Genomic DNA, 115894 nt, shown 5'->3' on the forward strand with positions numbered 1-115894 from the left:
AGGAGCTCCCTCGGAGACCCAAGAAACCCGGCGAGGGGGTCCGTTGATGGGAGCGGCGGAGGCTCCTCGGCCCGGCCACCGCCGGCCGCACGCTCGCCTGCGAGAAAAAGAGAGAGAGAAACGACGTCAGAGAGAGAGAGAGAGAGGATGGGAGGGAAGGGGGGAGAGAGATAGAGAGAGGGTTTAGGAGTACGAGGCTGGTGAGAGAAGACGCCATTAATGTAAGAGGAGGAGGTGTTGAGCGGGAGAAGCGACGATGAACGAGAAGAAGGTTGGTGGATTTTTGTTCGGCCGCCGCTGCTGATAAGAATAGGGAGAAGGGGACAAGTGGTGCCGCTTGTTTTTGTTTGTAAGAGAGGAGAGGGAAAAAAAATGGAAATGGGTGCTCGGAAATCGGAATTAGCCAAAAATGTTATTTTGTTTTTTTTATTTAAAAAATCTTAAAATAAAAAATAAAAAATAAAAGGCGTGATTTATTTGAGGGTAAAGATGATTTCACCACCCTCTATGATTAGATTTTAACAATATAGTATACTGGAGTGTGCCAACTAATACAGCTGCTATAATTTTGGGGATTAGCTTAGCTGTCCAAACAAATGCACTCAATTGTAGTTAAAATCATGATCGGCAGAATCATTCCGAATTATATAGTTCCGGCTGTTTCGAGCCATCCCGACAACTCATCGAGACGGTTCCGGTAATGAAAACGAAAATCGTTGTTAGAGGCGGAGAAGAAGAAGAAGAAAATAGAGAAAAAGAGAGAGCGAGCGCGAGAGAGAGGGAGAGGTTGGACCCTGTTTAAAATGAAATAGGAGAACGGTCGCGGCCTCTGCCTACTGCCCCGACGATGGCCTCCAACGGCCCTCTGCCGGCCTCCATCCCTCTCTCTACCTTCTCTCTCTTTTTCTCTTCAGTTTCTTCTACTATGTCGGTATAGACCTGGCATGGCCCGGCATGGGCCCATACCGATTCGTCTTGTTGGGCAACCGGTATAGTGTCTGGTACTAGTTCCACCAAAGCTAGTTGCAATGCTTGTTGTGGTCATATATTGGTTTCATGTACATGTTTTTTTGCAAGTAGACAATCCTTTAGTATTGTCACTTGTTCATCCTATGGCACAATGGACACATCTTCCATGAGATGCATAGTGTCACTTGTGTAATTTTTTTCCCTTTTACTTAATTTTAGCAAGGGAGATTGTTGGGCATACTCTGCCGCTGTGCGGACCATACCTTGCGGGGTCCCTGAGCAGCACAGGGGGGTCACTGAGTCAGCATGTCTTACCGCCTGCCAGTGGCGATGGCCTGGTTAGTAGGTGGGCTATACTTCAGGTGGGGGTCCCTGAACCCATGGCTTGGTGTCGCCCAGTAGCCGACTCGAGGCACTGGCTAGTGCAGTGTAAGGAAATAAAGTAGCGCTTTCACTCTTAGCGGTCGCTCTTGATTCTAACAACTGGTATCAAAGCCAGAATTCTCGGGTTCGAAACCCAGGCATCGTGCTGGGGGGGAATGTTGGACATACTCTGCCGCTGTGCGAGTCATACCTTGCGGGGTTCCTGAACAGCACAGGGGAGTCACTAAGTCAGCATGTCCTGCCACCTATCAGTGACGATGACCTGGTTAGTAGATGGGTTATACTCCAGATGGGGGTCCCTGAACCCATGGCTTGGTGTCGCCCAGTAGCCGACTCGAGGCGCTGGCTGGTGTGGTTTAAAGAAATAAAGTAGCATGTAATGATCAGCGCTTGATCCTAACAACAGAGATGGAGTGAGCCCCTTGCATTCAAACATAACCACAGTGAGCAACATTTGCCTCCATCAAGTCCAAGAGCTCCAAGGGAATTGATGAAGCAAAAGGTGATGAGTTATAGAAGGAGGAAAGAATTTAGCAAACCATTTAATAAGTCTAGTGACTTATCTATAACAAATATGAAACATCAAGGAGTAATCCCAGTCTTTCACCATTCGCATATCCTTAAGGCAAGGATCGTGAGGAGTAGAATGATCCAAAATAATCGACTGTATGTTAGAGGGTGACTAATTTTTCCCTCTTAAAAGTTTGCATGATAACTCTTTGTGCAGCTGCACTTCTATCAGAATAATCAAAAGTGAATCGATATTATTTTCTATACTTTTTCCGTCCTATCTCAATGCATGATTAGTCCTGAATCTTGAGTTCTATTAAGTTAGGACTTAAGGCTACCTCATGCTTAATATGAAATCATGCAATTAATCTTTCTGCAATCTAATTATCCTTGTAGAGCCCATTCAATGTGTTACTTCTTGGGATAAGTATTTCTTATAGAATTCTAGAAATATTAAATTTGTTTTACCGCTGCCTAGATTTTATAAACAAAGCAACGTCGTCAGCATAATCTTATTTTATTTTTACTGTTAGTCAGTAATATTTGTTAACAAGATATATATAGTTGTGGATGTATCCCATCAAAATAATTTACTCGAGGTACCTTTGTCTAAATCATGTTAATTATAAATAATAACATGCTAAGATTTAGAATCACAATAATAGTGTATTCAAGTTTGAGAGATATACCTATGGAAAACATATTGAATACGTTCTTTAATCACCTGGAATAATAGCGGCTAGATCTTTCCTTCCTTGCTTTTCACAAAAGATAGTCAATAGGGCAAGCTATCAATCATATGGAGAGGAGAGGGGCACCTATTCTTTATATAGAAAACATAAGAGAGCCTTCCCATTAAAGGCTCCAAAACTCTAATTAGGTTTTCTGGCCTACATACCAAAATTACCATAATAAATAGAACTCAATCCTGTACATCCAAGGTGCACCAAAGCCCATAAAACAAAATGATCACACATCATATTGGGCTTAACCATAATACTATTATGAGCCATACGTCTAATCTATTTTATAAAACAAAAATACGCAATTAGTGAAAGCCCATATTTTGAAATTATTCTAACATTCTTCCACTTGGGCGAACACGGATTGCCATATTAATTTAAAAAACTTTGTTTTGAAAACGACTCTCGGATTAGACTACATAGGTGGCCACACATATAGCTCAAATGATAATCACCTTAAATACATGATCTGGTTCAACAAGAACATCAACGTCGAATATGGAAGTCATTATACCATTTAATCGATGTAAGACTACTCCAAGCTACAAATGCTAACATCCTTATCGACATGAATCTCCATCCTCCAACCAATGTGGTAGTGTATAGTATAATCTGAGATGACCAGAGACATCTGGGATACTCTTTTCCATTGTCACAGCACCCAGGTTCGCCCTTATTTCTTAGGTGCCCCCACCTCTTGGTCATCTCAAAGTGAACTTTGACGCTAGTATGTTGGTGGATGGTGTATATGGGGTGTTGGATTTGTGATCAGATATTCTCTTGGCAGGTTGGTAGCAGCCGGAGGTCAACGGATGCCTGGTCTCACTATTATAGGGGCAGAGCTTTGGGCTGCATGGGAGGGGTTGTTATATGCGAGGAGGTTTCTCGGAGCCGAGTGGGTGTATCTCGAGGGAGATTTTTCTGTGGTGATTGACTGGTTACAAGGTTTGGATAGGTATGATGATGGCCACCCTCTCATTAGAGAGTTGCGCAGACTGGTTCGGAAGATGGGTGGTCTCCAGGTAGCATATGTTTTTCGGAAGGCAAACCGAGCAGCAGACTGGGTTGCTTACTTCGTCCTCCGGCACTTTAGAAAGTTCCTCTGGACTTCTATAGGAGATATTCCCTATCCCTTGTACTCTTTACTTTTTGTTGATTTGGCAGGATGTACTCACATTAGAGCTATATAAATTGCCACTTTCACCAAAAAAAAGTGTCTAATTCACATCAGTCCTCATAAATGCTTCAAAAAGAAGCCACATATCTCAAAAGAGACTCACATCATATCTTTATGCATTATATCTCGAGTTCAAAATGATATCTTAATAAAAGACATATGTGAAATGCATGCTCAAATATAATTATAATTTCTGTGCATAAAATACAGAATTATAAATAGAAAGATAAATATTATTATTATTGAAAGAGGTTGTACCCGAAATATATGGGTTGCCTGCGTACTCCATAAAAGGGATCAAACCAAAACGTAGTTCTTTTACATAAATAACTCCCACTAACCAAAAATATTAAAAGTTTCCACAATGCCCATATTAACAATGTGTGTCTTAAAGACTTTCGGTGCGAGTCCCTTAGTCAATGGGTCTGCAATCATTGTCTCTATATTTATATGATCTATTTTTGTCTGCCCTTCTTTAACTTTATCTCTAACCACTAAGTACTAGATGTCTATATGCTTAGAGCTACCAAAACTCTTGTTATTCTTTAAAAATAACACCGCTGCATTATTGTCACACTAGATAGTAATTGGTCTCAAGATGGAATCAACAACTTTCAATCTCAAAATAAAATTTCTCAACCAAATGGCTTGAACCGTAGCTCCATAACATGCCACAAATTCATCTTGCATAGTTGAAGAAGCCACTAGAGTTTGCTTAACACTTTTCCAAGAAATAGCACCACCGGCCATCATAAAAACATATCTGAAGTTAACTTCAAATCATCTTGACATCCTGCAAAATCAAAATCTAAGTAGCCTACCATCTCAAGATGATCTATACGCTGAAAGGTAAGCATATAACCTTTAGTCTTCTTCAAATATCTCAAAACTTTCTTAGCTGCTTTCCAATGCTCTTGTCCTGGATTCGACTAAAATCTACTAAGAACACTGAGTGTATAGGCTATGTCTGGTCTAGTGCAAACTTGAGCATACATCAGGCTTCCTACGGCACTTGCATATGGTATGTTCTTCAAGATTTCCTTTCAAGTTTATTCCTTGGACACTGGGCTTTGCTAAACTTATCCCCTTTTACAATAGGTATATCACGAGTGCACAGTTTTGCTTATTGAACCTCTCTAGGATGCGCCGTATGTATGTTTTCTAAGAAAGTCTCAACAAACCACGACCTCTATCACGCTGTATCTCAATGCTAAGTACAAAAGAAGCTTCCCCAAGATCCTTCATTTCAAATTAGCAGATAACATTTTTTTATCTCATGAAGTAACCCCAAGTCACTGCTGGCAAGAAAAATATTATCAATATACAAAAAAAGAAAAATGAATTTTCTCCCACTAATCTTGAGATAAATGCATTGATCCACTATATTTTCAATATAACTAAGAGAAATCACAACTTCATCAAATTCCAAATACCATTGTCTGGATGTTTGCTTGAGCTCATATGTGGATTTGTTTAACTTACACACTAAAATTTTTATTTTTCTCTACGACAAAACCTTCAAGTTGCCTCATGTAAACTTCTTCATAGAGATCTCAATTTAAAAATGCTATCTTAACATCCATTTGATGAAGCTCCAATACTGTGCCACAAGTGCCATGATAATTCTAAAAGAATTCTTAGATGAAACTAGTGAAAAAGTCTCATTATAGTCGCTGCCCTCTCGCTCAGTGAAACCTTTAGCAACCAGTCTAACCTTTTGTCTTTCAACATCTCCTTTTGAGCCTAACTTGGATTTGTAAACCCATTTGCAACCTATGGTCTTAACATGTGGTGGAAGTTCAATAAGTTTCCAAACTCTATTTCTATTTACAGAAAGCATTTTATCTTCCATGACATTTAGCAATTTATCTGAGTCAAGTCTTGTTAATGCTTTTTTAAAGGAGACGGGATTAATATTATGCCCAATATTAAAATCACTCTCCAGTAAATAGATAATATAGTCATTAGGCAAGACAGACCTTCTTTTCCTTTGTGATCTCCTAACTTGTGGTTCAGAAACTGACTCAACTGTTGTTGAAGAAGGTATGTGAGGCTCTTCTTGATGCCCAAGTTCTTCATTAACTGTTGCAATCGGTTGAGAAATAACTCTTTCTTGTACAATGGAAATTGGAACCACAACTTGACCCAGTTCAGCAAAAGTTTTCTTTAATATAGAACTCCCACTTTACCAACATCATTCTCCAGAAATTTCGTCGTAATGGACTCAACAGTTCTGGTGCCATGATTAGGACAATAGAACTTATAGTCCTTTGATCTATCTGGATACCCAATGACAAAACTAGGTGTGGATTTGGGGTATAATTTTCTTTCAAAAGGATTATAAATCCTAACCATAGCTGGGCAACCCCAAACTCTAAAATGGGCTAAACTGGGTTTACGACTTTTTCACAATTCAAAAAAAGGTTTCCAATAGCTTTACTAGAAACCCTATTTAGAATGTACATGGCAGATTTCAATGCTTCACCCCACAAGAATTCTGACAAATTTGTTCTACTCATCATACTCCTGACCATATCCTTTAGAGTCCGATTAAGCCTTTCAGAAACACCATTTTGCTCAGGTATTCTTGGCATTGTATATTGAGGGACTATCCCACGTTGCTGTAAAAATCTTGCAAAATCACCCATGTTCCGACCGGACTCGTCATACTTACCATAGTATTTACCACTACGGTCAGATCTCACAACTTTAATACTCTTCCCGCATTGCATTTCTACTTCCATTTTAAATACCTTGAATTTCTCAAGAGTGAGGGATTTATCATTAATCAAGTAAACATAATCATAACGCGAGAAATCATCAATAAAGGTTATGAAATACTTATTCCCACATATAGTAGAAGGTAACGGTCCACTAATATCGATATGATTTAGATCCAAAAGACCATCGCTTCCAGTAGATTTCTTTCTTGTAGTTTTAGTCAGCTTTCCCCTTATGCAATCTATGCAAGTGTCAAAGTCCGAAAAATTCAAAGAGGGCATAATCTCAGCTTTCATCAATCTCTCCATTCGTTCCCTCGAAATATGCTCTAAATGCTTATGCCACAACATAGAGGATGATTCACGAATTAAAACCCTTTTCTTTTCAACTTTTGTAACTAAAGAAACTTCATCAACTGGAGCCAAATTCAATCTGTACAAACCATCACATAAAATATCATTTCCAACCATACGAGAATCATAAAATAATTCAATCATTCCATTATTAAATTTAAAAGAAAATCCAGACTGATCAAGTTTCGACATAGAAATTAAATTCCGTGTCATCGTCGGTACAAAAAATGTATTTTTCAAAATAAGAAAAAAATCAGACTCCAAGGATAACTTCACTGCCCCTATAAACTCAACTTTAACTTGAACTCCATTTCCCACACAGAGGTTCACTTCATTCTCACTTAGCCTCCATCTTCTTACAAAATCTTGTAAGGAATTAGTGATATGAATACTTGCACCAGAGTCTATCCATCAAGAATTCAGAGGTACATCTACCAAATAAGACTCAAAACAAACCAAGGCTAAGATCCCTTGTTCTGAGAAGGCTGATAGGTCAGTTGCACAATTTCAATAGTCTTATGATGCATTCTATACTCCTCTTGGGCACACACAGCAATCAAATTATTCAAATCCCATTTGTCACGTTGAGCATTATAAGCAACTTTAAGCTAGTTGAACTGGCTGGGAAGGCAAGAGCATGATAGACAAGAAAAGGCTTTGCGGTGGAAACTTTTAGGGCTTCTAATTTAGAACTTATGTGCATCATTTTCATAATGTACTCCCTAACTCCACAAGTATCATCATATTTCATATTCATAAATTTATCCATTTGGTCCGTAGTTTCAGCCTTATCGGACTCAACAAATCTCTGTCCTATCGTATCCAAAAAATTCTTAGCATTGTCATTATCTGGTATAGCACTCATAATGGAATCAAATATAAAATGCTTGATAATTTTCAAACATAGCTTGTTAGCTCTTTTCCACTTGACATACTCAGCCTTGTATTCGATAATACTCTTATCCATTGATTTTGAAGGCTGCTCCTCCAAAGCAAAATCTAAACCCAAGAAACCGAGTGCTATTTTTATGTCTCGTTTCCTTCTCACATAATTATTTTCAATTAATGTTTCAATAGCAAACAATTGGCTTGAAAAGAATAAGACATTCAAAACTGCGAAAACAACACATTATATTTAATATCATCCAAATGTGATGCCTGCAATCAATGGATGACAACATATCTATCTAATCAACTTGGGCTATTAATTAGATAGTTCGTAATCAAACTTAAAAAACATACAAATCTAATTACGGTAAGAGCCTTGGTGCATCATTGTAAAGTTACCTTTGGGCTAACTATATAACACGCGATCAGGTACTCTTAGACATATTATGAAGCCGATTAACAAAATAACATCAACTTTCGAAACACCATCACCTTTAGGCAGAAGGATAATTCTAGGTTAATGCAATTCCATTAATCACTCCATAGCATTTTTCCAAATCATCATACACAATAACACCTTTAGGCAAGATATTTCATGCAATGATCTGAAAAATGCAATGCTACCCTCTTTTTTTTTGAGAAAATCAAAATAAATATCGGTGAGTGTGCCACTTTGACGGCTACCACTCACTTCAATTTCAAAATATTCTCTTAATAGAAAAATAAGGATAGTTTTTATGCCCAACAAATTTCAATCACAAAAATAATAGTTATGTGACAAAATCATAACCATCAAAACATACTACAATTATAATCAAAATCAAATGTGACTGATCAAACAAAAATATTAATTACAAAATTTAAGGCATATATGGCAGCGAGATATGTCCAAAATTTAACACCTCATTAATTTAACACTTTAATAATTAATATGCATGAGGGCCCTAATTCAAATTATTCAGTATTTAAATAACAATTAAATGGGTTACTAACTCATTTCCAGGCCCAAAACCCATTCTGGTCCATTAAGATAAAATGCAAATAAAATAAACATAGGTTGACTAAATAAAAGGCCCAACTTGCAACTATGGACCTATTGAGATTGGGCTTAGTAGGCCCAAGCCTAATCAAAAGGAAAAATCCTAAACCTTTTTTTTTTTCTCTATCTTCTTCCTCTAGCCGCTGTCCCCTTTTTTTTTGGTTGTTTTGGGAGGCAGCCCCTGGCTGCCCATGGTGCCAACCCATGGCTACCAGCCACGGTAGCCACCACGCCGGCCCGTGGCTGGCACCCTCGTCGGGCCGCCACGACGCCCCACAGCCTGCGGCCGGCCATGGGGTGGCTCGAGACACGCCTCAGCCTGCAGCGGCTGTGGTGTGTAACGTGCCCACATTACGTGGTTGTGCTTGTAAAGGTATATTTGTGTTCTATATTTCTCTTTCAATAAAGGATGTACGTGTCTAGGTGTTTGAAAGAGTCCTAGAGGTAGTTTGTTTTTTTTTTTTTTTGTCAAAACGGCAAATTATATAGCTCTAAAGTGAGTACATCCTGCCAGATCACGATAAAGTAAAGAGTACAGATCTGAAGAAATATCTCCTACAGATGTCCAAAGGAACTCCCCAGAGTGTCGTGCGACGAAGGAGGCGACCCAGTCTGCTGCCCTGTTCGCCTTCCGATATACGTGGGCTACCTGGAAGCCACCGAACTCCTGAGCCAATCTCCGAATCTCTCTAATGAGGGGATGACCATCCCCATATCTATCCACACCTCGGATCCAATCAACCACCACAGAGGAATCCCCCTCCAGGAGCACCCACTCGGCACCAAGGACTCTCTTCGCAAAAGACAAACCCTCCCATGCAGCTCGAAGCTCAGCCCCAACAACTGAAAGACCCGTCATGCGCTGCCCCCCTGCTGCCACCATCCTACCCCAGGAATCCCTGATCACAAATCCAACCCCTCCAAATCCACCATCCATCACCATGCTCCCATCGAAATTCACTTTGAGATGACCAAGGGGTGGGGGCACCCAAGAGACGAGGGCGAACCTGGGCGCTGTAAAAGCGGGTGAAGTGCCCCAGATGTCCCTAGCCATCTCACTAGTGAATACCGCAGAGGCTGCAATAACCTCCCCAAACTGTAATAGAGCTCTATCAACCACCATCCTCGATGATATCCTCCGACCCTCAAAAATGCCAGCATTCCTGTCCAACCAGATATGGTAAGCCAGATATGCTCTAAGAATACCCTCCTCCCACGAGCTGGGGCTCCGCATAGATCCTCTCAATAAAGAAATCAAGGCCTGAGCCGACTCCACCGACTGGGGCAAGGGAACCGGCGATCTACTCCAAATCTCTCTCGCCCTCGGGCACTCCACAAGAACATGATAGTTTGTTTTTTGGAGAAGAGTTGTTGTAACAACCTCCTTTTATCAGGGGAGGTGAAGTAGTATTTGAAGTGGTCTTTGTACGTGTCCTGTAACTCCTTTCTTCTTTTTAGGAGAAGGAGATCTATTTAAATTTAGCAATGAATCCATCGCAGGGGATACCAACCAAAAAGTACTTGCAACAATAGGAGGTTGGAGCTTCCTTGAAAAGCTCTACTTTAGTATCTTATTCCCCCGTCCCTACCTTTCACACATTTCATCTAACACTTCTTACTTGCCTTCCTTAATTCACCGTCTCACACACAAATCACCAAACAGCTGCTGGGCACGTTGTATCTGGTATCAGAGCTAGGCTTTCCACCATGGCTGAAGATACTAGGCTCGCCAAGATTCAAAAAATGGTCCTCGCCATGAAGTTGACATCAGAAGTTCACGACAACCTGCTGCAAGAATAGGGCAAGATCTTACAAGAGATGATCCAAAAAATGACTCTATTCGATTCCAAGCTCGAGTCTATCTCCCTTCCTTCACCAAGAGAGCATGGGGAGTCATCAAATGCCCCTCAATCCCGAGCTCCAACGGCGGTAGCTGAGGAGATCCAGGCAGGCATCCAAACCCGCATGGTTCGCCTACAATTTCCGACTTTTGATGGAGAAGACCCAGCTAGTTGGCTTTACCGAGCTGAACAGTTCTTCGTCTACCACTGCACACCCAATACCTTGAAGCTCCTTACAGCCTCTTTCCATCTTGAAGGGAAGGCGCTCAAGTGGTTCCAAAGTGTGGAGAAAGCCGGTGTTGCGGGGACGGCGCTTTGGCCGGAGCCTCGCGCAACAGCATAGCCCACATTAAGCTAGCAGAGAAAGAGGACCACGTTCCTCCCGAGGTATTGTCCGCTTTGGGCGCTCCGGCCCGCGCGTCCAGCGCTGACGGGGGGAGACTGGTGCCCTCACGGGTTTGCCCTTCAAAAGGCGCCTCGAGAGGAAAGGATTTCCACCCCCCATTTAAGGCATGGAACCTTTCCGCTACTAGCCGATGTAGGACTAAATTCAAGGCCCCCTCCCCTCCCCACAACATAGCCCCCAGCGGGAAGGTTCCTTGCCGGTTTTTAACGCCGGGGGCCCCCACAGTCCTGAAGGGTAGTCAATAGAGGGAGGAGGCGCCCCTACTTGGCGTGCCATCTGTTGCGGGGACGGCGCTTTAGCCGGAGCCTCGCGCAACAGCATAGCCCACATTAAACTAGCAGAGAAAGAGGACCACGTTCCTCCCGAGGTATTGTCCGCTTTGGGAGCTCCGGCCCGCACGTCCAGCGCTGACGGGGGGAGACTGGTGCCCTCACGGGTTTGCCCTTTAAAAGGCGCCTCGAGAGGAAAGGATTTCCACCCCCCATTTAAGGCATGGAATCTTTCCGCTACTAGCCGATGTGGGACTAAATTCAAGACCCCCTCCCCTCCCCACAACAGCCGGCATGGTGACTCATTGGGAGAACTTCGCCAAATCTCTCCTCACTCGATTCGGCCCAAGCCCTTATGAAGATCCTACTGGCTTGCTTGCCAAGCTGAGGCAGACTTCCTCTATTGAAGACTACCAAACTCAATTCGAAGACTTGTCCTACCACACTGAAGGGTTAAACGAAGCTTTCATGATTAGTTGTTTTGTGGGCGGGCTCAAAGAAGAAATCTGCCTAAGTGTGCACATGCTCCGACCTGAGACACTTTCAAATGCTTTCGGGCTTGTACGGATGCAAGAGACTAAGATCGCGGCTTGAAGGAGACAATTTTGATTTGAACCCGTGAAGCCAAGTTTGCAGCATTCCAACTCTCCACTACCTCCCATTAAACGTCTCACTCCTACTGAGATGATGGAAAGACGAGAGAAGGGCCTATGCTACAACTGTGACGAGACATTCTCGCCTGGCCATAAATGTCGAGCACAGAAGTTGTTCCTTATGGAAGGGAGCTGGCCAGATAGCGAGGATCATGAGAACGTGGACGTGGAGCCGGTGGTGCATGAGATCAATGAAGACAACTCTGAACCCATGCCGGCCATATCTCTTCATACCATTACAGGAAGCCAAACACCACAAACCATGAGGGTCAGAGGCTGGCTCGGCAGAGTACCGATGGTGGTCCTCATAGACTCAGGCAGTACACACAACTTCCTGAGTCCTCGGACAGCAGCAAGGGTAGGTCTCATCATCCGGGAGGGCGCCAAGTTTAAAGTATCTGTTGCAAATGGAGATCGCGTTCCATGCAAGGGCCCTAGTATGGGAGCAAAGTTGCGCATCCAAGGCATCACACTCCTAGTTGATTTTCATCCGTTGAATCTGGGCGGCTATGAGGCTGTACTCGGTCCCAATGGTTGCAAAGGTTGGGGCCGATCACTTGGGATTTCTCCAATCTCACAATGAGTTTCCTTGTGGATGAAAAGACTTACTTGTTACGTGGAGAGGCAGATAAGGATATGCAGTTTATTCCAGATAAGGCTGTGGGTAAAGAAATCTGCTCTCACAACTCTTGTTTTTTGTTACAAGTACATGCCTTGTAGGGAGAAAAAGAAATGAGTCCTGCGCCCCAACCAATTAAGGATCTTTTGGACAAATATAAGGATGTCTTCCATGAGCCGCAGGGACTTCCTCCTTCCTGTACTTGTGACCATTAGATTCCTCTACTACCTGGAACCAAGCCAGTCAACTCTCGTCCCTACCGTTATCCTCATTACCAAAAATCAGAAATTGAGAAGATAGTAGGAGAGTTGCTACAATAAAGTGTGATCCGTACGAGCCAGAGCCCTTTTGTCTCACTTGTACTCCTGATACGCAAGCAAGATGGCGGATGGAGATTGTGCGTCGACTATAGAGCTCTAAATCAAGCTACAGTCAAGGATAAGTTTTCGATCCCCATAATAGAGGAGTTGTTGGATGAATTACATGGGGTCACAAAGTTGGACTTGCGCTTGGGTTACCATCAAATTCGAGTAAAGCCCGAGGACATCCCAAAAACTGCCTTTCGAACTCATGAAGGACACTACGAATTTTTAGTCATGCCATTTGGCCTCACCAATGCTCCTGCCACCTTTCAAGGACTCATGAACGAGGTATTCCGACCTTTCCTCAGGAGATTTGTCTTAATATTTTTTGATGATATCCTTGTATACAGTGTAACTATGGAAGATCATTTGTTACATCAACAATCTGTACTTGATCTCCTCCGTTCTAACAAACCGTATGCCAAGGAAAGCAAGTGCGTATACGGTAGTGACTCTATCGAATATTTGGGACATATCATCTCAAAGGAGGAAGTTGCAGCTGATCCAAAAAAGATCAGGTGCATGATGGAATGGCCACAACCAACCACTCTCAAAGACCTCCGAGGATTCTTGGGGCTAATAGGATATTATCGCCGGTTCATAAAGAATTATGGGAAGATCTCTAAGCCATTGACAGAGATGCTTAAAAAGAACTCTTTCTCTTGGACGGAAGAATCTGTAGCTACCTTCAATTGCTTGAAGAAAGTCTTGACTCGGCCACCTGTCTTAGCACTTTCAAATTTCGACGAGAAATTTCAAGTCTGAGTGTGATGCTTTGGGAACAGGAATCGGCACAGTGTTGTCACAGGATAGACGCCCAATTGCTTTTTTCAATAAGGCTCTTAAAGGAAGGCATTTGTTCTTATCTACCTATGAAAAGGAGCTGTTGGCATTAGTCTTGGCAGTGCAAAGGTGGAGGCATTATCTCATTGGGCGAAAGTTTTTGATAAAAACTGATCAACAGAGTCTCAAGTTCCTCCTTGATCAAAAAATAGGAACATCCATGTAGCAGCAGTGGGTGTCCAAACTGTTCGGCTATGATTTTCATGTTGAATATAGGAGTGGGACTTCCAATATGGTGGTGGATGCCTTGTCAAGGAAGCAGAAGTACTAGCAATAACAACTCCTATGGCTGATTGGCTAGAAGCCTTGAAGAAGGAACAAGCTCAAGATCAGCATATTCAGACCCTCTTACATCAACTCCATGATGGACTCTTAGATTCCAGCAAATATTCTGTAAAGGGAGGACTTCTTTTTTATAAGGACCGGTGCTATATCTCTCCTCACTCTCCTTTTAAATTTAAAGTCCTATCTCTGTTTCATAACAGTCCTTTAGGAGGTCATGAAGGCTACCACAAGACCTACCAAAGAGTGAAAAAGGAGCTTTATTAGACTCAATTGAGGAGGGATGTGCGCACTTATATCCGAGAGTGCGACACTTGCCAACGAGCCAAATCTAAAAATACTCATCCGGCAGGTCTTCTTCAACCATTAGAAATCCCTTCCCAAATATGGACATCCATATCCATGGATTTCATAAATGGCTTACCTCTCTCTCAAGGTAAAACCACAGTGATGGTTGTTGTGGACAGACTTTCGAAGTATGCCCATTTTATTGCATTAGCACATCCATATATGGCAGTTATTGTCGCCAAGGCCTTTCTTGATCAAGTGAAGGTGCATGGAATGCCAAATTCCATTATCAGTGATCGTGATGCCATCTTCCTCAGCAACTTTTGGAAAGAATTTTTCAAACTTCAAGGGACTGAGCTCAACATGTATTCCTCTTACCATCCTCAATCTGATGGACAGACCGAGGTGGTAAACAAATTTCTCGAGCAATACTTAAGATGTTTCAGTGGAGGAAAGCCAAAGGAATGGAGTAAATGGTTGTCGCTTACGGAGTTCTGGTATAATACTTTCATCACTCCTCAACTGGCATTACCCCATACCAAGCTGTATACGGTGTACCTCCTCCAAAACTTTTATCTTATGTACGTGGCATCACTCAAGCTGAAGCTGTAGATAATGTACTAAGAAGCCGAGAAGAGGTTCTCAATATTCTGAAAGACAACCTTAAAAGAGCACAAGATTGAATGAAGTCCATGGCTGATCAGCTCTGCACTGATCGCAGTTTTGAAGTAGGTGATGGGTATTCTTACGGCTACAGCCTTATAGGCAGCAGTTTGTCAACCTACGAACTAATATGAAGCCGGCACATCGATATTATGGACCATATAAAATCTTGGAGAAGATAGGGATAGTAGCATATCATTTGGAGCTGTCCAAGATGTATCCTGCCTTAACAAAAAATTGGGTGATCATATTTCAGTCAAAACTTCACTTCCTGATTTTGATCAAGGCGGAACGCCTGTTCTGGAACCTGAATCCATCTTAGACAGAAAGATGGTTAAAAAAGAAAATCGAGCTGTCACCAAAGCTCTGATCCGGCCTCTGATTTCCATATAAAGGACATGACGAGGATAAAGACCCTCCTTAACCTCCATTCTTATGGAGTTGGAAGGGGCTAACAGATGATGATGCAACTTGGGAAGAATATTACAAGCTACATGAGAGCTTTCCCAACTGTCAGATCGAGGACGATCTGCAAGGCTGAGAAGGGGGGAATATAACATGCCCACGTTACATGGTTGTGCTTGCATAGGTGTGTTCGTGTTCCACATTTCTCTTTCAATAAAGGATGTACGTGTCTAGGTGTTTGAAAGAGTCCTAGGGGTAGTTTGTTTTTTTGGAGAAGAGTTGTTGTAACAATCTCCTTTTATCAGAGGAGGTAAAGTAGTGTTTGAAGTGGTCTTTGTACGTGTCATGTAACTCCTTCCTTCTTTTTAGGAGGAGATCTATTTAAATTTAGCAATGAATCCATCGCAGGAGATACCAACCAAAAAGTACTTATAACAACTGGAGGTTGGAGCTTCCTCGAAAAGCTATGCATTTAGTGTCTTATTCCCCATCCTTGCCTTTCACGCATTTCATCTAACACTTCTTACTTGCCTTCCTTAATTCACAGCCTCACGCACAAATCACCAAACAACTGCTAGGCACGTTGTACGGCGTCCGCCTGCTATGGCGCCGTGGGGCGGCAGCATCCGCCCACGGCGGATCTAATGGGGCGGCCGTCAGCCCGCGGTGGTGGCGGGCAAGTCGCCTCGGCCTCCTTCCGCCGGCCGTCGCACGGCATAGAGGCGTTGGCCAGCGAGGTAGAAGGCCCTTCTTTTTCATTTTTTTTTAGGCAACATGTGGGTGCCTCCCATGGCAGCCACCATGCCGGCTACCACCTGTGGCCGGCGACCCCCATCCCCAGGTCGCCGCGACGCCACCAAGCGCGCGGCCGCCCCGTGGAGTCGCCGACCTCAGTCATGGGGTGGCCGGGCTCATGGGGTCGGGCGTTCTCCCACGGCGGCGTTTGCCCGCCGTGGAAACGCGGGAGCCACCTTGGCTTCCTTCCGCAGCCTCGCACGACGCAGAGGCGTCGGCCGGCGGCGAGGAAGATCCCATGCCATCATATTCTTCTTCCTTCCTAGATTTAGAAAAGGGGATTTCAAAAAAGGAAGAAGATGAAGGAATAGGGTGGCCTGCGGGAGAAGGAAAAGCAGAGATTTTTTCTTTTTTTATCCAAAATTTAATATTCAATCACATTGCCCCGTAAACCTAAAATAAAAACAAATATTAGATTTACAATGAAGAATCTCTGTTCTTAGACATAGTGTTTTTTTTTTTTAATCCGTAAATTCAGAGAAAATCATAATTGTGTATGAAGGATTATAATCCTAGCATTAAGGCTCTGATACCAATTGTTAATCATAAATAAAAACATACTAAGATTTATAATCACGACAATGGTGTATTCAAGTTTAAGAGATATACCTGCGAAAAATATATTGAATACGTTATTCAATCACCTGGAATAATGGCGGCTGGATCCTCCCCTTCTTACTCCTCACAAAAGATAGCCACAATGAGGCAAGCTATCAACCATATGGGGAGGAAAGGGGGACATAAGAATAAATAGGTTTCAAAATCCTAATTAAATGAATATAAGAGAGTCTTCCCATTAAAGGTTCCAAAATCCTAATTAGGTTTTTTGGCCTACATACCAAAATTACCACAATAAATATGACTCAATCCTATACATCTAAGGTGCACCAAAGTCCATAAAACAAAATGATCACACATTATATTAGGCTTAACCATAGTACTATTATGGGTCATACGCCTAATCCATTTTATAAAACAAAAATACGCAACCAGTGAAAGCCCATATTTTGAAATTGTTTTAACAAATCATGCTTGTTATATTTATTTCAATTCATCTTTGTCTGCTCTCCCACAATGATATTCTTTTAAAATGATGAAGATTAGTAAAGGTAGTCATCTCTTTGATTTTCCTTCCAACCAACTGCTTATTTGAGAGAAACTAAAAGAATTTTAATATAAGCCCACCACTTGTATACAAATTTTGGACCATGCATCCCACAATAGAGCTATATATTTATCTTATGTGATGGGATAAAAGAAAATGTACATATTTAAGTGGGTGGCATATTGCTTAATAAATAAAACATGGTGGTAAAAGATACATTCGCAACCATCCAAATGAGCCTCCTTTTAGGTACACTACAACTGTTGGAATGGAATAATCTTTCATGGATCAATAGCATCCAATATATATTTCAAATACTCAATGATGCAAAAAGCTTAGGTCAATATAAATATTTACATTGTTAGAGAAATGATAAACAATATATATCAAGCTTAACAACACCTCGCACACGACATAGACCATGCACCTAATGAGATCATAATGACTCAAAGGAGTCATCATAATAAACAATGACCACAAAAAGTCGAGATAATATCCAAGTTAATTAAATAAATAATCAGTAAAATGAAATTTAAACTCATGGTCACCAACAAAGCTAAGTTCTAATACATATTAATTATCCAATTGATCTCAAAAATTTAAGATGTAAGAAAAATGGGAATGAATGGTTGAAAAAGATAGTGATCATACATTAATGATATTTATATCCATATCTATTTTTATTCGACAGATACAAATGCAGATATGGATATTAGTCGGATGTTAGAATTCATATCCAATTATGTTTTTTCTTTACACCACATATCCTGACAATCTATGAGATCACCTCGAGTAGATGCCATGTGGATAAACCTATGGCTAGGCCAATTTTAAACAGGTTGCCACATGACGTCTAACAAGCCGAATGGAGTTCAACCAAGATAGGATGAATGTCCACAACAAGTATAAACGTATAAACCTATGGCTAGTTTAGAGTCAACCCATTTGACGATAGTAGTCAAGCAACACGGGAAGTATGTGAGCAATTGCTGGAACAAGAAAAAGGGAGAATCATGGAGCGTTACTACAGAATCTCTGAAGATACTTGAAGAACCAACATGGATGGTTATGGATATGGGAACAAACGGTTACCGACTGTTTAGAGTTGTATCATATAAATATGGAAATGTAACTCTAAGAAGAAATTCTTTTGGCCAATGAACACTTACTATTGATTTTATCTTTATCCATGCAATTACCTTTAATTACTTGCCTTAGCTATCCTAGTTTATCTATACTTCTTAGGATTGAATCATAGCCTGGCTACAACCTATCTCCTCCTCTTTCGAGCAGGCAGCATTACATTAATGAAAAACCTTGAAGTTTAAGGCATCAAGACCTATGCTACGGATTCTTTACCCTCTCTTCTTTCTAGTTATTGACACCAGTGGCGTGCCTGCATACTTGCACGAACCTACCAGAGATGTGGGCGTTATTCCTCCCTAACGGAAGTCCAACGGTCAATAATTTTATAAGAACATGAATACAAATCGAATATTGACCCTACGGACATAAATCGAATAGCTAAACTTTATGGACCACTAATTAAAAGATATCATTATATAAAACCACCAAAACAAGAATATCACTACGTAAAAGGTAAAATAAGTTTAAAAAACATTAATATTGTCAATTATTTTCTTTTAAATTCATGAGAACTATATGAGATCAAATAAGATTGCAAACAATATGGATTAGAAAATTATCTATTCATATTTATTTTTATTTCTTTTAACATATATATGTATTAATTAAACAATAGGATCGATTCGAATATGGAAATAGATCCAAACAAATATTTTCCGGTCCATTTTCATCTCTACCATAATTTATCAGGCTGAACAGATCTCAATCTCTTCTAAGTTTGGGAGCAAGTACAAATCTGAACTAGGAAACAATTGTTAGGTGGAGTAGCATATTAGGACCAAACTTCACCAAGGATGAATATTGGTGATAGAATTAGAACCGGCAAAAGCTTAGTTCAAATATGTGGGTCAAACCTGTAAAACTTGAACTAATTCAACTCACCAAGTGAATGGGTTGGAGCTGGGTTAGGATGAATCTCAAATCATCCCAAGTTCTTCAGCTAATAGCTCAATACCCAGATTGGGCTAGGAAGGTACTGCAGGCTCAAGTTGCTATGCAGCACAAAAGTTCAGCCCAGTTGGCTTCAAGTTGGCCGGGCAGAGAACTCTATCTCACGCAATCATAGGAGACAAATTGAGCCCAAAACAACCTCAGCCCATCTAAGCCAGACTTAGCCATAAAGCATCTGCAGCATGAAATGGCGAAGAACATGCATGGCTTCTTCTTCCGCGATTTACCTTGTATCAAGTCTCTCATGTATACAGGGAAGTCAATCAACCTGATGATTGGCTCTCAAAATTGGGTCTCAACAGTCATGTGACTCAGTTCTAGGAGAATGATTTCCCAAATCCTGAGTGAGCTTGTAAAAATTGATAGCAGGCTATTGTTTTTCTCATTTAAGTTTCAATACGATAACATAGGCTTAGGAGAAATTATACCATATACGGCATGCGCCACATCACCATGTACCATGTAAATCATCTCATCTCCTTCTTATGGATCCCATTTATCATGCGCTCGTCTTAGTGATTGGCCTATGGAAAGGAGACAAGGTAATTGGCATGGTGCACGCGGTGTAGAGTAAATGAAAAAAAATCAATAAAAGGGCCTAAAACGTTTCAAATGGTTGTTTGAGAACAACCACAAGTAGAGTCTGACCCAAGTGCTTTGTCCTCAACATCAAGCAACGGTCAGTAAGAATGGTTTGATGACAAGTACAATTGAGTCCTTCAATTAGAAAAGGAGTTGAGCTCAAACTTGAAAGCAAAAAATAGACTCATAAATGAGACATTGGTTTTACAGAAATAAATAGAAGCTTAATTCGGCTTGATGATAAGTTCCTTTTCTGAGAACATCAATAAGCTAAACTTGAACATCTCTTGTCAAGCTTGGCTAGAGCTCAAATACACTTTGTTAAGAGCCAAGCCCGAACCCTTATACTAAGCTTGGCTCTCCTTGTTTGAACTCCTAGCCTTTTTGTCTTTTTGCCAATTGAGTTAGAATCCTCTAAGGTGCATGCTTTGCAAAGCAGAGAGCTGTACAGCCCTTGATGCTGCCACTTCATCCTGTGACGGAGACAGACATATGTTTGGCATCCAATGGCAATGCGTCGTGTTTAGCATGCATCACAACACATTGTGTTTGACGATCATCCATCTCGCAATCAGATGATATTGCGGCGATCGAGGGGTATACAACCTTCTACGATGCAAAACTTGCAATGCTGAGGATCCAAACTCCTTGCTAGTCTCTCTCTCTCTCTCTCTCTCTCTCTCTCTCTCTCTACTATTGAAGAAAGCAGCAGACTTGACACTTGAGTCAAGTTAAGGAGAACACACAAGCCCAACATACTGTCTTTGGTGCAGCTCAGTGACATGTCTGAATGTCCCACCTTGTCTTCCAAATGGGAACGAATGGAAGCGCGGAAAGTTGGTCATTCTTATACTGATACTCTGCTGGCCCATGCCGAATTCTAGTGTGTTATCAATAAGAGTCCACTAGGAATCTTCGGCCCAGCCAGATCAACTGAAAAGCGGACCGCGCCTAACAATCAGAGCCTTGAAGTAATTATACCTAAATCCTAACGGGCATTTGGGAAGGCCTCAGTTTACGTGACGGCCCAGCTCTTCATTCAATATTTAAAATAGAACAAGACCATGGCATGATAATCTAGTACTAAGAGGAACAATTGGCTCACACAATTGATCATCGTGCTTGACTTGAAATCCAGGAGTAGAAGCTGGCTACGAGTCTTCCCCCTTGCTGGAAGGGAGGTGGAGGGTTTCCTGGCCTACAGAGGGGAAGTTGGGGACAGTAGTTTTGTTTTGGGTGGAGAGAGAGAGAGAGAGGAGGGATTTGGTTGGCTTGATACATGCCTGAAGCCACTCTTATCTTTCATCCCTTATCTTTTTTGGTTTTGGTCTTGGTTTTCCTTTCCTCACAAGTCATTACTCCTGATCCAGCTGGGCCATCAGGAAAAAAGATAGGGGGATTGGAGATGGACTTCTTGGAGGGTGGAGATTCTTTTAATTTTCTCCTCTCGGTTTCTTCTCCCCTCTTGGGTGGTAGAGAGAGAAAAGGAGGGAGGGGGGTTGAATGGCTGCTGTGCCGTGATGTTAAAGTTGCTGCTTGGGTACTCACTTGAAGGGGAGATGGTGGGATGGGACTTTTATTAATTAGATGGAGTGAATTTCCCATAATGACCCTACTTTCTCTTATAGAGAGGTCCCTTTTTGGACAAATTCTTTGACCGTGAAGCACCATGGGATGACCTTTTCCTATTCTGCTCTTGCTTGACATGGTAAACAGTTTTGCCAAGAACAGTTTCATGGGCCCTTTTTTTAAAGTAATTATTTTTTTTTTTAACTTTCATTCAAGAATTATATTAAACTGAAGAAGCTTTTTGCCTATCTTTATTAGATTCATGTATCTTTATTGAAATAGTGTACTTGACAGCAATCTATTTCCATAACATTTTTTTAAGTATTTTATACTTATTAAATTTTTTTATTATTTAAAAAAAATGTCGTATTTACTGAATGCGCCTTAGGCCCCCAGATGTATTGGGCCGCTCCTGGATATAGCTATACCAATATCTATCATAGCCAAACATGTCTGTAGTTAGAATTTAAGCCAAGCATAAGGCAATTACAATTTACACATGTTGTTCATTTGCCAACTTATGAAAGGGAACTCTCTAATAAATGAAAAACAAGCTACATGAATATTTGGAATTGCCGGTGCTTTTTAATACACTAGAGAGAAGAAACAAAGATCAACAAAGTGGAGTGTGGGTTACCTGAGATCCGTGGGGCGGCAACATCTTCGTCGATAGAGGAGGACGATCGACTAGAGTTTTAAAGAACACCGCAGACTGGCTGTGGCTACGGGGAGGAGGAGGAGCTTGCGAAGGAGGAGAATGAGGCTAGTGGAGAGGCTCTCTGGAAGAAGAGCTCGGCCAGCAGTTTTGTGGAACAGAGAAGAAATGGGGATGATGGCAGGTCGGGTAAGGATTTGGAAAATATATGGCTTCCAACGACGCTTATAAACATCATCTTGTTATTGGCTTCCGACGATGCTTATTAATGTCGTCTTATTTCGATGAAATATCCTCGACGCTTATATGCATCGGCTAATTCTTGGCTTCCTATGAAGCTTACCAAAAAGTGTCGGAAAAACCGCATAATCCATTTCCGACTCTTTTAAGCATCGTAATATACCGATATTAATAAAAAAATATCAGCAAATTTTGGCATAGTAGCCATTTGACCAATGCTTCTTTCTAGTATCGGCATATTACAGTCGGGATTTTCCATTTGTAGTGACAAGTGCTTTTATAATTTTTAAAGCAAGAAAGTGTTTCTTACAAAAATTAGTAACACTTGAAAAGTGTTCTTATATAAGAAAAATAGAAACTAGTGTTGCAAGAGAAGCTAGAAAACTAAGGTTTTGACATTTTTGTTTATCGAAAAGATTTTTTTCACTTAGCTAATGAGAAATGAGCTCGCGATCGATCTATATGGCATCCTTTAAAACATTTATCAGGGATGCGTCGCACTCTAGCATATAACTTTGGCTTAGCTAAAATGGTGAAAGGGTTGTGTAATGATCATGATGTGTGGTGTTTAGCTGGCTAGCCAACTGGAAACCCTTGATTTCGACACTCATATAGCATAAACATCAAACCTTCCCACTAGAGTTGGGCACTGGGCCGGCCCGGCACGGCCCGGCACGAAGCGGGCCGTGCCTGGCACGGCCCGCTAGCTACAGTGCTGGGCCGTGCCTGGCACGGCCCATTTGAGAGGGCCGTGCTGGGTCACAGGGTACTGGCCCGCGGGCCGAGCCCGGCACGGCCCGCTTCGGGCCTGGGCCGGCACGGCCCGCTCTAGGCCCGCGGGCCAAGCACGGCACGGCCCGCGGGCCAGCCCGGCACGGCCCATAAGGGCCTGGGCCGGGCTGGCCCGCGGGCCTGGCACGGTCCGGGCCTGGGCCCGGCCCGGCCCGATAAAAATTAATGCTTCATACATTTTTTTAATAAATTAATAAATATTAAAAACTAAGGATTTATGAATATAAAGCCACCTTAATGGTGGGGGGTTTGGCATAGACCCCTACCAGTTTATTAATTTAAATCAAAATGGTACATGAAGGGAGGTTTGGACCTTGGTCTGACCTCCAGAATACAATAAGAAAGGGCCGAGGTTTGGACCTTGGTCTGACCTCCAGAATATAATAAAAATGTACAATTATAAAAAATTAAGAAATCTTACTAATCATCAGTGATTCAGTGAATCAGTATTCACTCTTCAGTCTTCAGTCTTCAGTAGTGTTTGTATCATCATCATCAGAGGATGTTGTATTATGTCCACCTTTATCTTGAAGTCTTGCCTCAGCATCCAACCAATCTTTGAAGCAGAGAAGCATCTCCACCGTTTCGCCCGTCATCCTACTTCTCTTTTCGTCAAGAACACGCCGACCTGCACTAAAAGCGGATTCCGATGCTACCGTGGACATCGGCACAGCTAAAATATCGCGTGCAATTGCAGACATAACAGGATATTGATTTCTAACACTCTTCCACCAAGATAATACATCTAGATTCTCTATTTGATTTTCATCATATGCAGAATGAAGATCATTTCGTAAATAAAATTCTAGTTCACTACTTAAAGATGAAGAAGATGAAGAGGAACTTGAAGCATGTGTGTGTCTTCTCTGTGCAATGAATGAAAAAATAGATGACGAACGAGAACTACTAGAAGAAGAAATAGAGGTTTGTATTTGTGTTCTAGATCCACGAATTTTTTCATCATATATAGCATAAATATCATAAAGAAGTTGTTTTACCTCATCTTTAGCAGATTCAGAATCTTGATTCATATTTTCAGAGTATGCATCAAGTAAAATTAGCACGCCATTTAATTTAACTCTAGGATCAAATACAGCAGCTAAGTTATGCATAGGACATATCTTGTCCCAATACTCATTCCATTTAGATTCCATTAGGTCAATAATAGGCATTAAAACATCATCATATCTATGTTCTGCAAATTTTTGACTAATTATATATATTTGTTGTAAAAATGAACATAAGGTTGGATAATAAATACCAGAAAGAACATTGGTAGCATTATAAAAACTAAGCAAAAAATCTTCCAAAATTTTTCCTTTATTCCAATCAGTTTCAGACAATGTAAAGCCTAATCCACGATCATTAATATATGCACTTAATAAGTTTTTATATGGGTATGCATCATGTATCATGCTATATGTTGAGTTCCAACGAGTAATTACATCAAGTTTAAATTTTTTAAAACGTTTACCATGATTTATGCATAGTTCCTTAAATTCTTGAAGTCTTGATCTTGAAGCATGAATAAAAGAAACTGCATTTCTAATTTTTGAAATCACATCTTGAATCATGCCCATGCCAGCTTGAACAGAAAGATTTAAGATATGACATGCACATCTAATATGCAATAAATTTCCATCTAACATGGGATGCAATGAGTCTTTTAATAATGCAACAGCAGAATTATTATTAGATGCATTATCAAAAGTAATAGACATAATTTTATCATTAATATTATATGAACATGCAGTTTGATAAATGATATTTGAAATTTGTTGCCCAGAATGTGGAAAATCAAAAGCACGAAAAGCAAGAATACGTTTATTTAATTGCCAATCATTATCAATATAATGAGCAGTAATGGCAATAAAACAATTACTACCTACATTTATTTAATTACGAAAAGCAAGAATACGTTTATTTAATTACTACCTACAGATTCTGACCAAATATCAGAAGTTAATGAAATTTTTACATTTAAAGTAGAAAGTGTTTCAATTAAATTTTGTTTCATTGCTAAAAAGTTAGTCATAACTACTCTTCTAAATGTACGCCTACTAGTTCTTTTGTAAGCAGGTTGTAGGTTTAATTGAACATATTCTTCAAAATTAAAAGATTCACATAAACTAAAAGGTAATTCATCCTTAACTATCCATTTTACAAGTGCTTTTCTTTGATTTTCATGATTATATGCAAAATTACCTACAAGTAATCCCCCTTGTATATTAAGGGTACTTTGAGTTTGAGCATGAAAATCATGCATCCTATGACTCTCTTGATGTCTTTTTAAATGCCCTGTTCCCCCACTACTACTACAACTATAAAGTTTGGCACATTTTTTACATTTAGCTTTCCAGACTCCATCAACCATAACTCTATCAAATTCATTCCATACAGCACTAGTCCTCTTACGAGAAGAGGTTTGATCTTCACTCGGTTCACTAGTTCTAGAGGAACTAGGAACATGGGGTTGGGGATTAGTTTCTTCTCCCTCAGAAACAGGAGGAATGCCAAATTGACTTTCCTCAAAAGATGACATATCTAAATTGATTAATTCAAAAAATAAAAACTAACCGCAAGGAGGAATTGAGTAGAGGGTCGGAGGGCAGAGGCAGAGCCGAGATTCTGAGCTTCCTCTTGTGCTCTCAACAGAAGCGACCTTCTCTTCTCAACAGGAACCTCCTCTTGTGTAGCACTTGAACACTTGCTAAATGCAAACTAAAAATTAAATTGCTAGAAGAGCACTTTAGAAGAGAGAAATAATAGCAGTAGAGAAGGAGAGAATAGTTGGTTTGGTGTGGTGAGAATGAGGGAGGAATGGGCTATTTATAGAAGCCCAAAAAAAAATTTTCCCAAAATACCCCTCAATTCAGCCGTTATTGGACTGTTGGGAGGGGTAAAAAGGTCATTTTCCGAAAATAGCCGTTGGAAACGGCTATTTTCCTCCCCCCTCTCCAGACGGGCCGTGCCTGGCACGGCCCGTGTGCACCCGTTACGGGCCGTGCCTGGCACGGCCCGTGGCGTGCCGTGCCCGGCCCGGCCCGCCAATAGACGGGCCTGGGGCCGGGCCGGGCTGGCGTTCCGTGCTGGACGGGCCAGGCACGGCCCGTTTAGTCCTCGGGCCCGGTGGGCCTAGGCCGGGCCGGCCCGGCACGGCCCGTTGCCCAACACTACTTCCCACAAAGTAAAATGACCAGAGATATTTTCCCACCATGAAGAGTAGTAGATGATTATTCACACATGGCACCCATTTTACCTTGGCATTGGTTGAGAGAGTCTCACAGTTATTATAGGGCGGCGGATAGGAGAGAGAGCATCAAGAATGGTGCTACAGTGGCTCCTAGGATCCCTCTCAAGGTCATCTGACTTCAAATGTGCCTTTCCTAGGTCACTGACTACTAAACAATGACCGGCTCCCATTACTTTATCAGCTATGTCTTTAGGAGCTCTCCTCGTGCTCAAAACCCAATTGGAGTCTTGATAGCAGGGTTTCAAGGGTTGGACCACTGGCCACTAATTATGACTTTTCAAGACCTTATCTCTTTGTTAATAACCTCTTCATAGGTGTTTATGTTCATGCCCCCGCTAAGGTTTAGTGTGGACCACTAGCCTCTAAACAATGACTAGGTCCAGTTCCCTCTTTGAAAGTTAGTAGCCTCTTGAAGGGGACACCATCTTGTGCTCATTCTCTGACTGAGACTTTACATTATAGGTCATATGTTGCCATGAAAATAAATTTTAAGGTTTAGGAATAGTAACAATTAGATTTTTTCTAGGGAGAAGAAGGAGAAGGAGGAGGAGAAGATGATGATGATGATGAGATTAGCCTTACATAAACTTACTAGATAACCGAAATAGAAAAAGAGAAAAAATAAAACCTATTTACCAAAAAAAAAAAGATCTGTAAAATATCTTTACAATCGAACTGTCTGAACAATGTTCACCGTCTCGGTACCGAACCTCATACCGGTGCCACACTAACACAATGTCACTAACTATATAAAATATTTTTAGCGGTACATCTTCCATATCGTGTACCGGTATCGAACAGATACGGTATAGTATGGGAGGCATACCGACACTTGGTATGCCAAAAATACCCCATATTGTCTGCCCCATAACGTTTGAATGTAATATCCACCAATTTTATTCTAATCCTTTGCTGGGAAAAAAAAGGAAGAAAAGGCTAGCAGTCATAGAGTAAGAAATCTTTAGCTTAATGTTTGACAAATGTTGTTCTCTAAGCCTGTTCATTCACGCATGTACATCACAAGTAAGAGAAGTTGGCTTTCCTTGTATTCTCAGTTCTTAACAATCATGAACACCTCTAGTCACACCAGCCTTAGCTCAATCATCTGTAGCCTAAATTTTGGTCTACAATACTGTTTACCCCAAATCTCGACATCTATGGGTCATCATACACATGGTGTCTTTAAAATAAAATTAGACAGGAACCATAAATTTTAAGCTAAGACCTAGAGCTAGGATGGCCACCCTAATGGTTGGTAAAAAGAATATTTGATAGGCCAAAGTAAACAAGTGCAATATTGAGGAAGCTAACCAAACTAGTCCAAAGACACCTCAAAATACAAAGAATCATGCTATAGATTGATTAGAAGGAGACAACCAGAGCAAACTATTATTGAACAAGCCAAATGAAGGCTAGTAACGAGTTGAGGCCAATCGAGCATGATTATCAGTTTGATGGACAGTAAAATGTTTTACTATTTTAACTAGCATGAGTGGTAGGAAGATAGCTGGTTACCAGAATTGCCAGAAGTGGAGGCCAAACATGGAGTATTGCTAGTGGTAGACATTCAGTTTATCTTTTAGTATAAATAAATGGATGTACTCTGAAAAAGAGAATTTTTCGATACATCAATCTAGTTTATCTTTAATTATCTTTGTTTTACTTTTACTTCACCTTACTCTTAGTTTTACAGTAGGATTCTACTTTACTCTTAGGAGCAGCAGTAGCGATACATCACTTTAATCATAGCCTTAGCTACATCCTATCCAACCCTATACAGTTTCTTCTAAAACAGGCGGGTGACAATGGCCAAAATTCTTGAAAGTCAAAATATCTAAATTCATACTACTTTCATTATCTTTCTATGATCATCTTATTGCTGGTTACTTCAATACATCTACCATAGCTTTGACTCTAGACAAAAAGCATCAACAAATACCCATAGTTTTTTTTTTTTTTTTTTTGGTGATGAATGTCACACTTGTTGCAGTTTGTCCATGTAAAGTCTATCTCATCCAAGTTGCCAATTAGATGTGCCAAATATCCTGATATGAAAGCATCTAGAGATATTGTAGCCCACTCCTTAAGAGATCTGGTGATAGGCCCACTGAATCTTTGTTGCTGTTTTCTTCCTAGATACTGTCGAAGATGCTTACGTCAATCTGTGGATTTGCTTGCAAAAGCCTTGGGAATCATAGTATATAACAACATCTAGGATTTTGCTCGTTTGGATAATGAATGCACAACGAAAGTCGGCACACAATTTTGATCTTATCTTCTTTGCACTCTCTCAATGCCCCCCATTTTTCCTTTGTTGCTTCCTTGCCCAAGTCCAATGCAGTGTGGACCCATATTTTTGGCCAATCCAACACAAGACAGTTGAAGTCCAATTAATGTTTCACTGTCCATTTCCCCCTCCTTGTGTCCCATGACGACCAACAAGAAATAATATACTCTTGTGCCAAAGATCCCATTAAAAATCCACCAAAAAGGCCCCAGCTTAGAGCCACAAGCTAAGTGGGTTGGGTAGACGTCAACCTAACCAAAACTAAACCCAATTTAGACCCAAATTATACCCAAAGTGAAGGCTTGAAGCAAGCACGAATCCTCTGCGGCGTACAGGCCGCACCATAGAGTACTGTACAGCCCTCGATTGCTACCATCAGGAGATGGACGTCCGTCAACTTGAAGGTCAGGTATGGGCATGACTTAATCTAATTAAAATCGGGTATGCTCAATTTAACAATGAAAAGTTTAGCTCAACTTCAAATCTATCCTTAAGGCAAATCTATGCTAGTTGATATCCCTCTCCGGAGTGGAGAGGACCATGATTGGAACCCTAGTGGTGAGCATCACTATATATTTCTGAGAAAGAATTAAACATGATCTCAAAAGACCAAACCCTTTTAAGTGCTATAGTTTTCAAATCCTAGATTTCAGAAGAAAATATAGGGGGAAAATGGCATGTTCCACCACCATCCATGTCACCCCCAGACCCTTTCCAAGGGTGAGGATATTTGGTGGGCCCATGGCTTCTGTTGGGCTCTCGTGGGCTGGGTCAGCCCTATAATTTATTCTAGATGGGCCTCACCCAAAGATATGTCTAAGCCAGTGCTGACTCTCGGTGGGTGACGTGGACTAACGTGGTTCACCTAAAACGGAGAGATAGGATGACGGTGACACTTGGATTTGGCTGACGTGGCAGGATTTGGGAGGCCATATTCCCTTTTTTTTTTGTGGTAAGTCATATTCATTAACTTGCTAGGTTTTAGTGAAGAACAGGCACCACCATTTAATTTAAAATAGTCTTTTATTATGTGGGTAGTAATTGGCCATGCAAGCAACTTGTCTGCTTTAACATGAACTAGGTGGTAACTAGGCTTGGATAGTTAGATGGGAGTAATAAACTATTAAGTGGTCCTTGAGTCACTTGAGCAAGGTTGGGGATAAGTAAGCATGATTTAGTAGGGCCACTCTATGATTTATCATCAGAAAAGGTGGGATCAAAGAAAGAGATGGGTGCTTATGCCAGAGGGCCTACTCCATCAAATTCACCTAACTACTATTGTGCAGGCGAAATTAATGTCCTTCAATATTATTCAAGCAGTTGATACGGTTGGTTTGGTGGATCACCAATAATGGTTTTGCAAAAGTACTAGCTTGATTTTTATTTTTTTAATTAAAAAATGAAGGCATGTGTGGCATCAGTATTATTTCTTATTTTATTTTTAAACTAAAAATAGAAAATTGAGACCAAAAATTTGATGCTATTATTTATATGCTTCATTTTGAAGAACTATTTTTGTTATCTCGAAAAAATTAAAAGTAAGAAATCTTTACTTTTAATATTTTTGAAAATAAAAAAATTTTATTTTTACTGCTATGAGACTACCACCAACACCACACTTTAGCTACCATCATTGCCATGTATATTTTTTTTTAAAAAAAATTATTATACAAAACATGCTTATATTTTAAAAAAATTAAAAATAAAATTAGATTTTTTATTTCTGAAAATAGGAAAAGTAGAAAGCAATGCCAAATGACACTTTAACTTTTTGGTAAAATAACTTGATGGTTGCACCAGAGTTTGATCCTCTCTGATTTAGGTCTCGACCCGAAAGATCTAAGCATGCAATCATAGCCATCCATGTATTGTGAAATGGCCATGATTGCATGGCTTGCACAACACACAAGAAATATTATCTTATGTATAATGGTGGAGATACACAATCAAAGCCATCATGCAAAATAGATGGTTATGCAAAAGTCCAAATGAACAAATTTCCAAGCAATACCAAGTTTAATATCTTTGTTATATAGGTTTGGTAACGAGCCCCCTTACCATAGTTGACTTTTAAAACTACAACCAATATATAGCGGGAATATCTAAGGGACGAGCAAACCCTAACTTTGGGCTGAGACGCCCAGCATTCCTCTTGCAAGAAGTACAAGAGAGGCAAGTAGGGATCTCATAGCCATGACACTCCATTGGTAGACAGTAAGATTAAAATATCTATCCTATACATTGTTTGAAATGTCGGCTTAGGACCTATTTAGATGATTAGGCTGAAAATTATATTAGATTTATAGATTGGGCTAGTACAACTAGTAGAATTTTAAAATTACAGGCTAGGCTAGGTCTATATTCATAAGCACCCAAGAATAGCTTTGGAGTAGGCTGATAGAAATTCCATAGGAAGAAAAAAAAAAGACCTCAACTATTCCTGGATACTTATGAATATAGGTCTAATGTAGTTTGTAACCCTATGATTTTATTGGTTGTACTTCCCAATCTACAAATTCAATAGAATTTTCAGTCCAATCATCCAAACATACTCTCAAAATTTTGTTTTCTTTCTTATTATCTTCTTATTCTAGATTTTTATCTCTATTATCCCAACATATCTTATTCCAGCATATCCTGCTTGGTGCAAGCTGACCTTACTCAAGTCTATTTCTTTTTGAGTGCTTGATGGTGGAGAATAGGGGTATTGCATAAGTGGTCCATACTCGGCAGCCCCATTGGCAATGGTGTTTTCATAAAGTTGAGAGAAGTGGGTTGGTGGGCAATGGTCCAGCTAGCTGATAGACCTGGAGTCGAGTAATTCATATCCAACTAGTTTGCATTCCCTCCATGGCTATGAGAAAGAATGCAATAACACACCAACCTTTTATTAGCTTTGGGCAGTTTAGTTGGATGACCATGATTCAAAATTGTTGTTAGTGTCATTGTAAAAAAATCCTGTCTTATTTTTCACATCATTATTTTTTTCTCCATCTATATACAATATCTTTCTCTTGCCATTTGTTCTTCTTTTTTTTTGGTCTAAATATTCTTATTCTTCTAATTTTTTATTTTTTATTAAAAAATAATCATCATCCCGATCTCACCGCTCCTAGCAACAAACATAGAAGTTTCGAGAGTTTTCCGATGGAAAGATTTGTATACGAGAGAGATCTCAATTCCATGTATGCGGTTAAGCAAGCCATGCTGCCAACTTCCACCCATTCAAGAAGGTCCTGATTCGAGTATTCAATAATTACTGCATGCGTTACATATTGCTTGTTGGTCTAGGTCTCTTATTATATTGTCTTTTGATTTCTTGCTAATCTTGACACGCTAAAACATGAAAAATGCCACTTGTTGTCTGTATGAAATTTTAATGATTTTGCTCGCTATTAGCTCAGCTGATTGGTATCTCTCCTAAGAACTTGACGTAAATCCTGGTGATGACACATTATTATTGTTGTACTAAAAAAACTAGAATTCGAGAGATTCTATCTTTTCTTACTTATAGTACTCCTAAAAGCAAATATTTGAAGTCTTTGATATCCATCTTGGGGTCTTGGTCGTCCTCTTTCTTTAATTGATCTAATAATATGCAAATAAGAGTCCTAAAGAGTATGTGATAAATGTTGCTCTTTCTTTGATTAAATTGGTGCCTCGTCTTTCTTTCTATCTCCCAATTCTCTCACCCATCCTACAACCCTGCTACATTAGCCTTGTTGCTAGTAAAAAACTTAATTAATTCAAATAAAATTTTTAGAGAGATTGGCCTCTATATTTCTCCCTCTTCCATATCTGGTGACTAACTCACATTTCTTTCTTAGAGGCAATAAATATCCTTAAATATTTCAGTTACATAGATAACCTCTCTCTTGCATCAAAAAAGACAGAACCTCTCTATGTTGTATCTCCAACGCAAGTCATTTTCCCTCCTTAAAATCTCATATTAGGTATAGTCAAGCAAGAGATTATAATCATCTATATATTTAAACATATTTTAGGAGGGAGATGTCAAAATCTCTAGATCCATATGAAAGATATACTGTTTTCCTTCCAAACATAGAAATTCAATAAAGGTATTATGAATAAAGACTTCCAAAATATTCCATGTATCATTCATAAGGTAACCATAGGGAAGAGGGTGTCACATGCACAGGACCAAGATGATGACATAAAACGAACCTAGATAGATTTGTATATCTCATTTATGAGCTTTTAATGTTTGTAAACATTTAAGAGCTTGATCATTATAGTATTTGGTTGATTTAGCTCTTCTATCAATTGGATTCCATTCACATAACCATGAGAGTAGAGTGAAAAATATTAGAACAAAATTTAACAATTTTAGAATCTATTCAACATGGTGATTTTGATTATGGGTAGACAATTCTTCTATGGCATGCATGCCATTAGCCTGTGCATTGTGCATGGGACTATCCTAGTCAATACATAGTATCCCTACCATTTCAACTCACATACTAATAATGCACATACCACAGAGAGGAGCACACAGATGCTGCTCTCAAGTGCTACTTAAAGACTGTTTGTTTGCCTGATTATTTTAAAATATATAGGGTGCAATTGGAAATGCTGTGATTAGAATTGTAGTTACAAAAGCTATTTCTGTTTGATTGTCTGTAATTAAAAATTGAAAAGACAATTACAGCTATTTCGTTTCATGATGGTGGAAAGTAATAACATTATTAAATTATTGTACGATTATTATAATAATAATTACTAAGGTAATTATGTCACTATAAAATAAATTTGATATTATAATATATTATTACAATCAAAAACATATTTATAATGTATGTTATTTTAATAATTAATAATTATTATACGGTGGGATTATAAAATAATTATGATGATTATATTTTTATATTATATATCATAATAAGAATCATTATGACATAATAACAAAATAAATATCTTATGATAATAATACTAATAGTTATATTATTAAATGATTATTATAATTCTATAATATTAATCTAGTAATAATTATCATTATAATATTATTATAATTATTCAATAATATATACTCTTAAGATCATTATATACCTATTTAATTATTATCATTTCATAACAATCCTTAACATAATCTCTAATAATATAATAATAATTTGTAATTTTTACATGATAGAAATTTTAATATAATTATGAATATTTATTATACATAGATTATAATAAAACCATTATGATACAAAAAATAAATTTTAATATTAGTTACATTGTATAATATTATACTATATTATATTCATGTCATTATTATAATATTTATGTCATATTATAATTACTATTTTATATTATTCTAACAATAAGTTTATATTCGATAATATATTTATCAAAATAATCAATATATTTAATTTATTATAATTAGATAATAATAATTTTCATTTGTTGGAGAGAGGGGAACTCCTGGAAGCTACTTCCAAGTGCAATATATCTTATAATTGGAACCATGCCCAATTTTTTTTTACTGTAGTTTCAGTTACAGGATTTGGAACTTTTTTTTCCAATTCAAATATAGCTGCATTTGCAGCATCTAAAAATCAATTTGGATGCCTGCAAATTCAGTTGCAGTATTTGAAACTACAATCTTCTCAATTATAAGCATAGAAACAACCCCTTTACTCTTTTCCTTCCACGTATAGTCTTGCTCTCCCTTGCTAGATACACAGGACATATAAAACTTGCATGATGGAACTAGATGTCCAAATGTAATGGATCTTTTGCATGTGTCTCGGATGAAACGAACCACAAAGTAGAATCTATTTTTCTAATGAGTTTTTTCTTATCCCATCTAATATCTCATTAAAATAATAATCTCCAAGCTCAAGCATCCAAAACATGGACATTAACTATGGCTCTCAACCCATCGACTATAGGTCGGGTCCACTCTAATATTATTTGTAACATCACAGGATCTCATCTAAAAAGCCTAGCCGGAAGGTGTTATTTGGATTTATTAATCATATATAAGTACCCAAGATCTATCCAACGAATAACTGTCGTTGACTAAACACACGCCCGCACGATCCTTACCGCCATAGTTTGCAAAACTTTTGGCGCCCAATGGGCTCGCTTGCATGTGCAAGAAGATATTGATTTATATTGATTTTAAAGAACTATTAGAACAAAAAAAATGGAAAATACACGGGAAGAAAACAGAAATCAGTAATTCTGATTGCTAATTTTTTTTTTCTAGAGGCAAAAGTTAAAATAAAGATTATGAACCATTAGTCGGAAAAATAGCTTTGGTCAGAGCTAAATCTGAACTTTCTAAACAATGTCATGTTTCATGTTCTTTTGGTTTCTTTCTTTTTCTTTTTTTTTGGTAAAAAAGATAAATTAAATCTAACAAATATAAGTGCATCCATTAGAATCCACAAATAAAATATTTAACAATAGACAAAAATCAGCTGCACTATTGACTTTTCTATATATATGTGTGTGTGAAAGAGAAACTTAAAAATAGAACAAAGAATGCAGTAATCGCCAGCAATCCAGAGAAGAGAATGAAGTATGATTTCTACTAGCAATGGATCAGAAAGCCATCTAATAACCGTACTAAATTTAACTCCAAAATAAATTTTGATTATATGTTGATTGATAGAAAACTGATATATTTCAAGTCCTCACTGGTCTAAAACCAATATTGATTTTTAAAAAAACCTTCTAATATCCTTATTATGTTAGACAAATATTTAAGAAGTAATATTATGATTAATGCCTTACAAAATATTACTTAATTTAAGCTAAAATATATTAGCTCAGATATCAATATCTCATCCTATATATATGTATAATTTTGAAATGCAAGTTTTTATATTCAGAAATTTATTTTTTAAGTAGATAAAGCCATAAGAACATCGAAGCTGTTTGTCATTTTAGTCCACGTGGACCGGGAGAACCGGTCGCTCTCGCTGGGCATACCGCCAAGAAAACAGGAAGCGGTCCGACCGGCCCACGACCCGCACGCGGGAGCCGCGGTTCTCCCACGTGGGAACACACCCCCGACTTTACGGACTTCACGAGAGATTAACTCTCCCTGAAACTTCGGAAAAAAAAAAACACCCGCAATATCTCCACTCCCCAAATTCAGCAACCCACTCCTCGAAGTCTACCACCATTTGCCGTCCATCTCAAGACAAGACCTCAATCACCGAAAAAGTAGGGTACAAATACCAAATCATCGAAAAGTTACTAGAAGTTCGACATGACCTGACATTGGCAGATCTGACAGCGAATCAGAACTTGACACGTCATTATACGACGAGATTCTAGTCTGAAAAGATGGGGTGGTTTTAAACGGCTGGTAGGGTGGCCTTGGTTGCCATCCAAAAGCCGTTTCCTTTTTTTTTTTTTTTCTCTCCTCCTCCTGTTCCCTTTTTCTTCTCCTAGTCCCCTGTTTTCCTCCCGTCCTATTTCTATCTCTCTCTCGTACACATATATTAAGACGTTCGGGTTCTCTCTTTCTCGGGTTTCATGCGGAGTTCTGTAGCTCTGGAGATGGATGATGATGAGTATGCTAAGCTGATTAGAAGGATGAATCCCCCAAGGTATGAGATTCCTTCTGTTCTTTTTCTTCGTTTCCGTTTTTTCGGCATAGTTTTGTTCTTAATCCGCTTGGGCGTGTTTTCAAGGGTTTTTAATGTTGGTCTCTTGGGATGCAAAGGTTGGGTTGGAACTAGTTGGTGGCTGCATTTATCTAGGACCAGTTTGAGCTCTTTCTTTTCCTGTTTAATTTTGTTGTTTTGTGATATGGGTGTGCTTTGTTTGTATTTAATGCTTATATTTTTGCAGGTACTCATGGTTTTCTGGGCTTTAAAGGTTGGGTTGGGGCTCGTTGTGTTTGTTCTTTCTTTTCTTTTTTTTTTGATTTTCTTGTTGTTTGGTTAGGTGTTTCTGTTTTGAATTTATGATTTTTTTTTAATGGGCTTCTATCTGGGTTTTTGGTGTCTGTAGTTTTGGGATTCCCCTGTTCCCTTCTTTATTTGTTATTCTTTTTTTCTTTAGAAAGATTGTTCTTGTTTGACTTGGGCATGCCTTGTCTGGGTTTTCTTCATGGCTTTTTTGTGCCTCTAATAACGGGATAAGGTTGTTTGGAGTTTGTGGTGAGTAGGGATGAACAATTTAGACTCTACCCGCTTCTTTTTCCCTCATTATTTGCTTTAGTTCTTGTTTGATTTTAGTGTCTTTTCTTCGAATATGTAGGTTTGTTTTACAGGATTACCATCTGATTTTTCTTTCTTTCTTTTTCTTAATGTTTGACAGAAATGGCTTACTAAGAGTTCCTGTTGATTTAGTTCTACCTTGATTTTTCTTTTTGAATTTATGGGTTTTTTTTGTCCTTAAAGACTCCCGTTTACTTGTACTTTTGGTGTTGGAATTGGGTTCGTTGGAATTTATATTCAGTTAGGAGGATAAGAACTTATTTTCATCTTTCCTGGATCTTCCATTTACTTTGTAGTCTTCTGAATTACCCTTTCGGTACTTGGTTTTGTGTATTGCTTCTCAGCTATATCTATCGTTTTTTGCTGCAGGGTTGTGATAGACAATGATGCTTGCGATAATGCAACTGTTATTAGGGTAAGTTTGAGCTTTCTCTCAGAAGGCATGTGTTTAAGCTACCAGCCTCCATTGAGGCCACTCCATATTTGTGGATTTGTTGTGTTGTTTCTTAGTGTCTTTAATCTTCCATATCTTAGGTGCATAGTGTTAACAAGCATGGATTTCTCCTTGAAGTAGTCCAAGTCCTCACTGATCTGAACCTCATCATCACCAAAGCTTATATATCCTCAGATGGGAGTTGGTTCATGGAGGGTAAGGCCTGCCACCAGATCAAATCTAGAAGGAAATAGAAACACAAATTTAAGGCCTTCAACTTGTTTATGTGCACTGAAATTTACTTGACCAGATTTTCTTATGGTTTCAGTCTTTAATGTGACCGACCGCGATGGGAATAAAATCCGGGACAAAGAGATCATCTCCTGCATACAAACAGTAAGCTTGCCATATACTCCTTGGTCCGGGCTGTTAGTTCTTCATAAATCCTAAATTAGCTAGTTCTGCGTTTTAGGATCTTAAGGACTTCCTAATTCTTCAAATACTTGATATAACTCCATGGTAGACTTTTGATACCTAGGCCTAGTTCATTCACTTCCTGATAGATTCTAAGTATGAGATCAGGTTCCAATTACTAATCATCTTGTTTTGGTTCGAATTATTAATGCCAGTCCGTCGAATCAGATGCCTGCTTCTTCCCCGCACTCAGGAATTCAGTCGGCATAATGTCGTCTGCAGAGAATACATCGATTGAGCTAACAGGAACCGACAGGCCTGGCCTGCTTTCTGAAATATTTGCTGTGCTTGCTGACTTGAATTGTAATGTGGTGAAAGCAGAGGTCTGGACTCACAACACCAGAGCTGCGGCGGTGGTTCATGTCGCTGATGAGTCGACAAGGGGTGCAATTGAGGACCCTCAGAGGCTCTCCACAATCAAGAAATTCCTCTTCAATGTCCTTAAAGGGGACAACACCTCAAGAACTGCTAAGATGATCGTCTCGACGGCGGCGCTCACCCACACAGAGAGGAGGCTGCATCAAATGATGTTTGATGATCGGGACTATGAGAGATTAGATATGACTGGAGAGGGAGATGACAAATCTAGGCCTCGAGTTGCTATAATGGACTGCTCTGAAAAGGACTACACTACAGTCATCTTGAGGTCCAAGGACCGGCCCAAGCTTCTGTTCGACACTGTTTGCACCCTCACGGACATGCAGTATGTTGTGTTCCATGGAACGGTCCACACAGGAAGCTCAGAAGCTTATCAGGCAAGACACAGTGGAGTTGTTCCTTATGCTTGATAGATATCGATGTGGTTCCTTCTTCTTCTAATTTCCTTCCATGCAGCATTTCTTAAGGTTTTAATTTTGCTTGACTGCAGGAATATTACATAAGGCATGTTGATGGCCTCCCCATAAGCTCAGAGGCCGAAAGGCAGCGCGTGATTCAGTGCCTTGAAGCAGCCATCGAGAGACGGGCCTCAGAGGTATGATTCACTTCAAGCCATGATGAAATATATAAGGACCCGTGCGGGCGTGTGTTTAGTTGCAAATTGGTTATTATCTGGATAGATATTGGGTACTTATACAAGATCGAGGAACCCAAATAATATTTTCCGACTAGTCTTTTTGGGTGAGATCTTGGGTTGTTACAAAATATGTGTTGTGCTTTCATTTGGTTTTATGAAGTTCAATCTTTGGATCTTCGCAGGGATTGGAATTGGAATTGAGGACAGAGGACAGGGTTGGGCTTCTCTCAGACATTACAAGGATATTCCGAGAGAATGGCCTGTGTATAAGGCGAGCAGGTATATCAACAATTGGAGGCAAAGCTGTGGACACTTTCTACCTCTCCGAGATGTCAGGCAACCCTGTGGAAGCCAAGACCATAGATTCATTGCGCAATCAAATCGGTCAGACAATTTTGAAGGTGAAGCAGAATCCCTTGCCTCCTACACCTCCTGAGGCAGCGAGCACCACCGGATTCCTCTTCGGAAATTTCTTCAAGGCCTGCTCATTCCAGAGCTTCAGGCTGATTAGATCCTCCTCATGAACTTGTTTCACATTCACCAGAGAAGATCTATATACAAAAGAGAACACTGGAGGCTAGAGGCTAGAGCATAAATAGCCATAGCACCAACCTGTATATAGCTAGAGGCTGCATTCAAACTATAATATTAGACACTGGAGGCTGCATTCCAGCTAGAGAACACTGCATAGCAATGAGATTACTTGTCCTTTAGTTCTTAAGTGTCACACTTGTAAACGGATGTTACTTTGGTCTGTAACAACTAACGAGATAGGGCTGTGCCCAATTCTTCTCTCTCAGAAAAAACAAAAAAAGAAGGGAAAAAAAAGTGGGGGAAAGAGGAATGATATTAGTTGGTTTGATAATGAAATGTACATCTGCTTGATTTAGCACTACAGAAATTTATTATTTGTTGGGTACTTGTACTAAGTTCAGTTATGCCAGTGTGAGATGGAATAATTCAGAGCACATAATGTTTGGATTTCTTTGCTGCGGTTCTAACTAGTTTTAACAAAGGAGGCTTGATTTAATGGCGATTGGAGACCAAACTATAGCTCTAAGTAATCAAGGAATAATTTAAATTGAGAAGCGAGTTGCAAGTTATAAGCGCCTGAGATGATGGTCATGTAATTCTAATTGGAGAGAGTGGGCTACACACCCTTTTTGAAGAGTCTTTTTCTGGTTTATGAAGCATTTAAGGCTGTCTCACTGGTGCTTCACGAAGTAAGCATATGTTATTTGGGAGCTTAAGGTAGTGATATTGTAACTATATTCACCTATTTAACAAAGACAAATAATTAAAAAATTGCTCCCTCTTGAAGATTAATAATCTTAACCCAAGTAGGCTTGTAATAAACAAGCATGCTGAGGAAGACTTTATTACGGTGACTGAGTGGATTCGTGACTTCGGGTGCCAGAGAGACAGCCACCCCATACTCAAAGACATTCAGAGGTTGGTATCAGGTTGCCGCTCGATCCAGATTGTCCATGTGTTCTGGAAGACGAACAAGACAGCAGACTGGATCGCCTCTTTTGCTACTCATCATTCGGAAGAAGTTTTATCTATTGAAATTGATGTTGCCACATAACCTTTGTCATTTTATTTCTCTTGATGCTGAGGGTGGCGCTCATGCTAGACTGACGTGAGCTACCATTTTCAGAAGTCATCCATGTTCGCCGTATTCTTCTTCCATAGAAGATTCCAATTAGAAAATTCTTCATGAAACTTCCAACTCTTCAGGCTGACGTAGACTACCAATGAAATGTTCGTTATACGTTTTATGTTACATTTTCAGTTTAAAATTTGTAAATAGATTTATAACACTCAGCATTTTCAGGCATAAGCAAATTCAAAGCTTCCAGCCGACCCAGAGAGAATTAGATGCACCAGATCTGACAAAATTAAAAGTCAGAGCACTTTGATATGACTTTAAGAAAGATTTTTCAACAAGCTAAGAACTTTGCAAAAAGCCCAAGATTCACCTAATAATTTTGTTCACCACAGTTTTTTTTTGGTTTCCGATGGATACCCACAAACTAGCAACCTTGACCCTTCCCATAGATTAAAATTCATCGACTTCATGAAGGAGGACTCGGCCAAATGGATGATGGAGTGCTCGTTTCTTTGCAAAGAAATGATACGTGAGACGTCAACAGTCAGAGGTCAATGAGTCGAGGCTTTCTCATACGTTAACAAAAAAAGATTCCAGTCACCCAAAAATAAAAAACAAAACAAAACAAAAACAAAACGAGTCCAACATGGAATCCACCAAAATTGACCATCGAAGTTTAGAACAGGATTTAAAAAGGAATCTGGAAATGAGAGGTCCCAGGTGCAAGTGATGAAAGCTTTGACAAAATTATCAATACTTGCTCATTGAAAACACGGAAACGAGTGCTAGATTCCAATAGTTAAGGGAAACCCAAAAGACTACATGGATCACTTGGTATTCATGAGCGCTTCTTTAACCTGTATGGAGGTACAAAGTCTTCCAAGATTTGTATTAAAAAATGCTCAGGGTGCTTCCTCTAAAGCTGCATACATGACATGTAGGAAAGAACCCCAAAAATCAGGAATGAAGGATGAGAGAACAAGGGCTCCCTTAGGAACCATGGTTCCACAAAGATTTGGGAAAAACATTGTCCTTCCATCTTGGAATCCCAGCCTGAAATATCTGCTGAATGACCTCTACCCACTTGTCGAGAAGAGATTCCTTCATCTGCTGTATTAGGGTGTATTCCTTCTCCATAATGAACTCCAGCTCCTTGAAATGCTTGATTTTATATTGAATCTTTCTCATCTGTTAAAAAGACATCAAGACAAAAAGGAGGCATGGATCACATTTTTACAAATCCAGCTCAATTTCAAGGCTGCAACCAGAGTAACCGGCTGCCAGGTGGAACTCCAAAGTTTTGAAATTACAAATGAGATTGAGGAGATATTTGGTTGTTAAATAAAAGAGAGGTTCAAGAGAAAAATGCAAGGATATGTTTTAAAATATCATAATCTAAGTCCCGTCAGGAGGTGGGGGAATGGATCATTCTCAAAATTTTTTAAAGCATTTATCTCTTTAAGACAACTAAACTTGCTATTTTTCTAAAAAGGCTAGAATGCAAATTGTCAGATGTAACATCTTGGTGCAAAATTAAGCTAAGTTGTTTTCATAGGTCAGTAGGTTCCAAAACCCACCAGGGAGGCTGGAATATTGGAGGAAGCCAGGAGAACGGATCAGTTGATGTTTTATAATAGCAGAAATTACTTGTCCAACTTGCATGTCCAAAGACGTTGATTTCCCATCAAACAAAATCAGGTTATATACTCCTGACACTGAGCATTAAGTTAAAATAGGAGAGAAAGAAACCTGCGCTTCAATAATCGATGCCACTAAAAGTTCCATTTCCCTCCCTTCTTGGTCTGCTAGTAGCTTGGCTCGAGCAGCTGCTGCCCCAAGAGCTGTCGCAATGGCAGCTTTAGTTTGAAATGCTGTAGCACTAAAATTCTTCTCTGACAGTACTGGAGTATCTGGGGAAGAAAAGAGGGACTTGCATGTGAGATGCCTTATACATATTTGGTGCCATAGTAGCAGAAAAATCTTTCAATATAGATCATGGCAAAGCTGCAGCAATCATTCCACTTACATACGACTTGGCATCCAATATACATTAACAACAGTACTTTCTGAAAAAGCAGTGGCACTTCAACGATATAGGATATTGAAAAGCCAAAAATCATTTCATTAACCTTATGACATGCATGCACTGATTATTCTATTGGTCAAGAGTGACTACAATTTTAGGAATACAGAAGAATTTTGAATCCTTCTATATATGTACACATACACACACAATGAATAAAGGCAGAAATATCTTTGGAACTGGCTGCAAGCTCTAATGAAGCTTGTGAATGCCAGAATGCTTACATTCATACACTGACAACCATCTTCAGCTAACCAATCCACTAGGATAATACCTCCCTAAAATATTCGTGAAAAATCATGGTTGTTTGTTTTGATAGTTCATTTGTTTGGGTTTGGATATGCAATTTGAAATTCACTCTTTTAAAACAAATTGGATTTGCTTGGGGCAGGATGAGTTTTACAGATCCATACAATTCTATTGTGATATTTATTTTTTTTTATAGAGAGTTTGTTGATAAAACGGTATGAACTCATCAAGACATATAAAAGAAAATTCAGAAAGATTAAGGAGTTTGGAAACAATTTAATAAAGCTTCATATAGGATTCTTAACAAAATGCTCTTCTTGTTTTGTACCCAAAAAAAGATGTATGCAAACTGGCTTCATTTGTACCAATAAGAAATTCACTCATAACCTAGAAAAATCAGGAATCTATGTCCCAAAACAGCAGAACATCAATTGTACAATGTTAAAAAGAAACGGTATTCCCTAACAAAAAAGAGTTTCACTATCTATTCGGTACAGGCTGGCACTTTCAAAAAGCATGCAAAATAATTAAATTTGCCAAGTTCCTTTAGCTAGGAGAAGCACCTCATGAAATGAGTCAGGGATGCGAACACAAGCAGTCGATGCAGTTGAGGATGTGATTTGTGACTAGAATAGACATGCAAGCATAAAGAAGAGAGACGATATTAACAAGGACATGAAAATTTATGACAGGAACCCTGTTTTCTTAACCCCCCCCCCCCCCAATCCTCTTTTCTCACCTCAAGGGGAGGGGGAGAGGAAGAGGGGTGGGAGAGAGTGGGGGGAGAGGGGGCAAGGGAGGGGAGAGTCAGTCTAATCTTTCGGGTTAACAATTTCAGTTCATAGACATGCATTAACCTAAATAACTACATCAGCTAGTGGTAACAAATAATTTTATAACATGTAACCGTCATTCACAAGGATATCGACCTGTTGACACCCTTTTCTGTTTGGTGGACCAAGACCAATGTGAAATACACATCGAAGGCTAAAAATGTGAACATCATAATCAAAAACTCAACAACTATGTAGTCCAATTCATATTCATCAATCTATCTATATGTATGTATACAATGCATGCAGGTCCCAAGATCTGCCCTACTATATAAGAAAATCCATGCATCTAGCGCACTCTCCATCTCCGATGAGGGTGTGCTCTTCTTTTCCTCTTCCATTTTCACTCTCAATTCATCTTTTCAATTTTATCCTTTTTATAAGTTGGCGATTAGCAAGCACCCTTATCTTTTGTTCCACTAACCCATCTCTCTTAATCACAATCTCAGAAATATATTAAACTAAATGTATATCTAGTTAAATCATAATAGAAGCTCATTGTTTGGTGTACAATTCTTCACCATACATTTGAATTAAAGTATGCATCGCATGTGAAGAAGGGCGACCCAGTGCACGAGGCTCTTGACACTATAAAATCTAAAGAGAGTCAGATATATGCAGCCTTACCCCTGCATGCAGAGAAGCTATTTTCATGTTTCGAACATATAAGGCCAAGGTCACAATGGAGCAACCATACTATTGCACCAAAGGCTCATCCTCTAAAATATAAATCACATGTGATGGGGTCATAAAGTCTATGTAATCATGTAATTGCTCAGAAATGAAAAACATGATGATAAAACAAGTAATCATGGCAGTCTATCCAAAACTCCTTTCACTAGGCACACCCAGCATGTTATGGCATCATAATCATCCATAAAAGTAATCATGTGCATCTCATGTGCCAAATGGAATATTACCAATAAAGGCTAGAGGCCATTAATTTGACTCTACCTACCTTTCTAACAAGGATATGTAAAACAAAGTAATCTACTACTCACAAGGCCATCAAAGAATATTGGATATGGACCTTTAAGTGGCAACAACACAGTAAAGAGGTACAGTCGTAACTTATGGAAAAGCCATATTGGACAGATCATGCACTAAGACCCTTAATAATGTAAGAATGTAGTGTCTGTTTGTATGCTAGAAGATCTTATCAGCCCAATAAGAACTTCCAAGAGTTTTAATTTGAAATATGCTGAAATCCTAGTGAGAGGAGAGGGGGGAGCCATTAGAATCTGGGATTGGATGTTTTACGTTATCCTAGAAACATAGAGATAAGTTATGGTTTGATCGGCCTCCTCACCTCTCCCTCACTTCTCTAGCTCCTCCCACCATAGTTTATTTAAAAGAAGCCGACATCCGAAAGATCTTATCAGCCAATAAGATCTTTCAACATCCAAACAGGCCATAACATTTACAAGCATGCTTCAAGCACGCTATACATTTAAGCATAGTTCACCATACCAGCCCAAATCGGACGGTACAAGCATCCCATACCGTACCAGTTCAGTACCAATACCTAGTATGGGTGGCAACACTCGGTATAACAAAAAGATCCTGTACCGTACCATACCAACACAGTGTTAGTGTGGCACCGGTACGAGATCCAGTAATGAGACAGCGAACCTTGCATTTAAATGTTACTTTTATTATTATTATATTTATTTTACTATTTCTACATTTGTTTTTCCATTTTTTCTATAATTGTTTCATTTTTCAAGGTAAGGTACCAATTTCCCCATAAAAAATAAACAGTATAAGAAGGTAGATATTAAATTGTAAATGCACCCACGGACATCACATTCTTCGGCTCTTCGTAATGTTAATAAAGCTATGCATTTGATGATATGGACCTTACTACTAAAAAGCTTCTAAGTATTATCCCCATTCTAACATCTATCACCACCTACCTAATTAATCCTTGAAACTTCCAAATAATGTCGAATAATTTCCTGAGTATCTAAAAGCCCCTTCAAATTTTAAAAGGGCAAGATTCCCTATTGAGGGATCAAATTTCGCTTCTTGGACATAAGGAGTCAAATCTCCATGAGAGGCTTAAGTTCCACAATGTTCCAATGAACAAGGTGGCAACATTAGTGCAAGATCAGGAAAGCACATCTTTCTAGCCTAAAAACCTGTCAAATTATATAAGTTTCCTTTTTCCTTGTGGGAAACTTTCCTATGATGCTAACATATATGTCAAACAATGGTTATCTGAATAGCCCTATGAAACAAGCCCCATTCTAAATATTCTTACCTTAATTTATCTCCAAACTATGAAACTATTAGAAACTATCCAAAAAGGTTGTCAGGAAAGCCCTAAACATGCTAGCTAAATCAAGAAACCGATTCTAGATTTTTTTTTTCATTAACCACAATGTTTGAGCACATCATTCATACATATTTCTCTATGCGATGCACAAGTGATGAGGCAAGACATATTTGATTCTTTTTAGTATTCTTAAGTTTATAAACTCCCTCACTTTTTTGCAAAAGAAAGATAGTCCTCGAGAAAGATCACTCATCCCATGCATAAACCAGAGGATGTCATTTCCAATTGTCTATGATGTGTTTAAGAAAGGTCCTAGAGGAAATGGACCTACAAAAATCCCAATCCTGAAAAATCTCATTTGGAGCTTGACAAAGAAACGCAAAGTCCTTTGTCTCCATTATTTTTAGCCCCATGTGGAAACAGATGTTTCTGATGGTCTTCAACTGAATATCTTTATTATAATAATCTTAAGCTACACGTAAAGCTGTAAGGATTATCCCATCACACGAATTTGCTTTGTAGATAAAAGTTTAATGCAGCAATGAGCAATCACTCATGATTCACCAAGATTACGAAATACTATAGATAATGAGTGAAGAAGGAAAGGTCTGTTATAGAGAATTATGCTGATCCTTAAGGAAAAACTGTTCACTCAACAAGGCAAACTAGAAGCACAATTTGGACACTTCAAAATATATAAATAGCTATAAGAATATGCCAAGACCAAAATCATCTTCTTTAATAGATTCATGGTTAACAAAAACCCATATCCAGTTAAAACGAACATAAAAAATGGAAATGTGAGGTTTAAAATGACACCAATTTAACATGCTCATCGAATCCTAGCTCACACTTCCTTGCATAAGAACGACAAGATAACTGGTATGTATTACTTGATGAAGAATCTGAAATAGTCCAATATCCTGAACAGGCAATGCTATGTTCAAAATATGTCGACAATGAGACAAGGTGATCAAATACTTGCTTGTTTACGCATCTCATCTATTACTTCACAAAGCACCCACAACAACTCAACATTCAGAACAAGTATGTACATGACTCTATCTCCAAAAATATCTCATATAACAACAATTAAATATCTTATATGAAAACAATTAAATGCATCTGCTGCAACTCAGCTATCACTAACATGAGGAATTCAAAACAGTTCAATATACAGAACAAGAATCCTATATAGTAAAAACAACTAAATACCTGTTTGTTTATGCATCTCCACATCCTGATCCTCAACCTTGACATCACTGAAATAATTGCATTATACTTAGCACAGCACAGGAACAGTACATGTATTTTTCATTAATGCTGAAACACCATAAGAACTGTATTAATGCTTGCTAACCTCTTGGGCTCATTATTAGTTGGGAATGATTTACGCTTTTTTCTAGCTTCATCTTCATCAATATTGAAGACCTCGCCTGCCCATGGGTTCTCATCGGACAATGCTGTAACAGCTGCCTCTGCTGCTGTGGCAGCAACATGTGGGCCAGCTACTGTAGACAAAAGAGCTACCTAACAGAGAAATTAGGTTTCTTTGTTTTTTGTTTATACATCATTGTTTTAATTTCCTTTGTAGTTCAGCAAATTGAGATTAGAAAAGTGATCAGCAGCTTGTAACTACCTGTTTCATCAAAGAATCTGTAGCATTTGCAACAGATTGAATGTGTCTTCGCTTTGAAGGACGTACTGGAATAGATTCTTCTTCAACCTTCTCGTTCACATCGTTATGCACATGACCATCTGTCTTAGGCTCTGGCAGTAGCTCACTAGAAGCATGCTGGATTGCTTTAGTATTGGTTGCTTGGTTGCCTGAGTTTTTAGCATCATATTTACCACTGAAGGTGCCCAACATATGGTCACCAAAAGGTAGCTGTATAAGCCTTGCAATACAATCAAGTCTGTTCTTTGTTCGCACATGCTGGGCAATAAGATCCCAATCATCTCCATGCTTTAGAACAGCTTCTAAAAGAAGTAAGGTCTCTGCATCTGTCCATGCACCAGTTGCATGGTTAGCATTGCCATCAACACGATCGCTATTGTCATCTGCTGATTTTCCTTCAATCTCATTCTCAGTTTTGGAACATTTCAAACATACTACAAAACCACCCTGCAGACAATTTGACAGAAAATCATTATCACATATCAATATAATTTTCATATGCCAGTCCTCATAGGACCATGAAAGACCTTACACTACCATGACAACACCAAGTAGAAGTTCAGTTCTTAAACACACAAATATTTTGGTTCCTCAACCTTATTAGCAGTTCAATTAACTGCTTCAACTAATAAAAACTAAGAAAATGCAAAGTTAAAGAATTGTATTGGTTAAATTTATATCAGAAAGTCATTTATACCAAATCTAAGCAAGCAGCAGAGAACATAATTACACAGAAAGATGAGGAAACAAAGTTATTATATCAAATCTTTTTAAAAGATAAAAATGAAGTCATTAAGTCGAAACAAAAATAGGGTATAATCTACATATGAATTTTCTCCCACCTCCCCATAAGTTTCTCCATGATTTCACTCTATCCATGAGGACATGATCAAAAATAGTACTTCTTTCCAGTGAAATACATTCAGCCTTAACAAGTAATGATGAAGATACGCAAGGTTTGTTATTCATGCAGGAACAGCTCGTAAAGTTGCTTTGAGGTTCCATCTAGTCACATGTTTCGGCTTCATTGCCATCTTCAATTTAATACGTTTAAACTGTGCACGACGGATTGCCGCTATAACAATCCTGGCACTTAACCAACCAACCAGCCCACCCAATACCCCACCCTAACTCCCATGCTCACCCCTCTCAACAAAGAGGAAGGAGGGGAGTTGAGAAGCACTTTCATATATTTTGACTTGGGCCTACTTGACTTCTGCAGAAGCAAATGCAAGAAGTTGAAAGAAATGAAGATTGGCGGAAGTGACTTTCACCCCACCAACCATGTCCACAAAACTCAAGTTTCATCAACCTTCACACTGAAAAATAGCAAATCATGGATCTCTTGCATTTTCTCCTTATCAAAGATGCCCTAAGTGTAAAAAGCTACGGGCTTGAAATTGATGCCTTATAAACTTTTTCACCACAAGAAATCTCTAAGTCTTTCCAAAACTCTTGTACCTATTAATGCTCCAACAAGTGCAAACAAGAAGAACTGAACAACCGGGAGGTCTCAGATTTACACCATAATAAATTAAATCACCCCTGATTTTTGTGATTAATAGTTCGCCAAAACTGATCCTTATTCATTCTTTTTTGTTCTTTTTTCCCTCCTATCCCTTTCTTTCCTCTCTTTATCAATCAATCTAAACCTGCTTTCTGTGTTCTAAGTTATCGATATATTCTATGCTTGCTGCCCAATAAAATAAACAGAACAAAATCTTTAGACCATTAAATGCTAACCATCATCGAGGGACTGAAGAACTGCCTCAACATTATCAAAGCCTAGACAGTCCTAAGCATGGACACTCTTAAAGGCCTAGGTGGAAAGTCAAAAAAAAAAAATGGCATCTAAAATTAAAATTATTTAATAATCAGATCTATGGGCGTAAATGGCCAGGTCAATCCTCGGCCCAAAGCAAGCCTGAGGTTTAAACCTCAGAGGATTGAGCCTGGCCAGGCCCAACCTAAATTTGGTGCAGGAGTATGAGGCCCAAACCCAACATAACTCAAGATTTGCTTTAGGGCAAAGCCGCACTCATAATGGACCCCCGCTTAATTTCACCATATTCTCAACTCAGGCATGGCCTGGAAATTGATCGGGCCTCAATTCCAAGCCCGAGCCCAGCCCAAGCCTAGTTTGTCTCCATGTCAGATTTTCGGGCCATTCAAGGCAGCCCGGCCCATTGTTTCCCTTAATTAGATCTTGACACATGCGATGCAAATGGTTTATTTAATAAGAAGCATTTGATGGATGTATATGATCCCATAAATCAAGATAAATTTGCAATAAATTTGATAAATAAACTCCTTATTTTAGTTTATTTACTCCTTAGTAGCTATTTATTTAACAGTAAATACATAATAACTAATAGAAAACTGCAATTATGATGGGATTCAGGGAAATTATGGGCCTTACAATCAGATTAAAGGAGATCACTCACAGTCCATGGTACATGAAACTTTTCAAAGATTTCTCTTTATTTGGAATCTCTCTAGCTTACATGGTCCGCCTAGGCACTTGTCTTAACATTTTGAATCAAGTTTGCATATGCTGGATGAGATTGATTTATATATTAGTATTGGATGTTGACTAGTTGATTGTTCCCAATTCCCATTGACTTACTATGTCTTATTTGATAAGTTATCTTCATTTATTAGATTATAACTATCTTTTTAAGTTTCTCCATTTATTTTGTTTTAATTTATCATTTTTGAGCCACCTTGACCTCTAGCTTCTTGCCCAATTACTTGCCTAGCCCCTGGGAGCCAAGTGGGTTGGGGGGCTGTCCATATACCACCTACAGACTTTTAATAAATTGCTCTTTTCAGGCCATGATTTCCATTTTAAGATTTCTTCACACGTGCAGTTATGTAAGATACATTGAACATCCAACATGGACGATGATTGACAAGCACCCATAGAGTTTGCTTTATATAATAATATAGATTCATCATATTCATATAAACATCAAAATTTATAGTTTTTAAGAAGACAACAAAGTTAATAGACAAGGTAATATTAAATTTTGACATTTAACAATTGTGAGAACAACAAAATCCATGTTCGTAAAAGGATATAGAAGGTACCTAAAACATCTTTTAACCAAATCAAATATTCAAATAAAGAAACATGTACAGGATGGTCGCAGATACAACTGAGCTTCTCTTGTTTCTCTACCTACAGTATTATTTCAAGTGCATTAAAAAAGTGTACTTACTAAAGGAAAGTGTGCATTTGCATGAGTTAATTGTTTATACACTAGTAAATTTTATTTTGCAGTATTAATGCCTTAATCTTTAAGTGCAATTTCAATAAAAAGAGGTCTAATATCTCATCATGTACATTTATATATTAAAATTAATGGATTGCATCTAAATAGTGGAAAGCAATCAAACCACCTCCTGAGCACTAAGCAGCTTGTGGCACCCAACTGCTGCAATTTCGATAAAAAGAGCTCTAATATCTCATCATATACATCTATATATTAAAATTAATGGATTACATCTAAATAGTGGGAAACAATCAAACCACTTCCAGAGCACTAAGCAGATTGTGGCACCCAACTGCATACCTAGGTGCCAACTCAAGCAGTTGAGTGGACATATTGCTTATGACCCTCGAAAGCAGCATATGTGTAGGAAATAGAGAGAACCAAGCACCTAGGCAAGGCAAGCTGCATGCCCACATGGCCGCCCTTAATAATATTAAGTTTACCAATTTCATCCCAAATTAGTTCCTTTCCATTTTCCTTTTTCCTCTTTTTGAGATAGAGGGAGATCCACATGGTATTCTGAAGTGATAAGGTTTGAATTCTTGGGGATACACCATCCAAGACTTGAACCTGGAATCTACGCTTCTTTGGTGCAAGGGGCGAGACCGCTAGGGAAACACCCAATTCACGGATTTAATTCAGTTAAATGCTCATAGTACTAGGCTTTGTAATAAGTGTTGCGTTCCCCAAGAATAAGTGTCACAATTAACTTTCACCATCAATCAAATACTTTAACACAAAGTAAATCCCGATATTCAAATAAATGTTCAATTTTAATATAGGCCAGCATTAAATGCTTCAAAATTTTCTCATACATATAAACTTTATATAACAAGTTTACCTAATATAGTATGACTTGAATTTTTGCTGCTAGAAGTGTGATAGCATATCTAATGTTGGATGCGAACCTAACCATGCTAACCAAATTTTAAGCTAATAATCACAAGAATTTCAAGATTGTCTCTAATTTCCCTTTTCTTTCCAGTAATTTAAGAGCTGTACATAAGGGTAAAGAGAGAGGCATCATTGTAATTTTGTTAATGGCATAAAGCCTTGGAAGCAAGAGAAAGTGACCCCATGCAGGAAACATAATGTATTACAAGTAGCAAAAGAGAAGGATGAGCAAACAAGACAAGCTCAAAGAAGACCGTATAAAATTGAAAAGGAAAGAACAAGAAGATGCAGACTGCAGGCAATTTTCAATACTAGGTACCTTAAAGCTAGTATCATTAAATGCCTCTAAGGAAGATGGTGTAAGAAACTAAATACAGGTTTAAGTTTAAAGCAACGGGCTAAAATTACAATCACAATGACCACTAGTTAGGCCTTGCAGGATGAAGAGAGTGAAGAGATAATTTACGTCAAGGAGTGGAAGCTGTCAATCAAATGGAGTACTTTATTTTTTAAGAAAAAGTAACGCTTATATTATCTAATCCATAGTTGTCTAGGACCTCTTAAGAATCCTATCGATAAAGATGACTACCATGGAATCATCAGAAGTGTTGCTGATTATAGAACTTTTTCATTCAAGACTCAGATACCATTTTCAATTTACAATGCTTGAAGGCATTGTAATTTGACATGTGTTATTTTCCCTATGTATGAAATAGTTTTATGTCAATTATTTATACGGATATGCTTTTACATGCCATGCAGAAATGAATTCTTGAAAAAAGTGGCTCCCAGCTGCAAATAGAGCATTCTCAAGTGAATAATATGTACAAATATGTTCAAGAACGGATTATTAAAAATGAATGTAAACTACCTTACAAGGATTATATACCTGAGTAGATGAAGCGGATTCAGTGGATAAGGCACTAAGTCAGATATGGAATATATTGTGAATGGATATGTTATTTTGTTAATAAAAAATGGTAAAACAGTCACGCCCATCATCAAAATGTGACAACCGAGAGCATATCATATGCATGCACATGCAGTTCACTTTATCGCAATTATGTGTCTTTCCATGACAATCTATTTATATAGTCAAGTGGGAGGGCGCTATCAATAAATGCATAGACATCGGTATTTCATTAGAAATGCAGCATGTGCAACCCCTTATGCACATGCCCTTTTGTTTCAACATTCAAACCAGCATGTGACGACCCATAAGTTATCACCAAAATCAACATTTTTGAAGCTTTTGCATATACTTCTACCATGGCCTTATTCTTTAGTATTAGAAATTTTTGACAGTTTAATACAATTCATAGCAAACTCTTTAGGCAATCAAAACTCAGGCATCTAAGAAATGGATTTCTTTCGTCTTCCACATTCGAATTAGAACGGAACAAGAAGAAATGTTCAAAAGAGTTACCTCCATCAGCGGTTCATGTCGACCAGAGACACACTGGTCCCCGCAGACCGCGCAAACCGGGCCCTTCCCCGGCGCCCAGTCCCCAAACACGTCTGAGTACGACGACAGCGGCGGCAACCTAAACCCAGTCTCCCCAGCCCCAGCAGCCGTCGCCGCCGCTGCTGACCGCCCCGAAGCCAATTTCGAGGACGCCGGCATCACCTGCACGCCAGCCCCTGGCTCCTCCACCACAACCCGCGGCCCCACCTCCTCCGTCGGCCGCGGCCGCCCATCTGATACCCCGAAATTGATCAACCCCCATCTCTCCAAGAACAGGAACACCTTGCGGAGGGTTCCAACGTCTCCGATCAGCGACTTCCGCACCTCTGTGAAGGTCAACCGACGGGAGGGGTCCTCCCGGAACTTGTTGATGATGAAGTCGCGGTACTCCTTGTATACCCTAACGTTCCGGGACGCGGCGCTCCCGTCGAAGAAATCCGGCAGCTCCCGCCGCTCCGTCCCGTGGATCTCGTCCCATTGGAACCAGTCTGCAAGCAAGAAAGACGACCAGGAACCCTGAGATCGAAGCTAGAAAAAAAAACCCTAACCCTAACACTGAGAGACAAAGAAGGGAGGGAGAGAGAGAGAGAGAGGAAGGAAATTTAAAGATAACTGGAAGAGCTGGGGATGGAGTAGAGATCGCGGCCGAAGTCGTCTTCGGAGCTCGACGTCATCCGCGCTCGCGAGCGGGAAGGGAGGGAATGGGCAGCACGGGTCGATTGGTGATGAAGGGTGCTGGGGTGAGATCAGACGGATGAATGGTGCGGATATAGAAGGATGGGAAGATCTGGGCCGTCCGATGGATAGGTTTCCTTTTTATTTTTTCGGGAGAGTTGGGGGTTGGGGAGAGGCGGAGGTGAAGGGGCAGAGCGGATGGCTGAGTGCCTAGGTTCTCTTTCTTGAAGTAATAGTTCTCCGAGACTTCAGGCTAGGACTGCTTGTCAAAATTGAAGTTCGTCTTCTTCTTCTTTGTTTTTTTCCCGTGACAAGCCAAGTAATAATCTCTCGATTATTGAGAAACACACCAAATTCTCTCTCTCTCTCTCTCTCTAGCTTAATGCTTCTTCAAAATAATAAGGATTTAGATTAGTTAATCAAGAATTTTTCGAGTTATGCAAAGATATTATGATTTGTCCACCATTAATTCAGAAAATTTTAAAGGCATGTTTGGTTGTAGAAAATTAGGCTTTAAAATAGAAATAGAAATGTGACTTCCATCCCAGCTATTTGATTATTGAGAGCCCTTGACCCCGGCATAGACTCCTCCGCTGGGGGGGGGGGGGGGGCTATATTGTGGGAATAAAGGATCCAAACTTAGTCCCACATCGACTAGATAGCGGAGGGGTCCGTTCTTTAAATGGAGGGGAGCTACCCCATTCTTTTTAGAGGCGTTTTTTGTCGGGTGCATTGGGAAGAGATTATGAAACCTCCTTCAAAGCGAAGCAGTCACTGGACGCGTGGGCCGGAGGTTTGACCTCATCAATTATGTTTCCTAATATTCAAATCCTATTTAGATTTCAATTTCGATTCTGATTTCAGGCATGAATCAAAGTGTTAAAAAATGTAGTCATTCCAATTTTCATTCCACTTCATTCCAATTTCAAACGCACCCTAAGTAATGATGCTATTTGTTGTTACAATTGATGTTCTTTTTGTTATCTTAATCCTTTTTAGCCCTCTAATTTACAACTATATAAAAATTTAACAATTTCTATTGTTTCTTAACTTGCAGCAAACTTGTCCTTTTTATTGAATATAGAGGAAATCGAACATTTGCAATACAAATTTGTAGCTGTGAGATATCCTACCCAAAATATTTAAAAATATAACAACTAGAAAGAGGGTGCACCGGGTAGGTTCGACACTAAACTAGAACCTATCCAATCTCAATTGATTCTTGATTTTTGATATCCAAATTAATCAATTTGTTGGAACCAACCCAATTCAGCGCATTCAAGATTGGATCGGCTTTCGCATTATCTTTTTTTTAATAACAAAAAAATATTAATTTTAATAATATATTTAAATATAATATATAAATATGGTCTATCTTACTTTCATTTCAGGCAGGATCTATTTTACACATATAATCCAATACAACAATGACGAAGTCTCACATAATCCAATTGGGCTTGCCTATTTAAGTCACTATACAGTATACAATAAATAAAAATTTATTCCTCATAACTTAGCACTAATGCATTCTTTAATGATAACTCGGCTCCACCATTACCATTGTCTTCACAGGAACCATTGAAGTTGAGTTTAGTGGGCATTTAATAAATTGAAACGGGCTTGTAAAATCAAAATTAGAGGTGAATCTACCAACTATTAGAATTGACAGTTATTGAAAATTGGGTGCTGATAATATTGATTTAAATCCAGCCCTTGCCTTGATTTTGACAGAATTCCCAATATACCAAATGGACGAATTCCCAATATACTAGGTTAGAGATGGGAAGAATTCCCAATATACCAAATGGACGAATTGAACTTCATAGTTAATTATCCAAAAAGGAAAAAAAAAAAAGGAACTTCTTCCTTGTTCTGCCGAGGAAACCAAGGGAGAAAAAAACAAAAAAAAGGAAAAAAAAAACTATTTTGACTCTCTTTCCCTCTCCTCTTTATGACCCTAGGCCCACCAATGGGCCCGTTGCATCTTTTCTTCTCTCTCCTTTCCAAATCTCGTAATGGATACCAAGCGATTAATTTCGATGCCGCATGTGATATATATTCTTATCGAATTGAAATATAAAATATAATTTACGAAAAAAGTTTTGATTCGAGATTATTATAAATTTTTAGCCTGGCTATGTTAAGACTCCCGTCAGTAGAGAGTAGTACGTTGGCATTTAATTAATCCTAAAGAGTATACTGTAACAAGATGCGCGGCATTATTGCAAGCAGATACGTAGTTATGAAGAACTCTGCCATAAGATGATACGCAACACACCACATGAAGATACGCAGTATCATAAATCTACCAAAGAAAAATATGGTCATAGCTCAATATTGATGAGATATATGCAATATTTTGAGAGAACTTGAAGTTATGAATGAAGTTTGAATTTTGAGAAAGATTGAATTTGGCATGCATAATATTTTGATAATGTTGCATATTTGGATTTGATTTTAAATTAATGAATTCCATTAGCTTATTTTTTTAATGATTATTTAATTTATTGCAGGATAAATATAGTTAAACTATTCATTGCTTACTGGGATGTATCTCATTAGTCCATATCTTATTGCTTTTCTGAGAACTAAGCTAGCATAGAGATTAGAAGTAGAACTTTGGTCTCTTTATTATAGATTGAGATTTTACCTAAGTTTGATGTAAGATCTTTTGAATATCGTTAGATTTTGTAAGACATTAAACTTTGGATTTTAATTATATAAATTTTGGATCTACTTAATTATTTATTTTATTCTGTTGCTTGCTTTATGATATTGTGATGTGATGTCTTGTATGCTTGTCAGAATAGTTTTTTATGAGTATATAGTGGTTGCCATAACCTCCGACTCACGACCTTAGGTCGAGGATGTGACAATTTTAATTTCATCATAATTTTTTAGCCCTTTCATCACATTCAAAAGCATTCTTAAATAATACAATTCAATTGAACTGACGTGAACATAAATAATTCTGTTTATGCAGACTTTTTGTTTTCTCCTTCTAAATTTTATCTCTAGGATTCCATACCCATTTGGTAAGAAATTTTGCATAAGTTAATCCTTGAGTATGTTCAAAAATTGCATTAGCTTTTATTCATTCGGTGAACATTATCTTTTCTGCATCTTTTCTATTCAGCAAAGCTATTAAACTTTGGTTTTCTTAATAAGTAATTGTGTTTATAAATGGTACATGGACCACCGATCACTAAACTATTGATTATCTGAAATGAATATTAAACTGAAATAATCTCCATATAGCTTCATATGTCGATAAATGAGGTCTCATTTCTTCAGTTGTCTATGGTGTTTTCCGCATCAGCTATGTTGGAAAAACAATAGCTACTTCAACTCATGAACCAACTTGAAGACTTTAATAATACTTTAGCACTTATGTTCTCTTTTCTTTGAAAAAGGTTCAATATAATGCTGAATTAATCAATTAATTTTTCCAATTCATATCAATCCATAAGGGCTTTAATGATTCAACATGGAATGAAGAAGACATTGCTTCTTCAAAATGGAAGAAAATTCGATTAAAATATGAATTTACAGTAAAAATTCATGTTACTTTTGGTGAACATTTAATTACTACTGAAACATTGTGCAATATAATTGCTTGGCTATTGATTGATAGGTCATAAATTTAAACCCTACTTGAAATGATTTGCTTAATTCTTAAAAGTTTTATCTTTAATATGTATTATACTAAACTTATAAATTCTCAACTAGTCTATCCTATCAAGTATGTTCTATTTAGTTAGTATTTGAGTGGGTTCAATTTAAATAATTTTGAATATTTAGAGAAAAAAGAAAATTTGAATGATAGCCCTTGAAAAAAGGAATGAAAATTATTTAGATTTCAATGCCTAATTTTTAAGGAAGCTGAGGATGTGATGCTCTTTTCTCTTCTTTGATTCCACTTTACAAGGGCGAAAATACAAGGAAAAAAGAGAGAGAAGATCATACCATTTTGTTAATATTTACATAAATATAATTTCCCATTCATCCCACAGCAAGTGCTCAATTCGAGCACTATGCGGACATAAAAACGATGATATTGGTGGGCCGCACCTGATAGACGGTCCTGATCAGCGATGATCAAATGCTTTGACCTACGTCAATGATTGGCCGTTAGATGGGTGAGATTTTCGTAAATCGACTCCACCGCGGCTGCGATCGTCGTCGCTGTCGTCGTTCTAAAAGCTCTTCGGGTTGGGCCGGAGAGAACGAAAGCTTCCGCTTGCTTCGTTCCCTCGCTCCATCACTCCACTCCTCCTGTTCGAAATCCTGGAACGAAGGGGGAATCGCTAAATTTGAGACCCTTGGATGCTCCGATTCTGCGACTCCGAGGCGATTTCACCATGGGAGCGAGTCGGAAACTTCAGGGCGAGATCGATCGGGTCTTGAAGAAGGTGCAGGAGGGCGTTGAAGTCTTCGACAGCATCTGGAACAAGGTATTTCTTCCAAAAAATTTTCTGATTTTTATGGGTTTGCGGATGCTTTCCTTTTTTATTTTTTACACAATATGTTGGTTTTTTTTGTAGGTTTATGACACGGAGAACGCCAATCAGAAGGAGAAATTCGAAGCAGATTTGAAGAAGGAGATCAAAAAGCTGCAGCGGTATCGAGATCAGATCAAGACATGGATCCAGTCGAGCGAGATAAAGGACAAAAAGGTTAGGTTCTTATCTTCATTCTAGAATATGTTGCAGGATTTTCATTGTTAGGGTTTTCATCATGCTGGGAAATCTTTATGAAGTTTTGTTTCGAGGCCGTACGTGATGTCCTATATTCTTTGTGCATGTTTACTTTTTTTTTTTTAAGGGCTTGAAGTAGTTATACTTAGGTTTCCTGGTAAATCATTCAATATTAATATTATGGAAGTATGACAATTTAGGTTGGTAAGAGTAAACAGATAGCATTCGTTATTCTGGGAGTGAAGAGATAGCTTTTTTACTGAATTTGGGGTATAAGAGCATTTCGTAACAGTTGAACACTGGCACCATTCCATATTGAATCCAGTATAATAATCAAGCAAAAATTTAGACTACCTACCCATCAAGATGGGTAACAGTTAGCTGTACGTCATTTTAGACGTAGCACTATTACCCTCCACAGCATCGCAACAGCACAATGCAAAAGGTGCTATGTGAACATGAACATTGTTTATCCAAATACCGGCACTTCTTTCTTCGTGTCCTAGTAAGATGCTTCTGCTTAAGCTAGTTTCTTCTAGCATCATCTCAATCCCAGTGCAAAATCTATCCAAATCACTTTGTTAGAGGAAGATCTCAGTGGATGCTAATTGCGATATCATTAGGGGAAAGATTCATTGAATGCTGGAAGAATTTAATGTGCCTTAATAAAATCTTAAGAGAACATGCTTGGAGTTGTCATTATTTTGCCCACAAATTTCCAGCCTCCATTAGGACATTCTTGAAAACTTTTAGGATCTATTATTGGAAGCAGTGTTGTTTATTGTAGTCGTAGGTTTGGAAGTTTACCATTTATCTGTAGAATCCTGAATAGTACATTTCAAAATTTTTGTTGCCATAACATTGTGTATCAAAGTACCTATTCTTCTAGCTTCATTATCTTATTAAGTTGCTTCTTCCTCCTTAAACTAGTTTGTTCTACTATAATTGCAATAGAAGTTCAAATTTGATCCAAAGGTCCAAACATCTGTAACTTTGTTACATGAAGATCGCCGTGGATGCTGATTATGATATCATTTTGCAAAAGCTTTATTGAATGTTGTATTTTTTTTGTGGTAACTCTATGGTACCCTTTGAGAATATGGTTAGTACTTTTGTGTTACACGGTCTTGGTGGGTGGTAAATAAGATGTCATTTTGGGGAAAGCTTTGTTGAATATTGTAAATTTCTGTGTAACTGAATGGGATCATTAGTGAACATGCCTAAAATCATTTCTATTCTACCCACAGTTTTCTGTCCCCTTATTAAACATTCTTTGGAATTTTTATGATTCATTCTTGGAATTAATGATGCTAATATTAGTAAGAGGGTGTACAATTTTAATTAACTTATTCATTCATAGCATTCTAAAAAATACATTGCAAAATAAACTATTTGGTACCTAAAATATTGTGTTTTAAAGAAACTATTTTGTAACTAAAACATTGTAAGAGGTCTAGTTGACATGGGCTGGGCCTCATGTTTTATAATACTAGACATAATCTGTGCACATAATTTAGAAGATATGTGTTGGACTTAAGGTACGTTGTCTTGGTATCGGATTTTGTACCAGTACCAATTATTACTGTGTTGGTACGTGTGATATAGAGGCTGGTTGGATGTGCTGACACTTAGGACACCATTTGCATTGCGTATCGGTTTGGTACATAAGGTACGATACGGTCGGTATGCATTGATACCGACCGATACAACATTCTTTGGCTGGATGGGCTAGATCTGATTTCTGCAGGATTTTCAGGCCAATCCTGCAGGATTATTCAAACAGGACTTAAATATCTTGGGTTTCCAATAGTGCCCTTGCTGCTCTGATCAAGTTGCTTATGGTTGGAATATATCTATGATGATTGAATTAGTGAGTTTACAAGCATTGGTACAAATAATTTCATTTTTAAGATATTTGGATGATACTTCTCTCACTTATGATCCATCCAGGAGGCTTTCTAGTCTGGAACTCATGATAAACATGATACTGTAATTGTGAGAATTAAGGGGAGACAAAAGAGAAGAGGACTAGATAGAACATTGCTTAAAGTAGTTTGAGATAGTAAAGGTCTAAATTACTAAGTGATGGCTATTATATTTGATTGTATTCTTAGGTGAAAAACTCTGAATCTTAGAACTCTGTAAGTAGGTGATTTTTTCCAAATGTTGGTGGACATTAGGATTTGTTGAGAAAAATTGTATATAATGCTACTCTAGAACTACACATGTTCGATTTCATTCATTATTGGTTGCATATCAGTTGCTTAGTTTTCACTTTCAAAGAAGCATTTTTGAAAGGCCAATATTAAGTTTCTAATTGGTAAAACTGCTAATTTTGAATTGAACAATCAGTCAGTCATAAGGTATGCCATACCGTATCAAACTGGGCGATACAGGTGTGCCGACTGATTCAGTACCGGTATGCAGTATGGGGCGTATGCTGACACTCAATATGCTGAACCAGGCAGACTGACATAATAACAGGGTGGCACCGGTATGGGACCTGGTACCGAGACGGTGTACCTTAATTAGTCATGCTATTTGACAACAAAGTTCTACTTTTCTTGATGGCTAGTGGATTTCTTTTGAACACTTCACTGTTGAATCCATGTGCTTTTGCTTCTTACTAGTTTGCTTATTCTAAAATTAGGAAAGTTCAATTAAAGAGGAAAGTGCATACTTTGAACTGAAATATGTGCATTTGAAGTTTTGTTCTTAAAGATAGTAAAATTCATATTTCACCGTGCAATTGTCGTGATAGATTTGTTGATATTTTGTGTTCATGTTCAGAAATGTGCATCATCTCTGTTTCATTGGAATGATTTTGGTTGTACAGTCATACCTTGGAACTCAAATGTTTTAAGTCCAACTGTATACGTGTATTTAACTTCACTTATTTACTATACATTAGTTAATGCAGATTAAATAACAATCCTATAAATAGAGCACTCATGACTCTGAGGTTGACAAATGATTTGTGATATATGTTGACATAGGTTAGTGCCTCTTATGAGCAGGCTCTTATGGATGCTCGCAAGCTTATTGAGCGTGAAATGGAAAGATTTAAGGTCTGTGAAAAGGAAACTAAAACAAAAGCCTTCTCCAAAGAAGGGTTAGGCCAACAACCGAAAACTGTAAGTGGCACTTTATATTTTACTTCCATGCTTTGTCTCATGAATAAAGGTCACTTTAGTTCTTATTAAATAACAAAATGATTCAATATGCTAATTTTGCTACTATCAACTATGTAATCTCTAATATTGCAAGTGCAACAGGTTTGGTTTTCATTTCTTAGTGGTCCATTTTTGGAATTGTTTTTTGATAAAGATCATCAATAAAGAAAGATGCTATATTTATTGCTTTGCAGAAACATTTCTAATGACAACATGCTCATGTGATGCACATGGAAGAGAAGATGGTGGGAATTTGGTTGGATACTCACGAGAGCACGAAGGGGGTCATGGGACAGAACAAAGTCTTCTATCATGCTATAAGCATGACATGTTGCTACTGGGTTAGGGTTTAGGAGGGTTACAAAGTGCAGATTTGAGGGAAAGTAAGATTCTAGGTGGTGTCCAAATTTGATTGAAGTATTTCCTAAACTTTATCTAAAAAACCAACTGAAATGTCCAACAAGGATCTGTAGATGTAGTAGACCTGATATGTAGTAGATATGGATGATGATCATGCATAAATCATGTCCAGCTAGCTGCAAATAATGTAATTACAGCATAAAGACGAGCTTGGGATTATCAGAAAGAAAACAAAAATAGAGATAAAAGAAATTCAAAAACATGTTTTCAGTTTTAGTTTTGATTAGGCTATTTTGGGATTTTTGGTTCGAGTTTGGAGTTTTAAGAGGGAAAATAAAAAAATCTAAAAGAAACTATGAAAAATTGCAAAAAAAAGTAAAGCACGATAAAATAAAGTCTGTCATAAAATATCAGTGTTTATTGTATTGTTTGAAATTATTGAAATCATTGGTCATAGGTTTTGTCATTTTCAGATTGAAAGTCTAAGATGGGAAACATTTCATGATTATTTTAAAAACCGACAGAAATGTTAAAAAATAATATTAGGCATCAGTTTAAACTTTAAAATATATTCAATTGTCCACCAAAAGTTTGATCATCTACTGTGTAACCATATAGTTATCTGTAAGAGTAAAATATACAAATAAAGGCTGCATATAATTGTATTAAAAGATAATAATGTAATTCATAAAATTTGAAAACAGGACCATTATTAGATATAGCTCATCTAACTTTTTTGATATTTGAGCTTAGATCCTGTGAACCCAATTCCTCTATATGTGTGAGCAGAAGGTGAATTCTTTTCTTTTCATTCTTCTTAAAACAAATCTCTCAAAAATCCAAAAAGCCTCTTAAATCTAGGAAAAGTCAGCCATCTCTTGAATTCTTGGAACTGAACTCCTGCTTGTTTCCAAGTCCCAAAATTCTTAAAAGGTGCAAAATATTGATAATTTGTCTTTAGAAAATGCTTCTTCAACCTCTTGAGCAGGCAAAATAGGATATTTAGGCGATTTTTTGTCACATTTTCTAATTGAAAGTGTTTATTTTGGCCTATTTTTCTAATAAATCTAGATATATGCAGAAATCATGGTTTTCTCACATACTTCTATTTTATCCTTGGACATTTTTAATTAAATGGCAATTATAAATATATTGGTTTAGTAACTTCTTTACTAAATCTTTCTAAGACCTAGGGGAATTATTATTTATATATATATACTTACTGATGGTGCCTAGTGCATTATCGGTAACTGTTGGATGATCTAAATATTAGTTGAAAAAGTAGATCACATATCCAAAGAATCCTAACTTTGAGCTGAAGCCTCTTCTTTTAACTCAATAGTCATCAGAAAAACTAGAATTGATATCCGAATGTTGTTAAAGAAATGGAAAAAATGGTCACAAAATATAGTTGAACATAACAATGACTGATTGTGGCACCCCTAATCAATTTTTGTCGGTTTCATATGAAACCAATTGGAAACACTGAAATTGGCTTAATCTAGAGTGAAATTAGTTAGTTTTGACCAACATTGGATCAAAGCCAATTAGTTTTGGCTGAAAGTTACCATAATCATTGAAATTACGAAACCTTATGTGGCTCAGGATTGTTTTTGGTTGGAATGCTTTGTTTTGTTTTTCTTTATTTGTTATAAGTTTTTTATTTACATATACTTTTTTCCTTCATGTAGAAACTTTGAAACTCAAACTGAAATTACTTAAACTGCCAAAATTATGGAGATCAAAACTCATTTGGTTTGGTTGAAACAGAGATTGAGACCATGTCTTCAAAACCTCCTCTCTTGGGTTGAATCGCTTCAGTTTTAGGGCATATTTGGATACTTTTGATTTTCATGGCATTTTATGAAAATTTGGCTTTCCGTAGGAATCTTAAACAATGTGGAAATTTGTCCTAGATAGCCATTTGGATGAAATTTTGCACGAAAAAGGGATGACCACATGAGAAAAAATAAAATCTGCAAATTTCTCATTTTTTCCTTCTTATGTTTGTTACCTAAGGTTAGAAGCTCTTGGTCCCTTTTTGTTTTTCTCAATGTAATTTACCCTTCTTGTTTTGGCCCCTTTCCCTCTTTACTACTACTTTATTCACCTTCCCTCGCCGACACATCAACCCAAGTAGTATCACCTGTTTCCCGACAATCATCTTCACTCCGAGCAATGAAGATAGTACACTCGCTTAGGCTGAAGTTGTCAAAGAGAAGGGTAGTAGCAAGGTCACCAAAAATAAGGTGGTGATAGCCTTATGGGTTGAAGAGTGTAGAAGATCAGGCGGTGACAAAGGGGAGGAAGAGAAGGAAGGTTAGTGCAGAGGAAGTACTAAGCAAGAAGATCAGAATGTACCCAACAAGAAGATCAGGATTCTAGGGCTAGTCATGACCTATCACTTAGATTGAGTAAGTCAACAACAATCCGACCCATGGTTCGCCGTATCGGCCTGAATCGGGTGGTACGGGCTGTATCGTACCAGTTTAGTACTGGTACCTAATACGGGTGGCGTACCGACACTCGGTATGCTAAAAAGATTCCATACCGTACTGACACAGTGCTAGTGTGGCATATAGTCTCTATATCAAGACAACAAACCTTTAGCCACAGTTAGTAATTTGACATTTTCATTTGCAACTAATATCTTTGAGATCTTCGTGAACCAAGTATTTGGCGACATGCCTGCAATCAACAACTTCATCAGTGATTGTCATGTATATGATGAACTTTGGATCTTTGTCTATGACTACTATGTCTATGACAAACTTCTACCATCTCTTTGGTGGCTTTTTTGTTTGTGACAGACGGCCTTGCAGCAACAAATTCATCCATAACATCTGGTGTCCACGTGTATTAAGGATGTTTGCATTCCTTGAAACTGCCTTATCGGAGCCACCTTCTTTGATAAGTTATTATTTGACAGCTTATGACAATCGTTAATAACTACTTCTTTTATAAGACATTATTGAGTCTATGATAACCTCTGATAACTATTTCCAAGTTATCTTGATAGCCCATGGAAACTACTAGTAACCACCACTTTGATAGTTAATGAGAACTACAAGTGGCTGCCTCTATGGAAATAACCATCATCCTTTTGATTATAAAAGTAGGGAGCATGGAGCATGGGGCAACCAACAACAATAAGAAATCAAACATCAAATCTCAGAGATTTCGACACAATTTCCTCCACTTTGAAGATTGAAAGTTTTTTCAAGACATTAAAGTTGAGGACCCTAAGCCTCTATGTTAAAGGACCAATGACCCTTAAGCAAAATCTTTATTTATGCAGTCCAATGTTTCAGAGAATGACGTTATAATCGTTTCAAAGGCTGTCATAACAGTTTTCGCACCTTTGTGCTATGTTATCTATAATAATGGGGCCTACTACCTGCGAAGGAGATGAGGACTTTCAAGCCCTCTCCCTCTCCCTCCCTCTTTCTCCTTCTCCCTCTTCGGCTTTGGCTTTGTTGGTATAGCTCAGAACCGTATGGCATGACGCTATACCGTTTGGCAACCGATATGGGTCTACTGATACAACCAACCTTGATTATAACAGTTGTTGTAAAGTTTTTATTTTAATATAAAAACTGCAATGCTACTTTTGGGGGCAAATAATGGCTATTATAACTATTGTAAAAGTTAATAACAGTTTTGGTGGCATGATGCGTTATTTAATACATTTACACTGTCCAATAATTTCATGTATTATAATCCAAACTCCTTAATCTGGGTGTTCTTTAATGAGATGTGATTTATAAGTTCTTTAAATAGAATGACTTGAAAAAATGGTTCTATCAATCTTGATTTTTTTGTTTTTATGTCAAGATGCCTAATTTTCGAATGATGCTCATTTTCGTGTATTGGTGACCGTGCGAAAAGATGGACTATGCGCTCTTAATGAACATGGACCCATCAAAAGGCACCATTCATTTGAGATTCCCTTTTGTGTTTGGACTTGTAGTTTGGCTCTACAAATTATGATCCTTAGATAAAAGGGATCTTGTTGGACAAAGTTTGTATATGAAATATTTATGGTTGGGAATCATGAGCACTTACGTAATTCAACCATTTTCCTACAATCACTGTTGCCACTACCAAGGTTTCATACCCTTTTGCTGCCACCACCACCATCAAGACCACGGTCATTTTCGTCACCATTGCCAACAATCTGCTGCTAGCACCACCATGGCCACTACCCATTGCAACCACTACCATCACCATGCCCCCCTCCCACCCTAAATACACACACAGAGTCATCCACCACCACCACCACTCATTACTACCAATTACCACCACCACCATGGTCATCATTCGTGCTGCCACCATAGAACAAGTTTCATACTTTTCAATTTTAAAAACAAAACCATTTTTTAACTACTGAACATTTATCTGTTTTTGAGATTTTGAAAACAAAGCCAAGACAATTAGAAATTAAAACAAGAAATAAAAAATGAAAAAATGACAGTGGTGCCAAATGTAACCTAATTCATTGATCCCTCCTTTAAATTTCTTTTCTGCTCTAGCTCTATGCTTTGGAGACAAGGAGCATTTGCAGGATTTTTAATAGTCAAGGTGAGGTAATCCTAGTAAAGAAGTAAAAAAAAAATCTAAAGACATCAACATTAAAGAGTATTTTGAGTTTTGGTCCCTGCTCCTCACCATATTGACTATGTGCCCAAATCATGCAAATCAATGGTTAGCCATAGTCGGTCCATTGACAAAATGTATATTGTTACAACATAATAAGCTGTTACACAACCGTATGGATGGGATTTTAGAAAGGTGGTATAAATAGTACCTTTTAGGTTAGGTTTTCCCTCCCCAGGCATTCAGATTTAAATGAAGAACAAGTTGGGAGCTATTTTTGATGTCTTTCCTTCTCAGTCATTTGGTTAAAAAATGAACAATTTTAGCTAGCATTCTGAGAAAATGTCCTCTATTTTTGTACTTATTGCCAAGTGAGCTGAATTAATTGATTATCTTACAAACAAGAGTAATTTAGAAATTATATCTTTGCTATATTAAGTTAGAGGCAGTATTGAAGATCTGGGGACAACCAATCCTTGCTAATGACTACCGTAAATTTTAGTTATTGCCTAAAATCATACTTTTAACACTTAATGTTGCTTCGTTTTCACAAGCCCTATTTTGTGTAGGATCCAAAAGAAAAGGCTAAAGCAGAGACAAGGGATTGGCTCAACAATGTGGTATGCAAAAAAATTACCTCATCTTTTATCCTTCTGTTTACTTACTGGTGCAAGATTTTCTCATAGATTTGGCAGTTTCATAAGCTCAACTCAGCTACTTTAGTGTCATGTTCATCAATATTTCCAAGAAAGATAAACTTTTGCCAAGGTTTTGATGACAACAACCATTTATTCAAATACACCAATATTAGAAGTTTTATCTTTCATCTTATTTTTTGTGAATGACTTTGTTCCATCTTGAAATCTAATAGTTTTGACTTTTGAGTCTCCTGGAGAGAGAGATGCCTGCACACTGAGTTTTGAACCTTCATCAATTGCAGAGGGGTGTTGATACAGTTGCACCAAGCAGCTGGTTCTTAGTTGTCTCAGAATATTATATATAATGAGTCACAACTTCATTTCTTGCAATGTGTTATAACCAACATCTGTTGTGCCAGTACCAAGCTTCATACTGGTTGCATGACAGTACGGGTCGGTACGGCCTCGTATTGTGCTGTGCCGCCCCAGTATCGACACAGTAGAGGCGGGGGAGAGGGAGAACGGGATAGAGAAAAAGAGGGAGAGCGGAGGGGGGGGGAGGGGGAGGGAGGGAGAGAGGAAGGAAGAGAGGCCGGTCGGCGGAGGTCAGGGAGCTTCTGTGAGGAGGCAAAGGCCGGGGAGACGCGGAGGCGGGACTCCACCTCCGGTCTCTTGTTACGTTCGAAACAAGAGCCCAAAGGGTGCTCCTTTTATTTTTGCGGATTTTAAGTTGAAATCGGCAAGCTCCGCCTCTACGTCTTCTCAGCCTCCGCCTCCTCTGCACAAAGGTTCCGCGACCTCTCTCTTCTTTTCTCCCTCCCTCCCTCCCCCTGCTCTCTCTCTTTTCCTCTTTTTTCCCCCTTCGGCGATGGAGTCTCGGTTTCAATGACGGAATCGTCCCGATCCGCCATTGGTACGGCTCTGGACGCCCCAAACCGGACGGTTCGGGACGGTTCCGCCGACCATAGTTATAACTGTTTCTATAACCAAGTACAATATGTTATAATTGTCTCTATGACCAACTGATAGGGTGCTGTGACATGTTGGACAAAAACCTCTCTGTATATATAGATTTTTTTTTTTTTTTATATAGAGAAGGTGGATCTTGAATAGCCACATCTCTAATCCAATCCATCACCATGCCTCAAGAGTAGGGACCCCGTGCTTGCTGCTTCTCCTCTATAGCCTCCCCTCACCACCATACCTAGCCACCCTCTCAAGTCCTTTCTTTCTTCAATTAGCCGTAGAATGATCAAATTCCACATCACCTGGCCCCTAATTGATCAATTGCATGCTCAAAGTGGTGCATCATACCAGGGGAACAAGTAGTAATACATTAATGCCTCCATAAGGCAGAAATAAGAAAGAAAAGTTGAAGTCCATGTGTTGCCTGGGTTGTATGCTTGGGTTATGGCATGGGTTGTGATACCCTTTTGGATGTATATCTTTGATAACCAAATCATGTTGCTAACTTGTCATGTTTAAAATTTTAGAAGGTTAAAAAGCATGCAACTAGATATTAGCTTTGAAGCAGATGCATTGGAGATTAACATATGCAGAAGTTGGGTTTATCTAGAGAAATACAGTACCATATGGAGATGGGTTAATTTGTTTGTTCATTCTGTCTGTTAACTCACCCACCATAGCCCATCCAGATGAGATGACCCCAACTTGGTGTTTGGCACATTCTGTAACAAAGTTTTTGGTGTCTCATTACCAAACCTTCATTGTGATTAGTAATTTGGTACACTCCCCTCCAGAGGTCCTGAATAGATGGTGGGTAATTTAAGTAAAAGGACTGGGCAGTTACAACTACTTACAACAATTTGAGATCTTTGAAAATTGTTATCTGAAATTTTTTTGCTAAAAGATATGTTCAATCTATGGTCATTGGGGGGCCTCCTTAAAGGATCTAGTAAATCCATTGATTGTTTTGAAGAATCAAAAGGACCAGTTATTAATGGAATTCCTTGTCGGCTCTTTGTGAAATACTCATCTGGCTAAGAACTTCCAAACACCTTAAGCCAAACTGGTCCCAACGAATAGCCAATCTGCAATAAATAGGGAAGGTGTGGTAATGCTATGGATGACCCAGTATCAAATATAGGTAATAACATCAGCAAAAGAATGTTCTCCCATGCTTCTAGACATGCTGAGCTCCACAAATTGTTGTATATTCAACACAAAAAGGGAGTTTATTCCATAAATGATGGGATCAGTAAATGGAAAACTATTGATATTTCATCTTTGTGAGATCGTCAACTTTGTGCTACACCAAATCAGTATAGCTATCCTGCTTTGGTACAACAACTCAATCATGACTAGTACTGAAATACTATATGATTCTTTTTTTTCTATTTTTTTTGTTCCTTGTCTATGCATATCTATATGTTATTCAATAGATCAATAGAAAATTCATCAAATTCCTTATAAGGTGTTTCCATTATTGGCTTCACAATAGAAAGGAGAGATCTTGGAAAAGTGTGAATCAATGGGTTCTAATGATTCATGAAACATATTATCATATTCATATATTTCAGTTATATGCAAAATCAGTAAATCCTTTTTTTTAAAAAAATTTCAATGCTTTCTTTCATTTCAAGTAATTGGTTGGTTGCTCAATAAATATATTATAGTAGATAAAAAAATACAAGAATAGATAATATTGAATGAAAGAAAGAGAACATAGTTGGAACAATCAATATTCGTGATGCAACAATGGTTGCATTAGATGCAAAACAATGGTTCTTTATTGACTGAACTACAAGGATGGAAACTCCATGATATGGAAGGACAGAATATCGAACCTAAAAGGGCAATGGAAGTTGTACATCTTTGAATCGAGTTGGACCCCCAAAAAAGAATAAAAATGAATGTAAAGGTTTTATTTTTTTGATATATTGTTTCGGTGTATTGTAGGGCACCTTTTTCTTCTCATTCAAGATATTTCAGGCAATTAACTGGCTATTAATGTGCTGAATCCAATGTGTTAAAAAAAGGGTAAAAGGTAATATAGGTTTTTCGCTCCCAAATGGATTAGATCCTTTTTATTGAGAAAGAAAAGAAATGATCAAAATTAATGGATTAGATTCTATTTATTGAAAAAGAAAAGAAAAGATTAAAATTGAAATTCTTTTCAAATTCAATTCTTTTATATTATTCCAAAATTACTTAAGTATAATTTCATTTTTACATGAGGCTACATGACATGGTTCTTATTACTATTACTTAACTCATGACTTGCAAAATGAATCTGTGAATTTGGAACAATAGTATCTATCGATATCGCGGCTGATGAATCAAGAACTTTCAATTGGAACTAAACTAATCCTGTCAATTAGGCATTGCCTTGTGCCTTGATGGTTTTATGGAGGAGCACCTTGATGGCTTTGTGGAGCATTGGAGATTGCATAACAATTCATTTCCAATTTGAAGAATATAGACTTTAAATGCTAACTGATACTTAAGTTATTAAATAATTAGACGTAACCTAAATTTGCTATTTGGAGATAAAAAAAGCTTGAATTAAATAAAAAATGTAATTTATTCTATTTTTGCAATTTTTGTAAGAACTGATAAGCTCTAAGATTGGTTAGAAGACTGATTTATGCATAAAGTAATTTCTCAGAAAACAAAAACTGTTTATGAAGGTACAGACTACCTTCTGGTTTTCATTTGAACTTGCTTGTGCATTGGTTCATCCTCCAAAATTAAGAAATCAATTTAAGGATCAGGTTGGCTTTATTAGTTGTTTCTGATGAAATGTGATGGAGTGGCCGGCTTGCTCTGTTTAATGTATTTTTTTGCCAATCTTTTTTCTTTACTACTTGGGCTAGAGATTTTACATTTCCTTCTGTTTATATTTTTTATATAGTTCTAATGGAGTTGGAGAAAGTTTTTTAAAATCATTCTGAATCTTTCCTACAGGTTGGAGATTTGGAAAGTCAGATTGATAACTTTGAAGCTGAGGTTGAAGGGCTTTCTGTAAAGAAAGGAAAGACAAGGCCACCTCGACTGGTATGATCAGATAGAAGTTTCTCATCTGATTTATTGTAATACGACTTTATTATCTAGTGTCAATTTGTTTTCTTTCTTGCCTCAATTTGTTTTTTATACATCATTTGGTATTTTATTATATTTATTTCAGACACATTTGGAGACATCTATCACAAGGCATAGGGCTCATATACTGAAGTTAGAGTTGATCTTGAGACTGTTGGATAATGATGAGTTGAGTCCTGATCAGGTCAATGATGTTAAAGACTTTTTAGAAGATTATGTTGAACGCAATCAGGTGTGTCTTTGTCAAATCAGCTCAAGAATAAACTCACATGCATATGCAGCTCATTACTTAATTCTTGTAGAATTGACTTTATGGGTTTTGGCTTTGTGAACTCTCAATGGCCTATAAAGGAAGATTTTGATGAATTTAGTGATGTTGATGAGCTCTACAGCGCTTTACCTTTGGATAAGGTTGAAGCACTTGAAGATTTGGTTTCACTTGGTCCTTCCAGTCTTGTTAAGGTGATGTGTACTTACTGATTTGTATGTTGCTGATTTCTTGTTTTTAAATATTTTCTTGCTCTAAAAATTAGACAGATAGAATTTGAGTGGGCTTATATTCAAAAGTTTTGTGGTATGACCTGTCTGACATGTTGATTTCCGTCACCAAGGAACAGTTTTTAGGAGTTTAATTTGGTTTTAGTTGTCTTTGAAGATGTCATTATTAGGCCTAGAATATAGCCTTCATCAGCTTGTTATCATACTTTCTTTCCACTTTGATGTATTGGTGATCATTGCATCTTGTACCTATTATTTGCCATATTTGGTGCTCTGTTGGGAGCCTCTGCAACTTTTGGTGAGTTTATATCTTTTCGTTACTTTATACATTTTAGTTTTGAATGCAACATTTAAAATTTAATAACTTGGCCATGTAGACTATGCACATATTTTGTCCACTAATTTCCATTTAACTCAGTAGATACCCCTAATTGCCTTTAGCTGCTTGAAGTTGACCTATTGGTATTCTGATAGGTTAGGTTGCAGTATTGAGGTTACTTTATATAGTTGGAGTTACATGTGGTCTTACACACAGGGAACCATGCATCAGAAGGTAACAATTGAAATAAATTGACTTGCAGGCAGTCCAATTATGTGCAACCAACCAGTTCCCATCTTATATGTTCCCACATGACTTTTAGGCCCGATTATTGGGGACTTTTTTGTCTGTGCGAATTATTTGATTTGAATTTTGTCTTTGGAAGGGACTAAAAGAAGAAAAATCTGGAAGCCTAGTCTTGTAGATCTTTACAAGACTAAACTTTTAGATCCTCACGCAACTGTGCTTGGCACTCTTCTGGATTTTGTGATGACTGCCAGAATGATTTACAAAAAACTTTTAATGTTTCTTCTTATATATTTTGTTCACACTGTTATCATGCTGTTATTTATGATCAGTATCATATCTATGCTGAAATTTATGGATCATCTGTTGCAGGGATTTGATGAAGAATGATTTGTTGAGACATTGATTTGCTACATTTCTATTTTTAACTCCTTTACAAGCTTGGAGCACCATATTGAATGTTTAAATGTGCTTTTATGATACTATTTATTGATTGAATTCTGGAATTAAGAATTTAGAAGGCTGTTATTATTTTTAAATATAGTAGAAATTGTTGTTTGAGTATATTGCAACAAAAAAATACTCCAAATTAACAAGAGAAGAAATAGAGAAAACAAAAATGGTGGAATAATCAGGTATACTGGGCGATGAAAAGGAAAGAGGGGAGAAAATTGAAAACCCTTGGTCAGAACGGAAGAAGAAAGGTTATTCTTTCTTTAAAAACAGAGAAAAATTACCCTAAGATGCTTCTGTGCAAAGCCAGCCACTTTAGAATCTATGGAGGCAAGGTGTATGGATTCCTGGAGGGGATGGGGCATCTGTCCCTACCTTACTCTCTCCTCATCTTTTTTATTCATGGACCAGCTCCATAATGGGCTCCACTCTTTACTTTGATGCTGATGTGGCACTCCCTGACATCATATAATGATGTCAACCCTCCAAAATTGAGATAAGAATAGATGATCTCCATCAGCCATTAAAAATCCACTAAAATGGAAAAGAAAGACTATAAACCAAAAAAAAAGAAAACGTAAGTCAGGAGATTTTGAGCCTAAAATCTGCATGCATCATTATCATGACCAAGTGATCGAGAATTTATCATGTATTTGTTACCTCCACTCTTATTTTAAACTTTTGAAATTGAACTTTGCGCCTGTTTGCTGCTTCTTTGCTATAATTCTGCAAAATTCTGAATTTTTTGTCAGCATTTCTACTACTGATTTGCAGGCCACAATTGTGGACTGCATTTGTTTTAAGCATAAAGGACTTAATCTATAGTGCCTGTTGTTTCTCTAGGGGCATCCCAAAATAATGGGAGTTTATAAATTTTTTAGCATGTTTTTTGGTAATCTTGCAATTTTAGATCTTTGCATGCTGGACAAATGAAACATAATTTTAATTGATGTGGAAAATAGTAGATGTTAAATATGCCACTAAAATTTATTTTTCTACCAGTCCTGATCACTTGTCATGCCTTCCATGTGTATATTCTGTGTTATAAATGACATTTGTTATTTCACCTGTGTTTTCTATATCAGTTCTCTTTTGGACTAAGGATTGTCTCTTATCACACCCCTGGTGCAGGTGCTTCCAGTTTTCCTTTACTTACCCTTCCTTATTTTTCTCTCTCTTATTTGGCAGGGTGTTGGTTCTGTTTCTGCTTCTAGTGCTGTTTTAGGCTTGAAGAATTCTGTTGCAAGTTCATCTACTCAGGTACCTTTAAATTTCATTTGTTGACAAAGTGTGCACTAATCTCAGGAACTGTAGATGATAACTTGAAGTTGTTGAATCTGTTTGGGTTGTGATTGTTGAATGATTATTGCCAATTGGAAAAAAATAATTCTCCAATGCGTTATAATGGCTATGTCTTACAGATAATCTGTTTAGTGACCATAATTTCTTGAGAAAACATTTTTCACTCGTCACCAGTGTTCCTTTCCTGAAGCAGTGTCTTTATGAACTGGAATTTTAATTATGAATTTTTGTTGCTTACTCGAACCTTTTGATGAACTAGGCAACTTGGCATGAATCTTCATTCGTTTTGCCTACTGTTTTTGTTTGCTGCTCATTCTGGAAAGCCTTTTTATTCTGATTATATGGGTACATATATCATATATGTGTATATGTAACTCTTATATATGTTTATATGTTTGCCTGTGTACATTTATATGAATTGTTTAATCTTAATATTTTTAAAGCATCTTTCTGGCTTTACTGGTATACCCTTTCTGCAATCATGTGAAAATGATTTCTAGTGTTTAAAATTATTTATGCGTTTCTTGTCACCTTTTGTTTGTTACTGAGATGCTGAAAAATCCTCCTATAACTAATTGACTCACCGTTTGATATCTGAAGCACTCTATGAAGCTCGATGGCTTATGTTTATCTATTTACATACTATCTAGTTTGATGACTAAATAACTTCTTGATATTGTATGATTTCATATGGTATTTTTTTTTTCACCAGGCTGCCTTGACATCAACTGCCTCACAAAATACTGCACAGGACCATGGTGAAGAAACAGCTTCCCTGGACAGTAATTCTGATATGGCTCCTAGAACTCCACCTTCCAAAAGTGGAGCTATGGAATCTTTGGTGTCGTTAGCTTCCCCCAGTGTCAGTTCTGGGACACCTGCAGGTCCCACTCCTGCTGCTGCTACTATCGTTTCTGGACGCCCATTGGCTGGTGGGCCAACTGTAGCAGCAATACCGTCCTGTCCACTAAGTGTTCGAGGTGCTTCAGATAACTCATCTGCAGCCATGTCTGCATCTATTGCTATTTCATCGAGTTCGGTAAAGGAGGATGATAGCATGAGCTTCCCTGGTCGTAGATCATCTCCAGCCATCCATGAAATTGGAATTGGGAGAGGTATTAGCCGAGGGATATCCAGTCAAGCATCCATTAGTGCTCCTATGAGTTTAGGCTCAGCCAGTGGTGTTTCAGGCAATGGAGCACTAGGTTCAGTTCCTGCAGTCTCTGAAATGGCTAAGAGAAACATGTTAAATGGTGATGAGAGAATTGGAAGTGGCAACCTCTCGCAGCCATTAGCTTCTCCTCTAAGTAATAGAATCCTATTGCATCAGACTTCAAAAACTAATGAAGGAACTAATTCAAATGATTCTAATAATGTTAGTGAGGCAGCAGTTATTGGTGGAAGAGTCTTTTCACCTTCAGTTAGTGGAGTTCAGTGGAGACCTCAAAATACAGCTTTTCAGAGTCAAAATGAAACAGTATGTGTTTTTTTTTCTCTTAATAGTTTTGAAGCTCCCTTCTCAGAAGATGCTTTTTTCTCTCTCCTAACTTTTCTTCCTATTGCTTCACATAATTTGTCAGTACAAGATATTCATTTCTTGTAAATGCCAATGGTTTATTAGAAAAGCATTCATCCATATCTGTGATTTCAACTTTGGAGAAAAAGGAAAAGACAAATACATGAATACGATGAACAATTATGCTCATTTCTTGAAAAACATGGGGTAAGCTATAATAGGAGTGAAGAACGGAATTAAAACATGTCAGTTTAGTTAGTAACATTTGTTAGTTCATTTGGCTCTATGTGCTGATACAAGAAAGAAACTTTGGTAGAAGATGTCTCATGTATGTCCTCATATACATATTCAGGCATGATTAATGGATACTACATGTGATTCTTATATTGCTTGGCATGCTTTGATCTTGCATGTGCAAATTCCTAATCAAGAGATTGAGGCATGGTTGTTATTTATTCTGAAGGTTGCTGCTGGATAATAGAGAACTCACGAAAAACAACCTTGATGCTTGTCAATGCTTCTTGGATTGCTTGTGGACTTGTGTAGGAATGTGCTGTTTGAATTTCAATGATTCTAGGATATATGATTTACCTAACATTAGACTCTCACATAATATCGTTGATGAAAGTGACCATCCACCTCTCAATAGTTAAATAAACTAATTTCACACTCTCGGGCAATTATTTAGATAGCAACGTATACAGCCATATTGTGTTGTATATTGTATGATAATGACACAAGGTATGAACCTCACTTTGTTTTGCTGGCACCTATTAGGTACACTATCCATATGGTACTGTATTGTATCTGGCCAGATCAAGGAATGCTGAACCGACCTGAATTGGGTGGTTCAGCCCATATCGAATTGTACTGAAGCCGGTTTGGGACGGCTCAGCCTCTCGAGTCGGTTTGGGCCCGGTTTCATTAAAAACCCTCTCCCGACCTTGTATGCACCTTTGAAAATGCCCCGACTCCTTCGCTCGTCCGCTCCTTTGCTCATCTCACTCATGTCATTCGCTCTGTCACTTTAAGGAGGTAAGCCCCCTGTCTCCTCCCCTCTCTCTCCCTCCCCCCTCCCTCCCTCTCCCTCCACATCGAACTGTTCGGCCATTCCAATTAGGGTTTCCCTCTCTCTCCATCTCTTTGCCTCTATCTCTCTCCCCCTCGCATCGATGGAGGCCCTTCTCCCTAGATTCCGGCACCTCCCTCTCTCCCCCTTCCTCCCTTTCTCTCTCTTCCTATCTCTCCCCCTTCCCCTCCCCCTCCCTCTCCAGCTTGTGTTGTGTCGATACACCTCGAAACGGCATATTACGAGTCCATATCATATCGTACCATTGGCCAACCAATACGGGTCCCGGTATTGGTACAACCAACCTTGGTCTAGATTATACTAGTAGGTGCTAGTACTAGTACTTCAACCTTTGCCCTTGAGCTTGATGTTTTGGAATTTTAATGCCTCATGAGAGAGTTTCACATTAATAGGTTAGCACTCTTCTTCTTCCTTTTTACAATTGGAGCTGGGTGACCAATGCAATGTTTAAACAGTATGAATTTCGATGTTGCTTTTGAATCTTCCAAACTCGTGTTAGTTTTTTATTTCTATTCTTTTATCTAGAGCCTCAATTTATATCTATGTTTCTTAAGATTAAAACATGGTTTAGAAACTTATCTAAACTATTTCAGAGTTTTTTATGGATTTAACTAAAACCAAACCTCAGAACATCTACGAGAGCTAGAAGTGATGCATGCAGCTTGAAGCCTTCTATTGCTGAATTTTTGCTTTAATTTCAGTCTATATGCTTTTATTTTTAGGTTTAGGTGGTTTATATCAGTTTTCATGTAGTAACTTCAGTTATAACTACCTCATCACCTTATTTAAATCCTGGTGCCTTTTATAAGGGCTGGCTAGATAGAGAGAAGAGGGAGAGAGGAGATAGATGCCTCGTCTCATTGAGGTGGGTGAGTGTTCCCCTTTCCACTGGCCCTCTTCTCTCGTTATTGTCTTAGGCTGCCTTTGTTGGATTGCAAAATCTGGGATTAGCATTCCCATGCTATGCAGAATGGTCGCCTTAATATAGAACATATTAGCATTCGAAAAGTTGAATGAATTAAATTCCTTTCTCTTAGGGGTAAGATAATGACCCCCTTGAAAACCCAAAAAATTCCTTATACGAATTGTTTATGCAAATTTTGATGGAATAAAGCTCCTTTGATGGGGTCACGAGAATATTGTGAATTTAATGGAACTAGCAAACTGACATATGCAATGGACGTTAAGTAAAATAGATGACTAGAAAAATCATAAAATAGGGTACGTTAAAAAAAATAGACAAAGAGAAAGAATAGAAAAATAGAACTGCAAAAAATACCTTGAAAATAAATAATATAAGATGAAAATATAAGCATAATCTAAATAAGACAAAAAATAAAAAATGATAATAAGATAAACATAAAAAGCAAAAATAACATAAAAATTATTTTTTTGCAGCCATCACCATCATAGTGGTTGTAGTAGTCTCTGTCAAATTCATAATCCCTACTTATTCACTTTTTGTTAGAGGCCTTTAGCAATGGGGCACTGTCTTATGGATATCCTTGATAAATTTTTTTCTAACAAATTAGAAGATCACAATATGTCCATTATTTCTTTGTCATCTCTCTTATTTGTTAGGGATTAATGGTAGAAGGCTAGTTTGTTCGGAAAGAACTCATGGGAAAAACTGTATTGAAGGCCCACATGTTTGGAAAAAAAGATGGGAATGGATTTGTTTCCAAACGAGAATTTTTTTCTAGAGATTGTAAAGGTATTAAAAAAAGAAGAAGGACATTTGTTAGAAAAAATGATAGATGAAACCTACAAGAAAATTTTAAAATTTAAGACTTCCTTTTTATAGTTTAATGTAAATCAAAGTTCATTGTACATTTGCATACCATCCCGTACAAGATGTACTGTATCGTATTGGTACCAAACCGAGACTCAGTACGAGGGGCATACCGATTATTGAGTCTCAGTATGATGAACTGACCTCTATTTCGTGCATATCAACATTGCAACAGCATGATACAGGTATGGGGTCCGGTATAAGATTGCGAAGTTTGGTATAAATAAAGCCCCTTTGGCCAAAATAGATAATCTTGGAATAAATTGAGATTGAAAAATAATGTTTGGCAAGGATAAGGGGTATTCCACCCTTGTTCCCCAACCAAATGCAGCATTAAAGGGAGTTAGCCACGATGGGTAATTTGGGGATATTCTGATTTCTTTTTTTGTTAGCGTTGCTAGTTATTAAGCCCTATGCATTATATGAAATCAATGTTATGAAGATTAAAAGAAGCAATGATTTCCATTTATTCTCTTGAGTTTTTGGTGCCTATTCTTGATCTCTCTTCCTCAAGAATTTATTTCTTTCTCTATACCCCACCCCCTTTTCTTTTCTTTCAACACTTGTGTTACCACTTTATCAGCCCAGATCTGAAATTATGTTACAATTTAATTTAATTTGTTGCCTTAATACTAGATGGCTGCATTGGTCAGAGCATCCATGATCCTTCGGCGGAGTACTACACCATATTTTGCCATTTTAGTGAACACTGATCATGTTAAATGATTTCAAAGCCACGAGAATGCCTTGAGAACAAAGATCATGTGATTAGGGAAATATTATGGACCTTAAATACAAATACCTTGTAGAAGGACACAGACTAGAAGATTGATGATATCATTTAAATATTAAAGTTCTTCGTGCAAGGAAAATAAGATAACCTCTCTTTATCAAATGTAGCCGATTATGATCCAACAAAAACATATGATGCAAGGCAAAGACAAAGTAACTCGTGCATATCTCAGGAAGGGGGAGAGGAAGGGGAGGGCCAAGTGGGGGCGATGTGCTGCATCCAACGCCCTTGAAACCCTTGAATGGGGTTGGGGGGGGTGGGGGAGGGTGCTCTTGGACTGTCGCAAGCGGCTTGCAAGTAGGGGGTAGGGCTCAAACCATCGCGGGTTAAAATTGAACCGTGGAGAGATGGTTTTATAATTGAACCACTAGGTGGGGGCTGAATCGTTCCAACTTGGTGTCGGTTCGGTACAGGCTGAATCGATTTGAACAGGTCGGTTCGACAATCATTGCATGAGACAATACAAGCTCAATAGATGGTATGATAAATTTCTATGGGTGGGGCCCTAACCCTAACCCTAGAGGAGCGAGAGAAAGAGGGAAGGGGTAGAGGGAGAGGGAGGAAGGGGGAGGGCCGAGTGGAGCGATGTGCTGCATCCGACGCCATTGAAACCCTTGAATGGGGTGGGGGTGGGGTTGCTCTTGGACCATCACAAGCGGCTTGAAAGCAGGGGGTAGGGCTCAAACCATCGCGGGTTAAAATCAAACCATGGGGAGATGGTTTTATAATCAAACCACTAGGTGGTGGCTGAACCGTTCCGACTTGGTGTCGGTTCAGTATGGGCTGAATCAATCTGAACAGGTCGGTTCGGCAATCATCGGATGAGACAATACAAGCTCAATAGTTGGGATGATAAATTTCTATATGGGAGTAGATGACGATTATGCTGAAACAATGGTGCTTATCCATTGTCTCCAAACTTGCCACAAGGTTGGGTTAGTTTTCTTCTGTTCTCTTGGGTCTCCAGTATCTGTTCTCCATTCTTTATATATTCGTCTTCTTTTCCACCTTGTTTCTTCTCTTCAAAACTTGGCTTAGCACAACCTTTGCTCTATGAAAAGAATCTTTTCAACATGATACAATTTAATTTGTGGCCTTAATGCTGAGTAGTTGCATCAGGAACCAACCTTCAAATTGTAAGTCTGTGTTGTTTTTGTTTCTCTCATTGCAGCATTTGTTTGGTTGTTTTGTAGGGAATTGTGACTTGACCAAGATGTTGCTATGACTTTGCTAGATTTTGTGCTTGATTCAACATTTCTCTCCCTCTTTGGACTCTAGAATACTCCTTCTCTCACCTTGTTGTGTTATTTGATTTCGTCCATTATTATTGGTTCATCAGATGTTTAATGTTATATAATAGTTATTTACAAAGTTTAGGTTCCCACCAACCATCACCACATTTAAGCATTTCTGTAAAGCCATGCTGTATTGATTGATCAAAGGATGAAAGATGTGAATTCTGTTTCATCATCTAAATGTTCAGCAGGACAATCTCATCAAGAGAAGTTAGGAATAGATAAACTCATTATGCTTTCCTTGATATTGTGGTCAATTATTCTTGAGGTCTCCCCCTTTGTTCATCTCAATGTCCATTAACCACTGACTCGCTCATCTCATAGGCTGAAGATCTCATATCAGGTGTTTAAGTTTCTTGCCATAATGAGAAGCCATGCAATTTGACCAAATTATTGGTCTTCAAAGAATTCTATGTTCATAGGCATACAGTTCTTATGTTTTACATGAAACAGCCACGACTAGATTCTTCCTTAAAGCATTTGGAGTTCATTAATAAATTGGGTGTTATATGACATACATACTTGTCCAACACATCATCATCTCTTTCACTAGAAGAAAATTGCAAAATGATTAGCATTTGATACTTTCACAAACATGATTCTTCCTTTTTCGTGTCTGGGTTGTATACTGCCCTGCTTCAAAGTAAGCTACTCAATGAGCTTCCTCCAATATGCATTGAAATTTTGAGGCTACTGTTTCTGATGTATATCCATCAGCATCAAAGTTTGCTTCCAAAAAACTCTCAAGTTTGTTTTGTAAAATTAATTTCTGGTGTTCTTTCATCTCTTTATTTTTTAATTCTATATTATCTGATTTATTTTGGGTTTAATTTGGTTCTATATTTAGAAACATGTATGATAGTTTGATTTTAATCAACGATGCATGTTTCTTTTATTATGTTAGGGTTAATGTCATAATTTTATACAAAATCGATTCTCTAGAAAAGAGATGGATTACTTAGATCTTTCACTTGGTCAATTCTTAAGTTTTCTCATCCCTAGTGGGTAGAATTCTTTTGTCCTCCTTTTGGTCTTTCTTCCTTTTTAGTATTCTTCTATTTTTTGGCTTACCTATTTGTGTCATGATTTCGTAAACATACTATGACATCTACTTTACTACATTTTAGTTCAAGTCCACTCCTCCACTTTGGCAACCTCTTGTGATTCATGATTGTGTCCCCTAAAGGATTTCTCTAAGCAATCCCAAATCACATGCATTTTTCAGATCAAGAATGCCTAGATATAATTTTAAGCGACAGGAGTCGCAAAGTTGAGGAGAAAAATTCATTAACAGATGCTGTCCTAATATTTTAACAAATTGGGTGGAAAAATTGCCCCTAGATTTGATCGTTTAATGTAATTTTTTTAGCAAACTATAAATTAAATTTTATAGTTCATATTGCTCATAAGTTTTTTCTTGTTATGGAGTTGCCTTTTTAAAAAAAATGAAATAAGAAAGAAAAAATGGGGAAGAAATGAAAAAGGGCAGTAATTGCCATCCTCTCTGTATTTTATAGTATTTCCTTAGTTCTCTTCGAAATAATGTGTACCCATATTGTGTTAGTTTTGCACTTACCTGGGTTGACAGTTCTAATTCAAGATAATTTGAAAAAACTTTTGAGAATGAATAACAGCAATCTAGCTGGTTGTTTGATTTTTGCTGCTGACATGTCAATTTACTTTATTTTTTTTATATTCCTTTTCCTAAGGTTATTTAGGCTCCAAGATAATTTTATCCTAGGTAAGTATTTGCTTCGGGATATCAACCATGACCGAGCTGCCATATTGTGCCTTTGAAATATGGCTCACTGATCATCATCTATGTTTTGGCTACTCTGATATCTTTTTGGGGCATAGCATAAGAGTTTGCTAAAGATCAACATGGTGTCCAATTAAGAAGATTCACTTGTTGGATTCCTTCTTTCAGGGTCAGTTTCGTGGACGGCCTGAGATTGCTCCTGACCAGAGGGAGAAATTTCTGCAACGGCTGCAACAAGTGCAGCAACAAGGCCACAGTACTCTTCTCGGTGTTCCTCACCTTTCTGGTGCGAATCACAAGCAATTACCTGCACAACAGCAAAATGCACTTTTACAACAGGTACTTTCCTCCTTGAACCCTAAACTTGTCAAATCTTTTGTTTTCAATAAAATCTTATCTTTATTCTGATGATTTACATATAAAAGGCTGCGAGACTGGTTTTAGAGATTTCTTTTAAGAACTGCTTTATTGAAATACCTTTTCTGTATCTAAGAAAGGTTTTCTTGTTTTCAAACTATGGCAGCTCTAGAATGCAGATTATTGGTCTTGGAAAGTTGATATAACATTGGCACCATTTTTGTTTCTATGTATCTTTGATGGTTAACTAATTTTTCTCATAAGCCATTTTTGGAAATTGCTATTCCTAAAAGAACATAGGTTTGTGTTTAAACTTTAAAGTAGGTTAATATAAAGTATCATGGCATGGAGTTTTTTAAGCAGCGGGTTTGTTCTTGGGTTATTAGAATGTTTAGAGGCTTTAAGCCTGGAAGGCCTTGTTTTTGCAATAGCAACCCCTGAATAAATGGATTAAATTATTCTTAAACCAACTCTGATTCAGAGTAAATTATTTCACCGCATAGGGTGGAATAGTTCATTCCTAGTTAAAAGAAACATAGTACTGCCCCCGAGGAAAAGGTGGATTGTAAAGGATTTCTAGCAAGAATAGCTAGAATAAGGCTAGAATAAGTAGGTTAAAAGGGTCCTATTCAACATCTATTGTGCCAGTATCGGGCCCGGGACCAATGGTCTGGCGGTACTGGTTGGTACGGCCCTGTGCCGTGTCGTGCCGACCCTGTACTAGCATAGTAGAAGACGCAGAGAGAGGGAGAATAGGAGAGTAAAAAAGAGAGAGAGAAGGGAGAGGCTGAGGGAGGCCAGTGGAGAGCCAGTGGAGGGCTGCGGAGCTGCCGTGCGGAAGAGGCAGAGGCCGGGAAGCCGCGAAGGAGGGGCTCCACCTCTAGTTCCCTCTTCACAAAAATAAACGGGGCCTCCTCCGGACCCATGTTTCAAACGAAACAGGGGACTGAAAACGGAGCCCCTCCTCTGTGGCTCCCCGGCCTCTCTCTTCCTTCCTCTCCTTCTCCCTCCATCCTCTCTCTTTCTCTTTTTCTCTTTTTCCCTTTTTCCTTCTCCTTCTTTCCCTCCGTCGCCGGTCTCGGTTTTGTTGTTGGAATCGTCTCGCCTGCTGCTGGTACGGTTCAGGACGCCCCGAATCGGACGGTTCAGGATGGTTCCGCCGACCATGGTCCTATTTGATTGACACCTTAAACCAAATGCTGCAAAATATACAGCGGGCAACATAGTAGTAATATTTTTGAGAAAATCTTGAAAGAATGATTCTCTGGATTATCCTTAGATTATTAATTGGCCAATGGCCTGTTAGTTTTCACAAACTATATGATATATTCACAGAGTCACAGTTTATTCTGGAACATTCATGAGCTAAATTCTATCTGCTGCTGCTGCTGGTGGTGGTATTTTTGCCCTTGTTTGATTTCTTTCCTCCTCCATGCTTGCTGTTAACTGAGTAATCCACGGATTTGTTAGAACTTAGAAGTCTTACATCTTTCAGTTTACTGCTTTTCTATGACTGTTTAATAAATTCTCAATTTTTTGCTCCTGGCCGAATTGCTCGCAAATGCCAAACTCGTGGCTATGTTGTCTGGGGTAGTCTGTGACTATTGGTATTCCTGATGCTAGTGTTGTAAGTAGTTGCTGAAATTGGTAAACAAACAGATAGTAAGGTTGACTTTTAACTTGAGTTCTGCAATGGGCGTTTGGCCAATCCAAGTTATGCAGTTTATGAATTATTTAATAATATTGAGGTCCCTTTGTACATGAAGTGGGCCTTGGGCTTATTTTATGTGGTTATGGATAAGAAAGATGAGCATCATACTTAATTGTTAATTGTGAATGTCAAGGACAAAAAATGCTTTATCTATTGTCATGTTGGAAAGAAAGGTACTTTGGAGTAACACCATCTTGGTGTTTACTTTTTGCTGGTAGCCTTAAATCATTATACATCCTGTTTGCAAAGTTTAAAAAAAATTGGTTCCAGCTGGAGCCTAAATATTATGTGTCTCGTCCCATACGTCAAAATGTACACTTGTCAAATCAACTCCTATTCATTGATGAAAGAAACACTAAACCTTATAGAAAATGAAAAACTTGGACAAGTCTAAAGAAATCAGAACAGTATCTTATACACTAAACTCTTAACAGATATTATAGAGCTGGTGCGCATGAATAGCTTAGTTGGAAGTATTTGATGGATAATTTTAGTTTCAGCAATTAATGATATGCTTGTTTTTTTCTTTTATTTTTTTTGTCAGGTGTTTGTGTTTGTAAATGTAAGTTGATACATAAATAGGTAGTCTAGGTCAAGATTTGCCATGCCAGCTGGTACCATACCATATTGGGTGTATTGTACCATACCGATACGTAATTGGTAAGTAGTCTTATATTGTACCGACACTCAGTACATCTCGTCGTCTCGTACTGTACCATATACCAACGCTGTAATTGGATGGTACCATTATGAGGCTTGGTACCGAGATGACGAACGTTGGCTTAGGTTAAGATCAACCTTTTTTGAGGGTAAATTTAGTTGAGTGAAATTCAAAGAGATGAATTATCGAAAAAAAATTTTAAATCATTTGGTGTGATCTACAATAGCTAAACTGCCTGTGAATAAATAATAAATTGTTTTTAAGATCATGTGCCTATTCATCTAGCAAGGTTTACAATATCAAGGTACGGAGGTATATGGATTGGAGGTCAGTATAGTATGCAAGGTATTAAGGATTCTGCTGACAGAGTATCAATAGGTTTGCATAGATATGGCTAGTATACCATTGGTATGACATCATTTTTGGCATTTAAAAATCTGATTTCGACCATTTTATCCTGATTTCTTGTTTCAATGCTATGATTTTGCAAGAAAAAAGTGAGGAGTATTGATTTAAGTGCGTTAATTTTGTTTTTGTTTATGTACTGAAGTCACTGACATGCATGTTTAGCTTATAAAATCACATAACTTGGAATCAAAAAATACAGTTAAAGCATATATATGTTAAAATTAGCGATTGAAATGCAGTTAGGTTATTAAATATAATTGAATTTGACGAATCAAACCTGATAAAAATATTTCTAGTGTCATACATACATGTAGATTTTCATGTAATTGAAATTCAATTTTGTAATTCTTCATTTTAAGTTCTAAAGTTCTGAACCTGATTAAAAGTCAAAATATAATTTTAGCCAAAATAAACTAGGAACTCTATTTAAATTTCTTTGGGAAGACAAATAGTCTAATGAATATCCAAGGTTTCATGTTCAGGTTAGAGCAAATTTTTATTAAAAAAGCAGGAGCAATAGAGAGAAAAAGAGGGCTGTCATAAATATATGGTAAACCAATTGCATTCCATTGTTGACTAACACATGCTTCAAAAATCTTGATACAGGGCAGTTGATGTTTGCCTGCTTGATTTAGGGTTGATGCGAGCAGCTTGGCTAGTATTTCCGCCTAACGAACCCTCCATCTATGCTTGGTACTGGCTTAAGTTAGTATGGTATGTTGCGAGCATTACATACCAAACCGACTAGTTTTTTAATATATATATAATCAAGGTCGGTGGAATCGTCCCGAACTGTCCGGTTCAGGGCATCCCAAGCTGTATCGGCGGCTTCTCAGGACGGTTTCGACAACCAAACTGAGACGTCGTCGCAGGAGGGGGAGAAGAAGGAAAAAGAGGAAAAGAGGCTAGCTTAGGGCCGGTTGATGGAGGTCGAGGAGCCTTCGTGTGGAGGAGGCGGAGGCCAGGGAGAGCGGAGGCGGGGCTCTGCCTCCAGTCTCCTGTTTCATTCGAAACAGGGGCCCGAAGGGGCCTCTTTTATTTTTCCACATTTTTAGTTGAAGTCGACAAACCCACTGTCGACTTCACATAATTTTTTTGTAATAGTTTTTTTTATTTCGTGATATTCAAATGAAGTCGGCAAATGATTTGCGGACTTCACTTAAAAATCGCGAAATTTTTTAGCAGTTAGACTCCTGTTTCGAATGAGATAGGGATCTGGTCGCGGCCTCCGCCTCCGCCTCTTGCCCAGGCGTTGGCCTCCGCTACCCTCCGCCGGCCCCCTCTCTCCCTCCCTCTCTCCCCCTTCTCTCTCTTTCCTCTCTTCCGTTCGCGCTCTCCCGTTCGCTCTCTCTCTTGCCTTCTCTGCTGTGTCGGTATGGGCCCGACACGGCACGACGCAGGCCAGTACCGACTTGTGCCGCCGGGCAACTGGTACGGTGCCCGGTCCCGACACAGCAGACCTTGCATATAATCATTACAAAATGGATGAGTTAGGGTAATAAATTGCATTATAGGCTATACAAATTAAGAATCTAAATTGTTGCTCTTAATCTGGGTCTAGATATCCTCTAGCTATTGCAAGGAATAATCTCTTCTTCAATTGATGGCAAAACACCTGCCTAATCATCCCTTGATGGCTCACCCGCCCCCCTTCCCATACATCCTAATTACTCTTAAAAACTTGATTTTTCATTTTTGGCCCATTTTTAGGTGTCCTCCATTTTTCACCCTAATAAGGTTATAGAGTCCTTGATCTAAGTCAAAGTTCACGCTAAACCTTGTCTAGACCCTTCTTGACCATGTCCTATGCTAACCCGAATTTTTCCTTGATCCATTTTTGCTTAGTTACACCAAAAATTCATGTTTTTCATTTTTATCATTGTTTAATGATTAATTTCCTTATTTTTTGTTAATAAAGCCACTAAACCTTGTCCTTTTCTCTGAAATTTTTACCCTAATCTTGTGCTATTATTCACTAGCTTAATCCCTTGGCTATACGTAAAATTCCTCTAAAAACACTTAAAATATCTACAATTGTGAAATTGCACCTAACCCATCCCATAATTGGAATTTTATTGAACCTTATTTACATCTTCATTTCCTTTATTTTCTTTAATCAAATCCATCAATTGTAGCCTAAATTCCATCCATCACCCTCCATTAAGTTGTATTCTTACCTACCTATTTACTTGGGTGTACACCTTGATCACAAATTCTAATCATATCTGTGTGCCTATGCTATTACCACCTCTAATCACCCTTAATTGCACTCCCTAATTATCACATGCTCTTTCCTTGGGATCCCACCTTCTATATTTATGCCACTTGGCACACTCTCCTACTACGTCACTTCTTCTAAAATCCTTCTATAACTAGTTCTTCCCTCCATGTGCTAAGTGTCCTCAAATACATATCATATTTTAAGTTGGTTCTCTTGCACCCTATGCCATTCCCTAATAAGGAAAAAAGAGATATTTCTCCATAACTACCCAGCCCTTTCTCCAAATCTAGATCCATGACATGCATTGGTTCCATAGGTTGTTTTGTGTTTGGTCCTCTTAAACCATCACTACTTGATCCATTTACCATCCTAGCCCTTGGTCTCTGCTTAATTTTAAATAAACCCCTTGCTTAAACCTTAGAATTAGGATTTATTTCATCAATGCCCCTGCTCTGCCCCTTGATCTACTTCTAATTTCTCTTCTGTCCTCGCTGATCCTAGCCATCCACTCGAGGGAAAGCGAACCTTTCTCCCTCTACAAAATCATAGCCATCAATGTCATCAATCCTAGTAATCTAACCCTCAACCAACCGCAAACTAACACCCTATAGTCCCCTCCTAACCCTTAGATATACGGAAGACTCTAGAATCCTTTATCCTAGCCATCTATCCTACCCTCTTTTCACTATAAATATCTCCTCCTCCGAAGAGAAAAGTAGAGAAAATTAGCTTCTTGGGGGAAATCATGCTTTGAGCGAACCCTAGGATCCCTTCTTCTCCTGTCCAACTTCATCTTCTATCTCCAGCCGCTAAAAGAAACCCCAATCCAAGAATTCAAGAGCTTACCAAGACATGAAGCTAGGAAGAGAAGACTATTTCTATCCCTTTAGTTGGGGGGTCTCTTCAACTAGAGGTCTAAGACTAAAGGGAAGGGTAGAGGAAGTGGCTAAGAAATGCATTGGGCGCTACACCAACTCCCATCTCCCCCTCTCTTCATTCTTCTCTCTTCTCTCTCTCTCTCTTCTCTCTCTTTTTCTATATTTCTCTTATTTTCGGATGTATTTTTGTTTTATGTTTTGGTAGACAACGTAGAAGTTGATTGTGGAGCACTGAACTAGCCTTTAAGACCTACGCTAGAGGGATGTTAGGATGTACACCTTGGTCCTTTTCCTACACTAATATAGGTCCTTACCCTATAACAATCCCTTCTTTTTCTTCTTTTAGGTTTTCCTAGGATTTCCTAAACCCTAAAATTTTAGATGGGGACTCCATTGAAACGTGAGCTTTGAGGGGTGACCAACACTAGGCCCCAACTGTTTTGATTGCGTTTAATCCATAAATCGCATGAAATTGTTGTAAGATGCTATCAATACTTTTAGCTTTGGGATGACAGATAGCTAGGGGTTTCAAAACATTACAGTTTTTGGTTTTGTAGGCAGTTGCAAGTAGCAGGTCACGCTCAGTGTGTATGTACAGTGTGGTATGATGGGGTGGGTGAGGCAGGGTGAGGTGCGAGCTTTGTTGTTTGTGTGGATGTGGGGGGTTGGGATAGGATTAGGGTTAATGTAGTAGAGAGATGTCCATTTGATTGTGTGCCTACTGGCATTGTTAAATCCATTTTTTATGTGCATGAAGACCAGAAGACCAATTGCGCATGTCTTCTCACATTTATAGATGCTGTTAATTTTTTCATCTGGATATATGTTTATTTTTGTAGTGGCTTTATAGATTTTTTTGCCATCATCGAGCTTATTAAATGGGAAGATGTGCTACTGTTTTTGATTTTGTAATTATAATATATACTCATAAATGTTAAATAAGTTTAGTGAGTTGTAGAATTATTTAAGTTTAGATGTCGTGCCAATCTTTTAAGCCAATTGCAATATAATATAAATCTAGATTCCACAACTATTTACAATATTGAGTGAGACCACCTTCAAGAAATTTATTATCCTGTTGACTTAATATTTTTGAAATCAAGAAAGTGGAATGTGGTCCTCTTGTTGAAAGCATTCCATTAAAAATTTGTGGGATAGGGAATATGTAAAAATCACCTTCATCACCCTTTATAGGTAAATTGAGTCTCTGTTTCACAATCTAAACAATTCAGAGTTCCATATTAATTTGGTTTATGCTTTGTGATTTTGGACATTGTCATGACAGAAATTTTACCTTGGCTAGGGCTTAGGTTCATGCACAGTGGTGGGAACAAAAATTTTACTTGGGAACCGTTAAGACTTGTAATTTTGAATGTTGAAATGATTTTTTATTTGTCAAAGCTACTTGTTCAATGTAGATAGACTGCTGTTCATACATGTAATGTCCATTGTGTTTTATCTTATGCTTCTACTTGGAACTTTCCAGATTGTCCTCTGGTGATATTGTAATTTTTATTAAGCAATAATAGGTGGATGTTGTTGCATGTAACACAGGATGAGCTGTGCTTATCTGATGAGATTTTCTGGTTGTATGGGCATCCAATCCCATTTATTGGGGTAGAAGGGACTAAATCCATATGTTGATATTTTTTCATCGTAGTACTAGAATCTTTTGGTGAGTCTTTCTTTTCCTTTTCATGGCAGTGATCTTAGTTCTACTGCCTTATAAAAACCAAAATTTGGCAGAAACTATATCATCTTCTCAAGTATCTCTCTCTTTTTTTAAGCAATAGCTTTCTTACTCTTTGAGCTCTTTTAGTAGATATATTTGGGAGAGGATTAGTTTAACTCAAATGCCCTTTCCATAAGTTGAGACCTTAGGAGTAGGATCTTCCTAGAAAATTACCTACTTCAGAATCTTCCTGGAAACTTGTATGCATCCACTTCCTAAGCACTAGTGATCCACTTTCGAAATACCCCACCTGTTTCCTCTTCTGATTCAGGTAACTTAGGCTGAGACTATTTATCTTATGAAGAGTTCATTTATGTTTTGTTTTCATATTTAGAGTTCAGGTTCTCCTCTGGCAAAAAACTTTCCATGATCTGGCTCTTCCTTTGTTCAGTTGAAATCTTGACTTAACAGAAGAATAGGGCTGAGATTGTCAATTGCAACAAGCTCTTTTTTTTTTTTGACCATGGGCGAACATGTTTAGATTGCTCAGAAAGATCCCTTTGGCATTTGTCTGGAAACTTTCACTGGATTATATTGAATTTAGGCCATAGGTTGCGTGAAAGCACCTATGGTGACATCAATATCATCCTCAGCACTTGAAGACCTATGGCCCCTTGTATCTTGGTTGAGAGTTCACTGGAAACAGAAAATTCTCGACGACCATCCTAATATCTTGGGTTATATTTCAGCAAAAAGCATTAAAAATGTTAGGTTATATATTGTTGCATCAGAGAAAATTATATCTCGATTGTAGGGTTTGTTTTTAGTACGTTGTGCTAATTTACTTAATGAAGAGGTTGCTTTTAGGGGAAACCTTATCTTTGTTGATATGGTTCAGGAAGTTAATTTCTGAATTTTTGAGGGATGCTTATCTTGCATGAAGCTTGCATATCTATTTGAAAAAACCATGCTACTGAAGCAGTCATTCATGAAATGCATTTACCACTTTAAACTCTCAAAGATTGAGATAGCAATTTTAAATCTGTTATTAACATAATGTCTGACGAAATTTTCTATGCAGCTTAATTCTCAAAGTTCTTCTATTTCACCTCAAGTAGGATTAGGACTTGGAGTACAGGGACCAAGCCTTGCTTCTGTTACGCCAACCTTGCAACAGAAGGCAACTCCAATTCTTCAACAATCCTCCTCACATTCCTTGATTCCGACTGGACCAAAAGATGGAGGTATTTATTATTCCTTTTCAAGAATTTGTTTTACCACAATTAATTGTCAACCATTTTGCATTTTGTAATGCAGATGCTGGACACCTTAAAGTAGAAGATCAGAATCAACAGAATTTGTCTGATGATATGAACGTTGAAACTGCTACAAGTTCTGGTCTCAACAAGACTGTTAATGATGACGACTTGAAGACACCATACATGGTAGAGACTCATCAATTTGAGAATATAGTCTTTGTTCATGCTAGGACATGCTAAATTTGAAACCCCAATTTTGGATTTTCATCCTAAAAACATCTGCTGGAGATGGAAATTTGCTCTATTAGGACTTTACCATTTGAATTTGATTCATAAAGAAATATAATTATTTGCTTTCTCCCTTCTTTGTTGTTATTTAATGAAATGACAAGTCTAACATTAATGGCAAATGCGACTCCTTTGATGCCTTTCCAATTTTATACATCAATTGAGCTGGTTTCTGTGGGCATGAACCGGTTTTTCTTCCATTAAAATATCTGCATCACATGAACCCATCAAGATCCTTGTCTTCCTTAAACGTGTTATTCATCCTATAATTGTCTACTATTTGCATTTGCTATTATTATACATCTAGACATAATTTTCTTTGCCCGATGAAGCTGTCAGTACTCTTTTGGAATGTTGAGGCAATTTATTTATTCCTGAAAGGTATGGTTGCTCGTAAATTCATAAACCTGTCATAACAGGTCCAGTAGGAAACCCTTGGTAAATGTTGAATTTGGAATATGTTATTGGTTTAAAGGGGTTTACTCCGTATGTACTAATTATGTATCTATTACTTGCTTATCTTAGAAATTCTTCTTAATAAAAATTGCTCTTTATAATCACTTGCTTTTAAATAAAAAATGACAGTATGTGGAGATAATCAAATCATTAACATTTGTAATTTCTGAAAACCGTAAAGTGTAAAGGTCTTTTTCATTTTGGGGGATTTTTTTAGGGCCCAGCTTCACCGTCTATGATAGAAGGTAACCAGTTGCCCAGAGATACTGATCTCTCACCTGGGCAACCATTGCAACCCAGTCAGTCTTCAGCGGGCCCTGGTGTTATTGGTCGAAGAAGCATCTCTGACCTTGGTGCCATTGGAGATAACCTTGGTGGATCAGCGGGGAGTTCTGGCGGAATGCATGATCAGATCTATAATATGCAGATGCTTGAAGCTGTGTTTTGCAAACTTCCACAGCCCAAGGATTCAGAACGTGTAAAGAGCTATGTTCCTGTAGGGAAACTCTGCTATGCATCACTATACGATCATTAATATAATTTTTTTAGAGTATCCATGTATTCTTTTTCTTTTTTATGGAAAGATGTTCTTTTTCTATATTTCCAGAGGCACCCTGCAGTCACTCCTGCTAGCTATCCCCAAACTCAGGCCCCAATCATCGACAATCCTGCCTTCTGGGAACGATTAGGTCTCGATCCAGTTGGCACAGATACCTTCTTCTTCGCATTTTACTATCAACAGGTATCTTGTTTCCTTTTAAAGTGGTTACAATGTTGCTTTAAATTCCAAATTTCAATTTGTACTAATGTTGAAAATATTTCAGAACACTTACCAGCAATACTTAGCTGCAAGGGAATTGAAAAGGCAATCATGGAGATACCACAGGAAATATAACACATGGTTTCAACGGCACGAGGAGCCAAAACTTACAAATGATGAATATGAGAGGGGAACGTATGTATACTTTGATTTCCATATTGCAGATGATGGTTCGCAGCATGGATGGTATGTTTAGCTCCTTCAGATATACTTTTACCTTTTTCAAGAAGATGTGGTTTCTTGTTTGGGCTTTATTGTTATTACAAGAACTTCATTTTTACTGTTCTGGCCTCTCAAACACTTTTTAGTTGGTAGGAACCATTAATCCACCAACTAGTTATTGCCTTAGACCTGTGAAAATATATGATTGTCATTCTGAAAAAGACACTTCGAAGCATGATTGGTTGACGGCCTTGATGATTTGATGATAAGGTGACCTTTTTAGTTAAATAATTTGCTTCTTTTTGTTGACACTGAAAAGAAAAATATTGAAGATTTACTTTCTAAACACCACTGGTCATCGATGAAATTTTCCTGAAATCCTCTTTTTTGCTTTTGAAATCATCCTGACATCTTGCTGCTGATTGCAGGTGCCAAAGGATTAAGACTGAGTTCACATTCGAATATAACTTTCTTGAGGATGAGCTTGTCGTGTAGATATACTGGATCACATTATAGACAATTTAATTTCATGTTTCAGTACGTCATGATCAAAGGTTTGTAATTTTCTTTGGTGATCGAATTTATGAATTAATTTTTAGTTACTCAATTATAAGACATCTGTTTTAGTAATCTATAAACTCTGAAAATTATCTGTTCTTTTTTAACTAATGTGATGCTTCACATACAAGTTTGACCCTATTCTTTTAAATTCTCCAATGTTCTACCTCCTTTGAAGAAATCAGCATTAAGGAACAGGATTTGCTTTGTGTATGACCTGCCAGCTTTTTGCTGCCCTGAAATGAAGTCGAGAGGCACAGATCTGAATGCATGAATTTGTAGCTGCAGAGGTGAATCTGCTGTAAGTTCAGGAACATGCAATGATGAATGAAATTGATATGGTTGATTCTTAGGAGGGAGTTGGAGATCCATCTGCTCGATAAAACCATAATACCTGCAGATCATGGCAGCCTGAGATTGAAAGAGCCAATGATTGCAATCTGCTCGTTACTCTGGCAATTATCTATTCCGAGTGGTAGGAAATATCTTATTGACAAAGTCATAAGATTGTTGTGGGGAACCCTCAGGCAGCTTTTCAGTCTGATGCAAGTGGGGTGGATTTTCAGTAAATATCAACACCAGTTGCGGTTCAACATGTAGAAATTTAATAATATGGTTCATATGGTAACTTGCTCTGTTAGTCTTCAAAAGCAGGTACCTGGACATGGAACTTAAGATCCATTCTCTTTTCCCTTCTGCTTGCCGAAAATACACCTGATATTAGGAATCTGGATTCTCTCTAGATGTTCTGAAATTATATTAGGTATGCAAATGTACTGAAGTTTCACTGCAAATTTTTCATGGCATGTTCGCAATTTGCTTTAGAAATGCAAGGTTTTTCGAGCTGGATCATCAGAGGGAGAGAGTTTGCTGTGTGATATGAGTTTAAACAATAGCACTTGAAAAGGTTTGGCCTACCAGGACTTGTTTGGGGAAGCTGTTAGTAATAGAGCTTTTGGAAGTAGAGTTGTTGGAAGTAAAACTGTTGGAAGTAGAGCTGTCACGCCCCGAGCCCGAGGCGCAGCAGACGCCGCACGCCCACACGGCGGGCCGCGCAGGCGTGCAAGGCATTGGAACATATCGGAGCAAATACAGATGTTTAAAAATGACATAATTATTTAAATTGTTCAAAAGAAGTTTTGCAGAGTTTCAAAATAACATTTGCTAACATAATTCAAATGTCCAAACTAAACTAACTAAAATGCCAATAACTGAAAAATCATCGGAACATCTAACGCACTCCCCAATCCCGTGCGATCAAGTCTCTGGATCTGAAAAATAGAGAAAATAAAATAATGAGTTACACTAGCCCAGTAAGCAACAAAATATCCCAAAGTGGGGTCAGAGCATATTAAATCAAAATACAGGATAATATCTGGAATAAATCATAAATATCATTGTTTTGCTGTTTTCAAAATTTATTATCATTTTTTCGAAAACTCTGATACCAGAATCTTAACATGATAGGCTACGACCACGTAACCCAGTGGCATGGGTTGCACAGAGTACTAGAAATCACTATTGTTAGTCACCGGTGGCAACGGTATCCAGAAACCACTATTCTAATCACCGGTGGCACGGTGTCGAAACCGATTCCTCACAGATTACAAGTCGACAGGTCCAACGTATAATCCCCATTGGCGGGGCCAGAACAGATCATAGCCATGCTGAGAATGCATATATATATATATATATATATATATATATATATATATATATATTTATATAAATATATTTCAGAAATTGTCTAATTATATTTCATGGATTTCAGAGCATATAACATGATTTTCAAATAAAATTTAACATGCCTGATTCATTTTACTGAATATAAAACATATGTCAAAACATAATCAGTTTATCAAATAATTTAGAAATCACACTTAAAGTATTAAGTTACTTACCTCTTCTCGCTTAATCCCTACTTCAGATAGATGGATCAGGTTCATCTGTTTAAATTTAATTAATTCCTTGTTAATTTCATAACTAAGCAAAATCCAAAAATAATACTATTGGACACGGCCCAACAGGGCCCAGAGTTGGCCCATAATAGGCATGGCCCGATAGGGCCCACATCGAACACGGCCCAATGGGCCCGCATAGATCCGGCCCAATAGGGCCCCAAGGTTGGCTTCTAATTGGTTTATTTATGCAATAAATCTTTCCCATAGGGATCAAATACAAATTACAGAAGACCCTTTTTGTGAAATAATATACTGACAAGGGCTTAACTGTAAAATTCCATTTATTGGCCAAATGGGTTCGGGTTTCGGGTTCCGGGTTCGGGTTCGATTCCGAGCTCGGATCTGAACTGGGTTTCGGTTTTCGGTTTTCGGTTTTTTTTTTTGTTTTTTTTGTTTCGGGTTTCGGGTTCGAACCGGGCCCAAGTTGGGCCCGCAGTGAACAGAACCCGTGACAGGGCTCTTCTTCTTCCCCAAGCCCCCACGGACAGGGGAAGAAGATGAAGAGGAAGAAAGGACCCGGGGGGGGGGGGGAATCGGCGGGGTGGCCGGCCTGGGTGGCCGGAGGCCACCTCTCGGTCGACGGCCAGCCGGCCGCAGTGGCGGCCGGCGGTCGTTGCGGTGGCCGAGGACCGAGGTCAATAATCAACCGAGAATGGTCTCGATTCATGGGGCCAAAACCAAGGGAGGAAGGCATGCATCGGCTAAGATCGAAGAGTATAAAGGGAAGAGGGCTTACCGGCAGTCGACGGAAGTGGCGGATCTCGGCCGAGGGAGGCTCGATCCGGCGGTCAAGCGGTGGTGGCGGCGCTCGGAACCGAGGGGTTGGATCTCGGAACAGGGGATGGCCGTGAGGGGAATCCGGGCGGCGCTCGGTCGGGAAGGCACGCCGATCACCCAGGAGAGGAGGAGGAGGGAAGGAGGGAAGAGGAGGAGGAGTTCGGAGGTGCCCTAGGAAGGAGGGCTTGGGGGGTTTTATCACCCCCCTCGTGATGGCTCTCCGCCGCGAAGATCGCGGCAACCGAGTGAAATCCGCGGCCGCGGTTCGGCCGCGGATTAGCTGGAGGGGGGGTGCCGCGGGACTTGCGGCATCCTCGCCCCGACCGCCCCCGGAAGAGCCGGAGAGGATCGCAATCGCGATCCTCTGTTCCGGTCTTCCCAAAAGAGGGAACGGGACTGAAGTCGGCAGGGGCTGCCGACTTCAGCCCGTGTCTCACATTCTCTCCCCCTTAGAAAAATTTCGTCCTCGAAATTTAATATACCTTAGCTTGCAAAAAGGTCCGGATATTTTTCCTTCATCTCGTCCTCCAGCTCCCACGTAGCCTCACGTTCTGAGTGATTGCTCCACTGAATCTTAACATAAGGAATCGTGCGCCTCCTCAACACTTGCTCTTTTCTATCAACCACACGTACAGGCTGCTCGGAATATGTTAAATCTTCTCTAAGCTGCAAGGGAGCCACTTCTACCACATGGCTCATATCTGGAATATACTTTCATAGCATGGAAACATGAAAAACATTGTGAACTCCAGACAGTGAAGGTGGAAGTGCCAATTTGTATGCCACAGCTCCTACTCTTTCCAGAATCTCAAAGGGGCCCACATAGCATGGACCGAGTTTTTCGCGTATTCCAAATCGCATCACCCCTTTAGTAGGAGACACTTTCAGAAACACATGATCTCTGATCTGAAATTCCAATTCCCTTCTTCTATTATCTGCATAACTTTTATGTCTACTCTGAGCTATCCGGAGGCGTTCCCTGATCAGCTGGATCTTCTCTACTGTTTGTTGCACAATCTCGGGGCCCATAATTTTTCTTTCACCAACATCATCCCAACAGATAGTTGACTTACACTTTCTTCCATATAGAGCCTCATAAGGTACCATTTGAATACTTGCCTGGTAACTGTTATTATATGCAAACTCAACCAAAGGCAAGTGACGGTCCCAAGAACCTTTCATATCCATTACACAAGCTCTTATCATATCTTCCAAGGTCTGAATGGTTCTTTCTAATTGGCCATCAGTCTGAGGGTGGAAAGCTATGCTGAAACTCAGAGTGGTCCCCAAGGCTTTATGCAAACTACGCCAAAAGTGAGATACAAACCGCGAGTCCCTATCGGAAACAATGGATACGGGTACTCCATGCAACCTCACTATTTGTTCAATGTAGAGCTCTGCAAACTTTTCTAAGGTCATTCCTACTTTGAATGCCAAAAAGTGTGCCGACTTTGTCAATCTGTCCACAATCACCCATATAGCATCATAACCTTTAGGAGTGTGAGGCAACCCGGAGACGAAGTCCATAGTGATGTGTTCCCACTTCCATTCAAGAAGTGGTAGGGGCTGCAACAACCCTGCCGGTCTTTGATGCTCTACTTTAACTTGCTGACATGTCAAACACCTAGCCACAAATTGTGCAATTTCTCTCTTCATATTATTCCACCAAAATGTACCTTTCAAATCCTTATACATCTTAGTACCCCCAGAATGCACTGTATATCTAGTATTATGAGCTTCCCTCATAATTTCATTCTTTAAATCAGAGTTATTTGGAATACAAATTCTGTTCCTGTATCTCAATGATCCATCCTCATGAAGTTTGAATTCTGATTGAGAACCTGATTCAATATCACTTCTAAGCTTTTGCAATTGAGGGTCATCTGCTTGAGCAATCCTGATCCTCTCTGTCAAGGTAGGTTGGACATGCAGGTTTGCCAAAAGTGCATCAGGATCATGCCAACATACCTCGATTTCTGCTCTTCTTAGATCTTCCAAAATTCTTCTCTGAGAGGTGAGTAAGGCAGCAATAGAGGAAAAACCTTCAAGAAATCGTCTGTAATATCCTGCTAGGCCCAAGAAACTGCGAATCTCAGTAACACTGTTGGGCCTGCTCCAGCTGACCATTGCCTCGATCTTCTTTGGATCCACATAGATACCCTCTTTAGATATTACATGCCCTAGGAACATTACACTGTCTAGCCAAAATTCACTTTTCTTCAACTTACCATACAACTGCTCTTGCCTTAGGATTTCCAGTACTAACCTCAAATGATGCTCGTGCTCGGCCTGACTCCCAGAATAGATCAAGATGTCATCAATAAAGACCACTACAAATTTGTCCAGAAAGGGTCTGAACACCCTGTTCATCAGATCCATAAAAGCCGCAGGGGCATTTGTCAGTCCAAAAGGCATGACTAAAAATTCATAGTGCCCATACCGAGTACGAAAAGCAGTTTTTGGCACATCTTTAGCTCTTATCTTTAACTGATGGTACCCAGAACGAAGATCAATTTTGGAAAATACCTGAGCACCCTTTAACTGATCAAATAGGTCATCTATTCTTGGTAGAGGATACTTATTCTTTACCGTTACCCTATTTATTTCTCGGTAATCAATATATAATCTCATGCTACCATCCTTCTTCTTTACAAATAAGACTGGAGCTTCCCAAGGTGAGACACTAGGTCTGATGAAACCCTTATCGAGAAGATCCTGCAACTGCTCCTTTAATTCTTTCATTTCAGCTGGAGCCATTCTATAGGGGGTCTTGGAGATTGGTGTGATACTGGAAATCAAATCAATTGCAAATTTAATTTCTCTATCTGGTGGCAAGCCAGGAAGGTCTTTCGAAAAGACATCGGGGTATTCATTTACTACTGGAATATCTTCAAATCTTTGATCTAATAGTTTAGTGTCAACCACTGTGGCAATATATGCCAAACTCCCCTTTCTAAGTAGTCGCTCAATTTGCATAGCGGAGACAATTCGAGGGGAGGTATATGCACCATTGCCCATAAAGCTGAATTCAGTATCTCCTGGGGTCCGAAAGTTTACACATTTTTCATGGCAATTAATGGTGGCAAAATGTGATGCTAACCAGTCCATACCGAGGATTATGTCAAAATCATGCATATTTATAACTATTAAGTCAGCAGGAAAGTCTCTACTTACTATCTGAACTGGATAAGTCTTGCAGACCTGATTACCAATCATCCCACTTCCGGTAGGAGTGCTAATATGCAGATCATACTCTAATTGCACACAAGGCAGGTCATGTTTTTGCACAAATGTAGATGACACAAAGGAATGCGTAGCACCAGAATCAAATAGTGTATGAGCATAAATAGAAGCAACTGACAATGTACCTGACACCACCGTGTTGGATACCTGAGCATCCTGCTGAGTCAGTGCATAAATACGACCCTGTGTGCGCAGTCTTCCCCCTTTCTGCTGCTTAGGAGAAGAAGGCTGAGCTGACTGAGCCGGAACAGGAGAAGCTTGCACTTGCTGGTTTCTTGTAGTTTGAGGCCTCTGAACTGATCGAAGGTCCTGTTGAGGACACTCAGCTACCTTATGACCCTGTTGGCCGCATCTGAAACAAGCACCAGATAATCATCTACAGTGTTCAGTCTTATGCATACCACCACATGCATCACACTTATGCTTCTCTTGCTGAATAGTCTTTCCATAAGATCCTTGCTTCCCTGGTTGCCAAGATTGGTTATGTGATTTTGCAGTCTTGCTAGAATTCTGTCCACTGCGAGCATCATAATCTCTGCTTCTCTTCTTTTGTTTCCTATCTTTGGCATCATATATTTCTTTCCAGACATTTTCCAGATTCTTAGCCCTGTCTACCAGATCATCATAGTTCGTCGAGTGTATTGCGGCCAAACTCCGACGTAAGTGAGGCTTCAATCCTTCTTCAAATCTCCTCATCCGGGACTCTGCATCCATGACGAGGGTGGGAGCAAACCGAGATAGCCTGTCAAACTCTGCCTCATACTCATCCACAGTCATAGTTCCTTGATTCAGATTGAGAAATTCCCTCTTTAGCTCCCTCAGGCGACTGGAGGGAAAATACTTGGAGTAGAATGCTGTGCGGAATCTTTGCCAGGTAAGTGCCTCCTGCTCGGGTGCCAATGTGCGCTCCACAGACATCCACCAATGATGAGCTCGGTCCTGAAGCATGCAGGTGGCAAATCTGACATTCTCTTCATCGGTGCACTCCATTGCCCTGAAGGCTTTCTCCATTTCATCTATCCAGGTTTCGGCCTCTTGAGGACTAGTAGTGCCTTTAAAAGCCGAAGGTGCCATTCTCTTGAATTCTGCTATACTCCTTCTTTGCTCAGGAGGAGCAACATCCTGCTGGATTGGTTGCTGAGGTTGTTGCCTCTGTTGGCATACTAACTCGACGACCTCCTCGATCAGTTCGAGCATCCGAGTTTGATTTCCGGCGGCAGTTTCTGGAGTTGATTGATCCTGGGGCCCTGAGTTATGCGATGCCTCGCCCGCTTGGTTAGTGGGGGCTCTTCCCTGAGAGCGCCCAACCATCCAATTCAAGCTACGGACACGGCGAGGCGGCATTCTGATTCAGTGAAAATATATAAATTTTAAAAATTTATCCAAACATAATAATACAAAATAGTTAACAAAACAAATGAACATTATCCCTTTGTCTAGTTACTACCCATCTCTCAACCTTTCTGACGAATCCTACAAATCCTAAAACTTAGGCTCAATATAATTGTTTATGTTACAATCCCTAGTGATCTTAAACCTGAGCTCTGATACCACCAAATCTGTCACGCCCCGAGCCCGAGGCGCGGCAGACGCCGCACGCCCGCACGGCGGGCCGCACAGGCGTGCAAGGCATTGGAACATATCGGAGCAAATACAGATGTTCAAAAATGACATAATTATTTAAATTGTTCAAAAGCAGTCTTGCAGAGTTTCAAAATAACATTTGCTAACATAATTCAAATGTCCAAACTAAACTAACTAAAATGCCAATAACTGAAAAATCATCGGAACATCTAATGCACTCCCCAATCCTGTGCGATCAAGCCTCTGGATCTGAAAAATAGAGAAAATAAAATAATGAGCTACACTAGCCCAGTAAGCAACAAAATACCCCAAAGTGGGGTCAGAGCATATCAGATCAAAATACAGGATAATTTCTAAAATAAATCATAAATATCATTGTTTTGCTGTTTTCAAAATTTATTATCATTTTTCCGAAAATTCTGATACCAGAATCTCAACATGATAGGCTACGGCCACGTAACCCAGTGGCATGGGTTGCACAGAGTGCTAGAAACTACTATTGTTAGTCACCGGTGGCAACGGTGTCCAGAAACCACTATTCTAATCACCGGTGGCGCGGTGTCGAAATCGGTTCCTCACAGATTACAAGTCGACAGGTTCAACGTATAATCCCCATTGGCGGGGCCAGAACAGAACAGAACAGAACAGATCATAACCATGCTGAGAATGCATATATATATATATATATATATTTCAGAAATTGTCCAATTATATTTCATGGATTTCAGAGCATATAACATGATTTCAAATAAAATTTAACATGCCTGACCCATTTTACTGAATACAAAACATATGTCAAAACATAATCAGTTTATCAAATAATTTAGAAATCACACTTGAAGTATTAAGTTACTTACCTCTTCTCGCTTAATCCCTACTTCAGATAGGTGGATCAGGTTCACCTGTTTAAATTTAATTAATTCCTTGTTAATTTCAGAACTAAGCAAAATCTAAAAATAATACTATTGGACACGGCCCAATAGGGCCCAGAGTTGGCCCATAATAGGCATGGCCCGATAGGGCCCACATCGAACACGGCCCAATGGGCCTGCATAGACCCGGCCCAATAGGGCCCCAAGGTTGGCTTCTAATTGGTTTATTTATGTAATAAATCTTTCCTATAGGGATCAAATACAAATTACAGAAGACCCTTTTTGTGAAATAATATACTGCCAAGGGCTTAACTGTAAAATTCCATTTATTGGCCAAATGGGTTCGGGTTTCGGGTTCCGGGTTCGGGTTCGGGTTCGGATTCCGAGCTCGGATCTGAACTGGGTTTCGGTTTTCGGGTTTTTTTTTTTGTTTCGGGTTTTGGGTTCGAACCGGGCCCAAGTTGGGCCCGCAGTGAACAGGACCTGTGACAGGGCCCTTCTTCTTCCCCAAGCCCCCATGGACAGCGGAAGAAGATGAAGAGGAAGAAAGGACCGGGGGGGGGGGGAATCGGCGGGGTGGCCGGAGGCCACCTCTCGGTCGACGGCCAGCCGGCCGCAGTGGCGGCCGGCGGTCGTTGCGGTGGCCGAGGTCAATAATCAACCGAGAATGGTCTCGGTTCATGGGGCCAAAACCAAGGGAGGAAGGCATGCATCGGCTAAGATCGAAGAGCACAAAGGGAAGAGGGCTTACCGGCAGTCGACGGAAGTGGCGGATCTCAGCCGAGGGAGGCTCGATCCGGCGGTCAAGCGGTGGCGGCAGCGCTCGGAACCGAGGGGTTGGATCTCGGAACAGGGGATGGCCGTGAGGGGAATCCGGGCGGCGCTCGGTCGGGAAGGCACGCCGGTCACCCAGGAGAGGAGGAGGAGGGAAGGAGGGAAGAGGAGGAGGAGTTCGGAGGTGCCCTAGGAAGGAGGGCTTGGGGGGTTTTATCACCTCCCTCGTGATGGCTCTCCGCCGCGAAGATCGCGGTGGCCGAGCGAAATCCATGGCCGCGGTTCGGCCGCGGATTAACTGGAGGGGGGGTGCCGCAGGACTTGCGGCATCCTCGCCCCGACCGCCTCCGGAAGAGCCGGAGAGGATCGCAATCGCGATCCTCTATTCCGGTCTTCCCGAAAGAGGGAACAGGACTGAAGTCGGCAGTGGCTGCCGACTTCAGCCTGTGTCTCACAAGAGCGTTTATAAAAAGCTGTTTGCTATTTGGTAACTAGATTTGTAAAGTGCTGTGGCACTTTAACATGTGTTTGGTAAACAAATTGAGAAAGTACTTTTGTATGACAAAATGACCATAAAAGACATTACCAATATTTTATAAGAGAGCATAATAAAATATAATATGTATACATAAATATATGATATAGTATAATATTAATGTAATGTAATATAATATTATTATAATATAGTACTATAATATTATGTATTATAGAATAATAATTTAATATAATATGAAATTATTTAACATAATATATCAATGTATTATGATATAATGGAATATAATATTATATTTATAGTATAATACAATAATAAATATATATAATATTATAATTATTAGTGTAAATTAATTTTTTATCCTTCTAATGATCATTTATCTCTCTAACAAATTTTCTAGCTAGGTGATAAAATTAGTTAAATAATTACTAATATTTATTTTTATTTATTTATTTAGATCAGATTATTTGCCACTCACTCATTATTTTTTTTCTATTTTATTTATTTATTATTTTATTTCATTGAAATATAGAGGGGTCGCCGGCCATGGGTGGTGGCCGGCATGGTGGCTGCCACCGTGGGCAGCCACGAGCTTCCAAAACAGAAAAAAAAGAAAAAAAGAAGAAGAGGAAGAAGAAGATAGAGAGGGAGAGGGAGAGGGAGAGGATGGGTGAGAGAGGAAGAGGCGGGATAAGGATTTTGGAGGAAAAAAGTGTGATTTAAATGAAGGTATTTTGGTCCAAAAAACAGCTTCACGACAAAGCTGAAAACAACGCTTTCGGAAAAAGCTCCAAATTGGAGCTTCTCCCCAAAAGCTGTTTTCAGCTTTCCGCAAAAGCTGAAACAGCTTTCCGAAAATTTTATCAAACATCATTTTTATCTAAAAGTACTTTTAGAGAGCCAGAAAGTGCTTTTTGGTCCTCCAAAAGCTCCCCCAAATAGGATCCTAGTAGCAAAAGAGATGATGTAATTTAACCTATATAGATTAATGTTGATGCACCCTCAGAAACCCTGCGGTTTGTTTGACTCTAGAATTCTGCTTGGGTTTGTAAAAATTTTCTTTTTTTGGTTTTTGCCCCCGTAAGGAATACAATGGTTGCATGCCATCATCTAGGATCAATGGCTGAACCCAGTCCTATCACCTAGAGTTTGGTTAACGCCAACGAGCCGAACTCAGTCCCATCGCCTACAGTCGGTAAAACTGAAGAGATAAATCCAGTCCCATCGCCCAGAATCGGTAAAACTGAAGAGCTGAGCCCAGTCCTTTCACCTAGAGTTGGTAAAACTGAAAACATGACCCCATGCAAACTTGTGGTCTTGGGTTGATATGTGTTTGAATTGAGTAAAAGTTTATGCTTTCAGTCCGCATTTATGGGTATAAATTGGATGACCTAAGCTCGGTTAAGATTAGATTGGACTCATCTTGAACGAGCAACCATAAATGCCATACTTGAAGGTTAGATTGACCTAAGCTGGGTGAAGGAGCAGCCAATAAAAATGACCGAAGAGTTTGGAGTGCTTTGGGATATATGCGGAGTGCCATCTAACAGTCAACATAAAAAGATCTATCATTCTTTTGTGCCAAAGATACAATCCGAACCCTAGTTAACTTGAGTTCCCTTATTAAGCAAATCCAACATAGCGCCGAAATATTTAGGCCACACAATTTAGGTTGGTTGGATTGTGTTCATGTCCGACTTGAGTTAACCCAAAAGTGTTTTATGCTGGCCCAGCCAGCCCAAGGATGTGAAGCTTCCTGTCCATTCCACCGAAGTGCTACAACGGGATTCCAGTCTAAAGCAATCCTCCAATCTTGCTGCGAATGTGATCAGCCCTTGTGCTTCATGTACTCATCTCACCACGTCTCATGGACGGATAAATATTGAATTGTGTTGGATGTTAAGAAAGAATTGACAAAGTTTATGTTCACAATGTTCGTATTGGAAGTTGGGTTCGCTATCGTGAATTTCTAGTACGTTATGTGATCTTGAAATCTGTTTCTTTTTCATTATGCTTGCTTCCTTTTTCCCTTGAATCCCCTCTTTAACATGATTGATTTCGTATTTTCTGAAGCACTGTCCCTTCTACATTAGAGGGGTATTCCTTCAAAACTTATCCCCTACAAAACATAGCCTTATGCGCATTATTAGGGTATGGCATTACATATGTGCTAAAAGAAATTAAACAAAACACACACACATTTTAGTATATGATTCTCCTGTTGGTTATGGTGCTTAGGTTGTCATGAGGACCTTGAGGATGGCAGCCATGCTTGGGTCTCTGCTCGATTTGCTCAAGAGTTTGCTCGACATATGGATCACTTAGTATGGATGTCTTGGAAGCACAAAAATCTAGCAGGCGGTTGGATTGTCTATGTTGATAGTGATGTTATCTTTCTCATCCTCTTGTGTTCTTTGTTTTGACCTGCATAGGCTTTGCAAATTCATATTAGAATGACTCACTAACAAGCTTGTTAGAGGATTATGCGTTCTCTCTGTTTTTATCCTGATGTCTTAGTGACAGTGGATGTCAGCAGATAACCTCTTACCATTAACAAAAGGTTTACTCTAAAATGTTGGCTAGGGGGACTTCACTCCATGGGTGTACTCAAAACTATTACGTAGTTACTTAGTCCAGTGGAAAAGATTTGCTTCCTTACGCTCTATTTTGATTGAGAGAAATGTAGAGGAGAAGAAAGTTGGGAGTCCCCTGTTTGGTTCAGAGAGAGGAGAAATTTAATAGAAGAGAAGAGAAGTTAAAATCCCTCATTTGGATAATATTTCAGGAGAGAGAGAGAAATGATCTCTCCAAATCCCTTTTTTGAATCTCTTAAAAAGTAGTGCAGAGATTTGAAGAGAAGAAAGCCCCTTGTATTCTCTTCTCTCATATCCAGAATTTTTTCCTCTTACTTTCCATTCTCTTTTCTTGGATTGAAGTTTCTTCTCTTCTCAAGTTTGTTTTTCTCCTTCTCTCCTGATATACATAGCCAAACAGGGAGCAAAATTAAAAGCCTCAATGACCTACTCCAATTACAGGGAAACTTAAGACAAGTTGGAAGGAAAATTAGGACCTGCAAGTGTATCTAATTTTATATTTTTAGCAATCGTAGTGTTGGTTAAAGTAGCAGTGATAGGGGATCACATACTATACAATAACCATGTGCTGAAGAAGATTTTTATATTAATGATTTGTAAATCCATTGAAATGGTTATTGTTGGGGGAAAAACCCAAGTCATACCGCCATGGAGGCGCTCGGCCAAAGAGCGCCGACCAAAAAGGCGCTCGGCGAAAGAGCGCCGACCAGGAAGGCGCTCGACCAGAGGGAAATACCGGCAAGTAGAGGCGCTCGACCAAAGGGCGCCGACCAGAGGGAAATACCGGCAAGTAGAGGCGCTCGACCAAAGGGCGCCGAACAGAAGGGTGCTCAGCTAAGAGAGCGCCGATCAGAAGAGGCCCAACCAAAGCGCCAAGTAGAGGCGCTCGGTTAGAAGGTGCTCGCCCAAAGGGCGCCGACCAGAAGTACTAGAAGCAACCCCGCCACAGGGCGCCCCGCTGGGCGACCAGCTCGGCTCGGCATCCTTACCGAGCCGATGCCCTCACCAAATACTCGATCTCCGCCTAACCTTTTAAAGATCTGACGGCTATATACACGACTCCACTACAACTTGCCACCTGCCGCCATCTCTGAGCCGTCAAGGCACAAGATCTCCGCAGGTATTTTGGCACGACCTATCATTAATGCACGAGACCCACTCAAGTCTCCGGAGCACTCAGTCATTTAATGAACACGGCCCAAGACGATCTCCGGATCGCTGAACCATCAAAGCATATGGCTCTCCCTGACCGCCGGTTCACTCGGTAATAAATGCACTTACCATCTACGAACCCCAGGCCCACTACGGCCGACGGTTCAACCACTCCAACGGGTCTGGTCACCCACGACAACTCCCTGACTCCGGCCTGATTCGGCCTTATTCTCCACTACGCCATTAATGGGCCAAATCGTACCCAATTATCACAAAAGAAGACAAATTTCCCTGTCACCTCCCAGGTAACATAATACCCTTCTATAAAAGGGAACCTGGGAGGAAAGAGGAAGGGGACCGGAAGAAAAAAGAAGAAAACAGCACAGACACAATTGAACAAAATATTCTTTTCTTTGCTCTCTCCACATATCTGCCCCCTCTGACTTAAGCATCGGAGGGCCGGCGCCGGAAAGCCCGGCCACCGGCTCTTTTTTGCAGGACAGGACGCACTCTTCTTCGCTCACACCCTCCACGGAGGACGCAGCCGGCCGGCGCACCGCCGTCCGCCCTCCCGGCAGCGGAGCTCCTCCTCTCCTAGTTTCGCGGCGGCCTCCGGGTCCAATTTTCAGCAACAGTTGGTGCTAGAGGAAGGGCCCGAGTTGCTGCCATGAAGCTAAGAAGTAAAGGGGCTTCCAATGCCTCTCGACGTCCTCAACCTAGTCCTGAACGTTCTGTTCGAAACTCGCCGCCTCCGGCCGAGTCAACCCCTCAAGTTCGGACGGAGCAGTTTGATGCCCTGGTGCAACAAGTGCAAGCCTTGGCCACTGCTGTCCTTGCAACCCAGGGGCATCCCAACGGCACCGCTTCCTCCGGCTCCAGTTCAACCGGAGCCCCCTACAAGCGGATTTCCTCTTCGAGGTCAGGACTCTCAAGTCCAGGCCTCCCTCTGGAGAGAGCACCCAGTCAGAGGCCACGGAGGCTGGCCACAACCTTCAGAAGCTGAGTTGGTTCCGGGGCTACCTGCACCCGAACGAACCGCTGCAACGATCCTCCAGAATGACGAACTCGACAAGAAAGTCGAGAAGTTGGAGCGCCAAATCCAGGCACTCCACGGAAGAAAATCAGGGCGTGATGGCGACTTCGAGTTCACTACGAAGTCGCCCTTCTCTCCAGAGATTGAAGATGAGCCGGTTCCACTACGGTTCAAGATGCCCCAGGTGGAGCCTTACAACGGCAAGGCTGATCCCCTTGACCACCTGGAAAGTTACCGGGTCTTAATGGCCCTACAAGGAGCCTCGGAGGCCATGATGTGCAAGGCTTTTCCAGCAACACTCTGAGGACCAGCCCGGCTTTGGTTTATCGGGCTAAAGCCGAGTACTGTCTCCTCTTTTAAGCAGCTCGGCAGACAATTTGCCGGCAATTTCGCCGCCAGCCAGCCCCAGCGGCGGACATCTGACTCCCTCCTTGATATCAAACAAAAGGAGGGAGAATCCTTCAAGGAGTACTTGGACCGGTTTACCGCCGCAACATGGGAGGTCCGGAAGCTTGACCAGTCGATCGCCATGTCGGCGCTAAAGACTGAAGCCCGGTCCTACAGGTTCCTCTTCTCGATCGAGAAGAATTTCCCCGCGGACCTCACCGAAATGTTCGCTCGGGCGCGGAAGTACGCCAAGGCTGAGGAAGCCGTGGCTGTTAGGCGGGGCGGGACCGAGCAGAACCCCAAGAAGAGACGCTGCGAGGAGCGCGGCCAGCCCAGAAGCCCGTCTCCGCGGCGAGCCAAGAATCCGCCCCGCCCGAAAAGTCCACCCCGGTTGAGGGGACCGCCACAGCAGAGGTCACCACTCCGCCCGAGGTTCCCACTGCGGGCCCGTGCACCCGAGGGGAGGTATGAAAATTACACTCCCCTCAATACCCCTCGGGCTGAGATCCTCATGGAGATTGAGAGTCGGGATTGCATCCGGCTCCCACCTCCGAAACAAGACACCAGAATCCGGCGTGATCCCCGGAAGTATTGCCGTTTCCACCGGGATCACGGCCATGATACTGAGGATTATTATCAGCTCCGAAACGAGATCGAAGCACTCATCCGCCGAGGGGTGCTCGATCGGTTCGTACAAGGCCGGCGTGAAGAGAAGAAGCCAGCCGAAGGAGTCGCACAGCCTGAAGGTTCAAATGCCAACAGGCCCATCGCCGGCATCATCAACACCATCCGAGGCGGGGCCTCGGCTGGAGAAGCTTCAGGGGAAGAATCCTCCTCGAAGCGCCTGCGCGCCTCTGAAGCCATCTCCTTTTCAAGTGATGACCTAGAGGGAGTCGAAACTCCCCATGATGATGCCGTGGTCATCTCCATGGTCATAAATAAATTTGATGTAAAACGCATCTTGGTTGATAATGGAAGCTCGACGAATGTCTTGTATTTTGGTGCCTACTGTAAAATGGGGATGACAAAAGAGCAGCTGCGGAGGATGAATGCTCCTTTAGTCGGATTCACTGGGGATTCAGTCCCAGTGGAGGGCGAGATCGACCTTCTGGTCACAGCCGGGCTCGCCCCCCGTGAAAGTACCGTGGGGATGAGCTTCCTCGTGATACGCCTGCCCTCAGTCTACAATGCCATCCTCGGAAGGCCGGGTCTCAACGCCCTCCGAGCAGTGGTCTCGACCCGCCACCTGCTCATGCGATTCCCCACCAGCCAGGGAGTCGGTGAAGTTCGAGGGGACCAAATGGTGGCAAGGCGATGCTACCTAGCGACCCACGAGGCAAAACGACCAGTCAAGGTGCCCGTCCCAGCATCCGACCAGCCCTCAACTAAGGCTATGGAGGCACGGGCCGACCCTCAAAAAGAGCGAGTAGAGCCTGGTGAGTTACTAATCCAAGTTCCTGTACGTGAGAACTTTCCCGAGCTAACCGTGCAGATCGGCTCTGGCCTCAACGAGCGTGAGAGGGGTCGCCTTGTCGACTTCTTACGAGACAACATGGACGTCTTCGCATGGTCGCCTGCAGACATGCCGGGGATAGATCCGGAGATCGTGGTCCACCGGCTCCAAGTAAAGCCAACCTGCAAGCCCGTGCGACAAAAGAAGCGAGGCGCCGCCCCTGAACGGCAGCGAGCAGCAACCGAGGAGGTCGGCAAGCTCCTTGAAGCTGGCTTCATCCGGGAGATATCCTACCCGGAGTGGCTCGCCATGTGGTCCTCGTCAAGAAAGCCAGCGGGAAGTGGCGTATGTGCGTGGACTACACCGACCTGAATAAAGCCTGCCCAAAGGACAGCTTCCCACTCCCTAGCATCGACCAGCTCGTGGACTCTACCTCGGGTCATGAGCTGCTGGCATTCATGGACGCCTTTTCCGGATACAACCAGATCCGCATGGCGCCAGAAGATGAGGAAAAGACAGCCTTCATCACCGACGGGGGAACTTACTGCTACAAAGTGATGCCATTCGGCTTAAAAAATGCCGGGGCAACTTATCAAAGGCTGGTCAGCCGGATCTTTAAAGACCAGATAGGCCGAAATATGGAGGTCTATGTAGATGACATGCTGGTGAAAAGCAAGATGGTGCAAGACCATATAGCCGACCTCAATGAAGCATTCTCCACACTCCGAAAGTACCAGATGAAGCTCAATCCAGCCAAATGTGCATTCGGAGTCACCTCCGGCAAATTCCTCGGCTTCATCATTATGCAACGGGGAATCGAGGCCAATCCTGAGAAGATCCGAGCCCTCCAGGAGATGACGCCTCCCGGGACGGTCAAGGAGGTACAACGGCTAACAGGCCGAGTTGCAGCCCTTAGGAGATTCATCTCCCGCTCGGCCGAGCGCTGCCTTCCATTCTTTGCAGCCCTCAAGAAGCCGAAGAACTTTTTATGGTCGGATGAGTGCCAGTAATCTTTTGAAGAGCTCAAGCATCTCCTGGCTTCCCCTCCCCTGCTCACAAAGCCTCAACAGGGTGAGCTCCTCTACTTATATCTAGCTGTTTCCCCTGTGGCAATAAGCTCGGTCCTGGTCCGAGAGGAGGGCAAACTCCAAAAGCCAGTATATTACACCAGCCGGGTCTTGAGGGATGCTGAGACCCGATACTCCAAGCTGGAGAAGACTGTCTATGCTCTGGTCATCTCGGCTCGGAGGCTCCGACCCTACTTCCAAGCTCATACAGTGGCTGTGCTGATCGACCAGCCTGTCAAGCAGATCCTGCAGAGATCAGACCGTGCGGGTCGGATCACTAAATGGGCTATCGAGCTCGGAGAATTCGACCTCGAGTACCGACCCAGACCGGCGATCAAAGCACAAGCGCTCGCAGACTTTATAGTCGAGTGCACCATACTGGATGAGGCCGAGCCCGAGCCACCAACGGAGCAGACCCCGAGTTTGACATGGACTCTGCATGTCGATGGCTCTTCAAACTCGGGGGGTAGCGGAGCGGGACTTATCCTCACCAGCCCGGAGGGGGTGGTCGCCGAGCAAGCTTTGCGCCTCGAGTTTCCTGATTCCAATAACATGACGGAGTACGAAGCGCTTGTCGCCGGGCTCAAGCTAGCCAAAGAGCTAGGAGTGAAGGACTTAAAGGCCTTCAGTGATTCTCAGCTCGTCGTCAATCAAATCATGGGCGACTTCGAAGCTAGAGACCCGACCATGCAAAAGTATCTTCAGAAGGTACGGGATCTCATCGCGACCTTGGAATCTTTTCACATTCAACATGTTGCCAGGTCGGAGAATCTTAGGGCCGACCAGCTGTCAAAACTGGCGTCCTCCCGTATGAGCGAGCTTCCCAAGGAGGCAGCACTGGAGTATCTCCAAAAGTCCAGTATAGACGAGCCCGAGCAGACCCTCTGCACTGAGTTCGAGCCAAGCTGGATGGATGAACTCACTAGCTATCTACAAGGCGAAATCCTCCCTACTGACGAACGAGAGGCTCGCCGAATAAAGCGCTCCGCCACCCGGTACATACTGCATGAGGGAAAGCTTTATCGGAAATCTTTCACATCTCCCCTCCTCATATGCCTTCGCCCAACGGAGGCTGATTACGCCATGCGCGAAGTCCATGAAGGAATTTGTGGAAATCATCTGGGAGGACGAGCATTGGCCCATAAAATTCTACGCCAAGGATACTATTGGCCGACACTCCAGAAGGATGCTGTGGACTTCGTCCAAAGATGTGACCGGTGCCAGAAGAACGCCAATATTCAACGCCGGCCCTCGGCTCCCTTAACCTCGATCAGCTCCCCTTGGCCTTTTGCCCAGTGGGGAATTGACATCCTAGGGCCATTTCCGCTGGCCACCGGGCAAAGGAAGTTCCTGGTCGTTTCCATCGACTATTTCACAAAATGGGTGGAAGCTGAGCCCCTTGCCTGGATCACCGAGCAGAAGATGCGGGATTTTGTCTGGAAGTCCATCATCTGCAGATTTGGGCTCCCCCGCATCCTTATCTCTGATAACGGTCGCCAGTTTGACAACATTCACTTCAGAGAATTCTGCTCCGAGCTTGGCATTGACCACCGCTTCACCTCGGTCGCGCACCCTCAGACGAATGGAGAAACCGAGGTAACAAACCATACTATTTTGCAGGGTCTCAAAGCCAGGCTCGACAAATCCAAAGGGCAGTGGGTCGAAGACCTATACAATGTCCTGTGGGCTTACCGGACCACGTTCCGTGTCCCCACCGGCGAGACTCCCTTCAACCTAACATATGGAACGGAGGTTGTCATCTCACTGGAGATTGGGCTTCCTTCTCCAAGAGTCGAGCATCATGATGCCAGCTCCAACTCTTCGCAACTCAGAAGCAACCTTGACCTAATTGAGGAAACAAGGGAGGCCGCCCGAGTTCGTATGGCGAGGTACCAGCAAAAGACAGCTCAGTACTACAACGCCAGGGTCAAAGTCAAATCTTTTAGACCAGAGGACCTTGTCCTCAGAAGAGCTGAAGCCTCCCGACCAGCTGAGCAAGGGAAGCTGGCCCCGAATTGGGAAGGACCTTACCGAGTCACGCGCATCCGCCGACCCGAAACTTATAAACTAGAGTCTCTAGACGGGACTCCCATTCCACGAAGCTGGAGCTCTGAAAATCTCCGCGTGTACCACCAGTAGAACCCCAAGGGGTCCCCCATTATTCAACTATGAATTTCATTTTATGGATTTCATTTTATGATGGCCTGTGTACTTATTTCAAGCTCACCAATTTTTCTAATTATCCCATGGTGCCAGGTTTATTTCTCCTCCCCTGACCACGGTTGGGATGCCCCGATGTTTCGGGATGATGGAGTACCTACGTGGACTCTCTGAAGATGCTCGTGAGTTCGTGATGCGCTCTCCATCAACCAACGAGCTCAGCTTGTTCTCCATCGGCCAACGAGCTCGGCTCGTTCTCCTACCCTGACCACGGTCAGGATGCCCCGAGACGTCGGGATGCTCCGATAAGTCGGGAGGACTCGAGACGTCGAGGTGCGGTCTTGATTGACCAGACGAGCTCGGCTCGTTCTCCATCAACTTCCACCGACGAGCTCGGCTCGTTCTCCATCGGCCAACGAGCTCGGCTCGTTCTCCTACCCTGACCACGGTCAGGATGCCCCGAGACGTCGGGATGCCCCGATAAGTCGGGAAGACTCGAGATGTCGAGGTGCGGTCTTGATTGACCAGACGAGCTCGGCTCGTTCTCCATCGACCTCCACCGACGAGCTCGGCTCGTTCTCCATCGGCCAACGAGCTCGGCTCGTTCTCCTATCCTGACCACGGTCAGGATGCCCCGAGACGTCGAGATGCCCCGATAAGTCGGGAAGACTCGAGACGTCGAGGTGCGGTCTTGATTGACCAGACGAGCTCGGCTCGTTCTCCATCGACTTCCACCGACGAGCTCGGCTCGTTCTCCATCGGCCAACGAGCTCGGCTCGTTCTCCTACCCTGACCACGGTCAGGATGCCCCGAGACGTCGGGATGCCCCGATAAGTCGGGAAGACTTGAGACGTCGAGGTGCGGTCATGATTGACCAGACGAGCTCGGCTCGTTCTCCATCGACTTCCACCGACGAGCTCGGCTCGTTCTCTATCGGCCAACGAGCTCGGCTCGTTCTCCTACCCTGACCACGGTCAGGATGCCCCGAGACGTCGGGATGCCCCGATAAGTCGGGAAGACTCGAGACGTCGAGGTGCGGTCTTGATTGACCAGACGAGCTCGGCTCGTTCTCCATCGACTTCCACCGACGAGCTCGGCTCGTTCCCCATCGGCCAACGAGCTCGGCTGGTTCTCCTACCCTGACCACGGTCAGGATGCCCCGAGACGTCGGGATGCCCCGATAAGTCGGGAAGACTCGAGACGTCGAGGTGCGGTCTTGATTGACCAGACGAGCTCGGCTCGTTCTCCATCGACTTCCACCGACGAGCTCGGCTCGTTCTCCATCGTTGGATTTCTCTGCCGACGTCCTCAAAGAACGGACCCCGAGCAGAGCATCTTCAGTCGCCTCGGCGAACAAACAACCGCGGTACCAGGTACCCATTTATTTAATGTTTTTACATTATCTTACCTATTCTTGGATTTCTCTGCCGACGTCCTCAAAGAACGGACCCCGAGCAGAGCGTCTTCAGTCGCCTCGGCGAAAAAACAACCACGGTACCAGGTACCCATTTATTTAATATTTTTACATTATCTTACCTATTCTTGGATTTCTCTGCCGACGTCCTCAAAGAACGGACCCCGAGCAGAGCGTCTTCAGTCGCCTCGGCGAAAAAACAACCGCGGTACCAGGTACCCATTTATTTAATATTTTTATATTATCTTACCTATTCTTGGATTTCTCTGCCGACGTCCTCAAAGAACGGACCCCGAGCAGAGCGTCTTCAGTCGCCTCGGCGAAAAAACAACCGCGGTACCAGGTACCCATTTATTTAATATTTTTACATTATCTTACCTATTCTTGGATTTCTCTGCCGACGTCCTCAAAGAACGGACCCCGAGCATAGCGTCTTCAGTCGCCTCGGCGAAAAAACAACCGCGGTACCAGGTACCCATTTATTTAATATTTTTACATTATCTTACCTATTCTTGGATTTCTCTGCCGACGTCCTCAAAGAACGGACCCCGAGCAGAGCGTCTTCAGTCGCCTCGGCAAAAAAACAACCGCAGTACCAGGTACCCATTTATTTAATGTTTTTATATTATCTTACCTATTCTTGGATTTCTCTGCCGACGTCCTCAAAGAACGGACCCCGAGCAGAGTGTCTTCAGTCGCCTCGGCGAAAAAACAACCGCGGTACCAGGTACCCATTTATTTAATGTTTTTACATTATCTTACCTATTCTTAGACTTCTCTCTCGACGTCCTCAAAGAGTGGACCCCGAGCAGAGCGTCTTCAGTCACTTCGGCGTGAAAATGCTCACGGTACCAGCAAGCTTAGTTTATACTAAGTCCGGTGAATCCCCGTCACGAGCTGACGAGCATTCAACCTATTCGTTGGAAAAGAATCCGGTCCGCCCCGGTAACTCG

General features: G+C 39.9%; 4 protein-coding genes and 1 pseudogene across 9 annotated transcripts in view; 3 read left to right on the forward strand and 2 right to left on the reverse strand.

Moving 5' to 3' along the window:
* Positions 1-378, reverse strand: part of PNSL5 (cyclophilin 20-2) — a 12414-nt gene extending 12036 nt beyond the window's left edge. For 2 of the 3 annotated variants that reach the window (XM_088709688.2, XM_039130949.3), the window contains exons 1-2: positions 194-353; positions 1-97 (exon numbers count right to left, since the gene is read on the reverse strand). The exon at positions 1-97 is cut by the window's left edge and continues 122 nt beyond it. In XM_088709688.2, coding sequence (XP_088565814.2) covers positions 1-97; positions 194-217 — 121 coding nt within the window. In that variant the 5' untranslated portion in view covers positions 218-353. Of the gene's footprint in view, positions 98-193 lie in introns of all 3 variants that reach the window. The other variant, XM_039130948.3, reaches the window with a different exon arrangement.
* A 10054-nt stretch (positions 379-10432) lies between these two features.
* LOC148700262 (uncharacterized) lies at positions 10433-13061 on the forward strand (annotated as a pseudogene).
* A 23055-nt stretch (positions 13062-36116) lies between these two features.
* On the forward strand, positions 36117-39814 carry LOC103711996 (ACT domain-containing protein ACR6-like). The gene is made up of 7 exons (XM_008798358.6): positions 36117-36358; positions 37343-37388; positions 37508-37622; positions 37735-37802; positions 38036-38635; positions 38749-38853; positions 39078-39814. The coding sequence occupies exons 1-7, from the start codon at positions 36285-36287 to the stop codon at positions 39417-39419; spliced, it is 1350 nt and encodes a 449-aa protein (XP_008796580.3). The 5' UTR covers positions 36117-36284; the 3' UTR covers positions 39420-39814.
* Positions 39815-41244: 1430 nt separating this feature from the next.
* On the reverse strand, positions 41245-54198 carry SWI3A (SWITCH/sucrose nonfermenting 3A). The gene is made up of 7 exons (XM_008798359.6): positions 53876-54198; positions 53224-53750; positions 47590-48075; positions 47311-47480; positions 47166-47212; positions 42257-42417; positions 41245-41695 (listed from the first exon to the last, which is right to left on the reverse strand). Exons 1-7 carry the CDS (start codon positions 53934-53936, stop codon positions 41498-41500), a joined length of 1650 nt encoding a protein of 549 aa, XP_008796581.4. The 5' UTR covers positions 53937-54198; the 3' UTR covers positions 41245-41497.
* Positions 54199-58073: 3875 nt separating this feature from the next.
* LOC103711998 (uncharacterized) lies at positions 58074-94832 on the forward strand. 4 transcript variants are annotated; one of them, XR_015972764.2, is made up of 17 exons: positions 58074-58391; positions 58482-58613; positions 61652-61768; positions 67333-67383; positions 71329-71418; positions 71549-71695; positions 71815-71925; positions 74168-74239; positions 74994-75758; positions 82695-82865; positions 91516-91678; positions 91752-91879; positions 92655-92933; positions 93045-93179; positions 93262-93443; positions 93848-93973; positions 94156-94832. XR_015972764.2 is itself a non-coding variant. In XM_008798361.5 (16 exons), the coding sequence occupies exons 1-16, from the start codon at positions 58299-58301 to the stop codon at positions 93912-93914; spliced, it is 2703 nt and encodes a 900-aa protein (XP_008796583.3). In that variant the 5' UTR covers positions 58074-58298; the 3' UTR covers positions 93915-94049. The 4 variants fall into 4 exon arrangements, 2 of the variants coding, with proteins under 2 accessions (XP_008796583.3, XP_008796582.3); XR_003386617.4 differs by having other exon boundaries at positions 58094-58391; positions 61631-61768; positions 94202-94832; XM_008798361.5 differs by lacking the exon at positions 94156-94832 and having other exon boundaries at positions 93848-94049.
* The last annotated feature ends 21062 nt before the right edge of the window (positions 94833-115894 follow it).

Source organism: Phoenix dactylifera, chromosome 13 (assembly GCF_051530095.1).
Source record: "Phoenix dactylifera cultivar Ajwa chromosome 13, Ajwa_hap1_PhDact_Kaust_v1.1, whole genome shotgun sequence".
Taxonomy (NCBI): domain Eukaryota; kingdom Viridiplantae; phylum Streptophyta; class Magnoliopsida; order Arecales; family Arecaceae; genus Phoenix; species Phoenix dactylifera.

Bases quoted from the DNA above. Each gene is read 5' to 3' on its own strand.
- LOC103711998 (XM_008798360.5), top strand. From the start codon at position 58,299: ATGGGAGCGAGTCGGAAACTTCAGGGCGAGATCGATCGGGTCTTGAAG. The intron at 58,392-58,481 runs GTATTTCTTCCA...TTTTTTTTGTAG, and splicing joins TCGACAGCATCTGGAACAAG to GTTTATGACACGGAGAACGC. The intron at 91,679-91,751 runs GTATTTATTATT...TTTGTAATGCAG, and splicing joins GACTGGACCAAAAGATGGAG to ATGCTGGACACCTTAAAGTA.
- SWI3A (XM_008798359.6), bottom strand. From the start codon at position 53,936: ATGACGTCGAGCTCCGAAGACGACTTCGGCCGCGATCTCTACTCCATC. The intron at 53,751-53,875 runs GTTATCTTTAAA...TCTTGCTTGCAG, and splicing joins CTCCATCCCCAGCTCTTCCA to ACTGGTTCCAATGGGACGAG. The intron at 47,481-47,589 runs GTAGTTACAAGC...TTTCTCTGTTAG, and splicing joins CAGATTCTTTGATGAAACAG to GTAGCTCTTTTGTCTACAGT.
- LOC103711996 (XM_008798358.6), top strand. From the start codon at position 36,285: ATGCGGAGTTCTGTAGCTCTGGAGATGGATGATGATGAGTATGCTAAG. The intron at 36,359-37,342 runs GTATGAGATTCC...TTTTTGCTGCAG, and splicing joins AGAAGGATGAATCCCCCAAG to GGTTGTGATAGACAATGATG. The intron at 38,636-38,748 runs GCAAGACACAGT...GCTTGACTGCAG, and splicing joins GAAGCTCAGAAGCTTATCAG to GAATATTACATAAGGCATGT.